Genomic DNA, 144,179 nt, shown 5'->3' with positions numbered 1-144,179 from the left:
TATAGAAGTTGAAGCCATAATGAACTTAAAACCAGAAGAAGTGACTTGTGTGGTGATGATGTGGTGCTAATCATTGACCCTCAGCAGATTCGGGCTAAATGGTCGGTTGGTTGTGTAGTTGAGACCTGTGTGAGTGCGGATGGTAGAGTTCGAACTGCAAAAGTTCGGGGGTTGATAATAACTTCCAAACCTTGACAACAATTGATTGTTTATGTTTACTGATGTATCGCGCAATAGACAATGTCAAGTGACTTTGCACCTCAAATTTTTCTCACAGCCACCCCCAAATTTTGTTACAGTGTTTGAAGCGCCTTGATTCCGATTCTGTTTTGTGATTACCTGATTCCTGTTGATTCTAAGTTTGTGTAAATCCCATTTTTAGATAAATAAATGGCAACTTCCATGAGGCGTGTGATTCCTTTTGATACCTATTTGACCCTACTTTACAGAAGGTATAAACGAATCATTAACTCTATAGGAATGATTTTTTATGTATAATATGTACAGTTTCTACTCTATATCTCACTTGAACAGCTGTAATGGTGGTGCCTGCATTTAATTGATATTCGTCCGTCCACTACGCAACAAAACTTCAAATAGGGTTACACACACATGTGAACTGATCCGCATTTAATGGAAATTATTGAATAAATACTTAAATTAACAAAATACTGTTTCGTCTTCAGGTGTGATGACAGGTTACCATCTCCATCACCTCTGCCAATTACACTGCTTCATGTGCAGGAATTGACACCCTCTGATACACTCACCATATCCGTGATCAAGTAATCTGAGTAAGTGTAGATGTAAACAATTTCATGTTAACTTGGACCAGATACATTGTGAGTTAACTGACTATAAATGTCAAGTTTCCACCCTGAATATAAGCCTGAAAACATTCAGAAAACATCTCACGACGCCCAGATGAAAGTACACATGCTCTGTAAATCCTGCTATCGACTTACATCTGCATGGCAGTCGCCATGTTGTTTATGAACCCAATATTGATTTCAATCCACAATTGTTTTGGACAATGCATAGACTCGTTAGTCGAGCCAGAATACAACTCCATAATTTCAGCCTAGTTCAGCAAAGGTGGAAACTGGACTTTTTCCAGTTTTTTTAAATTCACTTAACTCCATTGCCTCAGGAAGATGCTGAGAAGATGCTTGTGAATACAACTGAGTTGTCGTTCAACTAGAAGGTGTTAGCGGGTGTTTATAGTAGGAATATGAGCCATGAAACATAAAACACCCCTCAACACCTCAAAGCTGCCGAGTCATCAGAAGGTACACATGGACACCAGCAGGGACTTGGAAGTGGATGATCGTTACTCACAAAACAAGATCCTGAAAACACCAGCATGTTGGATGCAGGAGATGCGCAGATTTCCGAAATACTTTGTTCACTTTGGTGATAGGACAATGTATCCATCTTTCCAAAATTAAGTCCAGTTTCCACCCTTGCCAAACTAGGCTGGAATTATGGAGTTGTATTTTGGCTGGACTAACGAGACTAGGTATAGTCCAATCAAAATTGTGGAATGAAATCAACATTTGGTTCATAAACAACTCACGAGCAGATGACCATGGAGTACGCTGATCACTGTGTCGGATTAACGAGACTGATTACTGAGTGATTTCAGCATTTCATTGCAAATTAGGTGTGTCGGAGTCGGAGTGCGAGACTGTCGGATTAACGGGTCTAAATAGCACTGATTAAATCGGTTCCCATCATTTGTGTCGGATAACGCTGATTGTCGGATTAACGAGACTTGACTGTAACTTGAAGCTAAAACAGTGCGAGTGAAAGTTAGCGATGGTAAGCACTATGCAATACCACTCCTGCGAAAATCGGACCATATTAAGTTACAGGCAGGAAAGGAAGCTGTGATGTTGAACCTGAGACGAACTGAGAAACACCATCAGAATCACCAAGAGCTTGCAAAGATCCACAATGATCAAATTCAGAGACTAGTTGATGCAGGTTTTGTGCTTATCATAAGTGACGAACAGGCAAGGTTAACCGATGAATCATGGTTTATCCCATGTCGGATTAACGAGACTTGACTGTAACTTGTAACTGCAAACGGTGGTGCCACAATCGAGCCACAAATTTCCAGCCTAGTTTGGCAAGGTTGGAAACTTGACATTTATAGTCAGTTAACTCACTTTTACAATGTGTCTGGTCCAAGTTAACATGAAACTGTTTACATCCACACTTACTCAGATTACTTGATCATGGATATGGTGAGTGTATCAGAGGGTGTCAATTCCTGCACATGAAGCAGTGTGATTTGCAGAGGTGATGGAGATGGTAACCTGTCATCACACCTGAAGACGAAACAGTATTTTGTTAATTTAAGTATTTATTCAATAACTTCGATAACATGCCGATCAGTTCACATGTGTGTGTAACCCTCTTTGAAGTTTTGTTGGGTAGTGGACGGACGAATATCAATTAAATGCAGGCACCAACATGACAGCTGTTCAAGTGAGATATAGAGTAGAAAATATAATATTACACATTAAAAAATCATTCCTATAGAACAAATTATTAGTTTATATCTTCAGTTTTACTTACTGCATTGTGGTGAGGTAACACCAGGTTGACGTGGTCCCTGACTGTGGCTGAGGCAGTGGCTGGGATCTGAGGCTAGTGTTAACTGACGCTGGTGATGACAGAGTCTGGTTGCAACCAAGGCTGGTGGCAACTGAAGCAGGTGGCAACTGAGCCTGGCGGCAAATGAGGCAGCTGACAACTCAGGGAGGTGACAACTGAGGCGGGTGGCAACTGAGGCCAGTGACAACTGAGCCTGGTGGCAACTGAGGTGGTGGCATGTTGCAACTGAGAGTGGCGGCAACTGGTAGCAACTGAGGCAGGTTATTTGTGGCAACTAAGGCAGGTTACTTGTGACAACTGAGGCTTGTTGCTGGCTGCAGCTCAGGTTGGCTGCAACTGAGGAAGCTGACAACTGGGGATGGCAGCTGGTAGCAACTGAGACAGGTGGGAACAGACTCACTCCGCCATTGAAATGACAATGTGGAGGAGACCTGGATCATTCAGTTTCTTGTCAGCACCCCTTTATGGGACTCCCTCCACGGTCGAAATATCATGTGGAGGGACCCTGAGGTGATGTCAAGTCATCAACACACCTTCATGGAACTCCCTCCACCGTCGAAATTACAATGTGGAGGGACCCTGATGTGTTGATGACTTGAATGTAAATAACAGCCACAAAATCAATTCCATAATCATAAGAAATCTCTACTAAAAGAAGAGTCCATTCCATATTTCGGACCATATCAAAAACATGTGTTTATGAATCTCTAAATACATACAATCAATTTTGCTTTTGATAAAGATTTTGTGTGATTATGAAAAGGTTTTTGTGGCTTTCATTTACATACAGACCATGTTGTAGCCAAACAAAAATCGATACAGATTTAAAACAACCAATTCCACTATGGATCAGATGTGTGAAATTCTTCGTTGTCAACTGGTTGGTTGCAACAGAGGCTAGGGGCAACTGAGGCAGGTAACTTGTGGCAACTGAGACTCAGGCCAGTGGCAACTCAGGCCGGTGATAACTGAGGCTGGCGGGAACTGATGCTGGTGGCAACTGTGGCGGGTGTTGTCATCACCCCTTTATGGGACTCCCTCCACGGTCGAAATATCATGTGGAGGGACCCTGAGGTGATGTCAAGTCAACAACACACCTTCATGGAACTCCCTCCACCGTCGAAATTACAATGTGGAGGGACCCTGATGTGTTGATGACTTGAATGTAAATAACAGCCACAAAATCAATTCCATAATCAGAAGAAATATCTACTAAAAAAAGAGTCCATTTCATATTTCGGACCACATCAAAAGCATGTGTTTATGAATCACTAAATACATACAACAAAAATCGATACAGATTTAAAACAACCAATTCCACTATGGATCACATGTGTGAAATTCTTTGTTGTCAACTGGTTGGTTGCAACAGAGGCTAGGGGCAACTGAGGCAGGTAACTTGTGGCAACTGAGACTCAGGCAGTTGGCAACTCAGGCCGGTGATAACTGAGGATGGTTGGAACTGATGCTGGTGGCAACTGAGGTGGGTGTTGTCAGCACCCCTTTATGGGACTCCCTCCACGGTCGAAATATCATGTGGAGGGACCCTGAGGTGATGTCAAGTCATCAACACACCTTCATGGAACTCCCTCCACCGTCGAAATTACAATGTGGAGGGACCCTGATGTGTTGATGACTTGAATGTAAATAACAGCCACAAAATCAATTCCATAATCAGAAGAAATATCTACTAAAAAAAGAGTCCATTTCATATTTCGGACCACATCAAAAGCATGTGTTTATGAATCACTAAATACATACAACAAAAATCGATACAGATTTAAAACAACCAATTCCACTATGGATCAGATGTGTGAAATTCTTTGTTGTCAACTGGTTGGTTGCAACAGAGGCTAGGGGCAACTGAGGCAGGTAACTTGTGGCAACTGAGACTCAGGCAGCTGGCAACTCAGGCCGGTGATAACTGAGGCTGGCGAGAACTGATGCTGGTGGCAACTGAGGTGGGTGTTGTCAGCACCCCTTTATGGGACTCCCTCCACGGTCGAAATATCATGTGGAGGGACCCTGAGGTGATGTCAAGTCATCAACACACCTTCATGGAACTCCCTCCACCGTCGAAATTACAATGTGGAGGGACCCTGATGTGTTGATGACTTGAATGTAAATAACAGCCACAAAATCAATTCCATAATCAGAAGAAATATCTACTAAAAAAAGAGTCCATTTCATATTTCGGACCACATCAAAAGCATGTGTTTATGAATCACTAAATACATACAACAAAAATCGATACAGATTTAAAACAACCAATTCCACTATGGATCACATGTGTGAAATTCTTTGTTGTCAACTGGTTGGTTGCAACAGAGGCTAGGGGCAACTGAGGCAGGTAACTTGTGGCAACTGAGACTCAGGCAGCTGGCAACTGAGGCCGGTGATAACTGAGGCTGGCGAGAACTGATGCTGGTGGCAACTGAGGTGGGTGTTGTCAGCACCCCTTTATGGGACTCCCTCCACGGTCGAAATATCATGTGGAGGGACCCTGAGGTGATGTCAAGTCATCAACACACCTTCATGGAACTCCCTCCACCGTCGAAATTACAATGTGGAGGGACCCTGATGTGTTGATGACTTGAATGTAAATAACAGCCACAAAATCAATTCCATAATCAGAAGAAATATCTACTAAAAGAAGAGTCCATTTCATATTTCGGACCACATCAAAAGCATGTGTTTATGAATCACTAAATACATACAACAAAAATCGATACAGATTTAAAACAACCAATTCCACTATGGATCAGATGTGTGAAATTCTTTGTTGTCAACTGGTTGGTTGCAACAGAGGCTAGGGGCAACTGAGGCAGGTAACTTGTGGCAACTCATACTCAGGCAGGTGGCAACTCAGGCCGGTGATAACTGAGGATGGTTGGAACTGATGCTGGTGGCAACTGAGGCCTGTGGCAACTGAAGGAGGGGACAACTGAGGGAGGTGACAACTGAAGGAGATGACAACTGAGGGAGGTGACAACTTATGTGGTGGCAACTGAGGAAGCTGACAACTGGGGATGGCAGCTGGAAGCAACTGAGACAGGTGGGAACAGACTCACTCCGCCATTGAAATGACAATGTGGAGGAGACCTGGATCATTCAGTTTGTTGTCAGCACCCCTTTATGGGACTCCCTCCACGGTCGAAATATCATGTGGAGGGACCCTGAGGTGATGTCAAGTCATCAACACACCTTCATGGAACTCCCTCCACCGTCGAAATTACAATGTGGAGAGACCCTGATGTGTTGATGACTTGAATGTAAATAACAGCCACAAAATCAATTCCATAATCAGAAGAAATCTCTACTAAAAGAAGAGTCCATTCCATATTTCATACCATATCAAAAGCATGTGTTTATGAATCTCTAAATACATACAATCAATTCTGCTTTTGATAAAGACTTTGTGTGATTATGAAAAGGTTTTTGTGGCTTTCATTTACATACAGACCATGTTGTAGCGAAACAAAAATCGATACAGATTTAAAACAACCAATTCCACTATGGATCAGATGTGTGAAATTCTTTGTTGTCAACTGGTTGGTTGCAACAGAGGCTAGGGGCAACTGAGGCAGGTAACTTGTGGCAACTGAGACTCAGGCAGCTGGCAACTCAGGCCGGTGATAACTGAGGCTGGCGGGAACTGATGCTGGTGGCAACTTAGGTGGGTGTTGTCAGCACCCCTTTATGGGACTCCCTCCACGGTCGAAATATCATGTGGAGGGACCCTGAGGTGATGTCAAGTCATCAACACACCTTCATGGAACTCCCTCCACCGTCAAATTACAATGTGGAGGGACCCTGATGTGTTGATGACTTGAATGTAAATAACAGCCACAAAATCAATTCCATAATCAGAAGAAATACCTACTAAAAGAAGAGTCCATTTCATATTTCGGACCACATCAAAAGCATGTGTTTATGAATCACTAAATACATACAACAAAAATCGATACAGATTTAAAACAACCAATTCCACTATGGATCATATGTGTGAAATTCTTTGTTGTCAACTGGTTGGTTGCAACAGAGGCTAGGGGCAACTGAGGCAGGTAACTTGTGGCAACTGAGACTCAGACAGGTGGCAACTGAGGCCGGTGATAACTGAGGCTGGCGAGAACTGATGCTGGTGGCAACTGAGGTGGGTGTTGTCAGCACCCCTTTATGGGACTCCCTCCACGGTCGAAATATCATGTGGAGGGACCCTGAGGTGATGTCAAGTCATCAACACACCTTCATGGAACTCCCTCCACCGTCGAAATTACAATGTGGAGGGACCCTGATGTGTTGATGACTTGAATGTAAATAACAGCCACAAAATCAATTCCATAATCAGAAGAAATATCTACTAAAAAAAGAGTCCATTTCATATTTCGGACCACATCAAAAGCATGTGTTTATGAATCACTAAATACATACAACAAAAATCGATACAGATTTAAAACAACCAATTCCACTATGGATCAGATGTGTGAAATTCTTTGTTGTCAACTGGTTGGTTGCAACAGAGGCTAGGGGCAACTGAGGCAGGTAACTTGTGGCAACTGAGACTCAGGCAGGTGGCAACTGAGGCCGGTGATAACTGAGGCTGGCGAGAACTGATGCTGGTGGCAACTGAGGTGGGTGTTGTCAGCACCCCTTTATGGGACTCCCTCCACGGTCGAAATATCATGTGGAGGGACCCTGAGGTGATGTCAAGTCATCAACACACCTTCATGGAACTCCCTCCACCGTCGAAATTACAATGTGGAGGGACCCTGATGTGTTGATGACTTGAATGTAAATAACAGCCACAAAATCAATTCCATAATCAGAAGAAATATCTACTAAAAAAAGAGTCCATTTCATATTTCGGACCACATCAAAAGCATGTGTTTATGAATCACTAAATACATACAACAAAAATCGATACAGATTTAAAACAACCAATTCCACTATGGATCAGATGTGTGAAATTCTTTGTTGTCAACTGGTTGGTTGCAACAGAGGCTAGGGGCAACTGAGGCAGGTAACTTGTGGCAACTGAGACTCAGGCAGCTGGCAACTCAGGCCGGTGATAACTGAGGCTGGCGAGAACTGATGCTGGTGGCAACTGAGGTGGGTGTTGTCAGCACCCCTTTATGGGACTCCCTCCACGGTCGAAATATCATGTGGAGGGACCCTGAGGTGATGTCAAGTCATCAACACACCTTCATGGAACTCCCTCCACCGTCGAAATTACAATGTGGAGGGACCCTGATGTGTTGATGACTTGAATGTAAATAACAGCCACAAAATCAATTCCATAATCAGAAGAAATATCTACTAAAAAAAGAGTCCATTTCATATTTCGGACCACATCAAAAGCATGTGTTTATGAATCACTAAATACATACAACAAAAATCGATACAGATTTAAAACAACCAATTCCACTATGGATCAGATGTGTGAAATTCTTTGTTGTCAACTGGTTGGTTGCAACAGAGGCTAGGGGCAACTGAGGCAGGTAACTTGTGGCAACTGAGACTCAGGCAGCTGGCAACTCAGGCCGGTGATAACTGAGGCTGGCGGGAACTGATGCTGGTGGCAACTGAGGTGGGTGTTGTCAGCACCCCTTTATGGGACTCCCTCCACGGTCGAAATATCATGTGGAGGGACCCTGAGGTGATGTCAAGTCATCCACACACCTTCATGGAACTCCCTCCACCGTCAAATTACAATGTGGAGGGACCCTGATGTGTTGATGACTTGAATGTAAATAACAGCCACAAAATCAATTCCATAATCAGAAGAAATATCTACTAAAAGAAGAGTCCATTTCATATTTCGGACCACATCAAAAGCATGTGTTTATGAATCACTAAATACATACAACAAAAATCGATACAGATTTAAAACAACCAATTCCACTATGGATCACATGTGTGAAATTCTTTGTTGTCAACTGGTTGGTTGCAACAGAGGCTAGGGGCAACTGAGGCAGGTAACTTGTGGCAACTGAGACTCAGACAGGTGGCAACTGAGGCCGGTGATAACTGAGGCTGGCGAGAACTGATGCTGGTGGCAACTGAGGTGGGTGTTGTCAGCACCCCTTTATGGGACTCCCTCCACGGTCGAAATATCATGTGGAGGGACCCTGAGGTGATGTCAAGTCATCAACACACCTTCATGGAACTCCCTCCACCGTCGAAATTACAATGTGGAGGGACCCTGATGTGTTGATGACTTGAATGTAAATAACAGCCACAAAATCAATTCCATAATCAGAAGAAATATCTACTAAAAGAAGAGTCCATTTCATATTTCGGACCACATCAAAAGCATGTGTTTATGAATCACTAAATACATACAACAAAAATCGATACAGATTTAAAACAACCAATTCCACTATGGATCACATGTGTGAAATTCTTTGTTGTCAACTGGTTGGTTGCAACAGAGGCTAGGGGCAACTGAGGCAGGTAACTTGTGGCAACTGAAACTCAGGCAGGTGGCAACTGAGGCCGGTGATAACTGAGGCTGGCGAGAACTGATGCTGGTGGCAACTGAGGTGGGTGTTGTCAGCACCCCTTTATGGGACTCCCTCCACGGTCGAAATATCATGTGGAGGGACCCTGAGGTGATGTCAAGTCATCCACACACCTTCATGGAACTCCCTCCACCGTCAAATTACAATGTGGAGGGACCCTGATGTGTTGATGACTTGAATGTAAATAACAGCCACAAAATCAATTCCATAATCAGAAGAAATATCTACTAAAAGAAGAGTCCATTTCATATTTCGGACCACATCAAAAGCATGTGTTTATGAATCACTAAATACATACAACAAAAATCGATACAGATTTAAAACAACCAATTCCACTATGGATCACATGTGTGAAATTCTTTGTTGTCAACTGGTTGGTTGCAACAGAGGCTAGGGGCAACTGAGGCAGGTAACTTGTGGCAACTGAGACTCAGACAGGTGGCAACTGAGGCCGGTGATAACTGAGGCTGGCGAGAACTGATGCTGGTGGCAACTGAGGTGGGTGTTGTCAGCACCCCTTTATGGGACTCCCTCCACGGTCGAAATATCATGTGGAGGGACCCTGAGGTGATGTCAAGTCATCAACACACCTTCATGGAACTCCCTCCACCGTCGAAATTACAATGTGGAGGGACCCTGATGTGTTGATGACTTGAATGTAAATAACAGCCACAAAATCAATTCCATAATCAGAAGAAATATCTACTAAAAAAAGAGTCCATTTCATATTTCGGACCACATCAAAAGCATGTGTTTATGAATCACTAAATACATACAACAAAAATCGATACAGATTTAAAACAACCAATTCCACTATGGATCAGATGTGTGAAATTCTTTGTTGTCAACTGGTTGGTTGCAACAGAGGCTAGGGGCAACTGAGGCAGGTAACTTGTGGCAACTGAGACTCAGGCAGCTGGCAACTCAGGCCGGTGATAACTGAGGCTGGCGGGAACTGATGCTGGTGGCAACTGAGGTGGGTGTTGTCAGCACCCCTTTATGGGACTCCCTCCACGGTCGAAATATCATGTGGAGGGACCCTGAGGTGATGTCAAGTCATCAACACACCTTCATGGAACTCCCTCCACCGTCGAAATTACAATGTGGAGGGACCCTGATGTGTTGATGACTTGAATGTAAATAACAGCCACAAAATCAATTCCATAATCAGAAGAAATATCTACTAAAAGAAGAGTCCATTTCATATTTCGGACCACATCAAAAGCATGTGTTTATGAATCACTAAATACATACAACAAAAATCGATACAGATTTAAAACAACCAATTCCACTATGGATCACATGTGTGAAATTCTTTGTTGTCAACTGGTTGGTTGCAACAGAGGCTAGGGGCAACTGAGGCAGGTAACTTGTGGCAACTGAGACTCAGGCAGGTGGCAACTCAGGCCGGTGATAACTGAGGATGGTTGGAACTGATGCTGGTGGCAACTGAGGCCTGTGGCAACTGAAGGAGGTGACAACTGAGGGAGGTGACAACTTATGTGGTGGCAACTGAGGAAGCTGACAACTGGGGATGGCAGCTGGAAGCAACTGAGACAGGTGGGAACAGACTCACTCCGCCATTGAAATGACAATGTGGAGGAGACCTGGATCATTCAGTTTGTTGTCAGCACCCCTTTATGGGACTCCCTCCACGGTCGAAATATCATGTGGAGGGACCCTGAGGTGATGTCAAGTCATCAACACACCTTCATGGAACTCCCTCCACCGTCGAAATTACAATGTGGAGGGACCCTGATGTGTTGATGACTTGAATGTAAATAACAGCCACAAAATCAATTCCATAATCAGAAGAAATCTCTACTAAAAGAAGAGTCCATTCCATATTTCATACCATATCAAAAGCATGTGTTTATGAATCTCTAAATACATACAATCAATTCTGCTTTTGATAAAGATTTTGTGTGATTATGAAAAGGTTTTTGTGGCTTTCATTTACATACAGACCATGTTGTAGCCAAACAAAAATCGATACAGATTTAAAACAACCAATTCCACTATGGATCAGATGTGTGAAATTCTTTGTTGTCAACTGGTTGGTTGCAACAGAGGCTAGGGGCAACTGAGGCAGGTAACATGAGGCAACTGAGACTCAGGCAGCTGGCAATTGAGGCCGGTGATAATTGAGGCTGGCGGGAACTGATGCTGGTGGCAACTGAGGTGGGTGTTGTCAGCACCCCTTTATGGGACTCCCTCCACGGTCGAAATATCATGTGGAGGGACCCTGAGGTGATGTCAAGTCATCAACACACCTTCATGGAACTCCCTCCACCGTCGAAATTACAATGTGGAGGGACCCTGATGTGTTGATGACTTGAATGTAAATAACAGCCACAAAATCAATTCCATAATCAGAAGAAATATCTACTAAAAGAAGAGTCCATTTCATATTTCGGACCACATCAAAAGCATGTGTTTATGAATCACTAAATACATACAACAAAAATCGATACAGATTTAAAACAACCAATTCCACTATGGATCACATGTGTGAAATTCTTTGTTGTCAACTGGTTGGTTGCAACAGAGGCTAGGGGCAACTGAGGCAGGTAACTTGTGGCAACTGAGACTCAGGCAGCTGGCAACTGAGGCCGGTGATAACTGAGGCTGGCGAGAACTGATGCTGGTGGCAACTGAGGTGGGTGTTGTCAGCACCCCTTTATGGGACTCCCTCCACGGTCGAAATATCATGTGGAGGGACCCTGAGGTGATGTCAAGTCATCAACACACCTTCATGGAACTCCCTCCACCGTCGAAATTACAATGTGGAGGGACCCTGATATGTTGATGACTTGAATGTAAATAACAGCCACAAAATCAATTCCATAATCAGAAGAAATATCTACTAAAAGAAGAGTCCATTTCATATTTTGGACCACATCAAAAGCATGTGTTTATGAATCACTAAATACATACAACAAAAATCGATACAGATTTAAAACAACCAATTCCACTATGGATCAGATGTGTGAAATTCTTTGTTGTCAACTGGTTGGTTGCAACAGAGGCTAGGGGCAACTGAGGCAGGTAACTTGTGGCATCTGAGACTCAGGCAGGTGGCAACTCAGGCCGGTGATAACTGAGGATGGTTGGAACTGATGCTGGTGGCAACTGAGGCCTGTGGCAACTGATGGAGGTGACAACTGAGGGAGGTGACAACTGAAGGAGATGACAACTGAGGGAGGTGACAACTTATGTGGTGGCAACTGAGGAAGCTTACAACTGGGGATGGCAGCTGGAAGCAACTGAGACAGGTGGGAACAGACTCACTCCGCCATTGAAATGACAATGTGGAGGAGACCTGGATCATTCAGTTTTTTAACAGTACCCCTTTATGGGACTCCCTCCACGGTCGAAATATCATGTGGAGGGACCCTGAGGTGATGTCAAGTCATCAACACACCTTCATGGAACTCCCTCCACCGTCGAAATTACAATGTGGAGGGACCCTGATGTGTTGATGACTTGAATGTAAATAACAGCCACAAAATCAATTCCATAATCAGAAGAAATATCTACTATAAAAAGAGTCCATTTCATATTTCGGACCACATCAAAAGCATGTGTTTATGAATCACTAAATACATACAACAAAAATCGATACAGATTTAAAACAACCAATTCCACTATGGATCAGATGTGTGAAATTCTTTGTTGTCAACTGGTTGGTTGCAACAGAGGCTAGGGGCAACTGAGGCAGGTAACTTGTGGCAACTGAGACTCAGGCAGGTGGCAACTCAGGCCGGTGATAACTGAGGATGGTTGGAACTGATGCTGGTGGCAACTGAGGCCTGTGGCAACTGATGGAGGTGACAACTGAGGGAGGTGACAACTGAAGGAGATGACAACTGAGGGAGGTGACAACTTATGTGGTGGCAACTGAGGAAGCTTACAACTGGGGATGGCAGCTGGAAGCAACTGAGACAGGTGGGAACAGACTCACTCCGCCATTGAAATGACAATGTGGAGGAGACCTGGATCATTCAGTTTTTTAACAGTACCCCTTTATGGGACTCCCTCCACGGTCGAAATATCATGTGGAGGGACCCTGAGGTGATGTCAAGTCATCAACACACCTTCATGGAACTCCCTCCACCGTCGAAATTACAATGTGGAGGGACCCTGATGTGTTGATGACTTGAATGTAAATAACAGCCACAAAATCAATTCCATAATCAGAAGAAATCTCTACTAAAAGAAGAGTCCATTCCATATTTCATACCATATCAAAAGCATGTGTTTATGAATCTCTAAATACATACAATCAATTCTGCTTTTGATAAAGATTTTGTGTGATTATGAAAAGGTTTTTGTGGCTTTCATTTACATACAGACCATGTTGTAGCCAAACAAAAATCGATACAGATTTAAAACAACCAATTCCATTATGGATCAGATGTGTGAAATTCTTTGTTGTCAACTGGTTGGTTGCAACAGAGGCTAGGGGCAACTGAGGCAGGTAACATGAGGCAACTGAGACTCAGGCAGCTGGCAATTGAGGCCGGTGATAACTGAGGCTGGCGGGAACTGATGCTGGTGGCAACTGAGGTGGGTGTTGTCAGCACCCCTTTATGGGACTCCCTCCACGGTCGAAATATCATGTGGAGGGACCCTGAGGTGATGTCAAGTCATCAACACACCTTCATGGAACTCCCTCCACCGTCGAAATTACAATGTGGAGGGACCCTGATGTGTTGATGACTTGAATGTAAATAACAGCCACAAAATCAATTCCATAATCAGAAGAAATATCTACTAAAAAAAGAGTCCATTTCATATTTCGGACCACATCAAAAGCATGTGTTTATGAATCACTAAATACATACAACAAAATTCGATACAGATTTAAAACAACCAATTCCATTATGGATCAGATGTGTGAAATTCTTTGTTGTCAACTGGTTGGTTGCAACAGAGGCTATGGGCAAGTGAGGCAGGTAACTTGTGGCAACTGAGACTCAGGCAGCTGGCAACTCAGGCCGGTGATAACTGAGGCTGGCGGGAACTGATGCTGGTGGCAACTGAGGTGGGTGTTGTCAGCACCCCTTTATGGGACTCCCTCCACGGTCGAAATATCATGTGGAGGGACCCTGAGGTGATGTCAAGTCATCAACACACCTTCATGGAACTCCCTCCACCGTCGAAATTACAATGTGGAGGGACCCTGATGTGTTGATGACTTGAATGTAAATAACAGCCACAAAATCAATTCCATAATCAGAAGAAATATCTACTAAAAGAAGAGTCCATTTCATATTTCGGACCACATCAAAAGCATGTGTTTATGAATCACTAAATACATACAACAAAAATCGATACAGATTTAAAACAACCAATTCCACTATGGATCAGATGTGTGAAATCCTTTGTTGTCAACTGGTTTTGCAACAGAGGCTAGGGCAACTGAGGCAGGTAACTTGTGGCAACTGAGACTCAGGCAGGTGGCAACTCAGGCCGGTGATAACTGAGGCTGGCGGGAACTGATGCTGGTGGCAACTGAGGCCTGTGGCAACTGAAGGAGGTGACAACTGAGGGAGGTGACAACTGAAGGAGATGACAACTGAGGGAGGTGACAACTTATGTGGTGGCAACTGAGGAAGCTGACAACTGGGGATGGCAGCTGGTAGCAACTGAGACAGGTGGGAACAGACTCACTCCGCCATTGAAATGACAATGTGGAGGAGACCTTGATCATTCAGTTTGTTGTCAGCACCCCTTTATGGGACTCCCTCCACTGTCGAAATATCATGTGGAGGGACCCTGAGGTGATGTCAAGTCATCAACACACCTTCATGGAACTCCCTCCACCGTCGAAATTACAATGTGGAGGGACCCTGATGTGTTGATGACTTGAATGTAAATAACAGCCACAAAATCAATTCCATAATCAGAAGAAATCTCTACTAAAAGAAGAGTCCATTCCATATTTCGGACCATTTCAAAAGCATGTGTTTATGAATCATTAAATACATACAATCAATTCTGCTTTTAGTAATGTTTTTGGATGAATATGAAATGGTTTTTGTGGCCTTCATTTACATACAGACCAGGTTGTAGCGAAACGAAAACAAAACAACCAATTCCACTATGGATCAGATGTGTGAAATTTCATTGTCGCCAACTTGTTGGTTGCAATAGAGGCTGGCTGCAACTAAGGCTGGCAGCTGAGGTGGTGGCAACTGAGGCAAGTGGCAGCTGAGGCTGGTGGCAACTGAGGCAGCAACTGAAGCTGGTGGCAACTCAGGCAGGTGGCAACTGAGCTCCAGAGCTACAGATGAGCTGTGTATTTACATAAAATACCCCCCATAACTATTCAAAACCCAATTAGTTTCAAGTAACTAATAAAGCTCTTTCAGCATGCATACAACAGAGCTAATTTCCGAAACACAATTACAAGCTTATTTACTTTCTGAGTCAAGCCTATACTTAGAACTGTTACATACATCTAAAATATTATATCATTTTTTTCAAATCTTAAAATGGTTACTCATTTTGGTAAAAAACCAAATACAATATTGGTTACCCAATAAAAAATTCAATAACCCAATTAAAATAGAAACCTTCGAGTAAAACCACAATTGCTCAAAAAGTTATCGGGAGCTCTGCCACTGACAAATTAGTAGCAATGTAGAGATGATGAGACAATTGTTGAAAATCCCACAAATCCCAGCCACGTGATGTGTAGCAAGAGATGCACCTACTTTTCAAAAGGTACGATATATCCAACAATTCATCAGTATGAACATCAAAGCCATTGAATATGTAACCCACAATATCAGTTTGTAAACACAGATACACAGAAAAAAGTAAAAGCCTAAAATTTATTGTATTACGTCCATGTTTGTCTTGCACCACAACAAGCTGAATATGGCTGTCCAATTGGTTGGGAAATGCTAGCACCACCAAACTCATGACGTGGGTCAAATAGAGTAGCTTCCCCTAGCAATGACCAGTTCAAGCTCCTTCCCAGCGCGTGACACCTTCGTTACACTCTCGGTAACATCGCTGCCGTCAGTGTGGGCACGGCCATTACAAGAATCTTGAAATTTGCCCTCTAACCCCATATGTAGTAATGTTTATACTTTTGTTTATGTCTTTGGGAATGCCATCATATTTCATTTTGAAAAGGTTTACAACTGACCATGTTTTCCAGATGAATTTACTTTGTTGTTTTGATAATCAGATTGGTTCGAGATTGCAGACTAATGGAAAATCAACCAACTTCTCCCTTGCATTCTTACTATATCAATAACACGATAGTTTTAATGAAACAGAAATTCAAATTGACAAACGAAGAAAGTAATTTAGCAGCGATAAGTGTATTCAGCGTCACAACGGTCGTTACTTGTTTGTAAACATAACTGTTATTCGGTTGCGAGTTCAACTCCAAACATGGTTGTGGCCACCTATTCACAATGGGGAGTTTTGACTGGTGGCAGCAATAGTATAGAGAGTTCCGCGAAAGTACTATCGCTGTGAGGAGCTTGTAACCAGTTAACAGGTTGTGTGAAGTTGGAAGCACAGTTCTAATGTGCATCTTCCTTTCGGGTGCTTATCAAAGGGGACCAGCACCCAAACGAGCATATTTATGTCAAAACAAACCTGTGAATTATCACATTGTTAAAAAATAGCATGGTTTAATCATTCGCAAAGTATTCATCAAATGGATTCAAATTAGAACTAGATCAGTAAATTTACATTTTCACTTGTCATGGCATTTGCTTAACATACACTTTTAACCTCCTGACAGCTAAATGGATAGAACTCTGATGTTAAATATAATTATCTGAGGTTTTCTTTTGACACCTTTTTTTCATAATGCTTTTCTTGGAACGGATTTCTGCACTAACAAATTAGCTTTTTATAATGCCAACCTTGTTTAAATACTAATTCCAATGGGTTTGTTTTTTCGGAACATATGTCCCAATTCCCTATCTGTAATGCCAAGTGTTGGAAGTAACGTTCATCAATATGTATCATATTCGTTCTTCTCTTAGGTGCATTGATCTCAGATGTGTTCACAGTTAACCTGTTTTAATCTTTGTTAACAAAATACAGCTTATATGACTGGAGCTTTCTTTGCTAATTGCTTCAATTTCTTTGACAAGAAGTGACTGACATGTTGTTATTGTTAGACAATGCCCAAAGCCACATTATCTCTGACCGTGCCAAATGTCAACATCCATTGTCTCCTACCTACAACAACAAATCACCTTCAAGTCGCATTGACGCCAGCTCCATCTCAGTCACTTGATAAATTCTATTGACAAGAAAGTGTCCCCATGATCCTCCTGAGATGTGTTTGATGTTGATGAAAATGACATCAGCATTCTATTAACAATTTTGTCAAAACGGTCCAGTGAAATAGCAAATTATTAATTACACTATATTATACTCATGTGCAGTGTATAACATGGATTCAAGTCGGCTGGAACAAAATGCCTAATTCATATGAGAAATCATAGAGCCCTACATCGCTGCTCGCAACTATAATTACAATGTTGATATTATTATTTGTCTAAGGCTATAGGTGCAATATAGTGGCATCTCTAGATGTTTCCAGTCTTCATTGTGCATATAAAGTAACCAGCTAACTACAGCGACCGAGCGTTCATATACTCACCATGGACTAGAGATGAGACAGGTGTGGTAGATGGGTGTGGTAGACGGGTGTGGTCGACGGGTGTGGCAGACAGGTGAGGCAGGTCGGTGTGGTAGACGGGTGCAGTCTACAGCTGAAGCAGGACCACCTGTGCACGTCAAGATGTGATCAGATGTCATTTCATACACACCAGGAACAAATATTTTGGAATTGAATTGAACACAGGGCTGTTCCATAAAGGGAAAGAAAGGCTGGGAGTCCTGAATGTCTGGAGAAAGTTGTTTGGAACAGTCTGTCATAAGTGAACCTCATACTTTCAAAACCATCAAATAAGTGCAGTTTGAAACTTACCTTGTCACTTAGCTCTGTTCAACATCCATCCTAGTGGTAGACTGATACTGCCAACATCCTACCACAGCACCGTACATGATGAGGAATATCCATCTTTAACTCCGAGTATCAAGAATACTAACTGAAATATTTTGTTGAGTGTAACCAACCAAATGTAATGTTGATACTTCTTCAGACATACTAGTGAGATCTGACACGCTCAACGAGAAAGGATTTCCTGTTTCAAAGTCATTCAAACAATTCCCTGACAAAAGACACTCTCCAAAAAGTACCTGATAAGATGCTTTTGAATACAACCGAGTCATCGTTCAACTAGAAGGTGTTAGTGGGTGTTTCAAGTCGGAGAATGAGCCATGAAACATAAAACACCCCTCAACACCTCAGAGCTGCCAAGTCATCAGGAGGTACACATGGACACCATCAGAGACTTGGAAGTGGACGATCGTCACACACAAAACAAGATCCTGATAACATCAGCATGCAAATTTGTAATCTTTGTATCATGCTGGATATGAGTTGATTTCAGAATCACTTTGTATATATCAGTGACAGGATACATGGCTATGGAGTATAACAGAGGGTGTCAATTCCTGCACATGAGGCGGTGTAATTGGCAGGTGTTGGAGAAGGTAGCCACACCTGTAGAAGAAACAGTATTTTGTTAATTTCATTGACTTATAAACAAACACAACGATCAATGCACATGTGTAAGGCCCTTTTTGAAGTTGTTGATAGCCGACGAATGAGTTTCGGGAATGCATGCACCAGTAAGACAGCTGTTAAAGTGAGATATAGAGCAAAAATGAAATCTTGATTCCATATGACGGGGAACATATTTGCCCTAAACAAATAATTCTTATAATATAAATGATTTGTTTATCTTCAGTTTTATTTACTGCATCTGGACAGGTACCAGGTTGACGTGGACGCTGACGGTGAAGGAGGAATTTCAGTTTCACTGCTTGACTACTGATGGTGAGACCAATGGAAGCTGGAGGCTGAGGCTGAGGCTGAGGCTGAGGCTAGTTGAAACTGAGGATGGATGGCAACTGAGGCTGGTGAGTGAGGCTGGTGACATATTGCTGCTTTTTCAGATGAATGCGTCCTGGTCCCTCATTATGACACCTGAGGTGGTAAGCAGATATTCATTAACACACGTAGAACCAGGGAGTAAACATCTATTCCTTGACCAACATATACACTTATCTACTTCAAAAATCCACCAACAACAACTTCAGAAACATATTCATCTTGTCTGTAAATCTCAAAAATGTCATAACTTAAAGAAAAAATACAAACGACTGCTTGATAATTAAGGGCATATTTCAGCACATTTTAAATAAAAAAGCTCTTAATGAATTACCGTATTACAATCATGCTTAGAGTATACATTTGTTAGGCTTTCAAATCTTGCAAAATCCATAGATTCACTGTTCCCAGCAGTATATATCATCAACAGGTTAATACCGGTAGTTTGAAAATGTCTATATTGAGAAATATACTCTTCAAACACAAATCTCATATCAAATCGAACCTTTTCTTTCGAGGAAAATCCATGTTAAACCGTTTCCATGTATTTTGCTTGTGACCAGAGAGTGAGTGAGTTGGGTTTAACGCTGCTTTTAACAGTATTCCAGTTATATCATGGCGTGTCAGCTTAATGTGGGAGCCTGAAGTGATGCAGGTCTAAGATGTTTACCACTTCGGTGACACCTACGAGCACTAGCATGGTGCTGACAAACCTAGAAACATAATCGGGGCGAACCGGGATTCGAACCTAAGGGACGCAACTCTGCACAGCGAATCACGGCGCCTTAGAAGACTGGGCCACACATGCCCCTTGTGACCAGAGAACTTCTGGAACACTGTAAACTATGTGGAGTGAGTGAGTTTGCTTCAGTGTCAAACAGTATTTAAATTAATTCATGATAAAATATGTCAAGGAAAGCCAGCTGTGATGCAGGTCTCAGACTTTACCACTTTGGTGAGCAAAGGGTATGGCGCTGATAAATCTAGAAAGATGATCGGGACGTACCAGAATTCGAACACAAGCTCAAAGGCATCTGAGACGTCTGAAGGTGGCAGAGTTACCATTGCGTGTAGACATTTGAGGGAGTGAATGCTGCAGAATGCCGCAGTTAGCCATATTACAGCTAATATTTGACTGACAACCACACAGTGGTCGATAGGATGTTAGAATGATCAATGCGGGCACATTCACACATGGTGACTGGTTCGTATTTTACTCAACAACTAGAATAAGGTACAGGGTTAAATATTTTGCCATGGGTCACTGAGATCATATATGAGAGGGTAATACCCCCATTCCACTAGGCGGTGATCCACGGTGATCTACGCGATCTGAAGGAGCGCCATAGTTCGCCATATAATGAGGCGGTATAGGGGTACTTGTGATCCGATTGCGATCAGATAGAGATGCTGCCATATTACAAGTGATTTACAATCTCGTGAACCATGCCATCGTGAACCAGCAGATTGCTATTCTGGCCCAGCAGCCTCGAAGAAGGAGAAGGAAGGCTTTTTGGGTGAGACCTGGAGCGCCATTGGAGCGCCACAGAGCGGTGCTCCAAATCATGAACCAAACAGTGAAGCACAATCAGAGGGCCATCGGAGTGCCAATGCATCTCCGAGGAGCGCCATCAGATCGCCATGGAGGGCCATCGGCAGCGCTCTATGGAGATCCGATATGGCTCTGATTGCAACCTTGGCAATCAAGTAGCGCTCCGATGGCGACCTTGGCGATCAAGTAGCGCTCAGATGGCGACCTTGGCGATCATGGAGATCAGTTAGCGATCTGTTAGCAATCCGTTAGAGCTTTTGGCGATCTTGGCGCTCTATATGGCGCTCTCACGGAGCGCCGTGGATCGCCGCCTAGTGGAATGGGGGTATACGTGGCTAAAACGTTTGGTTTGTCATGCAAAGACCCGGGTTTGATTCCCCACATGGGTACAATGAGTGAATTTCAGCCTATATTCCAGTGTCCACCGCCATATTATTGATTCGAAACAGCTGCCAGAAGTTAGTGAACAGCAAATTTACTATCCTGCCTATATTAACAATATATCCATGTTGTTCCTTTTGTGGAGAGTGAGCGAGTTGGGCCGAATATGTCGGAGTATATCAGTACAACATCCTAGTCTAGATTTAGATGTTGTAATCTTAAACGTGCTGTTGTTACTGGTAGATATGAAAATATCATTTATAATGAGTAAGGTGAGGTGAAATGGGGTTTAACGTAGCATTCAAGATTATTGCATTTATATAGCGACGTGCATGCACGTGTGTGTGTGTGTGTGTGTGGCTGCTTGTACTAGTCTGGACTGATGCTGATGTTACAGTGCTAGTTCACTAAGAAACCATGCCCCAGTTTAACACCACTCAAGACAGAACACTGACTGAGCCGACCTTGTTTCATCCCCTCAGAGCTCCAGATAAGCTTTTGGTGTTGTGGGTATTTTACCCATGCATTTTAAAATCATTGGGTATCAGTAATTCTATTTGGATATTCAAATTTCTGTTACCCACTAGTTTTTACACATGTGGGTATTGAAGTTAAATATTTAAAAACACTATTCATCTAGTCCCTGCAAACTGGTTTCGTGTGGGTTCGAGAGCTTTATAGGACTCAAAAATACCACGATACTTCCACAAGAAAGTGTGATGGCAAATGATCATGATGTAACTGTCATCGTGGAGTTTGGCAAGGTTGACGGAATGCCCGTTTATAATTTCAAAATAAGTTGCTGATTTGTTAATCGAGGGTTACTTCAAAATATTTTGATGATACAAACAAGTTTTATTTTAGTAGCGTATCTATATGTAATGTTCGTTGCGTATTTGATACGCTCAGATTTTATTTTACTGCATATTTCTGCATTTCTGATGCATATTTTATGCAGATACGCAGCTTATCTGGAGCTCTGATCCCCTTAATGCCGTAAGCCAGCCAAGGAAACAACAAATACCATCTTTTAACGTCTTTTGGTATGTCGCAGCAAGGGATGGAGAACCCGACCTTCTGCTCATCTCGCAGATGCTCTACCACTAGACCACGGAGGTGGTCCTCATTTACAATGAAAGATGTGCTATGTCATGCAAGCTTTAAAGCTATTTTGCTGTTGCACATCTTCTGTGAGGAACAAGTTCAACAAAATATTTCAGAGGTAAAAGTATTAATTGAATGATATTTACTGTCATTCAGAGTAAGAGCACTGATATTACAAGGGACCACAAAGTTTAGTTTGTTATAACAGCAGTTTGTTTAAAAGCATTGATACAGCATATACACAGCCAATGGACGAGACCAAAAAGCACTTTGTTATATTCATCAGTTCATTATAAGCATGTTCGTTATAACGTAGTTTACTGTATTTCTTTATCATGTAAATAAAAACAAGAAACACCCAATTGTATATCTGACATAAAATGGTCATGCATGATCATGCGTTTGTATGTATTCTGGGACGAAGGATTTTGTCCTGTAAAATTGTCGACAGGGCTGCATGTGACTGAAATACATCAAACCACAGGTAGGTAGATCGGTAGTTACTCTATATTTCAACAGCAACAGTTAATTAAACTTTATATCTTGTTTCAACAGGCCAAAGACATTTTTCTCTAGCATATCCAATTAGGTCAACTGACAAGATTGTATTTGAGAATGAGTGTGTGAGTTGGTGTTAACGCAGCTTGAACAGTATTCCACTTATATCATGGCATGTCAGCTTAGTATGGGAGGAAAGCCTGAAGTGAAGCAGGTCTCGTTGGGTGAAACCCACAAGCATTGCACTGAGAAACCTAGAAACATGGCAAAACTTGTTCCATAAAAGGGATAACTCATGAATATTAATGACCCCATGACCTAGTTTTGCGATGTTTGTATAAGTGAGTTCTGCTGTAGTTTCTACGCATTTGTATATTGTAATCCAATTAAAAGTCACAATACTCATTTTAAATAGACAAAATAGTAGTTTGTGATATAGATTTTTGACGTAGTACATAATCTCTACAACAAGTACGTTTAGTTTCGAATGTGGGCCCACCTCAAACCTTCGATTAGGCAAGCAGAGTTAGCTCCCTTCTCAAACCACCGATAATGAGGTTTCGCCAGAAACATGATCATTGAGAACCACGATTCGAACACTCGTGTGCCAAAGACACTCTGCACAGCGAATTGCGGTGCCTTGGACAACAGAGCCACTCACGTCCCCGTATATGACAATGGAGCAGCCTAACGTACTATTGTCCGATTATTTCATGAACTGATGACAGCGCATTAGGAGTGACTATTGTAGTTTCATCAAGGCTAAATGCAAGTCAGTACTGGACAAACTAGTACTTCTACAATTGTTGGGGACGGAAGTCTGTATTAACATGAAATCTCAATAAATAACAAATGATTAATAAAAAAATCTCACCGAAGTCCTTTGCACTTTGTCTAAAATACATGTATGTATCAGCTCCTGGTAAGGCTGTGGCTGCTGCTGTTGTAGCTGCCTCTGAGCGAGTCTCTGGTGTTCTGCTGCCATTGTAGGTGCTGCTGCTGTTGCTGTTATTGACAGCCTGCATCTGAGTGAAAAGATATCCATTGGACAAAATAGAATAGAATAACATTTATAAGAAAGAAATAATTGATATATGTGAGTGTTTGTCTGCTTGTTTGTTCGTTTGTTATTTAATGTCTCACTCAGCAACATTACAGCTATATTAAAATAATGGAGTCTGGACCAGACAACCTAGTGAAAGATATACCGAGCATCGATCCACCAAAAGGGGAATAGATGACATGCATCAACCAAGTCAGTGAGCCTGACCACCCGTTTGTCACCTCTTATGATAAGTATAGTTGCCTAGTTGACAAGTGTGTGCGTGCGTGCGTGCATGTGTGCTTGCATACATGCGTCTGAATGAAGATTTGATTCGTAGTTTTCTTGTGTGGTGATTATGCTGATTTTTCACAAAAGAATAATTATACTTTATTATTATATCAGGTTACGAGTTGATACCCAAAATGAAACAATACGTTAACCCAGAAATCGGTACATCAAAGAATTTAGTGTGAAACCAACAATAGGTAGAAAGTCAACAATTTGCACTACACAATTAACTAGGTTTACAAATCAATAAAAATTACTGCCCAGCAATGACAATGACAGTACACAATAGAATGGTAGTACAATATTCAATGGCAGTATAAAATACAACAAAATATGATGGCAGCGGTGATAGCAAAAAGCTCAGCGATAATATTCACCTTTCTGCAACAGTGGTCAAGCTTCCGAGATAGGCCAAGGCTGGGAATTCACGCTGATCAGTGATCTTCACTCAAAGCTGGTTTTTATGTTACGTCCAATGAAACGTGAGATGCGGGAGTGATACGGCCCCCTCCACTTATACAGTCTAACCAGCTCCCAGCACTTTCCACACCAGGCTTGACCAGTCCAGTGTCACTAGAACATCACAAATAATTCCACGTTTCTATAATGCTTGACAGCCATCCATGCTTTTCTGGAAGTTTACCGATAATTTGAGCATCTTAATATAAGAACTTCCTCATCACTGCTTACATTATAAATAGTACTACATTCCAGACAACTAGTCATTGTCCAAATGCAATAAACTTCTACTGAATCTCAACAGAAACAATGTAACAATTGTCCCTAAAAGTCTTGAAATCAAAATTATGCCTCAGGCTGTTGATAAAAACACACAAATTTGCATGACACAAATATTACATTGTTGCAAGGCATATTCCTGTTTACAAATATCAGGCTTATGGTCATAAATTAAAAAAATTATCTAGTTTTGTGGCTGTGGACCTATCGTGAGCAGATCCCCACCCTTGATGTTTTTGTGGATTTGTTGGTTGTTTAATGCCGAACTCAGCAATATTACAGCAGTATTACAGCAGTTTGTAAATAATCAAATCTGGACAAGACAGTCCTGTGATCGATATCATGGGCAACATTCCATGCCGTCGGAGTACACTGACACGCAATCAACCAAATCAAAGAGCCTGAAGACCAAACCAATTAAGTCCCCTCTAACGACCATCACAGCTGTGTCTGGGGAACAATTATTCTAACCCGTCATCAAGACGGAGCGTTTTTGCGGATCATTTATTTTTATTGTTATGCACACGAGTCTTTTGTTTATTATCTGACATCCCTTTCAGACTAAAAGTCCTCTTCTTTTGATGTTGACATACTAACCTATGTTAAAGTTTGTTTGTTCTGTTTTATTAACCATGTATACAAACTCCAATTCGTTATAAGATCTATGATAATGATAACATGGTACCAACTAAAATCCAAATTGTTTGATGCTACAGAAAACCAAAGGAGCAGTTCACAGTCTTTTATCTTGACACTTTCATAATGTTGTTGACAATATTGACATGGTACATCATTCATGATGTTTAATTAACTGTTTCTGTCTTCTTGCACGTATGCTGAGTGTTAATTTGGATTTGAAATGGATGAACTGGTTTTCTGGTGTGCGAAGAAGACGTATTCCAAACCAACATGTTTTCTTTCTGTAAAACAATGTACACATCGAACAGACTGTATTTACGTTTGTGGTTCAAACATATTTGTTTAATAAAGTTTCATATTTGAGATAAAGAAGTCTGAACGGGGTTTTTCAAATATGAAAATGTGGTCAATTCGTGGAGTTGACGGTAGGCGACTACTACAGCTTGTTGTGCAAGAACGAATCGACAGAATTTGGAGGAGTAAAGGTTGTTGCAAGACTGGGTTTCCACAAAACTTGGTAAAATAGTTTTAAAAATCCAAACCGTTTATCTAAAAATGGTATGAACTTGCTACGTATATAGATCGTGGTCGGGGATACGGGCGGAAGTATTTAGCAATATTTCATCAATATCACGGCGGCGACACCATAAATGGGCTTCACACATTGTACCCATGTCGGGAATCGAACCCGGGTCTTCGGCGTGACGAGCGAATGCTTTAAACACTCGGCTACCCGACCGCCCCTTCCGGCATGTATAGAACTAGTTGGCATATAGATCTATAGAGCTAGAATCTATAGTAGAAAGTGTTGAATGGGTTGAAGCAGAAATGTTAAATACAAACTACTGTGTTTACTCACATTCATAAGCGTCGCCCCCCGATCGATGACGTGCCACTGCTGTCCGTCTAGTTGCTGCTGGTGTGGTCGTCATCGGCGTGGCAAAAGATGTTGACGACGTGCACGATATCCCCGATGACGATGAGGGAGTCTGGGCCCTGTCTGTGGTCCCTTGGGTGCTGGGGGTATCTGGGATGCCTTTGGTACCTGGGTCCCTGGGATCCGAGCTGCGGTCACTCCACTCCAAGTGACTGAAAGATGGAGAACATAATTGCTGCTGGAAAATGATAGAATGCGAATTTGCGATTGACCAGAGCGATAACCGACGACGATGCAGGTGTGCATGGATGTGTTCTAACGTACCCGCCATTAGGGAAGCAACCATCAAGGGAGGGGTGAGTGAGTGGAATCTTGATTTTGGTTCGAGATATGCATTTTGTAATGTTTAGGAGCTAAATTACCTTTTCCAACACACACAATGACATTAACATACAATTTGACACCCAGACCTTTCAACAATACCGTCTGCAAGATAAGGGCACATTTTGTTCTAGTAAAACGGGGGCTAGATTATAATTTAGAAAATATCCCCACACCCCTCCCAAAACAAATGGTTGCTGCCTTAACCTGTAGCCTGAGATGAGTTCAGGAGGGCGCGCAGTTCAACACAACTGACCGCACGATCGCACGTACGCGTTTACTGCCTTTGACGGGAATGAAACCGATGTCAAAAGAGTAATCTTTGCGTCTAGATCTACCATTAAAAAGGTTTTTTTTTGCATTTTCAATACTTTGACCCGTGATGATCGGGGTAGAGAATAGGTCTTCCGCAACCCATGTGTTTGCCGGAAGGATCGGGTGGTCAGGCTCGCTGACTTGGTTGATGCATGTCATGGGATCCCAATTGCAAAGATCGAAGCTAATGATCTGGTCCAGACTCGATTATTTACAGACCGCCGTCATATAGATCAGATATTGCTGAGCGAAGCGTTAATTCTTAACAAACAAATATTTTCAATAATAAAAATAAACACTTTGCTGTCATTAGCATATGGAGCTGTAAAGAGGGTGGGTGATTTCAGAGACCATATAATAATCTATTATATGGTCTCTGGTGATTTCAAACGGTCGGTGCATGCCTAGTTAAACAAGGGACATTTGAACCAATATTTTGCACACTAACACCTTTTATTAAGACAAAAGCGAACATAGAATGTATAAAAAAAAACTTACCTGAATTACGTTATGGAAGGCTAGATGCGTTTCATATTAGTAACCTGTCTAAATCGTTAAACTTGTGAAAATTGATTTTAATAATCATATCTCCGATATCTTAATTTTAACTGATTATAAATTCGTATTGTTTTATTGGCAAAAAAGATAACAACGCAATGGTAAATTATCAACCATTTCAATAAAGTTATTATCCAAACGTTAGACAGAATAAAATTTAAATTTTCGAGGTCATCATGTCAGTTGCGGTAATGAGAATATCAGGGTTAATCTAACGTGTCATGTTATACAATTTGGAGGATACAATGATCGACTTAAAAATATTTACCAATCCTAATTTCAAGTGTTTGGTATGAACATTTTTTTTAGGTTCAAACATACAAACATTACTGTGTTGTAATGCCAGCCGATGTACGAAAATGAAACATTGCCCGCTTTGCCCGACCTCAGTATAAAATATTGCTATTTTAAAATGATCAAAATTTGCATGGACTTCATATATAAATGTACCTTGGCGAAAGTGGACGATCCTCTAATTCGACGAGTGTTTCATTTGTCATTTTCGGTTTAATATGACGAGATAAAAACGAAACTAAAGATTGCGAAATCTGACTGCAACTGCAAGCACGTGCCGGGGGTGTACTACTGTGTTCAGTAACAAGCAGTTGAAGTGTGCACTGATTGAGTCACCTGAAGCTCCAGCACATCGTCAGGTCAGAAGCGTCTTGAAACAATGGGACCCCACGTGTGACGTCACCAGGCCCCAAGCCCCACCGGACAGTGTTATGCAACTCCAGCTGGACATGTCTGACGGGCACTATACGAGTGAAACCATTCCCAGACTATGGAAATCAACCTGTTAAACCATTGCCCACACAATGTTTCAGTTGATCTTGATTTTTGTATAGATTGCCCCATGTTTCAACGTCCATAATCCACGCGCGGTTGCTACAATAATGAGTCAGTGCTGTTAGAGTAGCTATGCTTTTTATGATTTTCCCAACTGGCTGGCATGTCATATTAGTGAATGTATTTAACTGTCAGTGTGTTATGGCTTTCTATAGAAGCAGGGCTGCGGGGTAGCCTAGCGGTTAAAGCGTTCGATCGTCACGTCGAAGGCCCGTGTTCGTTTCCCCACAATGGTACAATCTGTGAAGACCATTTCTGGTGTCCCCAGCCGTGATATGGCGGGAATATTGCTAAATACGCCACAAAACCATATTCAATCAAACAGAAACACACCACCATCTTCTTGTAAAGATTGATAATTTGTTCAAGAAAAGTGATTACATGGGTTCCAACTTGTGAAAGGGTTGCATTTAGCAAAAGGTGGAATGATGTTCCCTTTGTGAAAATATTTGATACGTTTCTGTGTGTAGTACATTTTCAAGGACGTTTCCCACTTTCATTCTCGACTGTGAGTAAGCGGAACAGTTAAACCAGCGGTTGATTGTTTCCTTGATGTATAACGCAGCACCCAGCAATACTCCAGCCATGAATAATCAAGTCTGGACCAGGCAACCCGGTGACTTACCTCATGATCATCGATCTACGTAATTGGGAAAATATAACATGCATCAACCTAGTCACTGAGTCTGACACCGAGCCAACTACTACTACTACTACTACTACTACTACTACTGTAACCGAGATTGTGTTGGTGTACAGGAGGACCAGACGCAGGCTACCATTTCAATTACAAAAGGAGTAAGGCTAATATCATTCCTTAGAATACATACGCAATAAATGATACTGTAATAATTTAAACAAATGTTTAATTACGAGGAATGAGGGACAATATGCGTATACAAATATATTACTTTCGGGAGGGGGATACGATTATTTCACGTCCTCGGGAGCAATATAGCGCTGCTACAAAACTAAACAAACCACACTCAGAATATTCTAAATGGGCACATATAAACACATATAGATGACTGTGGTATTATATACATTACTAATGAACGTCATGACGATAATGTTATGAAATGTCAGGTCATACCTCTATCATTCGTGCATTCTTTCATTCAACCACATATACACCGTAACTAGCGCTTTAAAGCACAATGTGTTATGAATAATAATGGTGAACAGTATTAAACTTATGCATAAACGTCATTGCACAAAATACTACACAATGATACATTCTAGCAAACCTGATGCACTAGAATAATTAATTTACGTCAACACCATTACTACTCAGTACTTAATATATATCCAACACTAAAAAAATTATACTTACCTTTAGTTTTCTTGTTTATTCCTACACCTGCTCTGAGATGTGATGGTTGACGTGCTCTGATTGTTGCGAGGTGCAATGGCTGACGTGCAAGTAGCTTATAGCATTTTAAAACAAGCCAATCAACACAAGGGGCCGCGCAAGACAAAGAACACAACTCAGGCACTGACACAACAACACAACTGTCACCCATTACACCCGTAATAGACGTGACAAAGATCTCAAAATAACTATAGGCTGACGCTCACAGATGATACTAAAAAGATAAAGCTATAAACAATCACATTTCTTACTAACTGAAATGACAAGAACCTATATACTTGGTGATTCATACCTTCTACTACTACTACTACTACTACTACTACTACTACTACTTCTACTACTACTACTACTACTACTACTACTACTACTACTACCACTACAACTACTTCTACTACTACTACGTAAGCACCTTCTACTACTACTACACCTGCTACTACAACTACCACTACTACGACGAAAGCACCTTCTACTACTACTACATAAGCACCTTTTACTACTACTAATACTAATACTAATACCCCTACTACTACTACTACTACTACTACTACTTCTACTACTACTACGTAAGCACCTTCTACTACTACTACACCTGCTACTACAACTACCACTACTACGACGAAAGCACCTTCTACTACTACTACTACATAAGCACCTTTTACTACTACTACTACAATTACATAAGCACCTGCTACTACAACTACTACAACTACTACTACTACTACTACTACGAAAGCACCTTCTACTACTACTACTACTACTACTACTACTACTACTACTACTACATAAGCACCTTCTACTACTACTACTTCTACCAATGGTAATACTACCACTACTACTACCACTACTACTACCACTACTAGTTCTACTACTACTACTACTACTACATCTACTACTACTTCATAAGCAGCTTCTACTACTACTACATAAGCACCTTCTACTACTACTACTACTACTACTACCACTACTACTACCACTACTACTGCTACTACCACTACTTCTACTACTACTACTCCTACTACATAAGCATCTTCTACTACTACTACTACTACTACTACTACATAAGCACCTTCTACTACCACTACCACTACTACTACTACTACTAAATACGCACCTTCTTCTTCTACCGCTACTACTACTACTACTACATAAGCACCTTTTACTACTACCACTACTACTACTACGAAAGCACCTTCTACTACTACTACTTCTACTACATACGTACCCTCTACTACTACTACATCTACTACTACTACATAAGCACCTTCTTCTACTACTACTACAACTACATAAGCAGCTTCTACTACTACTCCTACTCCTACTACCATTACCACTACTATTACTACTACTACTACATAAGTACCTTTTACTACTACTACTAATACCACTACTACTACTACTTCTATTACTACTACTACGTAAGCACCTTCTACTACTACTACTACTACTATTACATAAGCACCTGCTACTACAACTACTACTACTACTACGAAAGCACCTTCTACTACTACTACTACTACTATTACATAAGCACCTGCTACTACAACTACTACTACTACTACTACTACATAAGCACCTTCTACTACTGCTACTACTACTTCTACTAATGCTAATACTACCACTACTACTAGTTCTACTACTACTATTACTACTACTACTACATCTACTACTACTACTACTACTACCACTACTATTACTACTACTACTACATAAGCACATTTTACTACTACTACTACTACTAATACCACTACTACTACTACTTCTATTACTACTACTACATAAGCACCTTCTACTACTACTACTACTACTACTACTACTACCAGTACTACTACTACCACTACTACTGCTACTACCACTACTTCTACTACTACTACTACTACTCCTACTACATAAGCACCTTCTACTACTACTACTACTACTACATAAGCACCTTCTATTACCATTACCACTACCACTTCTACTGCTACTACTACTACATACGCACCTTCTTCTTCTACTGCTACTACTACTACTACATAAGCAACTTCTACTACTACTACATAAGCACCTTCTACTACTACAACAACTACTGCGTAAGCACCTTCTACTACCACTACTATTACATAAGCACCTGCTACTACTACTACAACCACTACTACAACGTAAGCACCTGCTACTACTACTACTGCTACTGCTACTACTATTACTACTACTTCTACTACTACTACTACTACTACAACTAGTACCACCACCACATCTTCTACATGAACACCTATTACTATTACTGCTACTGCAACTACTACTACAATTACATAACCACCTGCTACTACTACTGCCACTACTACTACTCTACTGCCCTCTTACCACCGGTGCCACTACTATTTCCTCTACTTCATAAACACCTACTACGACTACTACTACTACTACTACTACTACTACTACTACTACTACTACTACTACTACTTCTACTACTATTACTGCTACTTCTTCTACTACTGGTAGTTCTACTACTACTACCTCTACTACTACTACTACTACTACTACTACTACTACTACTACTACTTCTACTACTACTACTGCTACTACTTCTACTACGTCTACTACTGCTACTGCTACTACTACTCCTACTACTTCTACTACTACTACTACTACTACTACTACTACTATTACTACTACTTCTACTACTTCTACCAGTACTTATGTTCGATCCCCGGCGGCGTCATACCAAAAGACGTGAAAAGATGATACTTGTTGTTACCCTGTCTGGCGCTCGTCATTGAGGAGCTTAATCAAGGACTAATCGGCTCGGAGTCAGTATACTGTGCCTGAGTAGGGTATTGGTCAGGCTCCCAATTGCGTGGATCGATGCTCATGATGCCAATCACTGGATTGTCTGGTAGGAAATACACGTGATGAAAATACACGGAGAGGAAATACACGAGATAAAACTACACTGGGATGAAAAACAGGTGGTGTAAATACACAGGTAGGAAATACACGTGATGAAAATACACGGAGAGGAAATACACGGGATGAAACTACACTGGGATGAAAAACAGGTGGTGTAAATACACAGGTAGGAAATACACGTGATGAAAATACACGGAGAGGAAATACACGGGATGAAACTACACTGGGATGAAAAACAGGTGGTGTAAATACACAGGTAGGAAATAGACGTGATGAAAATACCCTTAATGAAATACAGGTGATGAAAATAGACAGGTAGGAAATAAACGGGATGAAAATACACAGAGAGGAAATACACGTGATGAAACTACACTGGGATGAAATACAGGTGATAAAAATACACGGAGAGGAAATACACGGGATGAAAATACACAGAGAGGAAATACACTGGATGAAAATACACGGGGATGAAATAGAGGTGATGACAATACACAGGTAGGAAATAGACGTGATGAAAATACACTTAATGAAAAATAGGTGATGAAAATACACATGTAGGAAATACACGTGGTGAAAATACGCGGAGAGGAAATACAAGTGATGAAACTACACTGGGATGAAATACGGGTGATGAAAATACACGGGATGAAAAAACACAGGTAGGAAATACACGTGATGAAACTACACTGGGATGAAATACACGGGATGAAAATACACGGAAAGGAAATACACGGGATGAAAATACGCTTAATTAAATACACGGGATGAAACTACACTGGGATGAAATACACAGGTACTTTGCCGTTCTTTATACCTATATATAATTTAAAGGGTTGATAAGTGGCACACGTTTTTATTCATGTAACGAGCGAAGGGCTTCTTGTTCTGAATATGTATCGGAAGGTGGGCAGGGATAAACACCAATTACAGAAATAAATATATTATAACCCCTTCATGATTTTTAAAATTTTCGCACATATGACGGAATATTTGAAGAGGTCAAGTAAATGAAACGTAATAGTTAATTATATTTTGATGTTTAGACAGACTCCGTTGCTACACCCATAAATAAAAGCGACAGCACCTTTTCCCTAATCAGAAGAAATATCTGCTAAAACATTTGTACGATTACGACAATGTCAATTGTTGTAATAGCAAAAACATTCAAGGCCTCAGCAAAGATTCGTGGAAGACAGTTCAGCAAACAAATGACGTCAAAACCACACCTTGAATTGAATACGTCATTGTTGAAACACTCTATGATGTTAAAGTGCTACAGCTGATTTGCTTGTCTCAACCTATGGTCTTTATGCAGCACTGGTTCTCCCTGTCGATGTGTCAAAGCATAATGGTTAACTCATCCAGTCGTGGTATAATGTGTAATTACAAGGTGATCTCATGACCATTTCAGTTCAGAGTTCCCTTATGGCGATTCCATTACATCGTGTGTCACGTGCAATCGTCACGTATGCTCCAACATAAGAGTGGGTGGGTGAGTTGGGTTTAACACCGCTTTTAACAGTATTCCAGTTATATCGCGGTGTGTCAGCTTAATGTGGGGCTGACAAACCTAGAAACATAATTGGGGCGAACCAGGATTCGAACCCACAATCATAGGTTGCTGGCGAGCCCAAGGGACGCAACTCTGCACAGTGAATCGCGGCGCCTTAGACGACTGGGCCACCCGTGCCCCCTCCAACATAAGATAGCTGTAGTTAATGAATCCCAGCACCGCTTTAAAAATGGTTCAGCAGTGACTAATATCCTTCCTTAACACCCGGTGTTCCCGCCTCACTAAAGGTGGAATGTGTGCATAGGTGTTACCACCGGAGGGGGTGTTTCTCCCTCTACAATAACATGTATCAACAGTCTCCAGTTCCGATTGGAAACACAGTCACATGATCACCAATCCCAATCCTACACTCAGTCACAAGTCTCCCATCACCAACCTACACAAAGTCATATGTTGTTTTATACAAGTCTAGGTAGGGTGTATGCCATCAGGACTACATGTTGTTGTATACAAGTCTAGGTAGGGTGTATGCCATCAGGACTACATGTTGTTGTATACAAGTCTAGGTAGGGTGTATGCCATCAGTGCTACATGTTAGTTGTATACAAGTCTAGGTAGGGTGTATACCATCAATGCTACATGTTAGTTGTATACAAGTCTAGGTAGGGTGTATACCATCAGTGCTACATGTTGTTGTATACAAGTCTAGGTAGGGTGTATGCCATCAGAGCTACATGTTGTTGTATACAAGTCTAGGTAGGGTGTATGCCATCAGGACTACATGTTGTTGTATACAAGTCTAGGTAGGGTGTATACCATCAGTGATACATGTTGTTGCATACAAGTCTAGGTAGGGTGTATACCATCAGTGCTACATGCTGGTGTATACAAGTGTATGTAGGGTGTATGCCATCATAGCTACATGTTGTTGTATACAAGTCTAGGTAGGGTGTATACCATCAGAGCTAGATGTTGTATATAAGTTTCTGTTGGGTATTTGCCATCATAGCTACATGTTGTTGTATACAAGTCTAGGTAGGGTGTATATCAGGGCTACATGTTGTTGTATACAAGTCTAGGTAGGGTGTATACCATCAGTGCTACTAGATGTTGTATACAAGTCTAAGTAGGGCGTATATCAGTGCTACATGTTGTTGTATGCAAGTCTAGGTAGGGTGTATGCCATCAGAGCTACATGTTGTTGTATACAAGTCTAGGCAGGGCGTATATCAGTGCTACATGTTAGTTGTATACAAGTCTAGGCAGGGTGTATGCCATCAGAGCTACATGTTGTTGTATACAAATCTAGGTAGGGTGTATACCATCAGTGCTACATGTTGTTGTATGCAAGTCTAGGTAGGGTGTACTATCAGGAATACATGTTGTTGTATACAAGTATAGGTAGGATGTATACCATCAGTGCTACATGTTGTTGTATACAAGTCTAGATTGGGTGTATACCATCAGAGCTACATGTTGTTGTATACAAGTCTAGGTAGGATGTACTATCAGGAATACATGTTGGTGTATACAAGTCTAGGTAGGGTGTATACCATCAGTGCTACATGTTGTTGTATACAAGTCTAGGTAGGGTGTATACCATCAGAGCTACATGTTGTTGTATGCAAGTCTAGGTAGGATGTATACCATCAGAGCTACATGTTGTTGTATACAAGTCTAGGCAGGGCGTATATCAGTGCTACATGTTAGTTGTATACAAGTCTAGGCAGGGTGTATGCCATCAGAGCTACATGTTGTTGTATACAAATCTAGGTAGGGTGTATACCATCAGTGCTACATGTTGTTGTATGCAAGTCTAGGTAGGGTGTACTATCAGGAATACATGTTGTTGTATACAAGTCTAGGTAGGATGTATACCATCAGTGCTACATGTTGTTGTATACAAGTCTAGATTGGGTGTATACCATCAGAGCTACATGTTGTTGTATACAAGTCTAGGCAGGGCGTATATCAGTGCTACATGTTAGTTGTATACAAGTCTAGGCAGGGTGTATGCCATCAGAGCTACATGTTGTTGTATACAAATCTAGGTAGGGTGTATACCATCAGTGCTACATGTTGTTATATGCAAGTCTAGGTAGGGTGTACTATCAGGAATACATGTTGTTGTATACAAGTCTAGGTAGGATGTATACCATCAGTGCTACATGTTGTTGTATACAAGTCTAGATTGGGTGTATACCATCAGTGCTACATGTTGTTGTATGCAAGTCTAGGTAGGGTGTATACCATCAGTGCTACATGTTGTTGTATAGAAGTCTAGGTAGGGTGTATACCATCAGTGCTACATCTTAGATGTATACAAGTCTAGGTAGGGTGTATACCATCAGAGCTACATGTTGTTGTATACAAGTCTAGGTAGGGTGTATACCATCCGTGCTACATGATGTTGTATACAAGTCTAGGTAGGGTGTATACCATCAGAGCTACATGTTGTCGATATATACACGTGGTCTCCGCACGGTGTATCTCATCAAGGTAATAATACATCGTTATGCGTATCTAGGTCATCAAGGTAACATGTAGTTGTCTTTGACGACTCGGGTTGTGGAATGCAAGTTTTTGGGTCTTGAGACAATTCATATAAAACAAAATCGAACACATTATTGATCATAATACACTTAATGTCTATGTTGACGGCCATTTATGAACAAACATTGCCCTGGTCAAGAACAAAAGTACTTTTAGTTCTATACGTATTTTTTAACGAAAAGCTATAAAATCGCTCGTATATAAATACACTATTTTATTTCTTATCAAAGTTTTGTCCATATCACCGTTGCAGTAGAACATATTCGTGAGCCTTGAACCTTCTGCGCAGGGTCGGAACCTGCTTGTGCCTGACGTTTTTCGTCATTTTTGCTTTGTCTGTGAATTAAATGATAAAAAAAATGTTCCATCAACACCAGGTCGGATTTAACTGACTTTGCAGTTAAGTTGTCAACATTGAATAATGTACCATAATGTACGTCAAGTAAGAGGAATCATTGCACACCAACAGTGAGATGTACAATTTAAGACCAAGATGGCTTTTGTTAATATCGAAGAATCACCGTGTTGACAATGAACGTTTATAGAAAATGAGAAGATATACACACATTGAGGAAAATATACTCGTTATAGTTATGCGCTGGGGTTTAATTTGGTTTCCAGAGTGTAGAAATGTGTCCCGAGGTGTTCCATATCAAGAGCATGGCGTGTTTCACGAGTAGTCCGTGCTCGACATGTCCATCTACAGATTCCATTGTTTTAAGGGTTGCGATTTGACAAAAGGATAGCCCATGTATTCTCTCTCAGTTGATTGATACTAGATACCCATAAGGCCGCGGGCACAGGCTTGTTGGCTTAATTGGTGTAAATGGGCCAGTGTATAACACGGATACTTCCCTGGATGCATCACGGTTGTCGTTCATCGCTTCGTTCTCTTCGCTACATTTACTCGCTTTCCATCATGTTGAACGTTCTGCGGACTTTTGTACAGCCTTCAGCCCAGGCGCCTCCGTCTCGACAGGCCACTCCACAAGCAACTTCTCAGGTCCAGCAGGACACTACTCCGGCATCCTCCAGGGTAACATCATCATCGTCGTCAACGCCTTTTGCCATCCCAATGGTGACCACGCCCTTCGTCACACCATCTGAGAGTAGGCTGGGGCACGACATCGGGGGCGACTCTAGTGGATGTAAGTAAACACATTAACATCCTCTTCAACCAACGTCTCGATACCCGTTCTACTTGACATGCCTACTGCGTATGTCATTGATGCAGTCGTTCATGTCTGAATCTATTTATTTTTGTTACGCTTCTGAGTGAGCGGATTCCAGCAATATCACGGCGGGGAAGGATCTAACCTAAGTCGTTTTGCGTGTCAGGCGAACACTTTACTCGTTACGCTACCCCAGCGTTCCAAAGTCTGTGATTCAGTTTTCTTGTACCATCAATGGTATGGTGTATGGCATAAGGGCTACTGGGCAGTATTTTGTTACGGACACCGTGTGTTATCCTATATATTGATTTGGTTTAACTCTTTGTTTTTGTAGCAATGTATACATGACCAGGTCCTATCCAGTTATTGTTTTACTTGCTTGTAAAATGTACCAACATATACACCAAAACGTCGCGTTGAAAGTGAAATGGAAGTTTGATTTACTGTCATAGCACGGGGTTTTCTACAGTTCTGGTCATGAACACAACTATGACAGCTGCAATATTTGACAGTTGTTTATGTTTGACAGGTTTCTGAATCCGCGGAATTGTTGAAACTCCGAGAGGAAAGCCGGAAATTGCAAGAGGATATCAGGGAACTAAAAGAAGAAAACCGGCGTCTGAAAGGAATTGTAAGTCAACCACAATGAATATGTTTAGGTTTAACGTCGCCTTCATCAGTCCTTTATGTTTGTGATTGCGTGGCACCACGATGTTGGAGGTGGGCCCAAAGTTTCACAGGCCGTAGAGGCGTATCCTGCCTGCACCAGGATGTAACGGCGTCTTAAACTGCAAGACTATTACTGTAGCTGTCAGATGTTCCAATGTATCCGTTCTCGGAACTTCAACACAGGACATTGATGAGATAACAAGATCGAATAGACCTATATTTAAAACGACTGATTTGTATAATTTTATGCATAAAAAATTCAAATATAATACTACTCAAAAGAAGTAAAAGAACATCCGACTCATATGTTTACAGATAATCTGTCATGCCATGACTTTGGTGTTCTTTCACTTCTTATATGAAGTCAGGAGATGATCGTTGGAGAAAGTCGAAAGTGAGACGTTAGATGGGGTGACGTCGCATGCACGATTATTTCAGTCATTTGTTTTATATTCAGTTCATTACTACCTAGGCGTTGTGTAGTCTTCTAGAGCTATAGGTGTTGATATGTGTGGGAAAGGGGAAATGCTGTTTTTATAATAATGTAAAGATCAATCTCCATGACATTAAAACATGTCCCATGGGTTCATAACAGCTGTGATTCGCCGTCAATCTGATCCCTTGTGCATACATATATAACGCAATATAACACGCATTCCCTTTGTTTAGGTTGTTGCTGATGACATCGTCATCCGCCTCCGCAACGTCTTCCGCACCCACACCCACACCCACACCCACACCCACAACCGCATCTGGATCAACATCGGCAACAGCATGAACCACGGTTACATTGGCGACCGAGACGGTGCCATCAGTAAGTATGCTATTCAACTACTTAAACATAACTGGCAGCCATTAAAGATTCACTCATGTTGAAACTAAATCTCGCCATAAACCTGAATTGTTTCCTTTTAGCTTAAGTCAATGTTTTAAGGCTTCTTGACATATCATAATACTTTTTCTAAAATCGTTCCCGTTGTGAGTAATCTGCTACCTTATGCTGCCCGTTTGTCACTGGTCCGGATGACAGGCAGCCGTGATAGAGCTGGAATATTGCTGTCTGCAGCGTTAAACAACATTCACCTACTCCACAAGAACACATATATATATATATATATATGAATACATAAAATAATGTAATAATAATAAATAAGATAAGAAAGTTGCATTTAGATTTTAAAATAGATAAAAAAAAAATTGTCATTGCCAGAGAAAGTTGAATACAATAAAGGTCAAGATAACTTCTTATAAATATTTAAGGGGAAAACAGATCTGACAGGTTTCACTTGAAACTGAAAATAGTTTTTTTATTGCATAACTTGCCATACACTATCCCTTATCACAACTATTAAGTAATCTTATGTCATTAGCAGCTATTAATACAACATATAATTATACGCAGTCATGAAATGTTGTTCATTTATATTTTCAATGACTTTTCTCACTCAGAACCATACACCTGACGAGGCCAGGCAAAGAACAGAATGGAGAAACCAACGTCAGGTCAGGCGGAAAAGGCAACGACAACAGCGCCAACAACAACGAGGGCAACAAACAGTCATACGAGGAGTTGCTACGTCTTCTGGACGAAGCACAGAGGACTTCCGTGAGTTTCATATAGTCTTTTTTTTTTTCGAAACAAATAATATACCGAATTTGATTGAAACTCAGTACCCATTTATTGTGGGTGGTTGCTAATGTTGTAAGCCACAAGTAACATAGTCGACCTGAAGGTGTAAGTTGCCTTTAACTGACACGTTACAACTGCAACAGTCCAGCACTCACTTCAGGGAGAACATCACTATAGCTTTGTGTCCTCTGTAGATTGTGGCTTGGACAGGAGAAGAGGGTCTAAGTATTGTGTTTTCTTTCATTGTAGAGGGGCCGAGTGCGAAAACCAGCTGGAGTTCTCCAGATGGCTCTGGGAGGATTGGAGAGTAAGTGGACCGTCATGTGTGATGTCATCTTTGAGTCAGTTCTCGCATCACATCACCAACTCCCCCACCCAACATACTGCTGGAATATACTTAAAACATATAAGTTACATTGTTCCCGGTTCAGTTTGCCCTAAATGTCAACTACTTCTACCAATTATATATTACCCCAGGAGATTCTCGGGGAAGGAAAGACACTCCCAATACATCATACTTGAGTGCGGTGTAAAGCATATGAAATGGTACACAATGCATGTGCGTTTATTCTAACAATTGAATGCTTTGAATAGCTTGTTAGCAGGACACGTGTTAATCTGCAGTCGTTTCACGTAGAATTGTCGAAGTATTAACTAGACAGATGCTTTTTTTCTAAAATCAGTAATTAATAAATAACTGTAACAGCTGTGTTTATGAATGTTAACGAAACACTTTTCTGCTCACTCCAGGTGTCGTCACAAAGTATCAAGATGATTTCATCAGACAGGCGTTAGACAGTTGACAGTCATCCCCAGTCCTGTTCAGCTTAAGGAATAATCCTCAGTCGCCGTTCTGTTGCCAGACATCCTCAGTCGTTCTACTGTTGCCAGATATCTTCATTAGCCCTACACGGCTGCCAGCCACCCAACCAGCCTCGGTTACCCTACTGTTACCCACAACAGCCCCAGTCGTTCTACTCTGTTGCTATGCAGCCTCAGTTGTCCTATTGTTGCCAGCCAGCCCGAGTCGCCCTACACTGTTGTCAGCCAACCAGCCCGAGTCGCCCTACGCTGTTGTCAGCCAGCTAGCCCGAGTCGCCCTACTCTGTTGTCGGCCAGCTAGCCTGAGTCGCCCTACTGTTGCCAGCCAACCAGCCTGCCTCAGCAACCACGTCAACTAGGCGTTTCTCAGCTACATACGGTAAGTAGAACTTCATTTAATTTTAGTTCAAGATGTAAATGACGTTATTTCTATGTATATCTTTGTTGAACAAGTGTCGATAGTATCCGTTCGTCCATTATCGAAACTATTTTGCAACTCAGATGGAATTATCTACGTTTTAAAAAGCCACTGAATTATTCTGTTCAACAAAATACTCTTTCTTCTTCAGGTTTGGTACAGTCAATGTTACATTCCCTAACACCTGCCAATTACATCGCTTTATGTGCAGGAATTACACTTCATTTCTATACCCATGTTCCGACTAAGGGCAGCCTACGGAGGTTATTTTTCTGTTGGAATGTTTGAACAATGTTGACATGTACATGTTCATTGCTTCCTAGAATGTACCAGATAACGAAGGTATCTCAGCACCGTATTTGGGCCGTATGAACATATCTTCATGTTTAATTCAGTTTCACATCAACATGTTGGTGCCTCAGTTTACAACGTAAACGTTCTACCTAAACAGAAATACCTTTGAATCAATAGTTTACTGTTAATAGCAGCTATTGTACTCGTGCTCGTCTTATGTCACTACTGCCCACTGGGGCAACGCACATTTCGTATGCCACTATTGCTCACTGACCAGATACATCGCCCATAAGCGTTACGTAGTCATGATTTTCTGAACGATCGTCCACTTACAACACCTGGATGGTCATGTGTACTTCCTGATGACTCGGCGGCTTCAAGGTGTTGAGGGGTGTTTTATGTTTCATGGCTCATTCTCCTACCTGAAACACCCACTAACACCTTCTAGTTGAACGGCGACTCGGTTGTATTCACAAGCATCTTCTCGGGTAGTGGTATTTAGTTAGCGTCTTTAGACAGTGACGTTTCCGAAGGATTATAAAGCAGAAAGGTTGTACGTACTTTAAAATGAGTAGCTCTTATCACACGAGTACTTCTTGTATAGTATTATTTACCCTTGGCTATGGAATCAATTCATTTCAAATAGTATTCTTGACTCTTGAAATTAACGACGGAGTACATTCCTAACCATGTTCGATGCTATTGGCGTTATGAGGGGTAGCGTCGTTTGCCCGTCTGTGAATGACGTCATGATGTGCTATATGAGCAATACTACCCCAGTGGACCTACTGCTGGATACATTGTATGTCTGAACTGGTGGACGGTCATCGCCTGATGCCATCGCCCCTGATCACACCACATACCACGTGATCTCAAGTCAACCACAAAGATGGATGCATCTTCAGCACAACAAATTCACAGGGTGAGTTTCAAACTATATACTTTATTTGATGTTTGAAAGGCATGTATCTTAATTATATCTTAAATGTATTCGTATATACAGGGCATGTCATCTGTATTTTCTTTTCCAGAACATTCCTCTGGTCTACGCTATTCTAAATGTATATTCCTGGTGTATATGAAATTAGATTTCATCACAATGTCTTCAGGTACAGGTTGCATTACCACAGCTCGATGCCACTGCCATGTGATTGCATCCGATACCACGTGATAGGCACACAGATTCCAAGTCCATTAAGATGGATGTATTTTCAACACAAAAAATTCGTAAGGTGAGTTTCAAATTATATACTTTATTTTCTTATGAGATATCAACCTTATGAACAGCCTTTTGAAGGACGTTGATACGATGTACAAGCTTTACAAATATTTACCCGTATTTGAATAATGACTCCCTGAATACAATCAGACCTCAGCCATGTCGAACAAGTTTATTTATGAAAAGGGTTTTGGTTTTTCTTGGATATTCTCACAATTCTCGATTATATCAACCTTTTCTCACAGTGTCGATTGTCATATCTCGCCCACTTTTGGATGCGACCCTTCGGCCATCGCGATTATCGACTTTGCCCAGCTTATCGGAAACAACTAACTGGATACTTCCCTGTAAACAATAACGTCGTCCAATTTACCACGTCATCATGTTGCGAGGCCATGTTCGAATCTCCAGAAATGACGTCATGATAGAACAATGATTTATTGTGAAATAAATCACGCTTCGTTCTTCATTGTTCTTTGCGATATATCGTGCAGCTATCTTATTTTTGATGTTTGAAAATTATTCATCTTAATTGTATCTCTGTAGGCTATTCGTAGAAAAAAGACATCTTACCTGTAGTTTCTATAATTCCATTCCATTCCATATGACTCAACATCTAATCAGAATTTGTATGTGAACAGGTCCTATTACCGCAGCAGTAACCTACTCGTGACTCCCACACCTGACTCTCCTGTCAAATACACAAATGCTTATGGACAATGGTGAGTATCTGAATGCTGAGTTATGCAAACAATGAATCGATACAAACATCTGTAGAATATACAAGATTCTGTTGAAAATGGGAAAAGAACATCACTTGAGACAACAGTTGTCAAAAACGTATATAGGCATAGCAGGATAGTATAACACACAAATTATTCTTCACCTTTATACTGTCTTGCTCAAATAATGTGCACAATGTCCCCATGTATATAACAGAAACGTGACTGTATACAAATATGTTCAAACACCCATCCTCGGAATTAATATCAAGCAAACTTTGTCCAACAGGCTTTTCCTCCAAGTCTCAAGGTCAAGCTTCCTATCTCCGTATATGTATACGAACCCTCAACGACCAGATTGGACTTGTCGTAATGGACTTCTTACTCCGCGATGTATCGGAACTCAAGGACTGGAGTGGACTAGTCTTGATCCCCTACCTTACTCCGCGTAATCTCAAGGACTAACCTATGAAGATACGGAGTAAAACAGGTCTTCAGCAACCCATGCTTGCCTTATAAGGCGGCTATGCTTGTCATAAGAGGCGAGTAATGGGTGGTCAGACTCGCTGACTTGGTTGCTCATTATGTCAATCACTGGATTGTCTGGTCCCGACTCGATTATTTACAGACCGTCGTCATATAGCTGGAATATTGCTGAGTGCGGCGTTAAACATCAAACAAAAATCTTAATTACTAGAGTTGGGCCTCTATGTTGACTGCATCAAGTCAGAATGTTGTACATATTGCATTGTATACATACTCAAAGACTGGAGTGGACTAAGGACCAGGTTGCATCACACCTGTGTTGGGTTGTCCGTGAACACAGCACATCTACTAGTAGTATCATTGTCAGTGCTGTTGTATAACTGTGGTATAATATCACTGACACCCATCCTTGGTAACTGAATTTATTCTACAACCAGGTAGTGGGCCTTCTCTTTCGTCAATTCCAATCTAATGTTGGGTGGTATTAGGATGGACAGTATTACATAACGCCATTACCACATCATAACAGCTAGGAAAATAATTATTGGATTCTGAAATATGTTTATATGACATTATATTTCGGTATCTGTCAGGAGGGTGGCTATATACAGGCGTAGTTGAGCCATGCTGCCCTGGATATGTTCAGCCAAGTGACATTCTAAATAAGCATATTTAAAAATTAAAGCAAACATAAATATTTGAATTTCACTAATTGTTTTGAATTTCACTAATTGTTTTGAATTTCACGCTCAGTTTTTTGTTGCTGTTGGTCAAGTTGGGTTCCGCCATGTTAGTGGTGATTACAGTGCAGGAGAATGGATATATACAGATGTGGTTGAGCCATGCTGCTCTGGATGTATTCATTTGACAACCTTCCTAACAAGCCCAGGGGTTCTCCATAGTATCGGTACACACTGGGATACCTAGCCTAAGCCAACTTTATAGACAAGCGGTCCTTTACAGATCCGGGTCATATTCTATCGGTGTCAGTGTAAATACCAAAACAAGTGATACTAATATTGATTGTAGTGATGATTGTATTTCATATATTGTAGCAATTTGCACATGTTTTGTGTATTCCCAGTGTACTTGACAATTTTACGTTTAGTCTCTCAAAATCGTGAGGTTGTAGGGTTGCCTAGTGGTTAAAGTGTTTTCTCCTCCAAGCCTAAGAGACCCGTGAAGATTCCGGGGTGGAATAGGTCTTCAGCAACCCGTACTTGCCGTAAAAGGCGACCATGCTTATCGTAAAAGGCGAGTAACGGGATCGGGTGGTCAGGCTCGCTGACTTGGTTGATGAATGTCATCGATCCCAATTGCGTGGATCGATACTCATGATATTAATCACTGGATCGTCTGGTCCAGACTCGATTATTTACAGACCGCCGTCATATAGCTGGAATATTGCTGAGTGCAGCGTTAAACAACAAACCAACCAACCTCCAAGCCTAAGAGACCCGTCAAGATCTGGGGTAGAATAGATCTTAAACCCATGCTTGCCGTAAAAGGCGACTATGCTTGTCTATAGAGGCGACTAACGGGTTCGGGCGGTCAGGCTCGCTGACTTGGTTGATGCATGTCATCGATCCCAATTGCGTGGATCGATGTTCAGGATGTCAATCACTGGATTGTCTGGTCCAGACTCGATAATTTACAGACAGCTGAGTGTGGTGTTAAACAACAAACCAACCAAGCCTAAGACCACGGTTCGATCCCCACATTCATGACGTCCTCCATGGTGTTCAGATGGATTTATATACTGCTAAAAGCGGCCTTACCCCCTCAGATGTATATTTTCTGTACAGTGCCTCCATCTCAACTTGATGATTGTATTCTCACCCTGTTGGTACAAACCTGATTGAGAGCAACGTTCAAGAAAACACGACTGTGAAAATATGTGTATTCATTGTCTTTGTTCATACTTATTGGAAAATATTTTTAATAAAAACTTTAAATGAACAATATTGTGTTATGTTGTCACCGTAACAAGGGCAATTAGGAATATTGGTTTCAGGCACCGCAATTGGCTGATGCGTCCATTAGCCGTGTCAGGATGTGATTGTGGGTTCGAATCCCTGATTAACCCTGGTGACGATTTATGGTTTGTCGACACCATTCTATCGTAGCACTGCAAGGATACAGTGCGGTACTATGATCGACACAAGTCTAGTTAACACGGTCCTCAGCCACATTTGCAGCAACTAATCAAGCAAGTAAATCATTACATAGGCCCTTTCTCCATATGATGGCAAAAGTTCTCAACATAGAAACAAAATATTTCTTCATGCTTTCATTCTAAAAGGTTCAATGAGAGTGTAAAGTAAAATCAGAATACCTCACGTACATACTACCTTTAGCCAGTGTGGTAAATCTGATTTGAGGCCTGCTTAACAAGATACATGTACATGTATACAACACATACTACTCCACTTGGAGACATTGGGGCGTTGTTATAAATAGTTCTCAGAAGAAATAACGTAGTGCTGAATGTACTGTGGCCTACGGAAGGTGCAATGGACATGTTTCTTAGTTAAGTTAAGCTCTACTTTAATCAAGGTTGCAGGTTTACGACAGCATCTTTGCTGAATTTGAAAAATGTCGGGTCCGAGGCATTTAAGGCTTTAGTGAAATCCCCATAGGCACCGAATGTGCTCCCCAACTGGCTGATCTGTTTCTTTATGCACGTGACTCAGAATTTCTGCTCTGATTAGCAAAATCAAAACCATGGAAAGAAGTGTAACTGAGCATAGGTATATCGAAGGTATGTGAATTACCCACCTCAGCTAGACATAAAAGATACCAGTGAATCGCTTCATCTGATTCATTTATAGATCAATGCATAAAAGAAGCAATGTGACAATACAATATCCACAAGGCTGAATGGCAAGACGGATTCCGGCATGTCGAGCCGCATTCCAGCGCTTCAAGCCTTTGGTGTCCACATTTCAAAACTTTTGAGGAAAAAATGAGCAAACTCTTCCAGAAAGTGTCACGACTCTTGCTCAGTAAAGCTTTCCATTGTTTGGCTTGTATCATATGTTCCTGTATTTTATCAAGTAAACACACGACTTGCCTTTGCATGTGTTTGTTGATAAGTCCCCATGGTTCCGAGTACAGTTGCTGATGATCTGTTCCCCGTGTGTGTGATGTCTTGCTGTATATAGTCTAGTTTAAGATAACAATCTCAGATACTCTAGGTGTTTTACTGTCCATTGTCACCAGGTTTTGTAAGAATTTATGAATGTATAACTTGTTTTCTTCTAATCATTATGGCTGACAAATTTTTGATGTGACTATAAATATTAACTCACTCACTTTACACGTGTACACGAAGCAATGTCTATGAGGCCATGGGCACATTCATTTACCTTTGTATATAATATATTGAGTCAATAATTAGACCTACCTGGCTCAACACTGGTTGTAACGAAAATGCATCACCTTCAGCAACAACCTGTGTTTGTGCACTAAGGGAGATAATCTTCAACTCGACACTGCAGTTCCTCCCTGACCAGGGCAACAGGCACCCGCATCCACCATAGAGACAGTGGCCATGGGGAGGAGTCTCCGTCTTCCCACGGCTCCAGGCGGACAAACTTCATAGTAGGTGAACCGAGTCTAGAACACAGAGCGGTTAACATCATTATGACCGTGTACATGTACAACTCAAGTATCTAGTGAGTGAGTGAGTGAGTATAGTTTTACGCCGCTTTTAGCAATATTCCAGCAATATCACGGCGGGGGACACCAGAAATGGGCTTCACACATTGTACCCATGTCGGGAATCGAATCCGGGTCTTCGGCGTGACGAGCGAACGCTTTAACCACTAGGCTACCCGACCGCCCCTCAAGTAACTAGCTCTGTGATGCGTACCTGATTTGTGGTAAAGTGTTCCCCGTCAGGAGATATTTCTTCACTGATGACGCTGCTGGATGCTGAGGATGTTTACAAACTAAATGTTCTTTGGACAGACGTGTTCCATTCACCACGATGGTGTCAAATCTGCAGGAGAAGATGTCGTTCCCTGTCTCGGGGAAGTTGTGGCCCCAGATATGCACGTCTCTACCTCCAGTGTCAGGACCAGATCTAGGGATGATGTTCAGCACGTTGATGTATGGAAGACAGGCGGTGCCATAAAACGTCTCAGTGTATGTGTCACATGATTCTCCCGACCAGTTTTCACCAATGCAATGGCACATACCTAATTAAATAATATATGTTATTACACTATTAAACACAAGTCATACACACATGTTTAAGGTAAAGAAGGAAGGGCCTTAAAAATCTGAAGTACCGCCAGAACAAGTACATATTATGCATTTGTATTACACAAGACCCGTGAAGATCCAGGGTAGAATAGGTCTTCAGCAGCCCATGCTTACCGTAAAAGGCGACTATGCTTGTAAAAGGCGGCTAACGGGATCGCGAGGTCAGGCTCGCTGATTTGGTTGATGCATGTCATCGATCCCAATTGCGTGGATCGATGCTCATGATATTAATCACTGGATTGTTTGGTCCAGATTCGATTATTTACAGACCGCCGTCATATAGCGTGAATATTGCTGAGTGCGGCGTAAAACAACAAACCAACCAACCAACCAATTGTATTACACATAAGAAGTTAAGGGACACCCGATTTTGTAATATGATAATATGTCAGGACTGGTGGGTATGGCGACCACATCTTTCCATGTAAAGGTGTTCTTTAACTTATTTTGAGTAGTTTATACATTGTTTAGAGCCACAGTTGGCAATACTAACGGTATCATGGTGGTGAAAATATGTATTAAAGGAATATTGATAGAAACTCGCAAATTACACTTTCCTATTACGTTCCCTACATATATAGCAGTACATGACATTAAGGCTTTTGAATGATTACAGCAGTTAGGGAATCATTAGAAGCAATAACTAATAATTATTAAGTTTAGTGTCCTTTAGATGTCAATAAAAACTGTTTAAAACAATTCTGACACGCCACAATTCATTGTGCAGAGTTGCGTCCCTTGTTCGAATCTCGGTTCGCCATGCATATGTTTTCTTGGTTTGACCGACCCATAATCATGATCCTGGGTTTCTCCAAAGTGGAGTTAAACCCCTACTCACTCACTCACATGTCTGTTTTTAATTGTAACAGGATACGGAATAAAGATAAGACCAAGAGTCTGCTTGTTTTAACATCTTCCACCGATCAAGGTCACTTCGAAACACTGTACTATCCAATGGCTGGGGACAGCGGACAGTTTGACGTTGTGAGTAATATAATGAAATGATTACAGTAGAATTAACATCGGAAAATTATAGGAGATTCAGATGGACAATCAAAGGAAGAAAATGGATGCTTGCTCGTTAGATGTGATGGTACCTCACACGATCACATAGATCAAACTACATTTACCATATAAAGATTCCTCCTGGCAAAGGATATTTTGCTAGTACCTCATGTCAATGTGCTTTTCGTTCACATTAATAGAGGGCTGTGCATATTGTATATACTATTTTTTTATCCCGCATCTGATATAAATGTCCGGTTTATTTAATATTTGATTATTGTAAACATAGGCGAAGTTCTGTGTCGCTAGTTATTGTGAGTTGAGGTGTTTTCTGTCGTTACAACTTATGTTTCAACCGCTTATGTTAACAGACTGCAACTACTGCGAGCCATGAAATGGAGTGCTTAGCGAGTTGGTTGCACCATTTGATACCGTAACAAGCAATTGCAACTGACGTAAATTGAAGACATGGGGCGTTAAATGGCGTCGTAGTGGGACGAGCATGGCAGAGGGAGAGCAGCAACGATCGTGTTGTTTGACTGCAGTGTGTTGCTAAAGGCTCTACACTCTACACTGAGCCACAGGGGTGCATGGGGGGTCATTTGAACGACGGCGTGACATTACAAATCGCAGGAGAAAGAACTGTCAGCGCCTTTTATAGGACATCACACGGAGTGCAGAAAGCAGGTGAAACGACATTTTGTAATTGCTTGCTGTTTAATCCCGCATTCAGCAATATGACGGCGGTCTGTAAATAATCGAGTCTGGACCAAACAATCCTGCGATTGACATCATGAACATCGATCTCAGCTTTTGGGATACGATGACATGTATCAACCAAGTCAGCGAGCCTGACCACTTGATTTGTAGTCACCTCTTATGACAAGGTTACGGAAAACCAATTCTATCCCGAATCTTGATGGAGTTGAAACAACGTAAACCATAAATGAGGATACGATACCACGAAACCATGAAATGTAAAGACATCGTTATGTTATATAACATTGTTATGAACCTGAACCACGAATAATTGTGTTGCCTGTGTAGGTCGAGGGTAGGTAGGTCGAACTATTTGTTTTCATTTCATGGATAGCATTAAACATACATGATATAAGAATCGGATTCAATAAAATTCGTGTTTTTGTGGTGAAGCTACTCTTGTATATACAGCCACGGCTTTACATGCACAAGATTAAGAATTGTGGATTTCACAGTTGACACATATATCTCAGCACCTTGTAGATGTATAGAGTCGCCCTCTCTCATAGCCACATCCTCCGTCTCGTTCTCTATCATGCCCACATCCCCCGTATCGCCCTATCTCAAACCACACCCTCCGCCTCGCCCTCTCTCATACCCACATCCCCCGTCTCGCTCCCTCTCATACCCACATCCTCCGTCTCGCTCCCTCTCATACCCACAACCTCCGTCTCCCCCTCTCTCATACCCACATCCCCCGTCTCGTCCTCTATCATAGCAACACCCTTCGTCTCGCCCTCTCTTAAACCGACATCCTCCGTCTCGCCCTCTCTCATACCCACATCCCCCGTCTCGCCCTCTCTCATACCCACATCCTTCGTCTCGCCCTCTCATACCCACATCCTCCGTCTTGCCCTCTCATACCCACATCCCCCGTCTCGCTCCCTCTCATACCCACATCCTTCGTCTCGCTCCCTCTCATACCCACATCCTCCGTCTCCCCCTCTCTCATACCCACATCCTCCGTCTCGCTCCCTCTCATAACCACATCCTCCGTCTCGCTCCCTCTCATAACCACATCCTCCGTCTCGCTCTCTCTCATAACCACATCCTTCGTCTCGCCCTCTCATACCCACAACCTCCGTCTCCCCCTCTCTCATACCCACATGTTCCGTCTCACCCTCTCTCATACCCACATCCCCCGTCTCGCTCCCTCTCATACCCACATCCTCCGTCTCGCTCCCTCTCATACCCACACCCTCCGTCTCGTCCTCTATCATAGCAACACCCTTCGTCTCGCCCTCTCTTAAACCGACATCCTCCGTCTCGCCCTCTCTCATACCCACATCCTTCGTCTCGCCCTCTCATACCCACATCCTCCGTCTTGCCCTCTCATACCCACATCCCCCGTCTCGCTCCCTCTCATACCCACATCCTCCGTCTCGCTCTCTCTCATACCCACATCCTCCGTCTCGCCCTCTCTCATACCCACATCCTTCGTCTCGCCCTCTCATACCCACATCCTCCGTCTTGCCCTCTCATACCCACATCCCCCGTCTCGCTCCCTCTAATACCCACATCCCCCGTCTCGCTCCCTCTCATACCCACATCCTCCGTCTCGCTCCCTCTCATACCCACATCCCCCGTCTCGCTCCCTCTCATACCCACATCATCCGTCTCCCCCTCTCTCATACCCACATCCTCCGTCTCGTTCCCTCGCATAACCACATCCTCCTCGCTCCCTCTCATACCCACATCCTCCGTCTCGCTCCCTCTCATACCCACACCCTCCGTCTCGTCCTCTATCATAGCAACACCCTTCGTCTCGCCCTCTCTCAAACCCACATCCTCCGTCTCGCCCTCTCTCATACCCACATCCCCCGTCTCACCCTCTCTCATACCCACATCCTTCGTCTCGCCCTCTCATACCCACATCCTCCGTCTCGCTCCCTCTCTCATACTCACACCCTCAGCCTAGCCGCCTCTCATACCCACACCCTCCGTCTCGTCCTCTCTCATACCCACAACCTCCGTCTCGCCCTCTCTCATACCCACACCCTTCGCCTCGCCCTCTCTCATACCCACATCCTAAGCCTAGCCTTTTGTAATACCCAAAACCTCCGTCTCACTCTCTCTCTCTTACCCACACCCTCCGTCTCGCCCTCTCTCCTACCACATCCTAAGCCTAGCCTCCTCTCATACCCACACCCTCCGTCTCGTCCTCTCTCAAAGCGACACCCTTCATCTCGCCCTCTCTCATTCCCACATCTTTCGTCTCGCCCTCTCTCATACCCACATCCTCCATCTCGCCCTCTATCATACCCACACCCTCAGCCTAGCCTCCTCCCATACCCACACCCTCCGTCTCGTCCTCTCTCATACTCACACCCTTCGCCTCGCCCTCTCTCATACCCACATCCTAAGCCTAGCCTTTTCTCATACCCAAAACCTCCGTCTCGCTTTCTCTCATACCAACATCTCCCGTCTCCCCCTCTCTCATACCCAAATCCTGTTTCGTGCTCTCTCATACCCACATCTTCCGTCTCGTCCTCTCTCATACTCACAGCCTCAGTCTCACCCTCTCTCATACCCACATCATCCACCACGCCCTCTCTTATACCCACACCCTCCGTCTTACCCTTTCTCATACCCACATCATCCGTCTCACTCTTTCTCATACCCACACCCTCCGTCTTACCCTTTCTCATATCTACATCCTTCGTCACGCTCTCTCTCAAACCACATCCCCCGTCACGCTCTCTCTCATACCCACACACATCCTCCGTCACGCTCTCTCTTACCCACACACATCCTCCGTCACGCTCTCTCTTACCCACACACATCCTCCGTCACGCTCTCTCTTACCCACACACATCCTCCGTCACGCTCTCTCTCATACCCACACACATCCCCCGTCACGCTCTCTCTCTCATACCCACACACATCCTCCGTCACGCTCTCTCTCATACCCACACACATCCTCCGTCACGCTCTCTCTCATACCCACACACATCCTCCGTCACGATCTCTCTCTCATACCCACACACATCCTCCGTCACGCTCTCTCTCATACCCACACACATCCTCCGTCACGCTCTCTCTCATACCCACACACATCCTCCGTCACGCTCTCTCTCATACCCACACACATCCTCCGTCACGCTCTCTCTCTCATACCCACACACATCCTCCGTCACGCTCTCTCTCATACCCACACACATCCTCCGTCACGCTCTCTCTCATACCCACACACATCCTCCGTCACGCTCTCTCTCATACCCACACACATCCTCCGTCACGCTCTCTCTCATACCCACACACATCCTCCGTCACGCTCTCTCTCAAACCACATCCTCCGTCACGCTCTCTCTCATACCCACACACATCCTCCGTCACGCTCTCTCTCATACCCACACACATCCTCCGTCACGCTCTCTCTCATACCCACACACATCCTCCGTCACGCTCTCTTTCTCATACCCACACACATCCTCCGTCACGCTCTCTCTCATACCCACACACATCCTCCGTCACGCTCTCTCTCATACCCACACACATCCTCCGTCACGCTCTCTCTCATACCCACACACATCCTCCGTCACGCTCTCTCTCATATCCACATCCTCCGTCACGCCGTCACCAAAATAATATCTAGCTTTATCAGGTACTCGACAGCTTGAGGCCTAGGTTACACGTATATCTGCAAAAGCTTAATTATCCTTTCCAATACCCACAGCGCCCGCCTCTCTCTCTCTCTCTCTCTCTCATGGCCACAAGCCTGTTGCATCATCTTGTGTTTACAGTTGCTCTGTTTCAACCACAGGCACACAGCCAAGCTGTTGTTGCCCGCTGCAAGTACGACACAGTCCCCTCCACACTTCTGCGTTCTGAGCGCCCTCTGCCTGCACACTAACTCCCGCGTTTATGTAACATTCACTGCTCATGAATGACAACAGGACAAGTCCGCAATTCGTTGTGGAAATATATTGGTGAATGTAGCTATAGGTTTCGGGTACCGGGTAGTAAATTTGGACTCGTCCCAGCCCTAATGCAAGGTGAACCAGCATTACAACATTCAGGATTTTCCAACTCCTGGCTGACCAACTTCAGGCGGGACCCGTGACGATTCCGGGGTAGAATAGGCCTTCAGCAACCCATACTTGCCGTAAAGGGCGACTATGCTTGTCGTTAAAGGCGACTAACGGGATCGGGTGGTCAGGCTCGCTGACTTGGTTGATGCATGTCATCGATCCCAATTGCGTGGATCGATGCTCATGATATTTATCACTGGATTGTCTGGTCCAAACTCGATTATTTACAGACCGCCGTCATATAGCTGGAATATTGCTGAATGCGGCGTTAAACAACAAACCAACCAACCAACCAACCAACCAACTTCAGGCGGGTCAGCTAACTCTTGTAGAGTTTTATGTGCCTTCAAATATATAGTACTATTATGTCTGTTACGTATATATATTGTGAATATCTGCATGGGTGCACCGGTTTGGTTATGTACGGGTATATGTATGTGTGTATTTATGAGTGACTTGTATTTTGCGGCATGATATTTGCGACAGTAAGTACAGTTAATCTAAATAAATTTTATTATTTTATGTATAGTTTTCTTTTATTAATTGTTACATGTCCTTGCAGAAAGAGGTGTTCAAATAGGCTTTATTGTTCACCAAATCCTTTTTTGAAATAACAATAGTTCAAATCACACAAATCATATATATATACACACAAGCGTACTTCTGTTTTGTTTTTGAGACGTTCCCCGTATCTTGGTCCAAAGAACGTGTTGACTTCACGTGAGAAACATATCGCCATCACTTTAACGACATGCTGTGAATAAGCATGTGAGATTAGATGACTATAGTCATCAAAGGGCGATTTGCAACGAGAACATGGCTTAACAATGACTTAGTTTCATGTTAATCTCCTATATACATTCTTTCACGCAAATTGCGATCATACGTACGAGTATATACAACTATCAACACCATTATAATTAATATATATTATTATTATTATTTCATTTCTATTAATGCAAGACTTAGTGTTGTTATTAATATTATTATCATCGCCGTGTGTTTATTTCAGTTTTATTAAAACTGACCTAGTATCAACAAACACGAAAGTATGTGCATTTTAAACACATATGAATCAAGATGTATGTCTAACAGGTGTGTACACATGACATCCTATATCTTGTATTCAAACCTTCCATCGAATATACATAATTAAACACGTCAGAGATCCGTGAAGATCCGGGTTAGGATGGGTCTTCAGCAACTCATGCTTGTCGTAAATGCCGACTATACTAGTCCTAAGAGGCTACTAACGGGATCGGGTGGTCAGGCTTGCTGACTTGGTTGATACATGTCATCGTAACCCAATTGCGTAGATCTATGCTGATGATATCAGTCACTGGATTGTGTGGTCCTGTCTCGAATATGTACAGACCGCCGTTATGTAGCTGGAATATTGCGGAGTGCGGGGATAAACAACAAACAAACCAATCTTGGGACATGTTTCTATATGATGTGGGACAGGGATTTGTCAAATACAGAATGCCAACACATTCTTGTTTCTCATCATGGCTGATGAGAATACAATGGACATGACTGGCTGGTTACAGAATGGAGTGAGTGAGTATGGCTTTACGCCGCTTTTAGCAATATTCCAGCAATGTTATGGCGGGGGAAAACCATGGTGTACACCCATTTAGGGAATCGAACCCGGGTCTTCTACAGAATAGACAACTGGATGCGACCGAGATTCTGCACGATCACAAGACCCTAAAGCCCACGCAATGACACAAAACAAAATATTTAAATATCTTTGTTTCAGAGAATAAATATTAGTCTGAGCGTGAAGGTGTATGAAAAAGTGGAAAGAACATCACAATGCTGGGTGTAATTTCAGAAAAGTCGCCGTTGACTTACTGTATGGCTCCATGTTTAAAACTGGACAGGAGTCAGTCTGGTTTCCTTGGTATGCTGCGCTGACGCTCAGTGTAGCACCAGCGCAGCTTACCCAGGGAACCAGGCTGGACAGGAAGTACATCGGTATATGTTCGACATGCTATTATCGGGATCATTCACGGAAAGTTTTTAATTTATTGGTTTTGGGTTTCAAAGATCTCACGAACGCCCGTGAAGATCCGGGTTAGAATTGATCTTCAGCAACCCATGCTTGCCCGAAGAGGCGACTAACGGGATCGGTTGGGTCGGGCTCGCCGACTTGGTTGATGCATGGTTGTGTAGATCGATGCTCATGATGTCAGTCACTGAATTTTTAGGTCCAGACCGCCGTCATATTAGCTGAAATATTGCTGACTGCTGCGTAAAGCAACAAACAAAAGAGATACGCGTCATGAATAAAGCTTTCAGTTCAGTTGAACTCAAAATGCTTTTTCCACTAACAAAATGTTGTCTGTTAATACAGCTCCAATCACTTCAATGTCAGCCATGCAAACGGCAGATGCGTGCATTTTTATTTCACATTGTGATCACATTGTCATACAATAAAAACAACAACAACAACAACATACCAAACTAATCATCAATGACATTATAATTAAACAGTTGATGAAATGATGCCACATGTACGTGCATTAAAGCAACACTATGTCATGAACAGTTTATGGTCGCTGCAAGTCAATTAAGAACTAATTTATTCTCTCCTCCAATTTCGCAAGGGAATACTGTTAAATGTTTTTTCAATGGATGTTCATCTAGCAAATAATGAGAGGCAGTGTCCCCGTTTCACATACAGTGCCATATCGTTTCTCTTAAACACTGCTTTGAAAAGTATTTCACTTAAATGAATGGCGAGTTAGCTTGATATATAGGGTAGGCTGTAGTGGTGCAGGGGTCCGTTCCACAAAGACGTTCGTAAACCCTATACTTTAACATAGACTTACGACCAGGCACAGGTCTTAGACGTTTATCACTTTGGTGAAACCCCCAATATAGAGCTCACAGACCAAATTTCACAGATTCAGAGACTCAGAGAGTCTATATGAGACCATAGAGACTCACTGGGCATATCTGGGACCAACATTAAGCTTATCCTGGCAACTTTCTACTCTTCTGCTGAACTGGATTTTCTTCAATGTCCATGAAAGGAACAATGGACGGCAAAGAATCCTTGTACTTGTCAAGCAGGCTAACAGCTTTCACCAAAGCATCGTCCGCATCGACGGCTAGCACAGTATTCTCGAGATCCCGCGTCCAAGTCTCGTGGTAACTCGACAACTTCCGGTAAGGTGTGTCAATCAGTACGTGGGGTATGTTCATCAAAACACAGAATATATGTCCATGAAGTCTGTCTGTTATTACAACGCGACCTCTCTGTAAGAATATCATCCCATTTGTCTGCATGAGAAACGAGTCTTCTATTGTAGTCTTTCCTTTCGGAGTTTCCCAATTCACCCACGCTTCAACCTGTACAGTTACACCTTTCGGCCATTTTGTTACGTTTTGTCTCGGTGCCTCTGGATCAACTCTCTGCAACCACATGATATCAAACATTGGAGAAATAAACCTTGAGATGGCCCCTATCTGGAACGCAATGTCAGGCATAAGGAAGAAAGTTGGCTTTCCACTGAAATGTTTCTGAGCTGAACTGAATGATTGACGATCTCTCAACATCATGATGAAATCCGTCTGTCTGTATAGTTTTTCACAGAAAGTGACGTGTTTTGAAAGACCTTCCCTCATGAAGACCGTCTGGGGAAATAATATGATCTTGTACTGTGAGAATGTGTTGAATATTCTTTGTCGGAGGTAGTCGTGAAACTTATAGCCCACGACGTTGCCGCCACCTTGGAGTAAAACCACCACTTCACTGTCGCTGAAGTTGCTCGCAACGTTGCGGATGTAGTTGAGGTTGCGTGATTTACAAGCGTTGTAGTTGCAGTAGTATAGCAGCTTTATCCCAAGGCGGCGTAGCAGATACACCTCACCAACCGTTATAGCCGGGTCGCCTTTATTAGCAAAAGCGGCGATGTCGATCAGAATGGCGTATTTGAATGGAGCAAGCAACTCGGAAAATACGTTGAAATGAATTCTCTGGGCTTCTGCGATGACATCATATGAGGAACGCAGGTGAGGAGAAATGACGTCAGTCAATTGTGGCGTTTTCGACAGGTTTGTATCAAGGAACTGGCGAAACTTGTCATTCGTAGTTACGTCCAAACTTTCATACACGATTTCGCTTGTAAGATATGCAGGCTTGTGAAATCCTGGTCCAATGAAGGAACTTCCGGCCATGGTTGCCACCGCTGCTTCCCTTGGCGTATCCATCCTCTGTTGACGGAGGATAGTTTCATCTCTGTTCGCTGAGTACTGCCCAAGCGTCGCCAGGCAACACAACACTGTAACCAGCCCAACAACTTGTCGGGCACCTGTCCAAATTGCTTTTGATCTGATCACTGCAATAAGGAATTATAGCAGATTTAAAATGCATATAAACTTTGGATCTTTGTTTTCGTAGAATGAAATATTTTGCGATATATATATATGCTATATCGTTTATAATAGTTCATCGGTTAATATTACTTTTACATGTATATAAGACCCGTGAAGATCCATGGTAAAATAGGTCTTCAGCAGCCCATGCTTGCTGTAAAAGGCGACTCTACTTGTCGACTAACGGAATCGGATTGTCAGGCTCGCCGATTTGGTTGATGCATGTCATCGTATCCCAATTGCAAGTATCGATGCTCATGATGTCAATCACTGGATTGCCTGTTCCAGACTCGATTTTTTACAGAAGGCCGTCATGTAGCTTGAATATTGCTGAGTGTGGCGTTAAACAACAAACATCACATCGCATATATATGACAGCGGTCTATAAATAATGGAATCTCGACCAGTAAATCAAGTGATTAACATCATGAGCATCGATCCACACAATTGGGATATGATGACATGTAATCAACCAAGTCGCCGAGCCTGACCACCCGACCAATTTCGTCACCTCTTATGACAAGTTGCTGGTGACCTGTATTCTTACCCGGAATATCCGTGAGCTTGTGGGTTGGGGTGAGGCGAATAGATAAAATGAATGAATACTTCATCATTTTGTAAATGGTAAATATGAAGGAAATAATGACAAGGGTAAAGATTTTGTGTTACTTACCCACTGTCTGTTGTGTCGGGAGTTGTGAGTGTCTTGCTTCTGTATTCTTTCCACAAGTATACAGAATTAACCCAAAGATACAGACTGCAAGGCCAGCAAAATGTGTGTGGGTCGCCTCCCTTTGTCCAAGGCCGTAGAGGACAAGTACGACCATGGATCGCTTAGCAATGTTGGCGACGGAATGGCTGAGTACCGACATATAGGACAGGACAAGTACAGTGGAGATGTAGGAATACGCCACGTGAAATAGACCAGACAGTAAACAGGTCCCCAACATGTAACTAACCGTGCTGGAGAAAAGTCCAATATATGTTCCAGTGTAGAGTGCGTTACCAACGGTTATTACTGTCGCAAGAACAAAAACGACGTTCGCGTGTCGCAGACGAGTTGGAGCAGACGATAATGAGTCACGTTCGAGTTTGATTGCAGCGTTCCGAACACCAAGGATGACGTTTGATACGAACGCCATGAATATTCCCATTGAGAGTGATGACTGTGTGAGAGTGTCGTTCGCGAAGACCACAGCTCCAAACACCATTAAAGGAAGTGCCAAAAGAGTCCATTTCGAGAGAGGGGTACCCAGGACAAGTCTCTGAACACACGCGCTGGTCAGTGGTTCCAGGAGTTTGATGGTGAATGTGGAAGACGCTGGCATTAACGCCATGCTCATATTAGTCGCCGTGGTCGCAAGTGCGTGGCAGATCGCCTTTATCCAGAACAAGAACTGTTCTTTACTTTGACGATACTTCAAAATGTTGATGTCGGTCAACACCAGACACAAGGTTAGCTTGCTTACGGTCAGGTAGAGAGGTCGGGTCAGGTCAGTCTCGCCAGGGTCAAGGTCAAACAACAGAAACTTCCGGGCAAACTGATGACACAGCACTGATGACAGAGTCCAGGCAATAAATACAGCCACCGGCTTGTACCACTGTTCCTGAAAAGACAAAGAGGAACATTAGGTTTTGTTGCTAATCATATTGGCCGAGTCGTTTGTTTTGTTTCGTTTGTTTTCACAGAAACCTATGATTGTGGTTCGAATGCAAAAATCACCAAGATGTAAGTTTGTACATCTGTCAGGAAACGTCTAAGACCTGCATCCGCTATGTCCTGGGTTATAAATAACCGCTTTCTGGTTTGTTTGTTTTATTTGTTGATCTGTGAAGGACCTCGTATATTGTTCCAAAAAATTACATTGTGGCGAGGTACATGTAATTGTGATTCGTCATCAGGTGAATCATTCACCCGATGAAGGAGTAAACATATACTCCGAAACGTTGTATTCCTGATGAGGAAGTAAACATATGATTCACCCGATGAAGGAGTAAATATATGATTCACCTGATGAAGGAGTAAACATGTGATTCACCTGATGAAGGAGTAAGCATATGATTCACCTGATGAAGGAGTAAACATATGATTCACCCGATGAAGGAGTAAACATATGATTCACCTGATGAAGGAGTAAACATATGATTCACCTGATGAAGGAGTAAACATATGATTCACCTGATGAAGGAGTAAACATATGATTCACCCGATGAAGGAGTAAACATATGATTCACCTGATGAAGGAGTAAGCATATGATTCACCTGATGAAGGAGTAAGCATATGATTCACCTGATGAAGGAGTAAACATATGATTCACCTGATGAAGGAGTAAACATATGATTCACCTGATGAAGGAGTGAACATGATTCACCTGATGAAGGAGTAAACAGATGATTCACCTGATGAAGGAGTAAACATATGATTCACCTGATGAAGGTGTTAACATGATTCACCTGATGAAGGAGTGAACATGATTCACCTGATGAAGGAGTAAACATGTGATTCACCTGATGAAGGAGTAAACATGTGATTCACCTGATGAAGGAGTAAACATATGATTCACCTGATGAAGGAGTAAACATGTGATTCACCCGATGAAGGAGTAAGCATATGATTCACCCGATGAAGGAGTAAACATGATTCACCTGATGAAGGAGTAAGTATATGATTCACCTGATGAAGGAGTAAACATATGATTCACCTGATGAAGGAGTAAACATGTGATTCACCCGATGAAGGAGTAAGCATATGATTCACCCGATGAAGGAGTAAACATGATTCACCTGATGAAGGAGTAAGTATATGATTCACCTGATGAAGGAGTAAACATGTGATTCACCTGATGAAGGAGTAAGCATATGATTCACCTGATGAAGGAGTAAGCATATGATTCACCTGATGAAGGAGTAAGCATATGATTCACCTGATGAAGGAGTAAGCATATGATTCACCTGATGAAGGAGTAAGCATATGATTCACCTGATGAAGGAGTAAGCATATACTCCGATACTTTGTGTTCCTTATAATAAAGAAGTTGACATCCATAAATTCTTTCCCTTAAAAGGAAGAAGGTAAAATTAACCTTCAGTTAATTCTGCGTTTTCGTATTTTCACTGACAAAACATCGAGTTATACACAAAGTATGAGACAAACGGAGAACCGATATTAGATCACTGACGATAACCATTCTGGCGGGACTAGAATGTAACATCGCCTTAAACAATTATATCTGCTTAAATGCGTTAACAATATTTCAAGGTTAAGAGATACTCTTTCTTACCTTCATTTCAAATGAACTTGATGTACTAAGGAGAGCCGTGTTTAGATAACTCAGAATGTTCCTGTAAGCACGTTGGCCTTTAGCGCTAACAGAACGACAAGTGAAACGGTCCACTGATTTGTTATATAGGGCGAGCAAAGACGCCCCCCGTTTACTGACCTATCGTCACCGCTGTCCCTTTAATAACTGATCAACTAATAAGTTTCATTTATTCGCCGTCAGAAATAGATTATCATAACCCATGAATACAAATTATATATACCGAGCATATATGGTATATCGTATTCTTTTATTGTATTTCACTATTATATAAAACACGATTGCAGTATTCGGGGGGCATGGACTGCTCTGGGATCAATATCTGGGACCCGGCAGACGCGTCCCCATGCTGACAGATATTATATTTTATTCTCACCGCTGTGCATCATTAAAAACATGCAGAAAATAGAAGTTTATACATATAATACAGTGTCACTCATATCAAGTTATGAGAGACGATACAAAACTTGATGATAGATAAAAATGTTTTACCCATATAACAACTGCTTTCTGCGTTGTGACATTAAAAGCAGGTATTGGCAGTGAAACACAGAATGAGTTTAAAAAGGACACACAATTTCTCATTTTGACAGGTTTAAAACGTTGAACATTTAAGCCGTTATACTCATAAATATGGACCTTTTATCACGCTGTCGACCACGGTTTGGGTTACTCATAATTATGTACAAGAAAAATCATTCAGTGTGTCAAAGGTGGGTGTCATTGTCATGTCACTTTATTTCCGCAGGTACGAGTGGCCCAATCGTCTAAGGCGCCGCAATTCGCTGTGCAAAGTTGCGTCCCTTGGACACCAGAAATCTATGATCGTGGGTTCAAACCCGGGTTCTCCCCGATTAATTTCTAGGTTGGTCAGTGCCATATCCGTGCTTGCGGCTTTCACCAAAGTGGTAAATGTCAAAGACCTGCATCACTTCGGACTTTCTCTCACACTACACTGACACGCCGTGATATAACTGGAATCCTGTTCAAAGCGGCCTTAAACCCAACTCACTCACTCACCTTACTTTCGCGGTCTTCAGCAACCCATGCTTGCCGTAAAAGGGGACTGTACTTTTCGAAAGAGGCGACTAACGGTATCGGGTGGTCAGGCTCGCTAACTTGGTTGATACATGTCATCGTATCAAGTGCGTGGATCGAGGATCATGATGTCTATCACTGGATTGTCTGTTCCAGGCGCTCATTCTATTAACCACTTCCTCGCTTAGTCTAAAACCCGATTACTTACAGGCCATCTGGATATAGATGTACTATCGCTAATTTCGTTGAATATACAAACAAACTGATCAAATACAAATTTAATATCTAATTCAATGTTAGTGTTGTATGCTGATAATGTTCTTGGGTGTACGTTTTCTTACTATAATGCCCCTTTACACCCGTCAACATCCGGGTTCCAGTTCATGGTTGTCGTAAAAGGGGTCTAACGGGATCAGTTGGTAACGCTCGCTGACGTATCCCAACTGCAGATCGATGCTCAGCCACGTGATTGTGTGGTCCCGACTCGATTATTTAGAGATCGCTGTTATATTGTTGGATTCTTGCTGAGTGCGGCGTTAAACAACATACATACAAACAAAATGCCTCATTGTAATATTTCATTACAATGTATTCTATACCTGTCCTTTAATCCTGCTAACACCATAGCATAATGTGCATGTCCAGATTTCAGAGGTGTAAGGGACATGACACTGTGGAGTATTATCTGATCACTTTCATTCCATGAATATAAACTGCCCGGCAAAAGAAAGCATATATACATCCACGATTGATGTTGGTTGAAAATCAAACAAACAAGACAAGGTTATTCGATGGTCGTGTATTTAATACGGGTTACAATAGTTGTGTTTTGGACCTTATGTTTACAATGTTTCGGTGACTGTTTTCAGCCTTGTCACGTTTTGATAACGTTTCTAATCTTTTGGTCAAAGGGGGCACGGGCGGCCCAGTCGTCTAAGGCGCCGCGGTTCGCTGTGCAGAGTTGCGTCCCTTCGGCACGCCAGAAACCTATGATTGTGGGTTCGAATCCCGGTTCGATCCGATTATGTTTCTAGGTTTGTCAGCACCATACCCGTGCTCGTGGGTTTCACCGCAGTGGTAAACGTCTGAGACCTGCATCACTTCGGGCTTTCCTCCCACATTAAGATGACACGACGTGATATAACTGGAATACTGTTAAAAGTGGCGTTAAACCCAACTTACTCACTCACTTCCTTTGTCATGACAATATATGAAATACATATTCACAGGAACTGAGCTACACGTGCACAGAGGAAGGAGAGCTGTGCAGAGCGTTGCAAATTGGAACATTTGGTAAATGTGAGAAACGATTATCACTAAAATTTCGTTTCACGGTTATCTGTTCGAAATTGCAAACAAAGTAACCACTCTCAGAACCTGAGACAACACCAAGTGACATTAACATTAAATTCACGTTTTAGAAAAGTTCAAACAAAATTTCAGATGGCTAAACAAATATTCATTAATTCCATCAAACACTTACATACATGTAGGTGGCACGAGTGGACCAGGGACAGAAATTCGCTTAGGCATCCTATAGTATAGTCCTGCACCATGACTGTGGAATATATTTATTTAATGAAGAAAAAACAACCTAGAAACGCACACAAAAGCAAGTCTAGCCAGCTCTAGTTGGCTCTATTCCACAGCAGAGGGATTTATTTTTTAAGCGTCAAGGGTATTTTGTAATATAAGATTTCATAGATTAAATGTTAGTCTAGCCATAGACCTATGTTCGTCAGTTCCTAGATTCGCCCGGCAATGTGCCCAGGCCAGCGCCGTATAGCCGTTATCACGGTTTTACCAAATTGGTAACCGCCAAGGACCTGCACCAGTTCGGTCTTTCTTTCCACAATAACCTGACACCTGTTTTTTTATAAGTTCAGTAGCATTTATCATAACTATAGAACAATGTTTGTGGCGAGACATTAAACCTGCTACCTACTGTGTTGCAAAAGAACATTTTTCTTCAAAGTTTCTCTTCGCTTGTAAGCAGCAAAATCTCTACACTTTGACACAGGAGACGTAACTCGAAGATAAGCTATCGTGTTTAGTTTCAACTAAATCAGTAAACGCGCTATGTCACTGGACTGTCTGGACCAGTTTTTACAGGCCGCCTTTTTATATCAGTAGTGATGGATGCGGGGTTAGGCAACATTCATTTACTTTTTAATGCAAATAGTGTGAATGACGGGCTCTACGGGTAGAACAGGTCAGCGAAGACCAGGTGTCATCATTGTTTTTGAGTGATCCATTCATATAATTTTCATAAATATGTTGCCAGAGACATTATCAATTTTATGCTTTCTGATGTTGCCTTTTACGCCCAATGGAATATGTTTCGACAGACAATAGAGACCGTTTATTCTTAGACGTTTACGTTTTATATTTAAATACAATACTGTTCAAAGCGGCGTTAAACTTAACTATTGACTATAGTTAAGAAATGCCGTTTATTTCTCCGTTCTCAATTAGCAGGAATACGCTTCTAAACTAATTTATATAACTGACTGAACATGGCATCGGTACACTGGTACCTGATCTGTTTGTGTTCTGCCGACCGTGCTTCTGACATTGTCAACTTTACATAACCCAGCAAATTACCTTTCTTATTCTGGGCAGCTATAATGTCTTCGACATAAATCTTCCCCCTACCATCGTGGCCTTTAGGCATTCATAACAGAGCACAAAGACACCAACTGCATATATGAAACGGTTATTTCGTCTATACAGGACACTATTGAATCTAGTGCTCTTTTAGAACAGGGTAACTTTGTACCGGACACCTGTTGGACAAATGAGGCCATATATTACAAAGACTGCTATCCGGGTGGAAATCCCGTATTGGGACCGTTTATGCAGGCCACTGGATAATTATGCCGTATGTCTCCGAGAATATTCACACACAATTCTTCATACAGAGAATATGTATTGAGGCCGTAGGTTTCTCCATGTATATTCCACATGGACATGCCGGGGATTATTAGGTCAAGCATGCTATATTGTAATCATGGATGACTAAGCAGAATCGGGGGTCAGTGACCACAGCGGTCGGTACCATTTCTGCACTGTAGATGTTACAGTCAATGTGCAAAATGACTGAAATTATCACTTTGGCAATTTACAAAACGGCTAAATATTTCCGTTATTTCACAATTTGACTGAAAAATCTTTCCATTTCTATTTTCTGACAACTAATTCCAAAAAGTTTTATGTTAAATTTCATCTGAAAGGATTAAGAGCAAATGACAATATATATATATATATATATATATATATATATATATATATATATATAATCATAGTAGGATTAGTGGTAGGATTATATATAATCATAGTAAGATTAGTGATGATTATAGGCCCTTTAGAACTTCTTAATAACTTTAGGTCACTGTCAAATAAATGGAGTGATTCACCTGGGCAATTTATTAAATACCTACATACAATATTTATGCGTTTTATGAATATGCTTTAAAAATTGCCTCAGTGAATCACATTTTGCAAATTGACTGAGACATATGGACATCATGGACACCAGAAATGGGCTTCACACATTGTACCAATGTGGGGAATCGATCCCGGGCCTTGTGCGTGACGAGCGAACGCTTTAACCACTAGACTACCGCACCACCTGATTCCGTTCCACAAAACGATCTATCGTCTATCTATGTTAAAGTATGGCAGTTCTGGACACCTTAGCGCTATGTAAAATCGCATTGTGGAACGGTCCCTGGGTCATAACATTTATGTCACAATACTCCGTCAGTCAGACCCACGTAGGTTAGGGGTGTGGTAAGGGTCAATGAACCTGGGTCGGTGACTTAGGCGCTGTGATATGGCGGACTGATTGTCATCGAAGTCTGATTTCTTTCATTCACTGGTTTCCCGGTTCCAGACTCGACTATTAACATGCCGCCGTGGTACAGGTGGAACCTTGCTTAGTGCGGCGTAAAATAACATCCAGGTTCTCTTTATAAATGTACGGGGCGGTGGGGTAGCCTAGTGGTTACAGCGTTCGCTCGTCACGCCGAAGACCCGGGTTCGATTCCCCACATGGGTACAATGTGTGAAGCCCATTTCTGGTGTCCCCAGCCAAGATATTGCTGGAATATTGTTAAAAGCGGTGTAAAGCCATACCCACTAACTCATAAATGTACAGACCGACGTTTCGAAATACACCCTCAATTGATGTTTGATCTACCCTGAAATGTCCTTGAATACATAAACACATAGGCAGCTCTACTTTCGCTATTGTGGGAACGTTACATAGCCTCGTGTTTGAAGCTTCGTAAAGACCCCGAAGATTCTGATTTGCTACCCAACGTGGGTACACTGATGTACCCCGCCGTAAGATGGCTGGAATCTTAGAAGAATCGTATTGAAGCTCTACTCACAAGTGTGACCACTGAGACCATTGTCTGTAGTCAAGTACATGCAAGTCGGTAAATTACCGGCCCCGGGGGTGATTGATGTTCTAAGCCCCACATAAAAAACCTGGACCCAAAGACATTTAAATAATCAAAATATCCACTTCCACATTAATACACTTTTGCCAACGGTGTTGGGGGGATTTTATCCCAGTTTCTTTTACTGTCCAAAACATTCTCCACAGCTCCACAGCTGCTATAACGTCATCGTTCGAAATTGGTTCCGGATAGAGCTTTCTTCGCGTTTTGGAACAGAAGGGTGCCATACTCTTAGCCTCTCCCGTATCACAGCGTCAATTTTACCCCGTAATCGCCCCATAAGGACAGCAGAATTCTCTCTCGGACACGCACAGTAACAGATCGAACGCAACACCCTATCAGATCGAACACACACACCAACAGATCGAACACAACACCCTATCAGATCGAACACACACACCAACAGATCGAGCACAACACAAGCTAACAGATCAAACACAACACGCGCCAATAGCGATCATTCTTGGTCGTAGTTTATTGTGATTCGTCAGTTATTATTGTTATGAATATTATCTTTTGTTTCCACCTGTTTCTTGGCTCGTGTATCCACAGGTAGTCAAGAATGCCATGTACGGGAATGTATAAACAGACGTAATTCATGCATGAGTTTCCATCGACAACTGGTCACTAAGAACACGGAATGCGCGTCACGAAAATACACATTTCATGACGACACAACAACGGAATGTCTTATACGGCACAAACAGCTAACAAAGGGTATTCACGATCCACAACATGGACAAACATCAAACGTACATGTACCCGGCGTAAATAGCATTGACACTTAACCAGACCCATTTCATTCGTGACCAACTCGTGCTCTTCCGGAACAAACCGAATAGCGACTCATACCCCTTTCGTGGCCATGTTTGCGACTGGGTTCCGTCTAAGCGCAAACGCGCATAGCTAGAAGAATTGTCAACCCGTTGCGTGATTCAGGTATATTTTTCCCATATGTCTTTGTATATTCCAGATGCTATTGAAAACACATCGGGACTTACAGTATTAAACAGTATGATTGAAAACATTCATCTGTGTCTTGGGTTACCGTATATTTTTTAATGCAAGACATAGGCGAGTGGTGATGAATGGGCCTATATATGCCTTGCGAAAGCGACGGAAAGGATCGAAAAGTGCCGAATGGTTCATTCTGATATCTTAGTTAGTGTCACCGGAGTCTTCTTCTTGGTGATTATGTTCTTTACGCTCTTCTTGAACTTTGACTTTTTAACCCCAGTTTTCCCTGATTTCGATTTCATGCCGGATGTGTTCGATGAGGATGTTGCCGCTATGTTTTTGACAGCTGTTCCCGACCCTGATCCCTGAATGATGTCAACCTTGACTTGTTTCACGTCAACCTTGCGCGGCGTTGTCTTCTTTGTACCCCCACGAAACACCGCCTTGCTTCTGTACTTGTAGTGCAAATGACGAAGCAACTTCTTAAAGTCGCCGAAATTTCTCTTCATGAACCGCATCTGCCTGGACAATGTTGACAGGTCGAGGAGAACGATGCCGAGGATGATCATGAGAAATACGATGATGCCTGCGACTCCGAATACGACGACTGAGCCTCGGTTGTCTACGTCGCTGGTGAACTTACTCTTGTACTGAGCTGTCTCAGTCTTGTCAACTGTCAGCTCCTCCTCAATCTCATCTAATGCATCCCTCAGTGGGTTCTCTTCAGCGTCTACCAAACACAAAACAGTATCTCAGAGTTCTTCAGAGCCTCTTTAGACAGTATTTTAGTTTTATCACGGCGGGGGCACGGGTGGCCCAGTGCAGAGTTGCTGTGCAGAGTTGCTTCCCTTGGGCACACCAGAAACCTATGATTGTGGGTTCGATTATGTTTCTAGGTTTGTCAGGACCATACCCATGCCATTGTGAGTGTCACCAAAGTGGTAAACGTCTGAGACCTGCATCACTTCGGGCTTTCCTCCCACATTAAAGTGACACGCCGCGATATGACTGGAATACTGTTAAAAGCGGCGTTAAATCTAACTCACTCACTAAATCACTAAAGCCCAAAGTGATTCAGGACTAAGCGTTCACCAGTTCGGTGAAACCCACGAGCACAGGTAAGGTACTGACAAACCTAGCAATATGATCAGGGCGAATCGGGCTTCGAACCCACGATCACAGGTTTCTGACACGCTTAAGGGAGGTAACTCTGCACAGCAAATTGCAGCGCCTTGGACGACGAGAAAGAGAACTGTAGCCAAGGGGAACGAAATTATACAAGGCTATCCCAAATTCCACAAGGAGTTTGAAGGAACAGTCGTTAATATGTGGGCATCCACTTTATCAAGGTACGAGGGCATAATTAGTGTCCACCCGATCCAGATTGGTCGTCTCGTACAACATGGTAAAAGCACTGAGAACCTATTCTGCTCCCAGTGCCTATATATTAGGACATCCTCGTCACTCTGCCTCGGTCTTGTCTGTAAACCGCTGGGCGGTGCTCGTTTTAATGCTATAGCACATGTGAGTGAATGTTGTTTAATGCCACACCCAGCAATGTTCCAGCAGTATCACGGCAGTTTGTAACTAATCGAGTCTGGACCAGAAGAAACCAGTGATTGATTGAGCAACGCCTCGTGATACACGCCGACGGGGCATGACTCGAACCTGATTCTCATTCGCAGAGACTTTACGGTGGTATTTCATTTCGTTTGTTTGTTTGTTGTTTAACGCTGCACAAAGCAATATTCCAGCTATATGACAGCAGTCTGTAAATTATCGAGTCTGGACCAGACAATACAGTGATGGACATCATGAGCACCGATCTAAGCAAATTGGATCCGATGATATGCATCAACCATGTCAGCCAACCTGACCACCCGATCCCATTAGTCGCCTCTTACGACAAGCACGGGTTGCTGAATTCTCTCCCAATTCTCCCAACGGATGTTCTCGGGTGTGGTATCACATGAATATATTTTTACTCCACAGTGGTAACATCCACTATCCACTATCCACTAGACTCTGCAGCTCGCTTGACTAAAGCAGATACTTCATCCTCGTGAGCTTATTTTGGTGACAAAAATGAACAGTTAGTTCAATGGGGTACAAAGAACAATCGTTTTTCAGCATCTACGACAAAGATATTGAACTGTCCACACTTCCTACCTCTGCCCCACTGTATCCCAAACATTGCACCTTCCACATAGGTCTCTGAAACAGAAATATCGAACCATCTATTTGATTGTTTTCTCTTAAACTTTGACAGATTTCTTATTATTTCTCTGGTCTTGTGCCTTTAGACCAGTGCCATGCACAACACCATATACAATGTTTGCACGTGTTTCAATCTAATTGACAGATTTCTACGGAAGCCTTAGGGGCTTTTCCATTTTTTCTTGTAACTTCAGTGTGCTAGATTTCAAGATTCACCACTACTTAACAACGTGCCTTCACCAGTACAATGAACTAACAAATATAACACTATGATAAAAATATTCCGAGGAAGCTCTATATCTTTAAATTTCAAGTTAATATTTTGAAATTTCAACTTATGTATCTTCAGATTTCATCTTAGAATCTTGAATTTTCAAGGCCTCCCGAAAAGGCTTCCGTAGATTTTCTAAGCACCACTTACTCAGACTTTGTATAATCATTTGTGCCCCAAGAATAATCTTTACAAAACACGTCCGGTTATATTAAACATTCGAAATGTACGAAGCTTTCATATCGGCTTACACGTCTAAAGGTCGAGCCACATTCAAGCAGCACAGCGCGACAAAGCAATACACATGTACATTTAACACACACTGAGGCAGCACAAAGAAGAGGACAGTTTGTAGATACAATGGAGAGAATACTAAACTTTATTTATTCAGGTAAAATGCCATCAACAGGAAAAGCCGTGAAAGAAAACATGTTGAGTCAGTGTCAGGCGTGATACAAGTTCGGAGTTTGTGTCGCTGAAAATGCATTTATTTTAGTTGCATATAGTTATATAGTTACACAGCTGTAGGGGGCACGAGTGGCCCAGTCGTCTAAGGCGCCGCTACTCGCTGTGCAGAGTTGCGTCCCTTGGGCACGCCTATTCCGAATATGGGTTCGATTCCCGGCTCGATCCGATTATGTTTCTAGATTTGTCAGGACCATACCCGTGCTCGTGGGTTTCACCGCAGTGGTAAACGTCTGAGACCTGCATCGCTTCGGGCTTTCCTCCCACAATAGGCTGACACGCCGCGATAAAGGTGGAATATTGTTAAAAAGGGCGTTAAACCCAACTCACTCACTGCAATGTAAATCCTATTGTTACAATGACCTTTCAACTTAAAACACGTGACATGTGGTTTTCCACGCATTGGAGACAATATAGGTCGCTTGGTTCACTTGCTTCTCTTCCTCGAAAATGAACAATTCCCCGAATGCGTGATTCAGGCGTAACAAGGTTACTGTTTGTACAATTTAGCAAATGAAACAATGAATGTTTCTGAACCGTGTTGTTCGTTATGTTTGACCTTCTTTGATCAAATTTTCTGTCTGTTTGGAATTGACGTTTCAGGTAGGGGATTCCCCTTACAGTCAGTGTGGGTTGCATAACAAATGAATATTTGCCTGACGGCGCGCTGCGTTACTTTCGTGTGTCCTGACCTCAACACACCTTTCGAAAGATAAATCGGAAATATAATCGCAGGTTGGCCTATTCCATTATTTTTGGAGATACGTATACATTTGGCATAGAAGGTGACGGAGGGAAATTCGGCCACGTCACTGTTGTACACGGGGAGGAACACCTGAAACACCAAAACAGTGAGTGAGTGAGTGAGTGAGTACTTCAGTGAACACAAAGTGAAAGTCAATTCTTAAGTTTGTTTGTCTGTTGTTTAAGGCCGGACTTAGCAATAGTCCTGCTATAGGACGGCGGGCTGTAAATAATCAAGTCTGGACCAGACAATCCAGTGATTGACATCATGAGCATCGATCAGTGCAATTGGGATACGATGACATGCATCAACCTAGTCAGCGAGCCTGACCACCCGATCCCGTTAGTCGCCTCTTACGACAAGCATAGTCGCCTTTTACGGCAAGCATAGATTGATGAAGACCTATTCTACCCTGGATCTTCACGGATCCAATTCTTAAGTAATTAAAGTTTACACATTTCTACGTGTTCTTGCTCGGTGAATTGTAAATTGAATTGAATATGTAAAGACTCACGATCTTGATTTCGGTCTCGGTGAGAGTTGTAAGACTTGAGGCGGATAGGTCGAAAAGCAAGACCGACGGCCGATAGGCCCGAAATGGCACCTTTCGACCAACCTCGGAGGTCCGACTATCATCAAGACCGAAATCCAGGTCACGAACCGACTTACAAACTAACGCCTTAGACTGATTAACGCAGTAGTCAAATATGATTTCGTTGTTTGATAAATTATATCCCTCTAACGTTCAATAATATGCTAGCATGTGCATTACATGAGCACAAACCTGTGGGTGACCCACCCTGTCACAAATCTTGCGCTCACTGAACCTTTACTTCATCACCAGCCCCGGTGGCTCAGACGGAATGCACTGGGTTACAGAACTAAACATGATACACGTGGTTGCAGGTTCGATTCTCGCCATTGAATTTGCATTTGACAGAAATCTTTACTTTTAACCAGGAAAAATATCAACATTAGATTCGAATTTAATGATATAGTTCATCAGAGTTCAACCTTAGATCCCTGTGTATATTCAAAGTCGTTTTGAACTTGATCGCATCCACGCACATGCTCACAGGAGAAACATCCTGCAGAACAATGGGCGTCACATGAGGTTTAGTAGAAAGGCGTGAACTGCGAAATAACAACTTGATTGTTTTTTGTTGAATGTACATTCTTGTTACGATACTAATGAACTGATGTTTAAAAACTTGCATACTTACGCGTTTCAAAGGATCATCACTGGCTGTCCTTACCTTCTCTGCCCCAGTATCGTCCTTGTATGTTGTGTACGCATCCGGGTTCTTGGCGAGACATCCGTCCTCGTCGCTGTAGGCGAGTCTGAACTCCGTCAGGTGACCGGATGACGTCCTCTGTAGGGAAAACCCCACCACGTAGCTAGCAAAGGACCACGCGAACTGAAGTCAAATATGTATCGCTTAGCCACTGACGGCACCCTGTTCCCTTAATCTCTCCCAACCAAAAAAACATCGCTTACTCGCCTCTTGAGCAGCTTATCTCAATTATATCTTATATACACACTCCCTGTACCCTTGAATTAACTACAGGGACTGGCATGCTCTAACGTGGATGTTTTTTGGTAAAACATAATTGCATGCTTTCCCCATCTTCCCGAGGCAAGAGACTTGCTGACTATGAAGGTCCAGTTTCCACCCTTGCAGAACGAGGCTGGTATTATGGAGTTACATTTTGGCTGGACTAACGAGTCTATGCATAGTCCAATCAAAATCGCGCACCGAAATCGAAATCCGGTTCGTAAACTGTCGTGCAGATTTCGGTCGATTGTAGGATTTGCAAAGCATGTGCACCGCCAACACGTTGTCAACAGATATTTTCCAAATCTTTTCATGTTTTTAATCAAGGTGTTCACCTGATTTGATGCACTTCGCGATGTAAGACCTGTTTTATCACAAATGAATAAAAAAATATAGATCGTGATTATCGATCAGATCGTCTTGACTGGGCGCCACCATTTTGTGTGAAGCAAACGCAGGTGATACGAGAGGTGGAATCAGATTAGTCCATAGGAGAGGCTTAGAGGGGACATAACTGGTAATAGTCACTGGTGGCGCTACGATCGAGCCCAGCAATTCCAGCCTAGTTTGGCAAGGGTGGAAACTGGACTTTTAAAGTCAGTTACCTCTCTTGCCTCGGGAAGATGGCTTTCCCTGACTTTCCCTGTAAGATTCGAAGACGAGCGGATCTTGACACTGCATATTGACGAATGCACCACGCATACCTACTGGGGAGATCGAAATCGTGTTATGCCAGGTTAACAGTAGCAGCTATGGATCGGGGGAGGGTGGGACCCGATCATCTCTTTCAGGGTTACTGTTACTGTTAGAAGACTGTTACCATTTGAAATATTATATCAGTTGAGACACTTCATGCCATATGTGACTTGGGGCGTCAAATGGAAAGATGCAAGTTAGAAGTCATCTGAAACAGCATTGTAAGAGAATAATGTTCAAAAAAGTTTTTTTTTATTGGTTTGAAAATACCTGATGTTTTGGCCGCGGGAGCAACACCAGGGCAGGGTTAGGTTAGTTCTCGCTTGTATTAGCATATGTTTAAATAAAAGCGACAAATCTCTCATGTTTGACAAGTTTGAGGTCATCAACATACAACTTACCCCCCAAGAAATGGAGTTTCCTGCTGCAAATGTGAAGTTAAGTGTCGGGTTGTTTCGGTTTTCAGCAACCTGGACCGAGTTGTTTTTTGGTATGAAGCCTGTAAAATTTGGAAAACATGATAAATGATTAAATCATTTATCATTTAAGAACATTCGGTAAGTTGTTATGGCTAAAATACTTTCATAAGCACTGATACCACATGAGCATAACTGAGCGAATCTTGAACATATGATGACCCGAGTCACAGTTCTACCAACGACCTGCGGATACAGGACTTAAGATCCTGTGGACATGGTTTACTTTTTCACAAGGAGATACCCTTTTCTTTGTTAAATCTCACTTGTCAAGATTGTCAGTCATTTCCTAACATGGGCTGGAATCCATACCACATCACGATATAAGTACTTCGAGTTGAGAAAAGCGACCAACTTCTGTTGTCATACACAGTGTCACTACTAGACCTAGCTTCCCCAGATCCTGTAGCCCGTACAACTGACATGGAGTCAGTAAATTGTATTGCCACATTGCTGTTGCCACTAAGCCACTTCAGTGCTTGGAGAATAACAATGTGTTCATCAGCAAATACAAACAAATGACCATTCGGAAAACAAGAATGAGACAGCTAGGCAGAGTTACTTCCCTTTTTTGAATATCCTTTCGATAAAACCGCGCGAAATTCGTTAATGTCACACTGGGATGACATGTATCAATACTATTCAAAAGAAGTTAAAGAAAATAGTGTTTCTGTTAATCTCGCATGATTGTATCCATTATTGATTTGCCTTTTTGTATTATCGCCATTTCTTATCAAATTCTGGGAGCGAGAGTGAGAATATGTTACGTCTATATCAAAATGTTTTCACATATATTCTTCCCGAAATAACTTCTAAATTCAGAGTGATAAAAGCATTACTTGTGGGGTAGGCTTTAGGGCCTGTGTTTGTGATGAGAATCCGCTGGTGATCGGCGACCTGCTCCATCCACAACCACCCCATGTTGTCGTCAGGTCGGTTCACAAACACCCCAGACGTGTTGAAGCTAGGGACAGACAAGTTATACAATGAATCGTTTGCAATGTACGTCTAACACCCATAGCCTTACGGGTAATTACCTCCGGATTTGGACTAACGCAAGATTGAGATATTTTTTTCTCTCATAACACGACATGATATGAGCGCATAGAACCTATACTACTCAAAACATGTTAAAGAACACCCACACTCATATGAAAAAACGGGTGCTCTGTAACTTCTTTTGAGTGATATACACATCTGACTAAACTCGATATGCCTGTTGTTTGTTTGTTCGTCAACAATATTCTTGCTATATGACGGCGGCTTGTAAAAAATCGAGTCTGGACCAGAAAAGCCAGTGATTGATATTATGAGCAACGATTCACGCCGACGAGGTACGATGACACGCAATCAAACAAATCTCGGAGCCTGACCACCCCATCACCCTTTTACGACCAGCAAAAATTGCTGGAGCCATATTGCAAACCGAGTTCCCAAAAGGGTGGAGGCATTAACTGGTTCTACTGTTGGTACGCGAAGCTAGTTATGCCCTGACAGACAGGATCCAAGTATGTATTGAATGACCCTAACAACATCCGGGTACACTTGGTTGGCGGATGCAGCGTACCCGGATGAACAACTTCGTCAAAGCAGAGACCATAAAATACATTTATTTTATGGTCTCTGATCAAAGTCTTACGTGATCTGCAGGCGGTCCTTGTTTTCCGCCATTTTTCGGTCGGAGCTGCCTTCAAAACGACTCGCTCTGTTCCAGTTGATGAGGTTACTGCCGAGTCCGTCTAGGTCGGTGTACCACATGACGTCGCCGTGCAGGTTGAACACCGACAGCCTTACCTGAGGAAACAATACAACATTATCATAATGGCCGCTGAGTGAGTGTGTTCGTGAGTTTGGATGGACGCGGCTTTGAAAAGTAGTTTAGCAATATCACGGCGGGTCAGCTTGATGTGGGAGAAAAGTGATTCAGGTCTTAAGTTTAATACTTTTGCTGAGACAACCTTGAAACATTATTGGGCATTTGAACCTTCCACCACAGGTTGATGGCACGATCTAAGGGGACGCAACTCTCCACAGCGAATTGTTACGCCTCAATCTACAGGGCCACCGGTGCCCCCTAATAGTTGGTTGGTTGGTTTGTTGTTTAACGCCGCACTCAGCAATATTCCAGCTATATGACGGCGGTCTGTAAATAATCGAGTCTGGACCAGATAATCCTGTGATTGACATCATGAGCATCGATCCACGCAATTGGGATCGATGACATGCATCAACCAAGTCAGCGAGCCTGACTACCCGATCCCGTTAGTCGCATTGAAATCTTATGATTATATCCTTTCTTGTATGTTATTACCACCCTTAATTCACGTTTTATCTAAGTCATAATTAAGCCGAAGACCTTCGCCAACGTACCACAGTTTTATTTTCGATCTCCCAGTTGTCGATGGCGTCGCTTCTGAACTCATCGTGGGCCGCAGCGAGGTCAAACACGGAAGAATAACTTGTGAGGGATGTGGTAGGGGCGAGTCCGCCCACGTTGTCGAACAGCTGACTCGGGGTGATGACGCTGTTTGTCTTCATCATGAACACCGTCCTCCACACTAGGAAACAGATTGATATGCTGATGGTTAAAAGAATTCAAGCACTAACTTTAAATCAACAGATTATGGTTTCATACTTTATTATGTAAAAGCAAAATGATCGTTGATCAACAAATATAAGCACTGCATTGGAGCAATAGAAGTGCAAGATGAGACTGCCCCCCCCCACCCCCACCCACCCCCCACCCCCCACCCACCCCCACCCCCCACCCCCCCCCCCCACCCCCCACCCCCCCCCCCCCCCACCCCCCCACCCCCCCCCCCACCCCCCCGCACCCCGCAAACAATCCAAACTCAATTACTTTCAATTAACTTTTGTACAGAAACGTATTCAATAAATGACAAACTCAATTTGAAAAAATCACGCGTAGATACAAATGAAACTTTTTCAGCATGCGTACAAGGGAGCTAATTTCCGAAACACAATTACGAGCTGAATTTACTTTCCGAGTCAAGCCTATATTTAGAACCGTTATATACATCTAAAACATTATTTCTTTTCTTTTTTAAATCCCAAAATGCTTACTCATTTTGGGAAAAAAACAATAGAGTGATGAATAGATGAGTGAAAAAATATTGGTTACCCAATGAAAAATGTAATGACCAAATTCAAATTCAAATAGAAACCTCCGAGTAAAATCTCAATTGCTTAAAATGTTATCTGGAGCTCTAATAATATCACATGTAACAAACTTTGTCATCGGTGTTTCCCAACATCCTCAACTGACGTCATTACCTTGTCGTATTACGTCATCAGTTTGTGCCATATGGCGTCATCACTTGTGTCGATCATCGTCAACGAAATTGCTTGTCGAACAATGTCATCCTCTACGTTTAGGGGCGTCATAATATGGTTCGAACAGCGTATAACATGCGTCAAGGGGCGCCATAATATATGTCGAACAGCGTATCACATGCGTCAAAATATGTGTCGAACAGCGTATCCGGGCGTCACGGGGCGTCATAATATGTGTCGAACAGCGTATCACATGCGTCAAGGGGCGTCTTAATATGTGTCGAACAGCGTATCACATGCGTCAAGGGGCGTCATAATATGTGTCGAACAGCGTATCACATGCGTATAGGAAGGGGCCTTCAATTTGGTTGGGGTGTTAGGGTTTGAAACTCTGCAAAAAATTATTGTTTCACTATAAACTGGTAAAAATAAGTTGTCCTGGGGTTTTCCCCAAACTGGGTACAATGAATGTCCGGTTAAGGTGTGTAAAAATAGAATTGACCAGCTCCCCCTGTCAGAGATTTTAACGTTTGTGTTCAACAGTGAGCGAAAATATATCTTGTTTTTTAGAAGAAAAAAAGGCTACCACATACTCCCCGAATATTAAATAATGGTCGGTCCCTGACGTCATCATCTGTGTCGAGTAACAACGTTACATCTGTGTCCCAATCCTGACGTCAAACGCGTGAGGACGCATTGTCCAATGTTCACGGTGTATCCTTAACCCTCTGAATGCCGAGTTTTTTTTCTGACGCATATTTTCCTAAGATCGGAAAAGTGAAGGTTGTGCGAGAATTGCGCTCACGCGGCACTGGATCTACCTCTGGCTCTAAAATTACGCAGAGGTGGAGAATATTAAATTTCCTATTTGATGGTTTAAAGTTAACTGCAAATATTGAACCGGTTTAAAAAAATACACTTCTAAGTGTTGCCCGAGAATTTTTTCTGCCTTGAAAAACAGTAAATTTCGCCGCTTTTTATCGTACACCGATAAAAAGTACTGTGCGACGATTTTTTTATTTACAAGCTTTACGGAATCTGTGAGCGAACAAAATACTGCCTAATATCTGAACGACATAACTATATACCAAATTGAGTTATATGCTACACTATGTAAAATCTGTATTTTGCTTTGTTTACATTTCAAACAAGTGCAGTTTTTCGAGCACAGCGTTCGTTTTCACACCTAACATATTTTGCTTGATTTCATCCAGCCACTTTGTATTGGTGACAAAGACCATTGGTCATTTGATTCTAAAATGTATGAGGAATTCAAGGATGTGTGTATGGCAACTAAGTTTGAAATATACGCGATGTTACAGGCGCCTCATAACCGGTGTACCTGAAACGTGATTTTGTAAACACTAGCCAATATGGCGGAAAGTTCACTTCGGCGTTCGTGTTTGCGTATTTTCCAAAACATTCGAAACGATTCTCGGGTTATCGGAGACGTTTTGGAATGATCATTGGTGATTTCATAAAAGACAGATACCCATGATCACTAATATGCTATTTTCGAAATTCATTTCTCCGAGTAAATATCCGAAATTTAGATTTCAAAACATGCTGTAAATAACGCCGTGAGTGGTGATTTAGTAATGTGTAAAAAATGGCGTCATTTACGATGTACCTAATTTTCAGGTCATTTTCAGTAATTTTGCGTGGCCTAAAATGCCAGTGGATGATATCACAGAACAGGGAATTTCCCACCTTATTCAACACTGTGAAGTGTATTTGTGTGGGTGATGTATTTTGAATTTTATTTAACTTCAAAGTGAGGGTTGTAGAGGAAGGACATATATGTCCCTCTGGCATCCAGGGGGTTAATGTGGATATCTGTGTTGCTGCCGGGGCGTGGTCGCTCGTACCCTTAAGCTACCTGGGACCGCTAGTCATTGGTTCGAATCCCATATTATCCCTACCATAATCAAGCACAAATCCAATCACTTAATTGGAACGAAACAGTGTTCATGGCGGCGATAAATCCAACACACTTCCTCATCCGACAGCTGCCACAGTGGGATAGTTTTGTATTGGATGTTGCTATCTGCGTGATTTATGTCACCTTCTTGTCGTGGTCAACAAAATGTGACTAACATTACCCCCAAAACATTTCATGTATCAAATTAAATAAGTTGCATTTTAACATACCTATGGCGGATCCGACAGCGTCTATTGCCATGACAACAAACAACACGGATAATCTTCTCTGTGACATCCTTCTCAACATCGCAATAGGATTAACTGTGAATGAAGAGCACTATATCAATGGGTCTAAACAAAATAACTACCGAAGAAGCCCCTATTAACCCCACTGTAATGACTGAACAATGTACTGGTTTGTGCATTTTAAGAATGCTATACAAATTTTGAAAAACATCAACAGAAATGAACAAATTCCCCTTTTCCAACAAAATTCCATGTGTCGACATGCTTGAAAACGGTACCAGTATTTTAAAGAATGTGAAAGCTATTGAAATGATTATCTTAATCCTGCTTTCACCGATACTACAGTTTCTAAAAGTGAGTAAGTGAGTATGGTTTTACGCCGCTTTTAGCAATATCACGCTGGAAAATGGCCTTCAACATTGTACCCATGTGGGAAATCGAACCCGGGTCTTCGGCGTGACGAGCCACAAGGCTAGCCCACCGGCCCCAGTTTCTAAAAGAAACTTTAAAATATGATCTTACACAGAATAACAAGATGACTTGTTATATAACTGTCTACAGAAATCTGACGTCACTATATTTTGCTTAAGCTGAAATAAATGAACCGACGATTACTACATAGTAATAATACGGTGGAGAAATGTGAAACTTGCGTCATCACAGTTGTCAATATTTCAGAAATAGTTGTATTTTAGCCAAATGATCGTCGTTTATAAAGATGTGTATGTATATATCTCATCTAACTGAACTTACCTGCGTGTACAGGGACATCTCATCTCGGCACCTCTGCGCACTTGCTCCTAGTCTTCTCACCTGAGCCCCGAGTGTGATTAACGCCCAGAGCCCAGTCATTTCCTGCTGGGTACTGTGATTGCTACAAATCTGTATAATCAATGATATCACAATGCGGCATTGAACAGGCACCGGAGTTTCCTCACAGAAATTTGCCTAATAGTTCCAGCTACTACTAAAACGTCAGAGGACCGTCTGTAGGTCAAGTTGATGAAATAGTCATTAGAATCGTTTGATTGAGTTGTAGGAGGCGATATACATTAATATCCGAGTCTGAGCCATTATAATGAAATATACCAGTTTTAAAGAGTCTCACAGATGGCTTCTTGTTAAGCGCTTTAGGTTGTTTGTTTGTTGTTTGACTAGCTGTATGGCGGCGGTCTGTAGATAATCGAGTCTGGGCCAGACAATTCAGTGATTGAGATCATGAGCATCGATCTACGCAATTCGGATACGATGACATACATCAACCTAGTCAACTAACCTGGTTATCCGATCCCGTTAGTCGCCTCTTACGAGTGAGTGAGGTTTTATGCCCTTTTTTTTTAGAAATATCACGGCGGGGGACACCACAAATGGGCTTCACACATTGTACCCATGTAGGAAATTGAACCTGTGTCTCCGGCGTGACGAGCGAACGCTTTAACCACTAGGCTACCCCACCCCCGCCTCTTACGACAAGCATGGGTTGCTGTTCTGTTCCGGACGTTCACGGTGGTCCAGTGCTTCAATGTTAACTGGCTTTGTTTCGAGGAGTTTGTATAGTTATCCAAATAGTCTTTTTGTGTAATGAGTTTCGTGTTGTAAGTAGTGTCGAAGATGCTGTCGATATTACGATAATCAATCAGTTTTTTCATGACATTTTTTTTATATTTGTTCAATCTGCATAAACAGCTAACATTGATTGGGTAAAAATGACGTACAGTATCGTATTGTCATTAATGCAGCGCGTTCCATGGTCCCTTTCAGGGGCGGTCGGGTAGCCCCTGGTTAAAGCCTGGTTAAAGCCTGGTTAGCCTAGTGGTTAAAGCGTTCGCTCGTCACGCCGAAGACCCGAGTTCGATTCCCGACATGGGTACAATGTGTGAAGCCCATTTGTGGTGTCCCCCGCCGTGATATTGCTGGAATATTGCTAAAAGCGGCGTAAAGCCAAACTCACTCACTCACTCCATGGTCCCTTTCAGTTTTCTGACAGTCCCTCTTGTAAAATGTCTCGTATCGAATAAATACAGTATAGCCTCGTTTGCTCGAGATTATTGAGAACATATATACTAAATTATACGAAGTTCGAGATAAGCAGGTTTGTAACATCTGAAACGAACCTATATGTTTTGAGATGACGTTATTGTTTAGGATATAAAGGTTTTACTTGAACATTCGAAATATTTACGGTTTCAGTGAAGCACCTGATAACAAGAAGATCGTCTGATGACGGAAGATCTCTAATATATCGCCCGTTGTGATTGGTTTTAGACAAAGAGGGTAAATTTTAACGCCCTCACCTAACATTTCTGCAGAGGCGCCTGACATACCTAATATACTACTGAAAACGACGTGTTAAACCCAGGTCAATCAGTCAGACAATTAGGTCATACGAGACAGGACATGCAGTAAATTAATTAGAAGAGATTGGGAACAGACTTTGGTTTCAAACATTTCCTGCTTATTGGTCAAAGGTTTTAAAGTGATTGTTTGTGTGTGTGTGTGTGTGTGTGTTTGTTTGTTTAACGCCGCACTCAGCAATATTCCAGCTATATGACGGCGGTCTGTCAATAATCGAGTTTGGACCAGACAATCCAGTGATTGACAGCACGAACATCGATCCATGCAATTGGAATCGATGACATGTATCAACCAAATCAGCGAGCCTGACCACCCGATCCCGTTAGTCGCCTTTTACGGCAAGTATGGGTTGCTGAAGACCTATTCTACCCCGGAATCTTCACGGGTCTGTTTTTTGTGTGTTGAGTTCGTTTTTACGATGCTATTTTTAGCAATATTCAAGCAATACCCCGGTAGGGACACCAGACAGGAGCTTCACACTTTAAACCAATTACATCACATATAAAACATAAAGGCCAGAGAATAACCAGTCTCGAGTATCCGACGAAACGGATTCCACTGGGCGTAAAAGGCAAAGAGCGGTGGAAGTTCTATGATGGTCACTGAAACTCAGTGATGACACCAGGTGTTCACGTGTTTTGTTCTTAAATAACTGAATGCGTTACTACTGAGATTTTTGTATCTTCTTGGTCTTCCCGGTTACTGGGTACTCTTCCTGTGCTGAAGTTCATATCCATCAGATCCCCATCAGTATCAGGGAGACAAAGCTACCGTGAAGTGACGGGACACGGAAATCCGGTGTACACTTACATTCACGAAGAGTAATATATCTCGTTCTCGGGGTAAAGGGATCTCTCTACGCATCAAATAACACCAATGACTTCCTCATATTCATAGAAATAAATCCATAACAACAATATTTCTTATTAAGAAAATGCTTTGAAATGTTTTAAGGTGTCACAACCTAGAATGACCCACATCTATACCACCTTTCGCAACTCTCTTATCAGACCAAAGTTATCGTCTAAGAATACCTCCATCAAAAGTACTACTGATGGAATAAATGTGTTTCCACGGGATCGATGTCGTGACTATTTGCATCTACTGAAAAGTCTAGTCACATAATCAGGTATGGATTGCTAACGGCAATAGACCCATTGAGCTGGTTCTGCTTTCCGCCATAACAATCAGATAATACGGTGCGGTTGGGGACAGGATTCGCCTTGACACGCCATGGGAAGAAAGGGTATTTAGATGAAGAGGACCAAAAAAATCATAAAGTTTCTGTGAAAGCAAACCAGTAATGAGTGTGATTTATCAGGATTACAAAACATGTTTAAAATCGACCGGCAAGAAAGGGTTTATTTGTTTGGCAAAGGTTGTTAACTGGTATGTTTGCGTGAAAATAATTAATATGTAAAGTATTGGGAGAAATTTCTTTCTTTGTTTGTTTAACGCCGCACGCAACGATATTCCAGCTATATGACGGCGGTCTGTAAATAATCGAGTCTGGACCAGATAATCCAGTAATTAAAATCATGAGCATCGATCTACGCAATTGGGATACGATTACATGCATCAACCAAGTCAGCAAGCCTGACTACCCGATGGGGTTAGTCGCCTCTTCTGACAAGAATAGTCGGCGTTTACGGCAAACATGGGATGCTGTAGACCTACTTTGCCCCGGATTTTCGCGGATGCATTGGGAGGTTTGTTTGTTTGTTGTTTAACGCCGCTCTCAGCAGTATTCCATGCCAATCATGACGAATTCCGTATAAAAACCCAACCAAGATGAATCTGGTGTTTAAAACATGGATCCAGTGCCGTAGCACTATATGAAGTCCATGTCCCCTACAGAATCATAAAATTTATCATAAAAAAATGATTTCATATTCAACAGTCATATTTTATGACATTTATATTGCATTAGGAAGCATTTTATACTCTGGTTACAGGAACCAAACTAAGATCCCCTTTTGTTGTATTAAAAAAAGTTCATATTTCTGAAGGAATAATAAAATGTCACACCAGTTTATAAACAAAAGTTCACGTTATTGTATTAACGACAGATCACATTCTTGTATCTTTGAAAACACACATTCTTGTATAAATGCATGTGTGCTTTACCTGGCTTAAAGGGGCACTAATCTCTGGCTCATACCCGGATGTCTAACACTGCCTGCTTCGGCTCACAAGCTTGCCGCGAGTCGATTTGCTCGCTAACGCAACTTAGCGTGACAAGAGACTAGGCTACCGTCTGTAAGGTCAGCGTGATCTATGAAGATTTCATTATTACAAAGGGAGCATGTTAATTAATTTCTTCAACCGAAACAAACAGACAAAAGGAAAATGGAAGCTGGGATGTCGATATTTGAAAATATTCCTGATGGTAATAATTTAATTAAAAAGAAAAGTATCACTGCATTGAAAGCATTTTCGGATTTCGGATTGCTTGGATAAATACGATTACTACTCCCTTGTCATCCATGTTTTCTGGTATAACCCTACACCTGTGTATTTGTCGTCATTCACTTGATGCTCGGTTAATAAATTTATCACATGTATGTGGTAGCACCACACAGAGTACCTGACAAAGGTTCCCATTTGGCATGTATTGTGTCTGGGGTACTTATTCATTCTAAAGTCAGGTCTGAAGTGGGGTGAGATGTATGCTATGTAATATGCACGTGACAGCGCAGCAAGAGACTCCATATAACTTTGGTCGGTCGTAATTACGATATTTGCATTTTGTTGTAGAATTGAACAGAATCATTCTTGTTCCTCTCCTTTTTCGTTGGGAAGTTTTTCGATGCGAGCCAGAAAACACAAGGTCGCTGTTTTCACCAGACTTTTCGTTTGTAGGTATGTATATGTTACAGTCAATTTGTAAAATGATTCACTCAGGCAATTCACAAAATGTCTAAAGATTTCAGTCATTTTACAAATTGACTGAAAAATATGTCCATTTATTTAACAGATTGACTAAAAAATATGATAACGTTCATAAGGGCTTACAAACATCACAGTAGACTAATTGTGCTTGGATTAGAAGCCAAAACATATTTCGTTTTCTTTTAAGTCTATCATTTTCAGTCTCTGGGTGATAAAATTAAACATAAACATAAAAATGTTTAGAATTCGTTATCATAATAAAATATATGGACAGATAATTCAGTCAATTTGTAAAATAACTGAATATTTCAGCATTTCATAAACTGCCTAGGTGAAAGGTTTAGTCTAGGTTTTCACACATTCACTGTAATGATAAAATTAGGAATGCTCAGGTGAAATATATGGTTTGTGTTACAAGTAGAACAAGTGTAAACGCACAATACAATGGAGTGAGTGAGTTTTGGCTTTACGCCGCTTTTAGCAATATCCCAGCAATATCACGGCGGGAGACACCACAAATGGGCTTCACACATTGTACCCATGTCGGGAATCGAACCCGGGTCTTCGGCGTGACGAGCGAACGCTTTAACCACTAGGCTACCCGACAGCCCCGCACAATACAAAGCAGGTGACTTATCAAAACTTTGTTGCCATTACCGATGCTTCTCCCAAAGATACCTACATTTCCTTATTATTTCCAAAACAAAAGTTTCATTTGGTTGATTCAATCTGGCTCTGCTTGTAGGTTTTCAAGTTGTACAAGAAGGTCTGCTTTGTTGCAAGATCTTATTTCTCCCAAATTCGACAATGAAGGAGGCCATGGCTGATTTTCATGTTTGAAGAAATTCCTACTCTTGACTGACATGCTATGTACAACCTGGAAAAAAGAGCACAGTTGCCCTGCAACCTGAGTCTTTTGAGTCGTTTCGTTTTATGTGCTGCAAATCCACCAGAACAAAATTTGTGGTACAGTGCTGGATGTTCTACTGACAAGGACGATATATCTCTAATATGAACTGAAAGCCATCGTGCATAGTTGACATGGTCTAACATGAAGACCCGTGGCATTAATCTGACAAGTGATGCTACATACTTTGGAAAATCTGCTTTTCGAATTGCACCCACCAGGCACAATATGCAAAGTTCTAGTTCAAGAACAAGGGACCAGTAGTGAAACTGGGGTTGAGAAGCTGACTTCGCAACACACCAGCTCCTGAAAGTTAGAAGGTATTCTTTGTTAGCTTCCGTTTCCGTATAATGAACATATGTCTGGTGTAGCAGGTAGAGTGTAGCTGCTGTGATCTGATGGGCATGTCTTGTTCTTGTGAGGTGGGTACACTTGCTGAATGAATCAGCAGCTCCACTTGATGCAACCCCAGCAGCACAGATTGCAGTTGTTCATCCACATCATTCGAGCCAGTCTCTAGAAAGCAGCTATTTCAAAATGCAATCCACCAAACATGATAAGAAATTTGTCTTCACCAAATGATTCGGGAACGTTCCACTCATAAGCCTGTGTTCTTTTGACATGGCCGTTGGCTTTCATTGTATGCATCTTGACGACGTTTAACTGTAAATAAACACAAAAACATGCATTATTTATCTCTGTATGGCATATCACTGTTTGGGGAAATGAAACTCCTTATATCTATGTTTGCACTATATATCCTTGTGTTCACTTCAGGTCTCCTTACATGAGTAGAATGAGTGGTCATGAAACTAGCATATTGGAGTGAAGATTTGATGGCACAAATTTCAAACTGTTAGTGATTGAAATATCTATTTATACCGTATGTTTCTAAATTTCATCCAATTTCCAAATTGTCCAGTCAGTTAAATTAAACATTCTATACATGTAGACTACACTGTATTTTGTTGAACTGCCAAAGACTTTGGTGAACCACTCATGAGGATGAAAGTGTATGTTCTTTCAAAGGTAAAGATATATAGTACAACTTATTTGTGCCAGAGGTTTTGTTTTCAAATGTTTTTTTTGTTCTGGTGTCTTATTGACTGATGCTTGATAATGTTAAGATACTTACCGTTCAGATTTACCTGCCACAATAATGCTCTCCAAAATGTGTCGTCTGCTACAAGCAGCCATCTCAGATTCTTCAGGCAAGATAATTCTGATAGTACTTGCATAACAACTTATGTTATTTAGCATTTCTAAAAGACCCTCAAACAGGCACTAATATGGAAATATTTATTTCAAATGCATTTAAAAAAAATTCATAGCTGTACGACAATGAACATTGTCAAACATAATTAAATGGATCTATGTATTCCTCATTCCATGTTCTTTTTTTATTAGTTTATAAAGACCAAAGTCTAATATTTAAAATTTAATTTCAGGTAAAAGAATTTGAGTACCAAAAGCTAAAACATTCAGTCAAACATTTTGTCAAACAAATTGAATTGAATTGGACAAATAATATTTTTCTTGTTAACAGATATTTGACAATTTCTGAAAATTAAGCAATTTTGGTAGCCATCTTGGATTTCCGTCGCCGCCAGGGGCGCCGTATAATGAATTTATTTATATACAACATTTTTGTAACTAACCCTCAATGAATTACTGAATTTGACCAGATATTTATGATACATTAAGCATAGATTAGCATCAGTGGAGACTTCAACCGAGTTGGCGGCCATCTTGGATTTTCTGCCACCAGGGGGCGCTGCTGAGGTGGATCCATATCCAGAAATGTTTGGAATGGTTCAATGTATAAGTGTGCCAAGTTTGGTGCTTTCAACCCAAAGTGCACAATTTTGACAAACTCCAGCCTTAACCGCCCCACTAATGCACCTTGTACCATTCATAAAAGAGACAAATGCGCTTACAGTTGGCGCATCACAGGTCACGAACTAGTCAAGCTTTCTGGGATATACAGGGAAAAACAACAAAGGCAACAACTGATTTCGGTGAATTGCCCCTTTAAAGCTGCAGGGGGACCGAATGTCCGATTTGTCTAAGTTCGCTGTGTAGAGTTGCATCCTTTAGGCTCACCAGAAATCTATGATTGTTGGTTCGAATCGATGTTTCTAGGATTGTCAGTACCCGTGCTCGTGGGTTTCACGAAAGTGGTAAACGTCTATAAGACGTGCATCACTTCCCGGCTTTCCTCCCACACCAAGCTGACACGCCATGATATAACTGCAATAATGTTCAAAGTGGCGTAAAATCTAACTCACTCACTTAAAGTGACACTTTCGCTTTAGGGACTTTGACCACCAGCGCTAAAAGCTGCAATAAGAAAATCCCTTGGTATTCTTATTTGCTTGCACACAAAACATGAAAAGTATGGTTTAACAAATGTATACATTTTCATTGTAAGAGCTCCACCATATTTGTCAAATGCAATAAATAACCCTGCCATGGTAAAACTTGAAAAAAAAAAATCCCCCAAATTTGGCTCTTTAAATATATTTTAGCAATGTGTTGATCCAAAGATAACTGCAAAACAATGACTTCATTCAGATATACACTTTATTACAAATTTACAGTTATGGTACAAACAACTCTCTCACTGTCCAAAGACATGCCATAATATCACTCCTTTTGTTGAGGACAATACTGACAGGGGTATTCTGGATGGACAAGCAATTTTATCATTAGAAGATGGTCATCATCATTTGATTTCCCTTCCATATAAATTATGTTTCAATATTTAATCTACTGCATTTCAAAAGAACGTTCAGTTCCAACACTTCAGTTACAGTCCTATCTTGTAACACAGGATGTTGGGATCAATGTTTTGTACAATGCTCACATGATTCAATACACGCCACTCAACAAAGCCTCCACAGGAAAATATTGTCTTACAACCAGCTTTTGGGTTCAGTGTTAAATAGGTTCTCTGTACTCCTTGCTAGACAAACCAATAGACATTAACATTGATTGGCTGACAAACCAACTGACATTAATATTGATTGGCTGACAAACCAACTGAGATAAACATTGATTGGATGACAAACCAACCGGTCTGTAAACAATTGAGTCTAGACCAGACAATTCAGTGATTGAGATCATGAGAATCGATCTACATAATTGGGATATGATGACATGCATCAACCAAGTCAGCGAGCCTGACAACCCAATTCCGTTAGTTGCCTCTTACGACAAGCATGGGTTGCTGGAGACCAACAATTACCCGGATGTTCACGGGTCATGATCAGGTCCATGACCACAGATGTGTAAGTGAATACTTGTGTTTTCACATAATGATGGGAAGACAAAGAATTCAGACTCTGAAAGCATGGGAATCAAACCTGTACATAGACAAGTCAACACCCAGAGCACCTGTCTATATGAACATATAGATCATGTACGTAGTGATGTTCTGAGAGCATGTACTTGTGTTATCTACTGTCTGCCCCTCTGTCAGGCAAACTACTTCTGAAAATGGACCCTTGATCCATTCATTGTTTCATGTCCTTCACGCTGACAGCTGGGTGTATTTTCAGATGTATTTAACACAGGTGGTCTAGAACCCTGTGTTTAGAACTTTTCACCCATTTTTTTTTAAGTTCATGTCTGGAACAAGTGGCTCTCCAGGACCAGGTGTTTGCAGCTGGTGAATTGAAGAACCTCGGCCTGGAACTGGCGCAGGTACCGCATAGCTTCCCGATCCTCTCTACTGTTACGCTTGTATCTCTTTTGTTTGAGGAGTTTGTCGACCAAGTAGTGGAGCCACAGGATGTTGGAGTGAGGGTTGAACGGCTCCCACTCATTCCTGGAGGAAAAGAGCATTAAAGACATGTCATTGTAGAACCGTTGGTGTTAAGAATGCAGCAACAAGGCATAAATCTACATGAAACCACATTACCCTAGCAATAATCATCATAATATATGAATAAATTTGAATAAAATAGTGAAGAGAGAGAGAGAGATGCAGAGAGAGGTCTATCCCACATTCATGCAACAGAGAGAGCGAGTGAAAGAGCAAGAAAGACATCCATCTCACTGTGGTAGATTCATATTTCAGTGCAACAGAATAACCTGTGCATGACTAAGCTACAGTGTGGGTTGCCTCACTTGTTCTCTATCTTCATGTTCCTGTAGATGTCAAACTGATAGTCCCCGGTGCCCTCGAACAAGCTGTCGTCCTTCGATATGTCGCAGAACACTGTACAGCCGTCTGAAATAAACAACTAAGATGAGACCATGTTTTTGGTAATTATATTTCTTGGGGACTTGGTATTTTGTATCTAGATAAAATCCCACCCACCCCATCACCCCAGAATATGAAATGGTCGGTCCCTAGGACAGACAAACTTCCGAGTTTCGCTCCGTCCAGTTTGAAACCATAACTCACCCTTCCTGAGTCGGGACAATGTGAAGTCAATGATGCTGACCATAACGCCATGACTCTCCGTCTCAACAACACCATCAGCAAGACGGTAAGTGATGTTGTCATCAGTGCTGTTGCTTCGCACAAGGACATTGCCGATGTGTAGATCTCGATGCTCGAACTCTAGCTGTTCCTCCGCCACAGCGAGAGACACAGAGACCTGCTGGAGAATGCTCTTAGCCTGCCAGGGATGAGCAAACTGGAACACATTCAACGACACTGATCAGACTTACATAGCAGTGAACATTTTAAACAAAGAGCGTCTTAGAAATCCAAATCACATTTCTCCAACATCTACAATTTTGTTTTGTATTTTCAAAACTCTAAGGTATGAGTTGAAACAGGCAATTTTTCTAGAAATCTTTTCAACTCTTTAAACTCTACTTAAGTGTGATGTCAGTTTAACGTTTTGAAATGTTTTGGCTACATCCTGGCATGCAAGATTAATGAGGGAAGAAACCCTAAATCAATTGCTGCAGGTGTTCAATGTAAATGACATTTGTGAAACCCTGCAAACATTGCCTGATGTGTGTTATAACAAAACAAGTACCATCATTAATTTGGGGGTAAGGCGAAATGGGGTCGAACGTTGTGTTGAACGTTTTTGCACCTATAACCATCAACAATGATGGGTGTCAACATCTACTATGACATCAACAATAATGTGTGTTGCCATCTACTACGACATCAACAATAATGTGTGTCGCCATCTACTATGACATCAACAATGATGAATGTTGCCATCTACTATGACATCAACAATGATGGGTGTCAACATCTACTAGGACATCAACTATGATGTGTGTCGCCATCTACTATGACATCAACAATGATGGGTGTCAACATCTACTATGACATCAACAATGATGTGTGTCGCCATCTACTATGACATCAACAATAATGGGTGTCAGCATCTGCTATGATATCAACAATGACTTCGATAAACCTACACTAACCCCTTGACCAATGTTTGATTTCTCACGATATGCCTTGATTTACATTAACATTTTACCGACCAATTAACGTCAAGGTGAGGAAAAAGAACATGGGTAAGATAGGTAACTCGTATTGCCTAGAAACCAAAGCCAGCGCCATTTTGATGCACATGAAGACATCCTTTCCATTAATATTTCCAGGGCTTTCTTTTGAGCGTCAGTCAGTTTTTCAACTTAGAATTTCTAGCAAACACTATTGACATGGGACTGGCCGCCATGTTGTTGATATCACCAAGCCAACATTGAGGCTGGTTTGTAACTTGCATTCTAATTGGTCTGTTAGACCTAGCAGCGTAGCCAATCATTTTGCCTAAAGGGTGTGTGATTTGAGATTGCGAGAACCAGGGGGATGGGTCCAGGGGTTACCGAAATGCTAGCCCTGGTGAAATAGAGGATGCAGTGTATATTACATCAACTACATCTGTTTTGCGTAGGTTTCTTGTGATGACTGCGTAGTGATGACTAACATTGCCGAGAGAGTTTATGTTTTGCATAAACAACCATGTTGGCATCAAACCAACAATACTCGCACTTTGGATTGGTCTTACTCAGGAACCAATCCATCACTATTCCATCATGTCCATGTACCTACAAACTCTTGATATGTAAAGTAAGGCCAAGTCAATGCTTGTCAGACAGTACCTGAAAAGACTCGAGGTCAGACCCCCCATCAGCAAACTCAAACAAGATGAACAGCTGGTTCTCATCAAATATATCTGAAAACAGAATACAGCACAACTTTCAGAAACATTGGTATGACATAGTTAGAGAATACAAATGAGTGAGTGAGTGAGTGAGTGAGTGAGTGAGTGAGTGAGTGAGGGAGGGAGTGAGTGAGTGGGATTTAGCAACACTTTCACTGGTCACAGTTGTATGATGGAGTTTCAGTGACACATGCCCCATCTGAGAGGAAGGCCTGAAGTGACACATGTCTTAGACATTGACTGTTTATGGGTGAAACCTATAAAAAGCAAATGAAGGAAATAGTGCTGGCGAACCAAGGGTCATAACATGGGCATATCTAATTGGAACTCATTATGATTGGATCATGGTGTGACGAGGCATTGATAAAGGATACAACTGTGAATTCCATATGTAACAATGAGAGATGTGAAAAGGCCATAAAAACAATTTACTGCAAACTTTCCAAACTATATTTGCAGGTGATTGTTGTCAAAGGAATTCGATCTTTCTCACAGAAAATCAGCAACTTACAAAATTAGGATGAGGGCCTCATAATATGAGCACATGAAACTCTCTAACCTGGTCGATCATTTTCCGATTTCCTTTTCTTGTTGTAGATATCCCACTGTGCTAGCAGGTGGTCCGGGTAGCGGCCTTGTACACACGCCACACTAGAAACATGGAACATATACATGCAACACGGTCAACATGATTCCAACACGGAACCATCATGCACTACCAAACAGTTGACAGATCCCAGTTGACCCGTCTACAGTTTCACAGAAACATAAGAATTACGATTTCCTTTTTCATGACAAAGTGTGTTACCTGTAGATTTGCTTGTACAATGAGGTAAGGTGCAATGGGGTTTAATGTCGTGCCCAAGATTACTGCACTTACATAGCGACATGCATGCTTGTACTAGTCCGGAGTGATGCCAAAGTTTACAGTGGTAGCCAACTGAGATAATATGACACAGTTTAACATGAATACCCCATTCAAACACAGTATACTGACTCCGAGCTGACCATACGTTGTTTAAGCCCCTTAATGTCGAGCACCTAGGCAGGCTAAACGCAAGTACCATCTTTTAATGTCCTTTGGTATGAGTGTGAGCTTTTAACAGTATTCCAATTATATCGCGGCGTGTCAGCTTAATGTGGGAGGAAAGCCCGAAGTGAAGCAGGTCTCAGACGTTTACAACTTCAATGAAACCCACGAGCACGAGTATGGTGCTGACAAACCTAGAAACATAATCATAGGTTTCTGGCGTGCCCAAGGGACGCAACTCTGCACAGCGAATCGCTGCGCCTTAGACGACTGGACCACCTGTGCCCCCCTTTTGTTATAACCAGGCCGGGATCAAACCTTTGACCTTCCGCTCTCCTGGCAGAGGTGGTCGCTTGTACAATGAGCCCCAACTATGAGTGTCTGAGTGTCTGAGTAACTGTGTGGGAACTTACCTGTTGACCCGACAGAAGTTGGGTGTGGTGTTCCTGCCCTGGAGGCGGAGACCACTCAGCTCTCTGTGGAATACAAGCAGTGAGTGAGTGAGTGAGTGAATACTTGGTGAGTAAACCACTTTGAGTAGTTGCAGGCTGGGGCAGAACGCACCCAAAAAACAAAACAAAAAATGACCTCCTTTGTGGGTTCCGTTTTGCTACATTTCTGATATCTACTCGGGTACCCGCTGCAGGTCTCAAAAGATTGGTAAAAAATGTCTGACAAAGAAATGTTCAGCCAGAGCCCGGACAAAAAGTATTTTAGTACACTATACAACGATCTTGTCATGCATAACTGAAGTGGACTGAACCTTATTTTTATTAAAAAATATAAAAGTCAGAAGGAATGCGTGAATAGTCCGAGGGAAATGTGAACATTCCTGACCTGTAGTGTATTCACGGAGTTCTAGATAATTTTGATCGTTAAACAATATATCATTTTACTAACCACAGGTACTACTCAGTTCCCACCCAAACCTAGTACCTGAGCCCTTATACAAGATATAATTTTTTAGATTATAATTTTATATTCCTTTTGTTGGGAACTTACGTCGAGATGACAACTTCCGGCAGAATCTCTGAGAATGTTTTCTGTGGTTCATCATTCACCTCAAAGTTGCCCTCTATCGGAATAATCTGGGAAGGGAAGGAACTGGTGGTCAATTAATGGTCAACACTGATGTCAGGTACTTGTAACAAACTGTAACACATATTACATGGCACTACTTTATTTGGTGCGTTACTGATGTTACAGATGGCTGAAAATTAGTGTCTTGATTCTCTGGCAGCCTACACCAGAAGAATTTCATATTTCATTTTCATTGATGTTATTGAGCACATCGCAGTCATAGTAGGAAGGTAACAACAAATCAGGGCACTGTTTATCAGAATACATTATCAGCCTGTGTCAAAACATTGGTGTCTACTTGTACATGTTGTATTTTGGCATCAGTAGATTTTAAGACTAGCATCACTGATCTTACTAGATCAGAACAAATTTTACTACATGTACCAGTAAACTAGACTTGGGTTTTGGAGTGGCTAATGTCACAGACTGCATTTGTCCAGAATAAGTAGTAGTAAAACAATCTTGCAAATACATATTTTTCAATATTTGTAGTTTTAATTTGTATCCTAACATGCATATTTCAAAATGGTGCTATGCAAACAAGATACGAAAAGGGAATACAACAGCACAACAAACCAACAAATAGCAATATACATAGGCATCCTCACAAAATCAGCAGCAAACACAAACATTAACTAACATTAACAACCTGATGATCCAATGATTCAGTGAATGATCTCATGACTAAGTAGTTAGAACTAACATTACATGGTTCAACATTTCAATTTTCAGTTTAGGGTTGATCTGCCTCTCCACGACATCCAGACAAAGACCTACCTTGATAGCAACTGAGTTCCCACTGCGATCAGCTCGGAAGACTTCACCATATACACCCTCACCTATCTTCACAATCTTCTTCATCATGCTGCAACAAAGGCAAACACCTCTAGCATATCAAATATACTCCTTCCCTTCCTGCTTGTTTGGGTCACAGCATGGTACACTATATTATCACGGTAGTTGGGTCACAGCATGGTACACTATATTGTGACAGTAGTTGGGTCACAGCATGGTACACTATATTATGACAGTAGTTGGGTCACAGCATGGTACACTATATTATCCCAGTAGTTGGGTCACAGCATGGTACACTATATTATCCCAGTAGTTGGGTCACAGAATGGTACACTATATTATCACGGTAGTTGGGTCACAGCATGGTACACTATATTATCATGGTAATTGGGTCACAGCATGGTACACTATATTATCACAGTAGTTGGGTCACAGCATGGTACACTATATTATCCCAGTAGTTGGGTCACAGCATGGTACACTATATTATCCCAGTAGTTGGGTCACAGCATGGTACACTATATTATCACGGTAGTTGGGTCACAGCATGGTACACTATATTACCACAGTAGTTGGGTCACAGCATGGTACACTATATTATCACAGTAGTTGGGTCACAGCATGGTACACTATATTATCACAGTAGTTGGGTCACAGCATGGTACACTATATTATCACAGTAGTTGGGTCACAGCATGGTACACTATATTATCACAGTAGTTGGGTCACAGGATGGTACACTATATTATCCCAGTAGTTGGGTCACAGCATGGTACACTATATTTTCCCAGTAGTTGGGTCACAGGATGGTACACTATATTATCACAGTAGTTGGGTCACAGCATGGTACACTATATTATCACGGTAGTTGGGTCACAGCATGGTACACTATATTATCACGGTAGTTGGGTCACAGCATGGTACACTATATTATCACAGTAGTTGGGTCACAGCATGGTACACTATATTATTACAGTAGTTGGGTCACAGCATGGTACACTATATTATCACAGTAGTTAAGTCATAATGGTGACACTTACAAACCTATTAAACATGTCATATGCAAAATGTTTCTTGATCTTTGTTGAACTTTTATGACACATCAATTAGGATTGATCGAAAGAGATTTCCTTTAGCGAGTTCGGTGAACAAAGTACCTGTCATTGGCGACAAAAGGGAGGGCATCACTATTTTGTGACAAACAAATGGGTTCTTTTCTAATCAATTCAGAATGGAGGTAGGTGTAATTCCACTTCAAAAACATTCCAGAAACTATCATAAAAAAGGTGTGGATTACAAGATTTACCTATACCACGGTAATATAGTCATACCATAAAAGCTGACTAAAGTGTAGATTTGCTGCTCAAGCATTCAGTCAGGTTGCCCTGGTTATGTAATGGCCATTGTGACAGCTTGAATATTGCTGACTCTGAAATTCACGGTAGGCCTGATACTTCTCAACAGTGATCAGGATAAGTGAAAATCGAATGATGTTAGTCCTCATAGACGAGAAGCATTTGAGGGCTATAATTCTTCCAGTTTTATTGCCAACATGGGCACTTAGTTTGGAATCATAGGTAAATCCCTGCACCCCTAGCCCCCTGCCACCCCTCACTGACACATGAACCACACATAGTTTCCTCAGGGCTTGGAATTAGCATCAGATGTGGATATCGAAATTTCCAATCTTACATTGTTAGTTTTGATGAATTTCCTTGACAACTAATATTCATGTGATGAATAACTAACAAAACAGAGCATTATACAAAGTGAAATGATTGCTTGGATGAGGTATAAACACAGGTATCTCTTAATTTTGACATTAATGTTTAATTGCTACTATACTTACTTGTCAGGGATGACGTCCTGGAAGGTGACGGGCGCCTTCTGTTCACACATCTGGAAGAGTTTACTTCTTGGCGATAATGGTGGGGATGACTGTGACTTTTTGTTGGGCGTCAGCATCTCCTGTAGTCACAGACAAGTAGCTGAGTCAGATTCATTTCAGAGGGAGCCTGACATGATCAAAGGATTGCTTGCTTTGTAGATCTGGCCCCGTTCCACAAGGCGATCTTAGCACTATATGGTTGTAAATCTATGTTAAAGATAGTCATGATCATTGTAGCCCTAAATTCCTGTGTGGAACAGGGCCAAGCAATCTGATCAAAACCATATCTTAGTTCTCGCTACCGCTTTGTTTAGCGGCAGCGAGAACTAAGATCTGACTTAATGAGATTGAGGGCCAAGCAAAACAGGGGTTGAATATTGAATACAGCTTAACATTTCCAGCAGTGTTACAAACTATATTAACAGAGTTAAGGGGGTCCTGAGATCCTTGGCCAGTTTCGGTTTTCTGCAATAGTATCTACATGATCCAGGGATTCCTAATGATAGTTTTTACATAACAATTATCTACACATAGACAAATTAAACTGTAAGCATATGTGTTACACAACAGACATGTTGTACTTGTAGCCAGATCAGAAGATCAACGAAACAAAAACTCACCACAAACGACCTGGACATGTTCCCATCATCAAAGGTCTTCTCCAGATGCTTGTTTTTCTTCCTGTCTTTGACTCGCCTGTCTTGATGCACGGCGCTAGACCCTTCAGCAGTTCGGTAGAAGGATCCGTCGGACTCTGCAGAGTAATACACTGACTTCTGTAATCCCTGCAGAGATCCTACAGACATATCCATCTCCTTCACCTCTGACAAGTACCCTGACACCATCTCTACGGACCAATCACCACTCACTACATTATCTGTAAGAGAATATTTTGTCTCATCGATCCCACCAGCCGAACTGTCCTCATCTTCATCTTCATCTTCCTCATCCTCGTAGATGTCACTGAGGTCCTCCTCTTCCTCGTCTTCCTCTGTGCTGTAATCTGTACTATATTCCCCCCCACCGTGTTCATCAACCAAACTCAAGTCCACTTTGGGGCAGCATTCTTCTCCCTCTGTATCCACATTCTGTGACCTTAACTTTCTACCACTTATCACATTTTCAGTCTCTTTCGATATTGAACGTGTGTTGTGTATATTTGTCCTTAATGGAGAAAAGACATTATCACTAAGCTGTGACCGTAACAGGCTATCACGCATTTTTTGTAACTGCACCACACAACTGTTGGGACTAATTTGTCGACTAGAGTCTGAGACGTTTCTTGATAGATGTGATGACCTTGCCTCTATGGAACTGTCAAAAAGGCTCTGAGACTGCTGGAAGGAGTCCAAAGCCGAGGTTGTGCTCGCATCGCCCTGGTCACCACGTCTCCGTGAACGATCACTTATATGCAAGTCCTGAACACTCTCCTCTAGCAGTTTCACGTCTCGCTCCTTCAATTTCTTCATGTTCTTATCAACAGAAAGATGAGGACTGTTATTCCTCACTGACCTCTTGGCGGCATTACTAGACACAACTAATGATGGACTAGCGCCATAGCTGGATGTTATACCCGTCATATCAGACAATGAATGTGGTGAGTCTTGAAGACTACTGTGAAGATCGGAAACAAATGGACTGTCTTCTACAAGGTCAATAAGAGATATATTGGGATCCTTAATCTTCTCTACTATGTGACTGTTCTTCTTGGCGTCCCGGAAAGGAGTGCTTGTCTCGATGCCAGAAGTCAAGGCTTTGTTCTTGGGCTTCTTGTTGGCACTTTGTGGTGTTCCAGACAGCACAACAAGACTGTAGTCGTCAAACTCACTGAAGTTGTAGGAAAGATCATCTTTCTTCTTGTTGGTTGCTTTTTGCTTGTGTCTGCGAGTGCGGCGTTTTGAAGCCGGACTTCCTGTGGACATGGAGGAATCTGTCAGGCCATTCCTGTCCCGCAGAACCCTCTGATTCACAGCCTTGACTGAAAACACTAAACTTTCTCCTCCTGTGCTTGAACAACTGTCCTGAAAATACATCAACATGTAATATTAGTGCTGGGATAGAAATTGTAGTTTTTAAAAGTGTGTTTGTTTGTGACTCAGGTATTTTCCAGCTATATGACATAGGTCTGCACAAAATGGGAGTCTTGCAATCCACTGACTGACATCATGAGCATCGATCAACACAATTGGGATACGATGACATGCATCAAATGAGCACCACTGAGCCTGACCATCCGATCCATTCGGTCCCCAGGTTTCTATCAACTGAGTGAATTAGTTTTAACGCCACGTTGAACAGCATTCCAGTTATATCACGGCATGTCAGCTTGTGGGAGGAAAGCCCGAGGTGATGCAGGTCTTAGCCGTTTTATCATTTTGGTGAAACCCACGAGCACGATATAATGGTTACAAACCTAGAAACATAACTGGGGCGAATAGGGATTCGAACCCACGATCATAAGTTTCTGGTGTGCCCAAAGGACACAACTCTGCACAGCAAATTGCAGCACCTTAGACAACTGGGCCACTCGTGCCCCTATTAAGGTGCATCACTTATACAGATGTCTGGGTCATGAAGGTGTGCACTTTAAAATGCCAACCAGAACAATATGTTTATCATGTTTAGGCTTAAAAAAATACAAGAATTGGTTCTCAGGCAATGGCTTTTGTAGAGACAAATACACATCTAATCTTAATTTCTGCATATGAAACATTGTGTGGCAAACAGTAAAGAAACACCATTGAATTTGTAAATCATCATGTCTGGTGATCGTAAATTTCATGTTTTCATTGACCAAATTTGCAAACGCCCAAACAAGCACACAAACTATTGACACCAAGACCCTACCACAAGATGCGTAGTAAAGCAGTAGTCCTGTTAGTCGCCTCTTATGACAAGCATTGTCGCCTCTTATGCAAGCATAGGTTGCTGAAGACCTATTCCCATGAGTGAGTGCAGGGGTTTAACGCCGCTTTTAACAGTATACCAGTTATATCACGGCATGATAGCTTGATGTGGAAGGAAAGCCAAAAGTGAGGCAGGTCTTAGCCATTTACCACTTTGGTGAAACCCACGAGCACGGGTATACATGGTATTGTGCTGACAAACCAATGAACATTTGGGGCGAATGGCAATTTCGAACCCACAATCAAAGGCGTGCCCAAGGGATGCAACTCTGCACAGTGAATTGTGGCACCTTACATGCCTGGGCCACCAGTGCCCCCGAAGATTTATTCTAACCCAGATCTTCAAAGGTCTCCTTGAGCGTGTAAATCGATGTTAATATATTCATTATTTTCTATGTGTTTGTCAGGATTACTTGTGCAGGCACATTTCTCACTGGCTATACCACAATTTTGTGAATCCATATGTTTGCCACAATTTATATTTGTTGTTTCATATAATAAACACTGTCACAACATGCACAAGACAATGTTGTTAAAAAATATGATTTATAAGTTGGCAGCATATTTAGGCAACAGAACTAATTATTACCATAGCATTACCATTTTAACCGTGCACACTGGCAATAAAATACAATGATTGTATGAACATTAAATAGGCACTTTATGTTACATAATGGATTTGAAAAAATAATTATTTACCTTTTCTGTTTCTGAGAAAACAGCAAATTTTTTCCCCTTCTTATTTCCACCATTTTTCTTGATGTAACGGTTCTCCTTATTTACTCCCTTTGTTTTTTGTGTCTTGGTGTTCTTTGTATTCTTGGCACTGTATAAGAATCACATATACATCAATATCTTAGAACATATGTACTCACTACACCAAAATGCAACTTTCTAGTATAGTGTTTGACAAATACCAGTACATATTATTCAGGAACAGAATGTCTGCTTTTATTATCTTTTTACATGATAAGTGAGACTTCAAACTAATCAAAAGCAACATTTTTTTCTAGAACAACTGATAAGAGACACAATAACAAAATATAGAATTATTTTACATTTGCAAGGGGACACCCAAGACAAGCTGACTTAGTTTGAAATATATACTTATATGAGTATTACCGATGTTCAACAACAAAGATTTATAAGGTACTTTATTTGCCGGTCAATAGGGCCTGGCAGTCACATGAATTACCGGTCCATGCCTAATTTTATAGGTAAAAACTGGCAATTACTGGTACACATGAACACTGATGAAGTCTTTTGCCACTGTACACACTTATATTAAATACAAATAACAACAAAGTAAATACATGCAAAAGGCTGGTCAAATAGTATGCATCTTGCACTTAAAACATGTAAAAAAGAGAACTCCAAAAACAACTGAACATGCCTAATGCCAAATGGAATAAAAAAATATTGAGCTACACAAATAAGTTTATTTTGGAATATTTTCCGTCAGAACTTGCAAAATCCTATCTATTATACGGCCTGACTATCATGACTAAAACACAGTATGTAAATTGCTGTTCATTACGTGGTTTTCCTTTTGGTCACAGGTACTTTCTTTGACAGATCAAGTAAGGACACATCACTTTCAGCAGAGGATAAGTTGATTGACCCCCCAGAGCTGAAACTGAACACATGCTTCTTCTTGTCTTCATCTGAACTCCAGACGTCTGTGGCCACCACACGGTTCCTGTGACGGCCATATGTTGTCAGTACTGACTTGTCCCGCCGCCCCATGTTTCACTAGCAAAGAAAAAACAACTGACATCTTCATTTCTGATAGTAAAGATATCACTATAGTGTATTAAGAGTTCTAGTTGAGTAATTCAGTTAGCTTAATGTTGTAATGACTTAATGTGTGAATGAGTTGGCATTAAACCTGTATTACTTGATGACTTCACCATGTTCACAGTCTTGACAAACTGTAAATGGAAAAATGGATGGACTTATATGGCAAATACAATAACACTTTAGGCCTAGTTTGCATCTAGGCCTGTAGCAAATGTTCACAGGTCTGACAGGAGCCGACGATACATGTCCATTTGGTTTCGGCATCGACATGTACATTCAAGATCGTTTTATCATTATTACTTGCCCAGAGTTGAGGAGAATTTGCATGAACGTGTAGTTTTCAAATAACCTGCCCGGGGATCACTGGTTCATATCTTCATATGATATCATTATCAAATTATCATGGTCATAAACTGGCTCTATTTCCATTGAAATTCAGATGTATTTGCAGGTTTTTCACTCATAAATACAACTCAGTAATAAAACAAAGACTCACAAAAGCCTGTATATTACTACATTGCATGCGTCATTTTGGGGCTTATGTGTAAGAAAATCATGAGATCGTGTTTGTGTGGTGACGGTATCGTACACAAAGTGAACAGTTAAGAAAACAAAATTTACCGTAGTCAAAATCAGCGCCATGTTCAAACAGATATAACAAGTATCCTGATTGGTCTATTTTGTTACCTCTCTATTGATTGGTCACACTTCGCGGACGTCACTTCCGTCAACAATGCCATGTGTTGATTACATAAACTACCCAGCAGCGAAGTATTTTGCAGGCAAGTGAAAGGTGTAAGAACCGCGTTTTTTCTCACAAAAGCATTCATAATAATAATCTGATTCAAATATGTCCGGAATAAAATAGTCACATCTGGAATATCGCACATTGCAGCTTAAAAACATTCACTAGCTCGACCATATATATGAAGGACATACTAAAATTTGATCCCAATTAGTATCAGTTACTTGATTGAATTACTTACTGTGTGTAATGAGTAAAATCACATTAGAATTTTAATCATTGTCTCGTATTAAGGAAAGCTAATGAGGCTGTGTAATAGCTTCTGCATATATCTGCCACATTTATGAAAATGAATACTTAGTAACAGCGACCATGGTCTCTGCAGCAAGGTAATAAATTGTATATATTTTGACGCCCGAAACCAGAAATAAATGATCTTATCTGAAATATTGAATCAACAGACTGAAGCAAGTGGTCAAGCAAAGGATTCTGTGCAGAATCGACCCAATTTAAGTGATCGAAGTTTAAGTAACAAATTAGTTCCCCTGTAATTCAGCCACAACAATAAAAGATTCCAGGCCGTGTGTCATCAGAGGTCTTACCGATCTGGTACCATTAAATTTTTATGGTGTCTGATGTGATGTTTGATCTATATTAGTGTCATTTACTTGATTAGTTGATTAGCACTACCTTGATTGAACATTACTTACTGTGTGTATGCATATAAAATAAGTAAAATCACAATAAACAAATCCAGGCTGCATGTAAATGTTCAGCCTCTCTTGGAGACCCTTGAACATATGTTTTATCAACCAGGCATATAAATGTATTTTGTTTCAAGTCTGCCAAAGGGCAGTCCTGTGGATGTTATTGGGGCCCTTTGAGACTTGAGCATGTTAAGTATGTCAACCAGAAGAATCTGAATAATTTTCAATGAAAAATGAAATAGGCTATTTAAAATTCTGTTCAGGAAGCCTGTTCCTGTGTTCACTATATTCCATATGATTGTCCAGTTTTTACTTGTGTGAAAGTACAATTATCACTGACTTCACGTAATACAAATTATACAACTTATTTTGTTAAAAAAATGTGATTTCTACAATGTTCTAAGTGTACCTTTAAGGCACAGGGCATTAATCAATCTAGTCATAATGAATTTACATTGCCATGAGTACTTTAATACAAGGAATTTTGAACCATGCAAACACCACCATACTCTCCCATCTGCTTCTCATCTGAAGTTCAGAGACTCAAGGGTTTCCTTATGGTTTTATTTTATCAAAACTTATGCATGACTATTCATATACTACTAACAGGAGGTTAAGAACTGCCCAATTCTTTCATATTACTATAGTTAATCCAATCTCATTAAAATCAGATGTTAGTTCTCGCTACCACTAAACAGATCTGAGGACATCCCATTACGGGTCACGTCAGACTGACCTTGTGCAAACTTTGACCGACCAATGGAATGACCAATCAGAAGGCATCTTTCTTGTGCTTTACGGCGCTTCGAAACATATTTTGACAAGTTCTCGATTACAAATTTGAAATCTGAACAAAAGAACATTCTGGAATGGCTAATAGATGGTCTAGATTGTATGGATACAGTCGTTAAACCCGTAACTATCGTTCAGAGTTAACGTTTTCGAGGCTGCATGATCAGAAATCACATTCTGACTGTCACTTTCTTTGGAGTAGTATAGGTTTAGGGACCATGTGTCATTTACTTATAGATAAGTTTGTTTTTTATTATACCTAGATTCATCAAGTTAGGCATGTGCTAAACATCATGGCAGCTGTATCACTTGTCCAAGGAGCGAGTCGCGGAATTGGACTTCAGTTCTGTCGTACATTGCTTGCCCGTGGTCCAGACTCTGTTGTCATAGCGACATGTCGATCACCAAACTCTGCAACAGATCTTCAAAAGCTTTCCCAGCAATACCCGAGCCAGCTCCGCATCCACCAGCTAGACATTACAAGTGAGGCTGATATAGAAAAAACATCACGCATAATCACTGGAGAAACAGACAGACTGGATCTCCTCATCAACTCCGCAGGCATGCTGCATCCGTCCGGGCGTGGAGAAACAAGTCTCAAGGATGTATCCGCAGAGGTAATAGTGGAATTCAGGACTGTCTTTTTTTTATATGCATTTTTATATATTTGGAGTGAGTGAGTTGGGTTTAACACCGCTTTTAACAGTATTCCAGGTATATCACGGCGTGTCAGCTTTATGTGGGAAGAAAGCCCGAAGTGATGCAGGTCTCAGACGTTTACCACTTTGATGAAACCCACGAGCATGGGTATGGTGCTGACAAACCTAGAAACATAATCAGGCGAACCAGGATTCGAACCCACAATCATAGGTTTCTGGCGTGCCCAAGTGACGCAACTCTGTACTGCGAATCGCGGCACCTTAGACGACTGGGCCACCCGTGCCCCCATATTTTTGGAACATGTTGAATATCTGTGATGATAATCTCAGCACAAGTCATATATTTTATGATTGCTTCATGTAATTTAATTGCACATTCTCTCAAGTACATGTAGTAGCTTTGTCGTCTTCATGTCTCCAGGGTTCACATGTCTATGCTACACCAACCCATGGATTCATCCCTGGGGTTCTCGCGATATCAAATTAACCACCATTGATTTTAGGCAATTTGATTTGCTATGCTACTCAATCTAACAGACCAATCAGAATGCGAGCGACAAACAAGCCTCAATGTTGGGTTGGCGATATCAACAACATCGCAGACAGTCCCACTGATTATGATAGAGTTAGCGAAACATTCAACATTGAAAACCGACTGACATACATAAGAAAGCCTTAAAAAATCTTTGTGATGGAAACAATGTCTTCATGTCCATTAAAATTCTTCTTTTCCCTTACCTCAACGTTTGATTGGTCATTAAGGTATTAATGAAAATCAAGGGCAGGTAATTTGAGATCGCAAGAACTGTGCGAATGCACCAGGGGTTAGTGTAGGTTTACCGAAGCCCTGGAGATATAGAGGATGCAGCTTTGTCAGAAATTGGTCTACATGGGGATGCAGGATACACTCTATTGTCTTACAAACATATGGTCTGTCATTCACAATAAGACTTTCTTGCTGCAGGGGCTTTCAGTCACCCTGATGACCAATGCGTTGGGGCCCACCCTGATGACCAAGTACTTCAGCCCACTCCTGGCTAAGGGGCTGGGGGTGTTCGGGCTGCAAGCAGCGGAACCTAAAGCCAGACATTCTGCTGTCCTGGTCAACATGTCGGCCAAGGTCGGCTCCATTACAGATAATGGTGGGTAATAACACCTTTCTTTACTGATTTTAACTTGAAAATTATCAGTTTGATGTCTTAAAGAAGTGGAAGCTATTTATTTGATATATATATATTCAGATATTTGTTTTGTTTGTTGTTTAACACCACAATCAGCAATATTCCAGCAATATGACATTGGTTTGTGTATAGACCAGACAATCCAGTGATTGTCATCGTGTGTATCAATGAACACAATTCTTACGACAAGCATGGGTAGCTGAAAACCAATTCTAACCTGGGTCTTCACGGGGGATCAGATATTTGAACACTGGTTAATGCATGTGCACTTCTGGATCATTCGTAGAGCTATTTTGTGTTTAACAAGTCCCAAAACATATTCAATGTATGTGAAAAATATAATTGAGGAACTTCCGAGATAGCATTGTTAAGATCCTTTATTGAGTTGTCTTACACTGGAGTGGGGCCATGTTTACTATGGGACACATGCATGGGGAGGGAGGGTAGTGGTTTAAGTGTTGGCTCGTCACGCCGAAGACCCAGTCAATATCCAACATGTAACACCTTCCTCCCGAGAGTGAGAATATTGCTGCAAATGATGTGAACACTCTCTCCTCTCTCTCTCTCTCACCCACCCATCCACCCACTCACTCACTCACTCACTCACTCACTCACTCACAAATAACACAGGATGCTTATGCCACATATCCCAACACCTTGCCTGTTTCTCCCAGCTACAATGAGTTTTGTAACCAGGGTGGAGAACTCAAAAAATAAATTCACTTCTCCTTGTTCAGTAAGCCTACTTGTCTATAACTGTATAGGGACAATATTGCAGTTTGTGTTCTGCATTTTGTTTTTATTTGTGGTGTTAAGCATGTTAAACTTTAGTCATGCTGGTGCATCTATTTTCACAAATTTGTAAACTTTTCGACAAATTGTATATGTTAATGTTTGAATATAAAAAATAATAAAAGACCACTTTTTACAGGCTAAAATTGCAGTGAGATGTCACGTGTATTTTGTTTACCAATTTTTAAATATTTCATTTTAGATTTTTTCGGAATGTTTTACCTGTCAATGAACTGTACAAACGCAAAATTTACTTGACAGGCTTACAAAGTCAGACAATTTCAGCAACCCTCACAATCATGATTCAGAATGATTTTCTGAATAAGTAGTGCGCTAGTACTTACCTGCTCACTTAACATGTCTAAGTTGACGAGTATTGTTTCCGTCTTCAGGTCTCGGAGGCTGGTACAGCTACCGAATGTCTAAAGCTGCCCTCAACATGGCTACAAAGAACCTCAGCATTGAACTTGGCAGAGGTCGCAACAAGGTGATCTGTGTAGCGCTGCACCCAGGGACAGTGGACACAGACTTGTCCCGCCCCTACCACAAGGGTGTCCCAAACTTGTTCACCGTAGAGCACTCTGTGAACTGTCTGATGGATGTTATAAATGGTCTCACACTGAAGGACTCTGGGAAATACCTCACCTATGACCGTACAGAGTTGCCATTTTGATGGAGAACACCATAAATCCTGAGGCAATGGAGTTAACTGACTATAAAAGTCCAGTTTCCACACTTGCTGAACTAGGCTGGAATTTCCAGGCTTGATCGTAGCGCCACCAGTGGTTATTACGAGTTATGTCCCTACTATGTCCCTCTTATTGACCAATCAGATTCCATCTCTCATATCACTTGCATTTGTTTCAAACAAAATGGCAGCACCTAGATCGATAGTCAAGATCTATGTTGAAATAAAACAGGTCTTACCTGAGGAAGTGCATCAAATGACCTAAGCACCTTGATTAAAAACATGAAAAGATCTGGAAAATATCTGTCAACGCCCAGTTGGCGGAACACATGCTTTGCAAATCCTTCAGTCGAATGAGATCTGCATGTTGAAATCAATGTTGTTTTTCAAACTGGATGTCTAGTTCGTTACGCAATTTTGATTGGACTATGCATAGACACGTTAGTCCAGCACAAATATAACTCCAGCGGAATTCCAGCCTAGTTCAGCAAGGGTCGAAACTGGACTTTTATAGTCAGTTAACTCCCTTGCCCTGGGAAGTCGGGAGAACACAGACAGAATGTAGTGAGTTGATGTTAATGTGACTACATGGGAGATATTCCCAGAATGATGTGATTGGGATAGCATAGAAACATCATTGTGTTCCAGAGACAATACTGTTGTCCAGGCATGCTACCTCATCTATAGTCTGATTTAGGGCTGTGTAGTGGCAAAATCTTTGTATTGCGATACAGCTTTCTCTCTAGATTGCGATATATTGTAAGCTAAAGTGTTTGACACTGATGACATTAATTGAACATGCAGAACCTATTTTGTACATACTAAGGTAAATATTACTCAGCTTGGTCAGTTACCCATGAAGATCCAGGTTAGAACTGGTCTTCAGCAACCCATGCTTGCCATAAAAGGCCACTACGTTTGTCGTAAGAGGCGACTAACAGGATCGGGTGGTCAGGCTCGCTGACTTGGTTTGATGCATGTCATCGTATCCCAAATGCGTGGATCGATGCTCATGATATCAATCACTGGATTGTCTGGTCCAGACTCGATTATTTACAGACCGCTGTCATATAGCTGGAATATTGCTGAGTGCTGCGTTAAACAACCAACGAACAAACAAAACAACAACATAGTCAGTGGCTGCCATCTTGTAGTCATGGATACAGAGGAAAATTAATAAACTATTTTTTGTGTTGAAAAATCTTACATGTTGATGTTATTAATTCAAGATGAAACCAGAATCCGCTAAATTTAGCTTGATCCCAGATTATTTGTTCAATAGCACAGGCTGAAGCATTTTAGGTGTTTTGCCTAAGGTGTTGTTACTGATTTCTTGAGTGCTGTTATAGATCAACACAAACATGCTTTTCACTGCAATATTATGTTGATCGTTCACAATATTTGTTCCACCATGAGATATTTAACAAATAATGTCATAAACAAGTGGTTGAAAAGGCCAACTGTGCCAGGTATCACTTTGAACATTATTTTTAGTTATGCACTGAACCACAAAAGAAACATCACTTCATAAAAATGCTTCATGAAAGTTTCCTATTGAAATATCAATGCATATTTTGGAGGTATTTCGTTTTTGTATCCAAATTTAATGTTAACGTCCCAAAAGTGATACAAATATGGATATAATGGTTCGCCAAAGCACAGCTTAACAAACACCCAAAGTACAAAGTCCTGAATGTTTTCCATGAAAGTCAAAATTCCTTGTGCCTTTTCCAAAAAACAGCACCCAATACGTGGATCCAACATTTTTGTATCGATACTAGCGCCATGCCAAGTTGTACGAAGAATCAGAAAAACCAGGCTTTAGGAAGACTGCAATCTGTCTGTTACCTGGTATTGTTGCTGTAATCTGTAGATGGTTCTCACATGGACATTGAAAACATTGGCAACTATTCATGCAGTCTAGCCAGCATGCAGTCATCCCAAAGTCGTGTTTCTCTGATCCTTCGTAAGTCTTGGCATCCATGGTGTGTTTAGAAGAACTTAATCTGACAAAATCGTGACTTCTCTTCTTCTTTATTAGTGCGAGTGAGTTTGGTTTTGGTATTACGCTGCTTTTAGCAATATTCTAGCAATATCACGGTGGGGGACACCAGAAATGGGCTTCACACGTCGGGAATTGAACCCGGGTCTGCAGCATGACGAGCGAATGCTGTAACCACTAGGCCACCCGACTGCCCTTATTGAGTAGTATCCGGTATACAACATGCAGAGCAAACTAATACACATTTCAACAGAAAAACGTTTATTCATGAAAATATTTTTAGAAAATATTAACATTTTAAAACAATTACAGAAACAGCAGCAATTGTCTGTCATACCTCTCTTCAGTTCATGACACCTCTCTGGAACACATACATAGTGTAACAGAACAAAAATAGAATTTTTTTTGTAAATTAATTGTGGCAGAGATTGATCTATGAGACTCTGCCATTCCTATAGTTTGACATGACTGTCAGGTTTCTATATTCAAGGAAGTAATATTGACTAACATCAGGTGTTGAACACTGCAGTACGAACACAGACATCTCCAGATATACATTAATGATTCCATGCTTGGCAATGTGAAAGTTACTCAACAAAATAACATAAACATGCATTTAACATAAATAATAATAAATAACTGGCCTGTGGCTGAAATAAAATAAAGTAAAGCTGTAAGGTGTCTTGTAGTACTGAAAAGAATCGATTTTAACTTGAATATTGAAAAATATTTTTTAGCTCACTAGACACTATCAAGGTGTGCTGATGTCATGGCTTTAAATAATGGTGCCTAACTTCTGAGTAAATGCATAGAGTAACGTTTCTATATAGACACTTACACCGTTATCAAGCTGGAGTGACCAAGTGTTAACTACTTGTTATCTGTTACCGTTGTTGTCAGTGTTAATCTGCTGATCACAACATGTCATGCACATATACCTCTCATCACTTGGTTGTTGTCAGTGTTAATCTGCTTATCACAACATGTCATGCATATGTACCTCTCATCACTTGGTTGTTGTCTATGTTAATCTGCTTATCACACCATGTCATGCATATATAGCTCTCATCACTTGGTTGTTGTCAGTGTTAATCTGCTTATCACAACATGTCATGCACATATACCTCTCATCACTTGGTTGTTGTCAGTGTTAATCTGCTTATCACAACATGTCATGCATATATACCTCTCTTCACTTGGTTGTTGTCAGTGTTAATCTGCTTATCACAACATGTCATGCATATGTACCTCTCATCACTTGGTTGTTGTCAGTGTTAATCTGCTTATCACAACATGTCACACATATATACCTCTCATCACTTGGTTGTTGTCAGTGTTAATCTGCTTATCACAACATGTCATGCATATATACCTCTCATCACTTGGCTGTTGTCAGTGTTAATCTGCTTATCACAACATGTCATGCATATATACCTCTCATCACTTGGTTGTTGTCAGTGTTAATCTGCTTATCACAACATGTCATGCATATATACCTCTCATCACTTGGTTGTTGTCAGTGTTAATCTGCTTATCACAACATGTCATGCATATATACCTCTCATCACTTGGTTGTTGTCAGTGTTAATCTGCTTATCACAACATGTCATGCATATATACCTCTCATCACTTGGTTGTTGTCAGTGTTAATCTGCTTATCACAACATGTCATGCATATATACCTCTCATCACTTGGTTGTTGTCAGTGTTAATCTGCTTATCACAACATGTCATGCATATATACCTCTCATCACTTGGTTGTTGTCAGTGTTAATCTGCTTATCACAACATGTCATGCATATATACCTCTCTTCACTTGGTTGTTGTCAGTGTTAATCTGCTTATCACAACATGTCATGCACATATACCTCTCACCACTTGGTTATTGTCAGTGTTAATCTGCTTATCACAACATGTCATGCACATATACCTCTCATCACTTGGTTGTTGTCAGTGTTAATCTGCTTATCACAACATGTCATGCATATATACCTCTCATCACTTGGCTGTTGTCAGTGTTAATCTGCTTATCACAACATGTCATGCATATATACCTCTCATCACTTGGTTGTTGTCAGTGTTAATCTGCTTATCACAACATGTCATGCATATATACCTCTCATCACTTGGTTGTTGTCAGTGTTAATCTGCTTATCACAACATGTCACACATATATATACCTCTCATCACTTGGTTGTTGTGCGAAATACGCATCAGTCGGAAAGCGCACGTTAAATCTCCAAAGTAAGTAAGTAAGTAAGTAAGGTTGTTGTCACTTCAGCTTGATAACGGTGTAAGAATCTACATCGAAATGTTGCTGTTTGCAATAAACCAGAAGTTGTTATTCATAAAGTTGTACTTTTTGTGTTTTGGAATGTGGAGATATCCGTTCTATCATTAGCCACGTTGATGGTACAAACATGGTTAATATAGTTGATAAATGAACATAGAAATTAGTTATTTATGATCTGAGTTGTCGTGATAAATTTACAAAAAGCAGGACGAATGTATATTATATCTCTTATTGACTTTTAGAGGTCATTAACAATATATAATGACAATGAATTAGAAAAGATCTAATAAAGGTGAGCTTCTATACCTGTGATATCTTTACTCAAAAGTCCAATACTACAATCAAAAACAGCTTTCTACCAGCTCAATATGGTTCTAATCGTAAAATGTCTCAACTATGATGAACTTCATTGGTATCTCCATTTTCTTCAAGTCTTCAAAATGAATGTACATTCATGTATCATAAGCATAACTACTATAAAAGTGTACAAAAACATTCTAGCACAAAGAACATATGAGTAATTTCATGGCAAGTATCAGCTTGATTGATGTCACGTAACAATTGATTCAACTCGTTCAAACACCATTCTTTTGTGTCTACTATTTGCTAATATATTGGCAAGTGAACGATCCCAATTAGCACCCCTTCCGATTGAACAATATATACCAGACTTAAACATATTCGTGTGTAATATGCACTCGGTGTTATATGCACACTTAATTATGGGCAATTAAATTCTGGAAAAATATATCTGTCGTATATAAACATTTCAGGCTGTCAGCATTAACCACGAAATCAACAGTCTTTGAACTCTGTTTTTATTCACCCAAATAATATTCTAATAAGAGCCCCCTATTTCTAATTTTGAGAGCGCCCTGGGTGCTTATTATGTACAATACGGTACATGGATTCATTTAGGATTCCAAATTAAGTACCCTTGGCAGGGAAACTGAAAGAAATGTTATTTTGTTCGATTTTATTAAAGTTCACATTTTTAAAATTCAGAGATATTTTCACATTGCTTACAATACAATAAAGTTAAACTGAGCATTAAAGCCTCACATTGGTCCCATTATTAGAGAAATACAGGTCACCTTACACAGCCAGAACAGCATGAACTGGGGAATGTTTAAATCTAAGTTTGGAATTTTTACTGACATTTGCTGCAGACTTAAGACCAAACACAGGCTTCAAATCAGGTTTAGATAAATCCCTATGTTCTCTCCACTGGTGGGTGTCCCGCCTGCCTACACTGTGAGATATCCGTCACGTGATACACTAGACACAGAAATCTTTCGGCAGTGCTTGATAACAATTTACACAACCAAACATGATCAACTGTATGTGCAGCCTAAAAGAACAAACGTTTGTACAAAGGATTTGAAGTACAATTAATGAAAAACGATCAATTAATGAACCCATTCTGTAACTGTGAAACGATGGCCAGGATGAGATTCTCAAGAGACAAACATACCCTTCATCCTACACAAACAAACAAATCTGATCTCACGAGACAAATGATCAAATAATTATATTAAAAAACGTAACATTGTTTGGTCCCCAGCATCAGCGCAGTGCAAATAACATGAAAATGTGTGCAAACAAGATAACAAATAAGATTGATGTTATTGTTTCCAAAAACAACTGTAACAGACGTAGTTAGTTCACAGTACTTACATCACGAAGAGTGAGTGATTATGGTTAAAAGCTGCTTTGAACAGCATTTCAGTTTTATGCGAGAGAAAAGTTCGAAGCAATACATGTCTTGGACATTTACCAGTTTGGTGGCACCAACGAGCATGGGTATGGTGCTGACAGAAACAACCAGGGTGGATTCTCAGCTGGCGCCAAAGGAGATGCTTGGTGGGATGTGGCTTAGAAAAGATGCTTCGTCAGTGTTGCCTCGTCAATGTACGCGACACTGTACTTCAGGTGGACCGGAAAACAAATGTTTTCATTCTCATCCTACAACGTGTACCGTACGCCTATTTCAATACTGATAGGTCAAATATGATTAAAAATATAAATATAATGTCAAACAGGAAGACTGTGTTTTGCAATTACAAGTTCCAAAGGATTTTTAACTATACTACCCATTTGCTAAGAACCAGCCCTTTCACTGAAGATGACTTATGATCCTTAGCAAATGTTGAGTAGTATACACCAGACCTGATCAGCTTTGAAGCAAGGTTAAGAGAGTAAGCGTGGGGTTGTATAGTGGGGACAGTTCCAGGAAGGGTTGCTAATTACGTCTATTACAGCGTGAAAAATATTGGTCAAAAGGAGAACATAAAAAAAGAATAAATCGTCTTCTCATTTCAACTTACAACTGCCAACAAATCAGCTATTACCAGATAACAATGTAATGGTCTCAAAGATACAATTGTTCATGTGACACCAATATAAACCTCTGTATCACAATGTCATTAGGGACCGACCATTTCATATTTGGGGCAGTGATTTTATCGAAAAAAATAAGATGTGTCCCAGAAAATGCTTGAAAATGAACTATGCTTCAAACTTTTGAAAAAAGAAATTGTCAGCCACAAAAAATACAGTTGCACCCCTTAAATATTTATTTAGGCTCATAGTCCTTATTAAAAAAGACCGCCCCCGTGGTCTAGTGGTAGAGCATCAGCCCGGAGAGCGGAAGGTCCCGGGTACGATCACTGGCCGCGTCATACCAAAAGACGTTAAAAGATGTTTCTTGTTGTTACCCAGTCTGGCGCTTGGCATTAAGGGGCTAAAACAAGGACTGGTCGGTTGGAGTCAGTATACTGTGTCTGAGCTGGGTATTGATGTTAAACTGCGGCATGGTATCTCAGTAAGCTAGCACTATAAATCAGCATCAGTCCGGACTAGTACAAGCAGCCACACACACACGTACATGCACATCGTTATGTAAGTGCAATAATCTTGGACGCGACGTTAAACCCCATTTCACCTCACCTCTTTTGTAGAAAATAGCTGGTTTTGAAGCTGTAGGTGATCCAGATCCCTTCCCCCATCACCCTGCTGAATATCAAAAGGTCGGTCACTTAATCCTTACGAGGCTGATCCATTGTACAATTCACAAAAAAATCAGGTGGTGTGTCTTCATGCAGATAGCTGATATGGATCACAACGAGGTGGTTTGTGTTTCTACACAGTGTATGTTGTTTCATCTCATGCAGCAGACATACATTGTGAATATAGTTATACATTTTGACTTGTTGAAATTAGACTAGGGTGAAAACTTAAAATGGAATTTATACAACTTAATACATATGAAATATAAATACAATTAAATGTCCTCATATACACCATCCAATATAAGTACATATATATACTATTAAAATGAAATACATCCAATATATCCCACACAACCTTGCAACATCGAACAATTACATGCTCCTCTAATCTATAAACTTGTATTCCACCTTTACGGTCTAGCTACAAGGTCATGTGACAGGCACCTGGTAATATTGTCAGAACATGAATATGTTCGACTCAAAAGTAAAAGAAACATCGACATTGTTAATCATAATGGTTAACAGATTAAGTGTGAAACTGTTCTCAATTGAAGCGCCATGATGTCTCCCTTGCCCATGTTCATGATGATGTTCATGATGATGTTCATGATGATGTCACAAGTGATGTCACAAGTGATGTCACAAGTGATGTCATTACTGATATAACAACAAAAGGCTGATGGCAGTGAACACTTCATATACCGTAAATCCTTGAATAGATGCAGGCTCAAAATCAAGAGACAAGAAAATGGACTGTGAAGCGTTTATGTCGAAACATGGATGTTCCTTTAGGAACTCAAAAGTCAGATTGAAACGAACGCCATTATCCTAAAAAATGCAAACCAGACATGTTTTATTCAAATTACACATCCCCTCTTCATGGAAATGAGAAGTGTTTACTGTTTTTAAGAAATACATGCTGGGTGTAAGACGTCTCCGAAACACATTTTGAGCATCTATTCAAGGCTATACAGTGTTTCTTAAATGATGACTTGTTAGCTATACAACACGGGCCAGACTTCCAGATGGAGGGATGCTACTGCAAAACATTCTGTATGGGTCAACATAAACAACAACACGTCTAGACAACAAACATGATCTAGTCCCACGATACACACCACAGGGTACACACAATACACTAAACAGTCCTGGTACTGAACATGACTATCGACACAAACTCAGTTCATGAAAATATTGTGTCATAGGCTTAAAAATATAAAAGAATTAGTTCTCAGGCAATGTTTTCGAAAATGTAGTGCGGCCGACTGGTGTTTTTTTGGTTGTTCAAGCTGGTATGTCACCAAATTTTGTTTACAATAATTTCGGCAAAATCATTGTGTTCATACCGTATGTATTGTTGCATTCCATTGCCGGGGTTGTTTGACGCAGAATATTTACAGATTTTTAAAATTTTTGAAAATGGAACTTAAAACGAAACGTGCGTCAGACTTTATGATGACGCAGTTGGTGCCTGAGAACCAAGACTTATTTTTTTTAGCTATGAGGTCATCTTGACCTGTTTAAGTAAACTGCCTGTTGATCATGGTTAATCTACATCCCTTACTAAGATGCAAGATGGTGATGGTGAGAGGAATGAAGAAAACTGGGGTCAAATTGAGCCAAAGGTAAAAAAGCTCATTTCTGACCTCTCAGGTCAACAAATATGTTTACATTCTTTTACTTTAAGTATTTGTATACCCAGTGACCAATAGTTGTTCTTGTGATAAACATAACTATGTATGAAGCAAACAGGTGTGTGGACTGGGAACATTAAAGGCTGAATAATTTGTCAACTGAGTTTAACAAGGCTTAAACAAATAAAAGAATTTGTTCTCAGGCAATGGCTTTTGAAAATATAGTGCAGGGAGGGGGGGGGGGGGGGGGGTCAGTTTTATGTTTTTTTAGTTGTTGTTGTTGTTGTTGTTCAAAGTAGTATGTAACCAAATAAACAGTTGAGTACAATCATCCTAGGAAAGGGCCTCCCTACATTAATTTATTCCTTGATGCGTAAAATGCTGGAAAACAGTTTTTGACCCCATTTTTTTTTTTTTCAATGGAAATAAAAATGTAATGAGCGGCAAACTTTATGATGATGAGGGCAGTGCCTGAGAACCAAAACTATTATTTTTTTAGCCCAATATACACATTAACCCAACAATACATAATAATGTACAACATATGTGAGTTCAGTAGACTGACCACCAACTTGTATAGTATATACATCAGTCTCACTGAACACCTCGTCTTTAACAATTCACTGCGTATCAGTGTAGAGCTACATTTTGTTTAATGTAATCATGATGACATCATTGACATGTATACTCCACAAGCATTTAATATGGCATGAAAAATAACTCAGATGTTATAAACAGAAACTTGGTTAGTTTGGACCCTGTTAATCTGGACCCCGTTAATCTGGACCCCGTTGATTCTTGTTGAGATTAACCATACATTCAGAACCCTTACATCCCACATCATTGATAATCTGGAAAATTTCACTGAAAACTACAGTCCAATGAGTAAGTAAGGTTTAACGCCACTGTTAGCAATATTCCAGCAATATCACGGCGGGGGACACCAGAAGTGGGCTTCACACATTGTACCCATGTCGGGAATCGAACCCAGGTCTTCGGCGTGATGAGTGAACGCTTTAACCACTAGGCTACCCGACTGCCCCTACAGTCCACATGAACACGGTCAAACTGAACAAAATTGTCTGATGGCATGTTTGCTAAATAGGCTTTGTTTGTGTCTTCAGCCATTCTCTGGGTGGAATATGGCTTCGAAAGAGTCAGGATCTCATGTATTGTACTGAAGCCTGGTAAAGTGAATCATTACCGCCCGACACGTCACATGTGAATATAATGCCAGCAGTGGGTGAGAGAGTATGGTTTTACGCCACTGTTAGCAATATTCCAGGAATATCACAGTGAGGAACACCAGAAATCGGTTTCACACATTGTACCCATGTGGTAAAATCCAACCCTGGTCTTCGGTGCGACGAGCAAACGCTGTAACCACACGGCTACCCACCGCCCTATATTGCCAGCGGCCAGTCTTACATCCAACAATACAACCAAAATACATATATACAACACTGGCAACCACCTCCACCACCACTACTACAGGCAATACATGCTACATCATTATCCAGTTGTTCTAATTTCTGTTGCCATGCTAATAAAATATGCATTATTAAAGAGACGAAAACTTGTAGCTGATTTCAAGTTGAATGAAAAAATATATTACCTTCATAACTACTTATAACTACATATCGTACTTATTGTGAATTCAACGCAGTTAGAACAACATTACTCACAGCTCAGCAAATTCTTTTCCTTGTTCTACAGATCAATCTTCCCCAATTTATAACATCCATACTATACTCTATTCTTTGGAAAGAGATTGGTTGTAAACTTGAAATTCTAATTAGGTAATTATTTCTTTTACATAGGATCATAAACCATAATATTCAGAAAAGAAATTAACAATATTTGGACCAAAAACAAAGTTACCTTTCAGGAAAATAGTTTAAAAACATAATCCAAACCAAGTTTTGTTACCATTAATCACATTATCCAACCCATCATAACATTATAAATACACTGGGGTTTTTTTGCCAAAGAAAACTAATTTGATTCTCGTTTCTGCCATTAATAATATTCAGACAAATGTAAACATTGATAAAAGTAGTTAAAAAACATAATATTAAAAAAGCTGTTGATTATTTTGTTACAAATATCGTGAAAGAAAATTATTATTATCGAAATCCCAAAATAATATTATAAAGTATGCTGTCGATTACAATGACTAAGGTGGAAAAGCTCTCATACAGATTCACGCTACTTCTAGTATCTTGTGTCTAACAGATCATATTTCCGAGTTTTCATCCATATCAAGGGCAGGTAGCAAAACAAATATCAATGGCATGGCTACCATATTCAGAAAATAATTACATCCATTTTCCTCAATAAACAACCCGAAAAATATAAGCTATTTTGAGGAACCCAAGAAGGGCGAGTTCCTGGATAGCCTTGACCCTGACTACAGTGTTTACAAATCCTCTTCCGCCACCAACTGTACAGTCTATGGAATGTAGCGACATGGTGTTGACGATTATGATGATGATGATGATGATGATTGTCACAACCAGCCAATCAGCTCAGTTTGCCAAGCTCCGCCTTTCGGAATACTTCATAAGCAGTAAAGACAAATGAGTCTATGATTCCAGCAACTGTGAACGTTCCTCCAACAATGGCACATACCTGAAACAGAAAAAAAAATATCAAGAAATCAGTTTTTATTTTTGTTGAGCTTTACGATATAGCTGGAGTGAGTGAGTGAGTGAGTTGGGTTTAACAATATTCCAGTTATATCATGGTGTGTCAGCTTAATGTGGGAGGAAAGCCCGAAGTGATGCAGGTCTCAGACGTTTACCACTTAGGTGAAACCCACGAGCACGGGTATGGTGCTGACAAACCTCGAAACATAATCGGGGTGAACCGGTATTTGAACCCACAATCATAGGTTTCTGGCGTGCCCTCGGGACGCAACTTGGCACAGCGAATCGCAGCGCCTTAGACGACTTGGCCACCCGTGCCCCCCTCAAAAGTTATAATTCAAATGTCTTATCGATAGCTTTCTCTATTTATTTAATATATTTTCACACCCTTGGGTCCAGTCTATTGAGTATTTTTGCACCTATAAGAAAACTTTTTTCTAAATAATTCAGCTTTAAATATTGATTCAGGTGACTAATTAGTGTGTGTTCACTGTTCATGTGCTGCCCCAAGTGTGTAACAAGCTGTATAAACTCACAAGGGTATCTAATACATACAAACTAAATATGATATAGAAGTTCCAAATAATTGAGTCAATAAATGCACTCCAGAAATACATGTCTAGTTAATGACAAGCGAGACAGAGCCTTTTTTATTCATTTTTCACTGAAGTAGAGTTTATGTATGTGATTTCTGCCTTCAATCAGAAGACAAAGATCGGCAAGGAAATACATGACGCAAGTTGAAAGGTGAGGTGAGGTGAAATGGGATTTTAATCGCGTCCCAAGATTATTGCACTTATATAGCGATGTGCATGCATGTGTATGTGGTTGCTTGTACTAGTCCAGACTGATGCGGATTTATAGTGCTAGCACACCGAGATACCATGCCGCAGTTTAACATGAATACCCAACTCAGACACCGCATACCGACTCCGAGCCAACCAGTCCTTGTTTTAGCCCCTTAATGCCGAGCGCCAGACAGGGTAACAACAAGTACCATCTTTTAACGTCTTTTGGTATGACGCGGCTGAGGATCGAACCCCGGACCTTCCGCTCCCCGGGCGGACGCTCTACCATTAGACCACGGAGGCCGTCATGCAAAGTTGAAAGGATACAATGTGTAAATTACAACAAATGTTGTCATACTATAGGGGTACTGAAATATTTCAAGCAACTCAAAACTAATTGGGTAATGGTCATTTATTATGCATATTTTATGCAAATACTCAGCTTTTCTGGAGCTATGAAGATATATATTATGATTAAACAGACTGCTAAACATTCTCGTGCCATTCTACTGCCATGGTCTACACCTTACAACAAGTGGCACGTATAAAATGAGACTTTGCCTCTGCATAATTTGGGTCGTCTTTAACTTCTAAATCATCAGCCAATAAAATGTTGAGTTAGCAGTTACTAAAGTGTTTTTTGAGGACTTGACCAGGCCTCCTCCCCCTATACAGAACTAAGAGACTTCCAACTCACTGTTGTCAGGAAGGTGTAGAAAGGCTTGCTCTTCTCCTTGTATCGGACGGTGATGGGGCTGAGGTCATATCGAAACCAGATGGCCGGCACCGCGGCGCCACCGTGATGATACTGTACTATATCCTGTGGGTATAGTGAGTGAGTGAGTTGGGTTTAACGCCGCTTTTTACAGTATTCCAGTTATATCACGGCGTGTCAGCTTAATGTGGGAGGAAAGCCCGAAGTGATGCAGGTCTCAGACGTTTACCACTTCGGTGAAACCCACGAGCACGGGTATGGTGCTGACAAACCTAGAAACATAATCGGGGCGAACCGGGATTCGAACCCACAATCATAGGTTTCTGGCGTGCCCAAGGGACGCAACTCTGCACAGCGAATCGCGGCGCCTTAGACGACTGGGCCACCCGTGCCCCCTCCTGTGGGTATAATAACACCAGTTAGTATCACCTCAGGGGAGGCTACAATTCATAAATAGCAAAAGGCAACAATTCAGCATGTGTCTGATAGATGTAGAAATTTTCATCCGGAATCGAACCCTACCCTTATTGTTTTCTAAGTCCAACTTGTTGCCATGGACACAAAAAAAATAAAAATTTCTCAAATTCCTAAATAGCAAAAGGCACGTGCACCAGTTCAGCATGAGTCTGATAGACATGCAAAGTTTCGTAGAGAAATATTTAACGGTTTCTGAGTTTCTGCTCCAGAAACGATTTCGGGACGCACGCACAGAAGGACAGTCGGAACCCATTTCTAAATCCCTGCAAACTTCATTGGGGCGGGGGATAAATATTCATTTGCTGAACATTCGAACCATACAGCACTTATTGCTTGGCTAAGTATTTGATTGTCTGCTTAGAAGCACATCCGGCTGCACCTACCCTATAGGAATGTGTATATTGGTAAGGGTATCTGGCAGCCCCTCGTATATCTTCATAGACAGTGGGCACCACTCGCAGGATGTAGTCGTGGGTTGATAAGGCTGGAAACAGAAACAGTGTTGGTATTAGATACAACAAAACCTCACTAGTCTGGACCCTGTTAATCTGGCGACACCACCTTCCAGACGATTACTACTGGGAACCCATACACGTATACAGAGTACCACTATATAGTAACAATAATTCGTCTGTTACCATGGTTAATGTGTTATTTTAGTAATCTGGATGATTTAGATTGCCACCATCAAGCTTTACAGGATTTTGTTACAGGTGTTCTGCAGCCGTTACCACAGTAATGGACACTCATTGTATGCAGTTCTCATAAAACTGAATTTGAATATTGTTAGAATTACATTTTTCAATCTTTTTATCATGTGTATAAGGACAGGACAATTTAATTTCTTGCTTTACTGATCCATCGGTCAACCCACCCCCCAATCCCTACCAAATCTGTCTGGTAACGTCCAATCTCATTAAAATCAGATCTAAGTTCTCGCTAAACAAAGATCTGAGGACACCCCAAGGACAACGACCTTTCGCAAACTTTGACCGACCACTGAAACGAATAACAAGAAGTCGATATCAGTCATGGAGAAAGCAGCTTTCTTGAGCTTTACGGAACACGTTTCAACCTGGCGACTTCCATTTCAGACTACGCTTGAAGAATATGTTGACAGAGTTCTTGATTAAAAAATTGAAAACTGAACCAACGAATATTACGGAATGTCTAACATATGGTTGCGATAGTATGGCAGTGCTTCCTACATACTGTGCAACGCCTCCTTCGTTCAAATGTGTATCCCAGGGAAGCGAGAGATACTTTGACGGAATCAGTCGTACGGGCCGTAACTGTTGTTCAGAATACTCTGAAAGATTTCAACTGAAGTAAAGGGTAGTATATTTTACCCATAGAAAGGGAACCAGGTACTTACGATTAGCTTTTGACTTGTCCACATTCTCCAAGGAGTTGAAGGAACCCTTTACCGTCTGAAATTGAGATGAAGAATGTCATGGAAACTGGATAGTTTAGCATTTTGCAGTAGATTTTAGATCTTTTATCAAAGGTGGGGCATGTTACCATGGTTACATGCATTAATTGCCAGATCAAGTATACAGCTTCTAGAGATGCTTAAGTAAGGGAGGTAATAACATAATCTGCGTAAACAATGTTGCGATGTTTGATAAAATGTGTTTTACAGCCTTGATACAACATTCTATCATGATTGGTGGCAAGATCAAAGGCATCTCCCATTATTTATTAGACTACAAGTAGTGCTGTATGTTGTAACGTGAACCATCCGTTTGGGGCAGGGGAGTTATAACAATGATACACAAGGTGATCCTTCTGTTGACACTCTCTGTTGATGACCCTGTGCGGTTTCCTGACTACAACTGGCAACTTAAAGGAATGGTTGGTCAGGCTTTACGACATGGTTGATAGCATGTCACCACTCTGGCGGCAGAGCTATCACAACACCTGGGTTTCACGCCAAGCCAGTGTAGATCCATTTGGAATAAATAATGTCCGTCACTGACCACAGAAATCCTCCAAGTTGGTTATATTCTACAAGGCCAGTGCCATTGAAATACACATTGTGTCCACTCATCTGTAGATAACAGCGGCCATCGATCAGCCAACTACGGTTCAATCTTCCCAGCGATTCGGGAAATTTTCAAGAGGTACTACACTCCTTTTTCAGGACTACATTGTGCTACCTACTGCAAGAAATTCAGGAAGTCCCATAAACTTTTGCTTCCATCCCAATATTGTTAGTAGTGTGTGATAGCAACTCACGCAGTGACTGCATCCATACTTCTAATTTTGATGTCAAGGACAATGATTTCACCCTTGTACTCTAACATGCAATAACAATAACATAATAGACAATAGAGGCTTGGGCTGGGACGGGTAACTTGGGTACTCGGGTCGGGTGGGTCCTGAGTTGGGCCTGGGTACCGATAGGTCTACCCAAACCCAGTATAGGTCACATGATATATAATGTTTAATAACAATAATAAAACTCGATGGTCACACAACAAGTCGCTAATGTCTGCATTGCTTTCTGACAATACATGCATTCCCTCTGATTTAAATATGTTGGAGTAAAGATAAACCTTCAGACAACTTCAGTGTATGCATGATCAGATCATTTCATATATGTATCTAAATAGCTTTTGCCAGGGCTCCAGTAAAACAATTCCACGTAATGGACATTTGTACCCAATTTGAGACTTACAGCAGGTGAGTGAGTGAGTGAGTGAGTTAAAATTTAACGTCGCATCGGCATTATTACAGCCATATAGCGACGAGACCAAGCTAATATATATACAATTAAGTTATTTATGCAATGACATTTAAAAACAATTTATGAAACATATTAGAGCATACTATATTTAAAAACAATTGATGAAACATATGAGCATTACAATATCATTAATACAGTTTAAAAAACAGGCTATAGGCCACCAGTAACCAAAGCTAGGCCACCTCGCTGGGGATCATGGGGACTTACAGTAACTTCTGCTTCCTGCATGATACCCTAGCAGGATTTACGTCATCACTTTAGCCACAGGTGGTTGTGCACAATACTAGCCAATATTAAAAAATACTCATCAATGAGTTGGCTTAAAACACTGGTTGATGATAGTTACATCAATTACTATAGGATTACGTGTCACACAGGGGGACAATATTTTTACGCTACGTTAACCTCCTGGACAGAGCCTTTAATAATGTCAGTTGCTAATAGCATAACACCAAATTTAAAAACAAGAATTTAATTATTCACATACATAACGGTATTTAAAATTTATTATACAGACCAATTTCTTTCAAGTAATTTATGATGAGATGCCCGCTGATACGGGAAAAGAGATCTTTTAGATTTACACTAATACAGCAGGCACCTGTGAAGGGTCGGGTAATAGGGAGCTGGCTACTCGGGTGGTAAATGTGGACTCTTCCAAGCCCTAACAGAAGCTTATACCATATTTCTTAGACTTACACCAAGGCATTAACTGGGTACTTGATTACAGTTGAGAAAACCCACATATTCAGAACAATCTACAACAATTCTGCTGATATATTAAAAATCAAGCTGTTTCACACACTGTAAGCAAGGTAAGAACAAACACACTGACATCACAATACTGCGGCATTAAAATCGAAGACTATTGCGATTATATGATACTGACTCCGAGCCAACCAGTCCTAGATTCATGCCCTTAACGCCTAGTGCCAAACAGGGTAACAACAAGTACTGACGCGTCCGAGGATTGGACCACCGACCGTCTCGGTGCAGACACTCTCTCCACTAGCCCAGGGAGGCATCCTCCCTACAGAGTCATCACCCACCTTGCCCTCCTCCATCTCCATCCCGAAGCGGAGTTTGTGCACCATGTGGGTCATGTCGGGGTTCGGCGGCTGTTCCATTGCAGAGTGGGTGGAGACATGGAAGTTGCCGGGAATCTGAACAGCAATGGAGTTATCAGTCACAGCAATGGAGTTATCAGTCACAGCAATGGAGTTATCAGTCACAGCAATGGAGTTATCAGTCACAGCAATGGAGTTATCAGTCACAGCAATGGAGTTACCAGTCACAGCAATGGAGTTATCAGTCACAGCAATGGAGTTATCAGTCACAGCAATGGAGTTATCAGTCACAGCAATAGTTGCATTTCTTTACACATATGTTGAAGTGAGAAACATCAAAACAACTGTCCCAACTTGGGGACACATTACATGGGTGGATACAGCTTTTTGAAAAGGGGGGGTGCACAACTAAGATTTATTTATTGTCTTTGGTGGTAATTTATACAGAAATAAAGATTTTTTCGAAATAAAAAGGGAAGGGGGGGGGGGCGCACCCCTGCATCCCCCGTCTGTATCCGCCCATGCATTACGATCTGGGACCTGAAGGTTGCACAATACTTAGTGGCTTCCTGTTGCCCTGAGTGAATGTTGTTTTATGCCAGTCAGCAATATTCCCGCGACATCAAAGCCACCTGGGACAGGCAAAGGAGATTATTAGAGGCCAGGCAAACCATTGGTCAACAGCATGAGCAGCAATCCACACTGCTGGACAGGATTAGAACTCAGCAGTAGCCCACTAGCTCAGGGCTAGTACAGACTCCAGCGGGCTAGAATACATTTCCCAATCTCCCCATTGTTTTAATATTGCAAGGGCATTTGATCAAGTAACATACAGTTTTTGAGTCTAGTTGCCTCTTACAAGCATGGGGGTCTTCATGGGGGACAAGCATTGGTTGCAGAAGACCAGTTTCAACCTGGATCTTCACAGTTGGATAAGCATGGATTGCAGAAGACCTATTCTAACCTGGGTCTTCATGAGAGACAAGCATGGGCTGCTGAAGACCTATTCTAACCCAGGTCTTCACAGGAGACAAGCATGAGTAGCTGAAGACCTATTCTAACCTGGGTCTTCATGAGAGACAAGCATGGGCTGCTGAAGAACTATTCTAACCCGGGTCTTCATGGGAGACAAGCATGAGTAGCTGAAGACCTATTCTAACCCAGAATCCCCATGAGTGAACACTGAGCTGAGTCTCGTGCATTACCTTGTTGATGAGGAAGAAGGACTCAAATCTGCAGCCCTCACCACCGACACCTATAGGAAACTTCTGCGTGTTGTCCTTGAAGCCGACCTCATGACGTCCCATGTCGTCTTGAATGTCCAACCCAATGTCTACAAAAACATCCGTGTGGGAATTGGTAAAACAAGTAAGACGCTGTTTTCACTCCCGCACACAAAAGCATGAACCAAATTTGAAGGGGCAGAATCATATGTATCAAATTTTTTAATTTATTTCATCCAATGTATTCGCACATAAAAACATTTTTTTCTTAATGCACTTCTTGAGAAAGTTAATAATTATAAACATACCATGTAGATTACAACCAAGGTACACCATGGGACTAGCATCATGAACAAACAAAGAAGCAAAATATACTACTCCAAATAGTTAAGGATCACCCAGTTCTTTCATATTTCTGGTGTCCCCCGCTGTGATATTGCTGGAATATTGCCAAAAGCGGCGTAAAACCATACTTACTCACTCACTCTTTCATATTACTATAGTTAACCTTTCTAAGCAATATGAGACATCTCCCTTACCCATTTTCTTTTTATTTATCTCAACGTTTGATTGGTCGGTAAATGTTAATGAAAATCAAGGGCAGGTAATTTGAAATCGCGAAAACCTTGTGAATGGGTCCTGGGGTTAGTGTAGGTCTACTGGAGATATAGAGGATGAAGGGCCACAGGACAACCCTTCATGTTGAACACTGCTTTAACCAGCCTCCCCACCACCCGAGTGACAAACAATCTCATTAAAATCAGATCTTCTCGCTGCCGCTAAACAAAGATCTGAGGACATCCCATTACGGGTCATGTCAGACCAACCTTGCACAAACTCTGACCGACCAATGGAATTACTGACAAGAAGTTGATATTAGCCAATCAGGAGGCAGCTTTCTCGTGCTTTACAGCACTAATTTCAAATTGGCGACTACGCTTCGAAACATATTTTGACAAATTCTCGCCTAAAAAATTGAAACCTGAACAAAAGAACATTTCAGAATGGCTAATATATGGTCTAGATTGTATAGATTCAGTCGTTAAGCCCTTAACTATCGTTCGGAGTACCCCGTTTTAACGTTTTCGAGATTGCATGATTAGAAATTACATTCTGACTTTCATGATCTGGTAAGCGACGCTCTGACACTACTCACACTGGCAGTCCATCTTGAAGAGGGAGATGTTGATGAAGACAGGGATCTTCTCTGAGTGCTGGACGGGATCCTCCACACTCAGCTCACTGATACTGAAACACACGGCAGTAGACACTGAAAATTAGGATACCTTAATTGGGGACAATATTACTGAATTATAATACAAAGCCTCTTAATATTGTCCCACAGATATATCAATTTCACCATTAATGTTTCTTCCTTTTGCCTTGTTTGCAACTTGGTAAACTTTGATGGCAGCCATCTTGTCAGTGGAGGTTACTGTATTCTCATGGTAAACTAAAAGTTTGATGTACGGTGATCCAATGACTGATGATAACAATCTGTGACTTTTGCCACTAGTCTGAAGCCCGAGTCTAGTAAAATTCTGGTCGGTCCAGTAAGCTAATAATAGTTTACAATAACATCAAAATGTACAGAAAAAGATACTTAATGCTAGTAGACTCAAAGCTCTTGACACAGTCTGATGACACATGTGAATGGGTCATTTCACTCATTCTCACATTCACTTCTCAGTATTTAGCTTAGCGATAAGCGCTTACGGTCAAAGGGAGATAACGCTAGATACCAGAAGTGATAACGAAGGTAAACACTGTAGTGAGTTGGGGAAACTCTGCTGGAAAGTAAAGGTAAGTGATGGAATGTTTGGTACATGCTGCTAGGATATATGGTTAGGTTGTGAGGATGTAACGGAGAGAGTAGAGAGTCTGGATCTTGAATAAACAAGTTGTGTTTTATGAGGCATGTTGTACGAGCTGTGTTGTACGAGGTGTGTTGACTGAGCTGTGATGTACGAGCTGTGTTGTACGACCTCTGTTGTACGAGGTGTGTTGTACGGCCTCTGTTGTATGAGGTGTGTTGTGGGAGCTGTGATGTACGAGGTGTGTTGACTGAGCTGTGATGAAGGAGGTGTGTTGTACGAGCTGTGACGTACGAGCTGCGATGTACGAGCTGTGTTGACCAAGCTGTGATGTACGAGGTGTGTTGACCAAGCTGTGATGAAGGAGGTGTGTTGTGGGAGCTGTGATGTACGAGCTGTGTTGTACGAGGTGTGTTGTGGGAGCTGTGATGTACGAGCTGTGATGTACAAGGTGTGTTGTGGGAGCTGTGATGTACGAGTTGTGTTGTACGATCTGTGTTGTACGAGCAGTGATGTACGAACTGTGTCATATGAGGAGTGATGTTCGAACTGTGTTGACCGAGCTGTGTGGACCAGGGTGTGTTGACCGAGCTGTGTGGACCAGGGTGTGTTGACCGAGGTGTGTTGTGGGAGCTGTGATGTATGAGCTGTGTTGTACGAGAAGTGTTGACCGGGCTGTGATGTATGAGCTGTGTTGACAGAGGTGTGTTGTGGGAGCTGTGTTGTACGAGAAGTGTTGACCTAGCTGTGTTGTACGAGAAGTGTTGACCGAGCTGTGATGTATGAGCTGTGTTGTACAAGAAGTGTTGACCGAGCTGTGTTGTACGAGAAGTGTTGACCGAGCTGTGTTGTACGAGAAGTGTTGACCGAGCTGTGTTGTACGAGAAGTGTTGACCGAGGTGTGTTGTACGAGAAGTGTTGACCTAGCTGTGTTGACCGAGGTGTGTTTTGGGTGCTGTGTTGTACGAGAAGTGTTGACCTAGCTGTGTTGTACGAGAAGTGTTGACCTAGCTGTGTTGTACGAGGAGTGTTGACCTAGCTGTGTTGACCGAGGTGTGTTGTGGGTGCTGTGTTGTACGAGAAGTGTTGACCTAGCTGTGTTGTACGAGAAGTGTTGACCTAGCTGTGTTGTACGAGAAGTGTTGACCTAGCTGTGTTGTACGAGAAGTGTTGACCTAGCTGTGTTGTACGAGGAGTGTTGACCGAGGTGTGTTGACCGAGGTGTGTTGTGGGTGCTGTGTTGTACGAGAAGTGTTGACCTAGCTGTGTTGTACGAGAAGTGTTGACCTAGCTGTGTTGTACGAGAAGTGTTGACCGAGGTGTGTTGTACGAGAAGTGTTGACCTAGCTGTGTTGACCGAGGTGTGTTGTGGGTGCTGTGTTGTACGAGAAGTGTTGACCTAGCTGTGTTGTACGAGAAGTGTTGACCTAGCTGTGTTGTACGAGAAGTGTTGACCTAGCTGTGTTGTACGAGAAGTGTTGACCGAGGTGTGTTGTGGGAGCTGTGATGTATGAGCTGTGTTGTACGAGGAGTGTTGACCGAGGTGTGTTGTACGAGAAGTGTTGACCGAGCTGTTACGATCTTTCACTTACACTTCATGGGTGACGAAGAGCAGCAGCTCAGAGCAGAAGAGGAAGGTGATGAAGAGAACGGAACACACAGAGATGAGGGCACCTGTTGAGGTTGGCTGAGTCAAGTCCTTCGGGATCTTCCGATACAGGTCCAGTCTGCAGAGAAATAAGTTCTTATTGCTTGAAGCATTCACATTGGATCAGCATCAACGCACATAAGCATAACAACCAATTTGTAATTTTCTCATTTCGTCCTTTCAACATTCGTAAACATGATAACAGCATATAAGATGGAATTGGAGTCATAGAGGACGAGTGCAAGTACTTTTTCAGGATATAAACATACTGTCAGTGAGTGACGCAATAGTACATTTATATCCTGATAAAGTACTGGCACAAGTTCTCTATCTTAGACCACAGGCAAATACTTGAGTTACAGAGTGCCACAAACCATACACTGCAGTTTATACAAATTCCACCATTCACATTCAAAGCAGACAGCACAATTTCATATAAACTGTTTGTTTGTTATTTTGTTTTGTTTTGTTTTTGTTTTTTGTTGTTGGTTGTTGTTTTGTTTTTTGGGTTTGTTTTTGTTGTTTTGGTTTGTTTGTTTTTTTGGGGGGGTTGGGGGGGAATTGCCGTCAAGCAATCTATTTCCGCTATTTACACAAAACTTTTGTCTCCAACCCCCTCCCTCATCACGGAAATCACACAGATACTCCCTTAGAGCAGTCACTACTTGCACAGGACATTTAGGACTTCATGGATCACTGGTAATATTCCTTCCATCCAGAACTTTAGCAAAAATTACTCATTGAGTCACACTAAATTGGACATGCAACCAAATGGATCAGTGGTCAGGCTCTGTGACTTGTTGATGCACGCCATCTTATCCCAATCACATGGATTGATGCTCATAATTTCAATCACTGGATTGTCTGGTCCAGACTCGATTATTTACAGGCTGCCATTATAGTGTTTTACATGATGCAGCAATGTGCATCAGGTGGTCAGGCTCGCTGTCTTGATTGATGCATGTCATCGTATCCTAGTTGCCGAGATCAAAGCTCCTTACTGCAATCACTGGATTGTCTGGTCCAGACTCGATTATTTACAGGCTGCCACTATAGTGTTTTACATGATGCAGCAATGTGCATCGGGTGGTCAGGCTCGCTGACTTGATTGATGCATGTCATCGTATCCTAGTTGCTTAGATCAAATCTCATGATGTCAATCACTGGATTGTCTGGTCCAGACTCGATTATTTTTAAACTGCCGTCATATAGCTGGAATACTGCTGAGTGCGGCGTTAAACAACAAACAAACAATCACTACTTTACAGGACCCCATATTTCCTGTAAGGACCCTTGAACTTTATTAGGGGGTACTCTTAGTTTTGTAGGTCAAGGTAAAACCATGCATCATATGGCTGTGTGTGGCATTAAACACGTTAAACAACAAACAATCAAACACAAAAAAGGTTGGAACACCTAAAACAACACGTGGCCCAAATATGCCACAATGGAATTTCCTTTCTGCACACGTCAGCAGTAATATGTTTATATTACATTTCTCTCGAAAAACAAAGACAACTTATTGCAATAAACATTGCTGCTCTCAATATCCTCTATTCCACAACGCCTGCTGTTTAATGCATAGTTACCTTATCCTTGTCCGTAGAACTTCATTAAATATTATTGATATTGTTATTAACTAGTCACTGCCTAGAATGAAAATCCATCTCGTGCCAGCTGTCAGCAGCAAGTCCTCAGTGACAAAAATGCAGTGGCAACTAATAGGTTGTTACATATGAATTTTGTCTTGCAGGAAAATATATCTGTCAGACATGTTCTCGGACCATAATGTCCTTGAACTGGGTATTAAGTTACTAGAGGTGAACATTCTGATAGACACTCTTGGAAAAGTAGACTGGTTATTTGAATTTGATTTGTCTGTTGCTGTTAAACACCACTGTCAGCTTTGCTCTGCAATATTACGGCTACTAGTATATGACAGCGGCCTGTAGATAATCGAATCTGGATCACATAATCCAGTGATTAATATTGCGAACATCGATCCACACCTGCAGGACATATTGACACAAAATCAACCAATCACCAAACTAGACCACCCAATACATTTAGTCTCCTCTACGACCAGCATCAGCTATTTTGACCTGGAATCACCATATGGTGTTAACATTCTGACATGATTGTTTGATATAATAAGAAAATTAAATGTCTAAAAATATTTATTTGTTTGGTTTGTTGTTTATCTCCCCACTCAGCAATATTCCAGCTATATGATGGAAGCCTGTAAATAATCGAGTCTGGACCAGACAATCCAGTGATTGATATCATGAGCATCGATCCACACAATTGGAATCGATGACATGCATCAACCAAGTCAGCGAGCCTGACCACCCGATCCTGTTAGTCGCCTTTTACAACAAGCATAGTCGCCTTTTACGGCAAGCATGGGTTGCTGAAGACTTTTTCTACCCTGGATCTTCACGGGTCTAAATGCACATACAGGCAACTATACTCCATGATCTGAAGCCCATTTTCAGTCATGGTCTAGATGCTGCACTTCGATACAAATACATGTAGTTCGGGACGATACACCGATGCATCACAATTTTTTACTTATGGATACAAGTATTGATCACAATCACACACTAAAAAAACTATCAATTCTTGCATTTAATGTATTCTTTAAATATTTCTACACCAAACACTAATCACTTGCGAAAATCAGTAGTGTTAACGTAAATATTTTCATCCATTGTGTCATATTTGACACTGCCAACTGTGTGCCGGGTATTTGGCCATCTATGAAAACATAGTTTACGCACCACAGATAACAGCGCATGCAGATATGTAGTGGATTGTGAGCAAGGTATCGTGATATGTATCGAATGGACAGTTGGTGTATCGTCCCAGCCTTGGCAATTCATTAAGATTTGGTGCCCTGTGACATCTTGTCCCTGAACAAGAGTACATATCGATTCCTTTTAACAATCTGGTTTTAAGATTAATTTCAAAATCCTATTTTCTGATGGTATGTATTGAAATTCATAAACCATTATTTGTTCAATTGATTCAAGGCGACTCAATATCTTTGTTTGTAGCAATATTTATTTCCACACGTCGCCATAACCAAATATTGAGTTTTAATTCCGATCTTATCAATGAGATTCGAAACAATCTGAACAGCTGTCATCGGGAAGGATTCAGAAGATCTGAACACAGATAGTAGCTTCAAATCCACACCATTTGGTGGCAATGGAACCTGTTGCAGCCACTGACACTGAAACGTGTTCAGAATAAATCAATTGCACCTGCATAGGCAGCACACAGCAGGTACTGTTTTGTGATCGCTGACAACGCATACTGCCATTGAAGATTGATCTGTGTTAGGCATTGCAGATGGGTAGAAAGTCAAGAAACTGTACAAGTACATTTTGTAATGAAAATGGCTGAAGAAATTGGGCAGTTTACGAAAAAGGACTGGTTTGTCTTTTGAAGGATACATTTGAGAAAGCATTTTTCCTTAACATGTCTGCAGAGAAATCTTTGCCTACATAATCAAGTATTATGGAGACAAATTACACATGTTGAAAACAATATTTAAAATTTTATAATTTTCATGTCACTGCCTTTCATGACATGGAGCCTTGTGATGTCTATAAGTTTGGCACCCGAAGAAGGGGCCAGATGTACCCCAGAAATATCGTTCCAAGCAATAAAACGCTTTTACCCAAAGGGGTTCCCTGTCTCCATCTAATTTTCCTCATATTTTAAGTCAAACATGTAATTGGCATTGCAGGTAGGTAGAAAGTCAAGAAACTGTTGTACATTTCTTAATAATTATGGCTAAAGAAATTGGTCAGCTTACGAAAAAGTGTCTGCTTGTCAGTCCAAGACTGATTTGTCTTTTGTAGGAATACTCAAAAGCACATGAACACATGATGAAAAGTCCATCTTTTTTATTGTCAGTGTTAAGCGATGGGTCATGTCCTGTGACCAGTGGCTTTTTAAAGGTGATAAATAATGTTCGCTTTTAAAAAAATCTTATTTTGATAACAAAGGACAAGAATGTCTTCGCTGTCACAAGAGTCTGTTCACTGACTGAAAAATACAAAAGGTGACTACCGGTATGTCATTTTGAAAATAATTATAACATGGTAACTATTGCAGACCTTTTCAACACCACAAGGGGAGGTAAAATGGGGTTTAACGTCGAATTCAAGAATATTGCACTTGTATATATAGCGACGTAATAGCATGTGCATGTGTGTGGCTGCTGTACTAGTCCAGACGAATGCCAATTTTATGGTGTAGCGCTTTGAGATACCATGCCGCAGTTTAACATGAATACCCCACTCAGACACAGTACACTGACTCCGTGCCAACCAATCCTTGTTTTAGACCCTTAATGTCGAGTGCCAGCCAGGGTAACAACAACTACCCATGTAACTAATGTTATATTTGGATAACACTTTCTTAGTAAAGTACAGATTCTAGTACTTTTTGGGGTTGAGTCCCGTCCGGGATTCGAACCCACACCTGCCAGGGTGAGGCACCTAATCACCAGCACACAAAGTCAGCGATCTAACCCACTCAGCCACCGAGGCTTCCACGGGACTCAACCCAAGAATCTGTACTTTACTAAGAAAAGGTTATCCCAAACATAACATTAGTTACATTTGACCACTTTCTAAATGGCATTGTGTATTCTTAACAACTACACAGTTTACATGGTTTAGTAAGTATAATGAAAAAAAAAAGCAAAATTCCTCCACAAACCACTTAAAATGGTTTCCATCCCTAGTTTCATAGCATAAAACAATAAACCTGTGTTATCAACAGCTGGGTAACTGTGTCTACACAATATACTTGTGAAAGCGGTAGGCGCTGAGATCCTCGTCATCAACATAACCTATGAAATTCATGAAACAGTGGTGAGAAATGTAGTCCTAATGAAAGCATTATCCACGTCACCGAATAGCTTCCAGTAAATGTCACCAGTACAACCTGCTGGGACAATAACCATCAACAGTTCAAATAACCGTACATAACTTGCCACTAAAACCAATCAAGCATGACTAGCTTGTGGTATCACCTCTCCATGAATGCCCTGTTATCACACAATTGTATCATTCTTAAGCCCCAGGGCCTACTGTGGAGGTTGATGTAAGATACTGCTGGAGAATATAGAAGACAGGTTACACTGTTACTTTAACATCAATCAAGCAGACAGACAGAGAGTCATTTCTGTTGCATGTTCAGCAACCATGATGACATGAGCTATAGGCCAATATGCTTGCATATGCAATTTCTTATCATATCATATATTTATAATGTCAGCTTTGCAATTCACTGAAATATTTTGCAAGTGAAATCTTGGGTCTAAAATACTGAAATTATGCGAATTTCAAACCTGCCTCAGAGCTACAGATAAGCAGCGTATTTGCGTAAAATACCCCCTAAAAATATTCAAAACTCAATTTCTTTCAACTCACTTGCATACAGAAACTCACGTTTTAAATGAAAAAATCAAATTATAAAAACAGCACACATAAATACCCAATGAAGCTTTTTTCATATGCATACGACATGTACAAAGGAGCTAATTTCCGAAACACAATTACGAGCTTTCCAAGTAAAGCCTATATATCTAGAACAGTTATATACATCAAAATCATTATTTCATATCTTTTTTAAATCTTAAAATGTTCACTTATTTTGGGAAAAACCCAATAGACTGATAAAAAGATGAGTGAAAGTATATTGGTTACCCAATGAAAAATGTAATAACCCAATTAAAATAGAAACCCTAGTGTAAAAACTCAATTGCTTGAAAAGTTATCTGGAGCTCTGCTGTCTGTGTGTTGGTTAGTAAGGATTACAACTACGTGAACAGATTAGAGTACTTCACTTTGGTTTGAGTTAGCGACAGCGAGGAAAATGGCCGACTTTGAGATTGACAGTCAATATTTTTTTCATCATGTTCATATCTATTATAATGATTAATATAATTATCAAGCATTAAACTCAAAACATGGTTTAACACTATCGCAACAGTGACAACCATCACAACAGTGAAAATAGCCGCAATAGTTACTATTGGTTTCTACCAGACTTGTGTTTCAGAAAACCATTTACCATATTTGCTGTAGTCATATATATATGATATATTACCCATGTTAAGCCTCATCGGGACATCTATTTCAGTTACCTTGGGTTGGGTTGTTGAGGTTATGGTGCAGCGTCAATGTAAGAAACAAGTGACAAATAAACACATTTGTCTTGCTTTTTCACTATTTTCAGTGCAAATATGAATTATTTGCCTAAAAATACAATAATGTGCAATATGTTTAATGGAACATATCCATGATATCTGAGGTTATCTGTAAGTGCAGACATATTTTATTATTCTTTTACCCTGTCTTCATAGATATATATTCAACACTTTGAGCCGTCAATATTTTGAGGAAACATTTAATTCTAACATGTCTAAATAGAAACTTTTACTTGCACATGATTTTCAATATAACCAAGTGTGATGGAGACGGTTTACGCATGGCGGGAATGAGTAATTTTCATGTTGATGCCAGGCCTAATGTCAGTTATTAAGTTTTTGATTGGCAATACAATTTAGGAATTTTCCCCCTGATGATGGGGCAACCATCCTGGAAACAATAAAGCAGTTAAGTAAGGATAAGATATATGGATGAACAACTTCTTTATTACAATTAGGAGCAACGTTTCAGTGTAGGTTCTAACACCGTTATGAAGCAAGTGATGTACTTGTCAACCATACTCTGTACATCACTAGCTTGATAAGAGTGTTAGAACCTACACCAAAACATTTAAAGAAGTTGTTCATCCCTATATCTTATCCCTTCTTTGAACTCCAACTTCTAAATGCCTCTCAAAGAAGTCATAATGTAGCTGTCATCCATAGGGTGTTCCATTCTTCATCATGATTTACATCATTTTATACGGCAAAGCGGTATCAACGATATTGCGTTTTGGGTATTATACTTCGACTAGGCTAACATTCTATGTGATATCTCGTTCTATTCCCAACCCAGTTGCAATGTTGTTGGTACACAGTACAGTACTAATTCAGTGTGGGCCTATATTCAAAAGATCACCCACACTGCAACAACACTGCACTCAAACAGTAAAAGCACTGTCCCGCAAACTCTGACATAACTGTAAATGAACATCGGTCAATGCTGCATTGTGCTATGGTATAACGGTATGTCCACGTGCAATGTTTTGACAGCTGGCCAACATCATATTATTTTCCAGCTGTGAGGATTGGCTGCATGCCACGTGACAACAATACTTGCAATGCAGATAATAAGAAAGGATACTCACCGCCTGATGTCAAACTGCATGTTTGTGATGGGACGGTGCAAATGACTTGTAAGTTAAATGTAACTGTTTTGCTATCGTCTCCACCTGTGGTCGTGGATAGTTCCGTTACCGGCAGGAGAAGTCTGACATGCGCTGGGACGTGCGTGGCACTGATTGGTCGATATCAGTGAAGGGAAAGCACTCTCATCGTGGTGAAGCAGATTCTAGACTTGACAAGGCTTTCTCACATATTAATAATCCATAAATTGCATTTGCAATAAGTCGTACATTCCGGTATTTTCTTTTTTAATTCCAGTGCTGTTTACTGAATTTCCTTCATATGATATGTAACGAGTTATTGTAGTTAATATTTTGTTTATAATATGTTTAATACTGCACGTTTTAAACTAAAAATATGCAGTCCCTGTATGTTTCAATCTCTGATATGGATCGTAACAATAGTCTCTTCTTAGACACTTTCCGTTGTAGTTGGATTTGGGAATCCTTCCGTCAATAAGCGTTGATGTTTCTTGTGTATGTACAGCTAACCTTTATATCTGTATGTAGCCGGGGTAGTGGTAGTTATCAGACTCGGGCCATTGGGAAACACAGACACAGGCAGATGGTGATAATGGATTTATTGCAAGGGGGTGGCTGCTGTTGAAGAACTATGTCCTTCCTCCTCAACAGCAGCACATGAAGTCATATATTTGCAAGTTTACAGGTATTATTTATCTTAAACATATAAGTACAAAAGCCATTGATAAACTATAATAAAACTAACTTTAATGTTAAATTACTGTTATATGTTCACGATATGATACTTGAAAAGCACATGGGCCAAAATGGACCATGTGGTTAATTATTTTACAAGCAAGTGTTATAATATCAATATCATGGCACTGATTGGTCGATATCAGAGAAGGGAAAGCACTCTCATCGTGGTGAAGCAGATTCTAGACTTGACAAGGCTTTCTGTCATATTAATAATCCATAAATGTGAAATCAGATGTATTGATATGTATATAATTAATTTATGAGATACCTGAACAAAAAACACATAGCTATCTGTAAGCTTAACTACTGAGAGGATACACGTAAATAGTATGTGTTTAACTCTTTCATTGTCATTCTAGAAGTTGGTGAGTAAATAAGAAAACGATGTATAAGCATCTTCCTCGAAACGTCGTTAAATGCAATCAACCAGAAGTTGTTATCCTTTAAGATGAGAGAGTGAGCATGGTTTTACGCCGATTTTAGCAATATTCCAGTAATGTCACGGAGGGGGACACACATTGTACCCATTTGGGGAATCGAACCCGGGTCTTCGGCGTGACGAGCCAACGCTTTAACCACTAGGCTACCCTAGCTCCCCTATCCAATAATGTGTATGTTTTCTTGGTATGTTTTTATGTGTACGCATTTGTAAACATTTGCGCATAAGTGGTGCCCCAGAACTACTAAAGGTGTATGGACATTATTTTGATAAACATAATTATAATCTCATTTCAAGACGTTGATTTGCAGACTTAATTCACACAAAGGTACTCTCAGTTCAAGAACTGAATAAGAGATAATATAAAATAAGCCTTTTTTTCGTCTTAAGGGTAATTCATATTGCACAGTTGAATAGCACAAAATATGAAGAATATAATCATATGTAACAAAAGTATAATAGGCATGATCACATTCTACATGTGCTTGGAGTTGGGTTTCATTGCAATCCGCACAAACGTCACTGTCCACAGGCTATTAGGTGCCTGATTCTAGACTTGCCTGTGCCTACTGGCATATCTTGTTTGTTTGTTGTTTAACGCCGCACTCTGCAATACTCCAGCTATATGACGACGGTCTGTAAATAATTGAGTCTGGACGAGATAATTCAGTGATTGATCCCAAGGGCATCGATCTACGCAATTGGGATACGATGGCATGCATTAACCAAGTCAGCGAGCCTGACCACCCGATCTCGTTAATCGCCTTTTACGGCAAACATGGGCTGCAGAAGACCTATATATTCTAACCCGGATCTGCACGCGTCTACTGTCATTTCTGTTTAAATGGGAGCATATCCTTATGTGAAGTGTGTGGCATGTGTGGCAATGCAAAATCTACTTCTACGTATACAACTCTCGACTTGCGACGTCGCCATTTAATAACTAAGTCATACATGTGACTTAGTGAACAGATGTAATGGCTGATGTGTATTGAAAAATAATAAATTGTGAACACAGTTGTGCTCCAATGTGTATGTAGAATTATCATCTCACATCTTGGATTCCAATGCGTCAGGAATCCAGGTGTTAACTGTACTTCGCACCAATCAGTAGAATATCATCAGAAACAGTCATCTGTGTTTCAAATGTAGATTCACTTATCATGGTCCATGTCCTTAGTGATTCATAGATTTGGTGTAATGCTGGATTCATGGGAGCCATGATTCATAAACACGAGGAACTGCATGATTCATAACTATAACAGGTATAATTTATTTCCTTGGTAATAGTTATACATCTTTGGTGAAAAATATACGTGACCTTTACACTTGGAACATAAAGCAATACGTACGTGAAGTAAAGTCCTAATTACTAATGTATCTTTCAGGACATAGTCATAAATCACGGAGGATAGAAAATTACATAATGATTTTAATGTTCAAAGCTATAAAAAAAAAACTGTTCACGTTCACAAGATTTCGCCATGTTGAAGACATTGCACCAATCAGCTTCCCTCTTGTACAGTGGCAACTGGTGAATAATTCCTGTGAACGAAACAATTTCGAGGGAACGAAATACTATTTTCCTCTCATGTTCAAAGGCTCCGTGTCAAAATCTCGGTTACCGGGATGTCGTCGTACACGACTCGCGTTTTCAACTATCAGGTAACTTTCCACAGTTAACTAACACATATCTACTGACATTCAACCTCCAGCGAAGCCTACTCTTATAGAAAATGACGCAACTTATATATAGTCCAAGCGGACCTATTGACAACTTCCCAATGTTGTTTCAAACCTCTTGAACAAATTCCGATTTCAACATTGGTACTGAGTAGGAACAAGCACGTGAAGTTTAGGGACGACACACTTACTATCGGATTGGGAGGGGGAGTGTGTGTGTGTGTGTGTGTGCGTGCGTGCGTTCGTGCGTGCGTGTGTAAAGAAAGTCACCAAAATATGACAGTCTCTTGGGGAGGGTCATAAAAAATAATACAGATATTTGGGGAGGCTCTTGAAAAATGGAAATTTCATAATAAGGTTTTAAGTGCTTTTGCATTTGGACTTTTCAGGGTGGGTGGCCCAAAATTAGGACGAGCATTAGCGGGTGGTCGTTAAAAACATCTGCTGTTCAACCAAGGCAGTCTTTGGCATCCGGACTGGGATAATGCACTAAGGGAGGTCCAGACTCTTCTATGGAGGGTTGTGGCTCTCGCTCTCTGAGTTGTTGAGGAGTGCCCTGATCTTGCAGCACAAGTCTGTTGCAACAATTAAAGAGCCACCGACTCTAATTTGGTAGATAATCCGTCTCAGGAGGTCCTGTCTCAAGACTCAAGGGGTTTAGTATGCTGCTGTGTTGTAGCGTGGGCATGCTGCTGTGTTGTAGTGTGGGCATGCTGCTGTGTTGTAGCGTGGGCATGCTGCTGTGTTGTAGTGTGGGCATGCTGCTGTGTTGTAGTGTGGGCATGCTGCTGTGTTGTAGTGTGAGCATGCTGCTGTGTTGTAGTGTGGGCATGCTGCTGTGTTGTAGTGTGGGCATGCTGCTGTGTTGTAGTGTGGGCATGCTGCTGTGTTGTAGCGTGGGGATGCTGCTGTGTTGTAGCGTGGGCATGCTGCTGTGTTGTAGTGTGGGCATGCTGCTGTGTTGTAGTGTGGGTATGCTGCTGTGTTGTAGTGTGGGCTTGCTGCTGTGTTGTAGTGTGGGCATGCTGCTGTGTTGTAGCGTGGGGATGCTGCTGTGTTGTAGTGTGAGCATGCTGCTGTGTTGTAGTGTGGGCATGCTGCTGTGTTGTAGTGTGGGTATGCTGCTGTGTTGTAGTATGCCCATGCTGTATAGCAGCAGCAGAATGTGGCTGGGAAGGTTGTTTGTTACCTCTGATGTGGGCTGTGGGACCATGGTTGCTAGTGTGGGGAATGGGGTGTGGTGGAGTGAAGCGGTGAACAGTTTGCTCTGCAGCTCTGGATCAACCTACTATTGAGGGATGTGCTAGATCTTGGTTAACTGTCTGTCGAGGGCATACTACAGTTAGGACATGGCACATATTCGATACCATGAGGATGGATGTGTGGGAGTGCATTGTCACAATAGCAGAACTGTGGCACTGGACGTTGTCCAACATGAGGAAGATAGACATACCCTGGTTGGGGCACGGGAGGATTAAGATGAAACTGTTCTTGTATGTTTGGGTGCAGTTGGCTTCTACCTGCTCCACCGTGTTCTTTATCTTCCACTGATGCTGGATCTTGTCTACTGTGAGGAAAGACATACCCTGGTTGTGGCACTGGAAGGAGTCCACCGTGGGGAAAGACATACCCTGGTTGTGGCACTGGAAGGAGTCCACTGTGGGGAAAGACATACCCTGGTTGGGGCACTGGAAGGGGTCCACTGTGGGGAAAGACATACCCTGGTTGGGGCACTGGAAGATGTCCACTGTTGGGAAAGACATACCCTGCTTGGGACACTGGAAGATGTCCACTGTGGGGAAAGACATACCCTGCTTGGGGCACTGGAGGATGTCCACTGTGGGGAAAGACATACCCTGGTTGTGGCACTGGAAGATGTTCACTGCGAGGAAAGACATACCCTGGTTGGGGCACTGGAGGATGTCCACTGCGAGGAAAGACATACCCTGGTTGTGTCACTGGAGGATCAGGATGCAACTGGTCTTGTTTGTTTGGGTGCAGCTGGCTTTCATCAGCTCCACCATGTCCTTTATCTTCCACTGATGCTGGATCTTGTCCACCATGAGTAGGATGGGCAGGTCTTGATTGACTGTCTGTAGGGGGCATGTTATTGTTGGGATATGACCCATATTCGATGCCACAAGGATGGATGTGTGGAGGTGCATTGTCACAATAGCAGAACTGTGGCACTGGATGTTGTCCACCATGAGGAAGATAGGCATAAACTGGTTGGGGCACTTGAGGATTAGGCTGCAACGGTCCTTCAATGTTGTGATCCATTTGGCTTCTATCAGCTCGATGATGTCCCTTATCTTCAATTGATGCTGGGTGTTGTCCATCATGAGTTGGGTGGGCAGGTCGTGGTTGACTGCCTTTAGGGGGCATGTTATTGTTAGGATATGACACATATTCGATACCACCAGGATGGATGTGTGGGGGTATATTGCCACAATAGCAGAACTGTGGCACTGGGTGTTGTCCATCATGAGTAGGGTGGGTAGATATTGGTTGACTGTTTGTAGGAGGCATGTTGGGATATGGCACATATACGATACCACCAGGATGGATGTGTGGGGGTATATTGCCACAATAGCACCACTGTTGTTGACCAGGAGAAGGATGGACAGTGCATGGCTGTGGAATTGGGGGATTAGAGTCCAATTCCCCATGCAGGTTAGGATATGTTTGTCCTCTACCATCTCCACCATGTCCTTTGAGGTCCATTGATTCCTTACTACTCATGACCAGAAATAGTAGTATTACCCTAAAAGGAAACAAGAATCTGTCATAAAGGTTAGAGGAAAGCGTTTAAGTGAATATGTGCGTATGATCACATAAAACATATTAGTTGTAGTCAAGTTGAAACAAGAAACTAAATTTCAACAATGACTCTTAATAACCGGAGCTAGACACATGTTTGCAAGCATTTGCGAAAACAGAAGCAGTCCCCTCAACGCCTTTGCTAGAAGTTCTCCCAAATCATTCGTACCACCATGCATTTACAGTGTGATACCTTTCCTTCAGTTGGAGCAATACGTGCCTTCTACACCCTCATACCAATAAACTGCCATTGCCTTTATAATATTATACCAGCTAACGTAATGACCAAAGCGGGGCAGTGGGGTAACCTAGAGGTTAAAGCGTTCGCTCGTCACGCCGAAGACCCGGGTTCGATTCCCCACATGGGTACAATGTGTGAAGCCCATTTCTGGTGTCCTCCGCCGTGATATTGCTGGAATATTGCTAAAAGAAGCGTAAAACCATACTCACTCACTCACTCACTAATGACCAAAGCATATCCTAAAGGCACCTTCACGGGAATGACATCACTTCACATCCAAGACATCACGCCCGGTTTGGGAAAATGTAAGGCAACTTAAAAACAGAAAGTCCCACACTTGTAGCTACATTAATAATAATTACATGGGCACCTTGTTTAATGGTTTCAGTTTCGGTTTCATAGAACACATGTCCAAGCCAACTTTTATATAGCAAGCCACATAGCTAAATAAGAAAGATTTTGATGACAATGACCCTCCATTTCAGCCAATCATATATTAAGCTTGATCATTTCCAGTTGAAACGTGGGCACAAGCTCTTTTCAAATATGTTAGACAAACACAGGAGTAAACTCAGTACACAAAGAAGTAGACATAAGCGCCTAATCTACGAACCCTAAGAACGAGTGAGTGAAATGGGCTTCTCACATTGTACCCATGTCAGGAATCGAACCCGGGTCTTCGGCGTGACGAGCGAACGCTTTAACCACTAGGCTACCCGACCGCCCCCCGAAGAACGAGCATTCTCGTGACCTTCAATGAGGGTCGCTTAAAACCTTACCACTCTGAGGATGATGTTTACCAATTTCACCCTACTTCAGTGCGTGAGTGAAGAACCTGTAGAGTGAAGCGGACTTTTTACATTTACTGCTAGTATTTCAAGGGAACACCCTGGACATTTCCACAGTAGGATTTCAATGTTAAATCTAAAATACATTATATGCCAGTCATTGAAAGTAGGTCACCGTGACCTGCCCCCACCTTTCATACACATGTATTCAAATAAAATAACGACTACATGCATAGGACTTATCTGCAGAAATATGCATTTTAGTGAAAATGACAAATGTGCTTAACGAATGCCCTTCACTGAAGCACCTTTACCCTTTCCGATCTCTGCACCTCCCTAACGAACACATGTACCAAGTTTCATTTACTAAGTTTCGTTCAGGCTATGACCTTGAGGACGACCTTGACTTCAATGTATAATAACATTTCCCAGGTTATAAAGGAGACATGCATGAT

The 144,179-nt window shown here is 41.4% G+C and overlaps 8 protein-coding genes across 9 annotated transcripts; 2 read left to right on the top strand and 6 right to left on the bottom strand.

Moving 5' to 3' along the window:
• Nucleotides 1-50,990: 50,990 nt before the first annotated feature.
• Nucleotides 50,991-51,440, bottom strand: LOC139451846 (uncharacterized). Its single transcript, XM_071233146.1, has one exon. The coding sequence runs from the start codon at nt 51,438-51,440 to the stop codon at nt 50,991-50,993; it is 450 nt and encodes a 149-aa protein (XP_071089247.1).
• Nucleotides 51,441-51,694: 254 nt separating this feature from the next.
• On the top strand, nt 51,695-52,439 carry LOC139451845 (uncharacterized; the record flags this gene model as incomplete). The annotated part of the gene is made up of 2 exons (XM_071233145.1): nt 51,695-52,040; nt 52,333-52,439. Coding segments are annotated over 2 exons (453 nt in total), but the record flags the coding sequence as incomplete, so codon positions are not given.
• A 15,487-nt stretch (nt 52,440-67,926) lies between these two features.
• LOC139453139 (uncharacterized) lies at nt 67,927-80,309 on the bottom strand. The gene is made up of 9 exons (XM_071234767.1): nt 80,231-80,309; nt 77,156-77,343; nt 76,425-76,579; nt 75,625-75,749; nt 74,711-74,808; nt 73,314-73,475; nt 72,015-72,147; nt 70,529-70,573; nt 67,927-69,089 (listed from the first exon to the last, which is right to left on the bottom strand). Exons 1-9 carry the CDS (start codon nt 80,307-80,309, stop codon nt 68,548-68,550), a joined length of 1,527 nt encoding a protein of 508 aa, XP_071090868.1. The 3' UTR covers nt 67,927-68,547.
• Nucleotides 80,310-89,952: 9,643 nt separating this feature from the next.
• On the bottom strand, nt 89,953-102,691 carry LOC139452821 (serine/threonine-protein kinase haspin homolog). The gene is made up of 13 exons (XM_071234445.1): nt 102,669-102,691; nt 101,785-101,999; nt 100,947-101,073; nt 97,962-99,362; nt 97,303-97,421; nt 95,436-95,523; nt 94,581-94,666; nt 93,992-94,054; nt 93,108-93,199; nt 92,487-92,560; nt 90,814-91,048; nt 90,534-90,636; nt 89,953-90,231 (listed from the first exon to the last, which is right to left on the bottom strand). The coding sequence occupies exons 2-13, from the start codon at nt 101,991-101,993 to the stop codon at nt 90,027-90,029; spliced, it is 2,802 nt and encodes a 933-aa protein (XP_071090546.1). The 5' UTR covers nt 101,994-101,999; nt 102,669-102,691; the 3' UTR covers nt 89,953-90,026.
• An 81-nt stretch (nt 102,692-102,772) lies between these two features.
• Nucleotides 102,773-108,337, top strand: LOC139452719 (C-signal-like). Of its 2 annotated transcripts, none has more exons than XM_071234293.1 (4): nt 102,773-102,829; nt 104,555-104,908; nt 105,915-106,092; nt 107,316-108,337. In XM_071234293.1, exons 2-4 carry the CDS (start codon nt 104,585-104,587, stop codon nt 107,594-107,596), a joined length of 783 nt encoding a protein of 260 aa, XP_071090394.1. In that variant the 5' UTR covers nt 102,773-102,829; nt 104,555-104,584; the 3' UTR covers nt 107,597-108,337. The 2 variants fall into 2 exon arrangements, with proteins under 2 accessions (XP_071090394.1, XP_071090395.1); XM_071234294.1 differs by having other exon boundaries at nt 102,783-102,840.
• A 9,613-nt stretch (nt 108,338-117,950) lies between these two features.
• Nucleotides 117,951-137,122, bottom strand: LOC139452059 (endoplasmic reticulum-Golgi intermediate compartment protein 1-like). The gene is made up of 9 exons (XM_071233361.1): nt 136,998-137,122; nt 129,625-129,759; nt 127,375-127,466; nt 126,201-126,328; nt 124,978-125,091; nt 122,555-122,609; nt 121,563-121,663; nt 120,685-120,807; nt 117,951-119,182 (listed from the first exon to the last, which is right to left on the bottom strand). The coding sequence occupies exons 1-9, from the start codon at nt 137,015-137,017 to the stop codon at nt 119,075-119,077; spliced, it is 876 nt and encodes a 291-aa protein (XP_071089462.1). The 5' UTR covers nt 137,018-137,122; the 3' UTR covers nt 117,951-119,074.
• Nucleotides 137,123-140,479: 3,357 nt separating this feature from the next.
• Nucleotides 140,480-141,088, bottom strand: LOC139451844 (uncharacterized). Its single transcript, XM_071233143.1, has one exon. The coding sequence runs from the start codon at nt 141,086-141,088 to the stop codon at nt 140,480-140,482; it is 609 nt and encodes a 202-aa protein (XP_071089244.1).
• Nucleotides 140,887-142,626, bottom strand: LOC139452696 (uncharacterized). The gene is made up of 2 exons (XM_071234246.1): nt 141,843-142,626; nt 140,887-141,752 (listed from the first exon to the last, which is right to left on the bottom strand). Exons 1-2 carry the CDS (start codon nt 142,581-142,583, stop codon nt 141,156-141,158), a joined length of 1,338 nt encoding a protein of 445 aa, XP_071090347.1. The 5' UTR covers nt 142,584-142,626; the 3' UTR covers nt 140,887-141,155.
• Between the last annotated feature and the right edge of the window lie 1,553 nt (nt 142,627-144,179).

This window comes from Haliotis cracherodii, unplaced genomic scaffold (assembly GCF_022045235.1).
Source record: "Haliotis cracherodii isolate W230 unplaced genomic scaffold, xgHalCrac1.p SCAF_9, whole genome shotgun sequence".
NCBI lineage: Eukaryota > Metazoa > Mollusca > Gastropoda > Lepetellida > Haliotidae > Haliotis > Haliotis cracherodii.
This window is presented reverse-complemented; position numbering and strand designations above follow the sequence as displayed.

Excerpts from the sequence above, each read along its gene's own strand:
- LOC139451846 (XM_071233146.1), bottom strand. The coding sequence starts at position 51,440 with ATGAGAGAGGGCGAGACGGAGGATGTCGGTTTAAGAGAGGGCGAGACG.
- LOC139453139 (XM_071234767.1), bottom strand. The coding sequence starts at position 80,309 with ATGTTGAGAAGGATGTCACAGAGAAGATTATCCGTGTTGTTTGTTGTC. Across the intron at positions 76,580-77,155 it reads AGATCGAAAATAAAACTGTG|GTAAGGCTGTCGGTGTTCAA; the intron begins GTACGTTGGCGA and ends TTGTTTCCTCAG. Across the intron at positions 70,574-72,014 it reads TCCGATTTATCTTTCGAAAG|AGACCTATGTGGAAGGTGCA; the intron begins GTGTGTTGAGGT and ends TTTCTGTTTCAG.
- LOC139452821 (XM_071234445.1), bottom strand. The coding sequence starts at position 101,993 with ATGGGGCGGCGGGACAAGTCAGTACTGACAACATATGGCCGTCACAGG. Across the intron at positions 94,667-95,435 it reads GGAACTCAGTTGCTATCAAG|ATTATTCCGATAGAGGGCAA; the intron begins GTAGGTCTTTGT and ends TTCCCTTCCCAG. Across the intron at positions 91,049-92,486 it reads CTGACCTCGAGTCTTTTCAG|TTTGCTCATCCCTGGCAGGC; the intron begins GTACTGTCTGAC and ends AATGTGTTCCAG.
- LOC139452719 (XM_071234293.1), top strand. The coding sequence starts at position 104,585 with ATGGCAGCTGTATCACTTGTCCAAGGAGCGAGTCGCGGAATTGGACTT. Across the intron at positions 104,909-105,914 it reads TCAAGGATGTATCCGCAGAG|GGGCTTTCAGTCACCCTGAT; the intron begins GTAATAGTGGAA and ends TTCTTGCTGCAG. Across the intron at positions 106,093-107,315 it reads CGGCTCCATTACAGATAATG|GTCTCGGAGGCTGGTACAGC; the intron begins GTGGGTAATAAC and ends TTCCGTCTTCAG.
- LOC139452059 (XM_071233361.1), bottom strand. The coding sequence starts at position 137,017 with ATGCAGTTTGACATCAGGCG. Across the intron at positions 125,092-126,200 it reads CCTTCTTCCTCATCAACAAG|ATTCCCGGCAACTTCCATGT; the intron begins GTAATGCACGAG and ends ATTGCTGTTCAG. Across the intron at positions 120,808-121,562 it reads AATATACACATTCCTATAGG|GATATAGTACAGTATCATCA; the intron begins GTAGGTGCAGCC and ends CTATACCCACAG.
- LOC139451844 (XM_071233143.1), bottom strand. The coding sequence starts at position 141,088 with ATGGTCCCACAGCCCACATCAGAGGTAACAAACAACCTTCCCAGCCAC.
- LOC139452696 (XM_071234246.1), bottom strand. The coding sequence starts at position 142,583 with ATGGTGGAGATGGTAGAGGACAAACATATCCTAACCTGCATGGGGAAT. Across the intron at positions 141,753-141,842 it reads ACAAGACCAGTTGCATCCTG|ATCTTCCAGTGCCACAACCA; the intron begins ATCCTCCAGTGA and ends CTCGCAGTGAAC.